Source organism: Mya arenaria, chromosome 9 (genome assembly GCF_026914265.1).
Source record: "Mya arenaria isolate MELC-2E11 chromosome 9, ASM2691426v1".
Lineage (NCBI taxonomy): Eukaryota > Metazoa > Mollusca > Bivalvia > Myida > Myidae > Mya > Mya arenaria.
Genome location: NC_069130.1, coordinates 60215198 through 60337514, shown reverse-complemented (window position 1 = coordinate 60337514; position 122317 = coordinate 60215198). Strand labels below are relative to the sequence as shown.

Below are 122317 nucleotides of genomic sequence, written 5' to 3'. Positions count from 1 at the left end.
TCAAGGAATTGAAACGAGACCTACCACTACGTCAACACTATCAGCTTGTTTGTTTACTTGACACACATTTTTCTTTGGACTAAAAACGAGTTAAGATGGCGGTAAAACCCCAAGAAATCAAGTCAATTTAGTGCCCTGTAAATCTAAATTCTGTTGCAATGAAGTTTATCTAGTGCCAAACATACCACAGTAAGGCTCTTCTACATCCAACTCAGTTCAAAATAATCACAAATGCAGCTACATTTAAGTCCATCCTGTGTCCAGCAAACACCTAAGCAGCATAACAGTCGGTATTCTTAACCACGTAAGGCTTATACACGAACCCTTATAGGGTCTGACGATTCCTTTTGTGGATACAGTCAAGCATTTTCATAAATAAACAAACTTTAGAGGGCCTAAACGTAAGCCAGTCCAGTTCTCCATTATTTTCACTATGCCTACAATAAAGCACATTCAGAGCCAAACAAACGCATGACCTTAAAGTTAGGGGCACGGATCTTGAGCGCGACACAACCTCGTTCTATGGTGTTCAGTTCTGCAAAAAATCAGGACATGAATAGGAAACATATAGAATCGACAAAAACGGGACGGAGGGACCGACTGTCGTACGGACAGACGTGATAACGCGAGCAATTCCTAAATAATTCCCACCTGACTGTGAAGCGGGAAAATAATGAATACACTGTTTTCTGTGACCATATTATGATAACGTTAACAAATCAGGTGCATTGGTTTGTAAACAAGTGCAAACAAAAAATGCAGCAAAGTTATGCATATTTCACCCTTAATCAAACACAAGAACCGAAAAGAAAACATTGTGAGTTCATGATCATCTTTTAACTTTTAAATCACCAATATGTGTAGGCAAATGAGGTGTTAAAATGCTCTAGAAGGGTTTGTGTATATATTTTTCGTATGCAAGCATGTACCTCTTTTTAAAGAACGTTTTTAGGCTGTGAGTTGAAAATCATACTCGAAAGTACTAAATTTCAATGAAAATCAGTCTCTGAAACATACCTGAAATAATGTTTGATTTACAAAATAAGTTCATGCACAAGTATGTAATATTTTGCGTATATTAACAGAATAACACATGTATACACTCGGATATAAATGGGAAAACTCCCAGAAACTGAAAAATTACTTGAAGGTCTGGTGTTGAGCTAATTGTAACTGTATTGCATAATAATTATATAGATAAGATACTACAGGAGAGGACATTCATATGTACAATCCATAATTAATCCAGTGCTGGTTTCTCCCTTCTGCCTGCACATTTCTAGAAGTGAAACAAAATAAATATACCAAATAACATTGGTAAGCTGGGTCATTTTTCTCTGTACATGTATGGTTTTTTTTGTGTGTAAGTTAAAACAATGACTAGCCTTGCGCGGGTAAGTCATATACTTCTGAATATTCTAAATTCTAATGATTCTTATTTTCATATAGTGCTGTTATGGATAATTGGTTTAAATATGTACATTTGTAAATAATTTGTTATACTCTCTTTTTTAAGCTGTAATCTAAATTGAAATAGTATTTTCTATTCTACAATTATGTTCACATTCACTTAAAATTGTAGTTGATAGGAATAATAGAATAACACACTAGTATAAAATTCAGTTAAATCTGAATATAACCTTTTGCTATGATGCCCGTTTTATTCTACAGCTCATGGAATACACCGAATAAGTATGGTGGGTGGGGTGGGTTTGAGTGGTGAGTGAGTGAGTGGATGGGCAGACGAGAGATTGAGCGAGCGAGTGCCATGTTATCAGTCATATGTTGTTGGTTTTTATCTTGTTATCACATAAAGGGAATCATCGTTCAAACCGTTCAGCACTATCAGTGCTTTGATTATACATACAATTCATTCATGACAAACTCAATGCGAACATACTGAAATTGGTCAGTACAAGAAACATCTGGGAATACACAGTAAATAGCCCAGCAGGATGACAAGCTAAGTGGTGATTTATTGACTGGTTCAATTTCATAGACTAATAAGCCTTCTCTCAAAATGAGGAGTTCGGGAGGCAATTTCCCTGGACTGTATCATAAATTAACACTTTCTAAAATATTGATTTATATTTTACAGGATCTGCTGACACAATACAAACAATAACAATATCAACAATGTTCATGTATATTGTTATGCGATGCATTGTGATCCGAAGATATTGCGTTCATCGCAATTGCCGAAAGACAGTTCCATTAATTAAGGAATGGACGTTGAGGTGTTAATATATAATTATGAGTATCATGCATTGTATATAAAATTGATAAAAACAACCCAGGTGAATAGTTGAAACAGTTATAACTTATCCAAAGATAAGCGTTAAATGTTAATGATTTAATACGATCACTGAGTCATCGTCCGGAAAGTTAACCGCCTGTGTAGTGTTTGACACCACTGCAGTGTCCATTGGAATCGGTCTTTATTGTGATATAGGTAAGTTTAAGAACAATAAGTGTGTGCAGAGCGTTTGAAATATATACATGTATGTCATGAATATTGTTGTAGCCATAAACATTGAGGTTATTAAAATTCGCACACACTTATAATAAAACGTATTATTTTGTAGATAATTAATTAAAAAAACACTACACGAAAAATATTTGTTTCGGAGAACTCTTTGTTCCGTATTGTACATATTGTACATGGTAATCCTACAGTACTACGGCTAGTGGGTTGGTTTCCTTCCTTACCAAATTCATTACGGTGCGTTCGACAGCACGGAATAATTTTGTTTTCACTCTAAAAACCACTTGAATGGTTACTATTTGTTTTCCTCTAAACATGCACGTTTCATGTACGTTTAATCTTCAATCTTTTAAAAATCGTCGACAATTGTCTATTTTTGTCGCAGTACAGCATTAAAAGTCTTTGTCAAGAAAATTGCCATTGACATATTCTAATTTATTTCTATACCATGACAAATGGAAGGACATTCCCGACGATAGACTGGTGGACATGTATTGGCTTCAATATCACAGCGGCGGGTTAATAATATCCCAATGACATCATAAACATCAGTTCGACTGGTGTGTATGAATTGATTATTAATAATAATGTTATTGTTCACATGTGGTGCCATTGAATAGTATTATTGATCAATGATCTGGACAATGACGCAGTGAAAAACTACGTTTTGCTCACACCACGTCTGATACTTATTGAATACAAAATTTAAGCAGTGCGTATGAAAACGCGAAAGGTAAATATTGACAAATTTATAAGTTATGTTTGATAAAAGTATTCGCTGGATGTCACGCTATAAGCCCATTGCCAATTGGGAAGAATAAAACATATTTTTACGGACAGTAACGGAGTTTGAATATAAAGAGGAGCTGGCGGCAGGCATATTGACAAAATAGAACGAACATATAATGAAGAGGAAATAGTAGCGTAAAATAGGTTATACAATCCAGCAAAAACTACAAATCAGTCAATTAAAAACATTTTATGCAACAAAAGTGGTTTTAAGCAGTGCGTAGTCCACGTTTGACATACCATACACTTTCGAAAAGCACAGCATGCGTAGGGTAGACGGTCTTAAAATTCGATATATAAATATTAGGTTCTGATTGTGATACTCAATTTAATAAATGACTGGTACTACAGACAAACAAATAAGGTAAAACTGTCCGATGGTACACGGACTTGTTATACAGCCAAACCAATAATGTGAAATTGTCCGATGGTACACGGACTTGTAATACAGCCAAACAAATCATGTGAAACTGTCCGATGGCACACGGACTTGTAATACAGCCAAACAAATCATGTGAAACTGTCCGATGGCACACGGACTTGTAATACAGCCAAACAAATCATGTGAAACTGTCCGATGGCACACGAACTTATAAAACAGGCAAACAAATAAGGTGAAACTGTCCGATGGCACACGGACTTCTACTACAGCCAAACAAATCATGTGAAACTGTCCGATGGTACACGGACTTGTAATACAGCCAAACAAATCATGTGAAACTGTCCGATGGCACACGGACATGTAATACAGCCAAACAAATCATGTGAAACTGTCCGATGGCACACGGACTTGTAATACAGCCAAACAATTAATGTTAAACTGTCCGATGGCACACGGACTTGTAAAACAGCCAAACAAATAAGGTGAAACTGTCCGATGGCACACGGACTTCTACTACAGCCAAACAAATCATGTGAAACTGTCCGATGGCACACGGACTTATAATACAGCCAAACAAATCATGTGAAACTGTCCGATGGCACACGGACTTGTACTACAGCCAAACAAATCATGTGAAACTGTCCGATGGCACACGGACTTGTAATACAGCCAAACAAATAATGTGAAACTGTCCGATGGTACACGGACTTGTAATACAGCCAAACAAATCATGTGAAACTGTCCGATGGCACACGGACTTGTAATACAGCCAAACAAATCATGTGAAACTGTCCGATGGCACACACCTTGTAATGCAGCCAAACAAATCATGTGGAACTGTCCGATGATGCACGGACTTGTAATACAGCCAAACAAATAATGTGAAACTGTCCGATGGTACACACTGTCCGATGGTACACGGACTTGTTATACAGCCAAACAAATAATGTGAAACTGTCCGATGGTACACGGACTTGTAATACAGTCAAACAAATCATGTGAGACTGTCCGATGGCACACGGACTTGTAATACAGCCAAACAAATCATGTGAAACTGTCCGATGGCACACGGACTTGTAATACAGCCAAACAAATCACGTGAAACTGTCCGATGGCACACGGACTTGAACTACAGCCAAACAAATCATGTGAAACTGTCCGATGGCACACGGACTTGAACTACAGCCAAACAAATCATGTGAAACTGTCCGATGGCACACGGACTTGTAATACAGCCAAACAAATCATGTGAAACTGTCCGATGGTAAACGGACTTGTACTACAGCCAAACAAATAAGGTTAAACTGTCCGATGGTACACGGACTTGTACTATAGCCAAACAAGTCATGTGAAACTGGAAGATGGTACACGGACTTGTTCCACAGTCAAACTAATCACGTGGAACTGTCCGATGATACACGGACTTGAATTACAGCCAAACAAATAAGGTGAAACTGTTCGAGGATACACGGACTTTATCTACAGCCAAACAAGTCAAGTGAAACTGTCCGATGGTACACGGACTTGAACTACAGCCAAATTAATGACGTGAAACTGTCCGATGGTACACGGACTTGTACTACAGCCAAACAATTAAAGTGAAACTGTCTGATGGTACACGGACTTGTATTACAGCAAAACAAATAAGGTGAAACTGTCCGATGGTACACGGACTTATACTACAGACAAACAAATCATGTGAAACTGTCCGATGGCACACGGACTTGTACTACAGACAAAGAAATCATGTGAAACTGTCCGATGGCACACGGACTTGTACTACAGACAAAGAAATCACGTGAAACTGTCCAATGGTACACGGATTTGTAATACAGCCAAACAAATAAGGTGAAACTGTCTGATGGAACACGGACTTGTACTACAGTCAAACAAATCACGTGGAACTGTCCGATGGTACACGGGCTTAAACTAGAGCCAAAAATTAATGTGAAAATGTCCTAGGGTACACTGACTTGTACTACAGCCAAACAAATCACGTGAAACTGGACGATGGTACACGGACTTGTTCTACAGTCAAACAAATCACGTGGAACTGTCCGATGGTACACGGGCTTAAACTAGAGCCAAAAATTAATGTGAAAATGTCCTAGGGTACACTGACTTGTACTACAGCCAAACAAATCATGTGAAAGTGTCCGATGGTAAACGGACTTGTACTACAGCTAAACAAATACGGTGAAACTGTCCGATGGTACACGGACTTGTTCTACAGCCAAGCAAATAACGTGAAAGTGTCCGATGGTACACGGACTTGTACTACAGTCAAACAAATCATGTGGAACTGTCCGATGGTACATGGACTTGTACTACACCCAAACAAATCATGTGAAACTGTCCGATGGTACACGGACTAGTACTACAGCCAGAAAAATAAGGTGAAACTGTCCGATGGTACACGGACTTGTACTACAGCCAAACAAAAAAAGGTGAAACTGTCCGATGGTACACGGACTTGTATTACAGCAAAACAAATAAGGTGAAACCTTCCGATAATACACGGACTTGAATTACAGCCAAACAAATAAGGTGAAACTATCCGATAGTATACGGACTTGTTATACAGCCAAACAAATCATGTGAAACTGTCCGATGGTACACGGACTTGAACTACAGCCAAATAAATGACGTGAAACTGTCCAAGGGTACACGGACTTGTACTACAGCCAAACCTTTAAGGTGAAACTGTCCGATGGTACAAGGACTTGTACTACAGACAAACAAATCATGTGAAACTGTCCGATGGCACACGGACTTGTACTTCAGACAAACAAATCATGTGAAACTGTCCAATGGTACACGGATTTGTAACACAGCCAAACAAACAAGATGAAACTGTCCGATGGTACACGGACTTGTACTACAGACAAACAAATCATGTGAAACTGTCTGTTGTCACACGGACTTGTATTACAGCCAAACAAATCATGTGAAAATGTCCAATGGTACACGGACTTGTAATACAGCCAAACAAATAAGGTGAAACTGTCCGATGGAACACGGACTTGTACTTCAGCCAAACAAATCATGTTAAAATGTCCGATGGAAAACGGAATTGTACTACAGCCAAACAAATCATGTGAAACTGGACGATGGTACACGGACTTTTTCTACAGTCAAACAAATAATGTGAAAATGTCCGAGGGTACACTGACTTGTACTACAGACAAACAAATCATGTGAAACTGTCCGATGGTAAACGGACTTGTACTACAGCCATACAAATACGGTGAAACTGTCCGATGGTACACGGACTTGAAATACAGCCAAACAAATAATGTGAAACTGTCCGATGGTACACGGACTTTTACTACAGAACAACAAATAAGGTGAAACTGTCCGATGAAACACGGACTTGTAATCCAGCCAAACAAATCATGTCAAAATATCCGACGGAACAGCCAAATAAATAACGTGACACTGTCCAAGGGTACACGGACTTGTACTACAGCAAAACAATCAGGTGAAACTGTCCGATGGTACACGAACTTGAACTACATCCAAATAAATAATGTGAAAATGTCCGAGGGTACACGGACTTGTACTACATCCAAACAAATCATGTGAAACTGTCCGATGGTACACAGACTGGAACTACAGCCAAACAAATAATGTGAAACTGTCCGATAGTACACGGACTTGTAATACAGCCAAACAAATAATGTGAAACTGTCCGATGGTACATGGACTTGTACTACAGCCAAACAAATAAGGTGAAACTGTCCGATGGTACACGGACTTGTACTACAGCCAAACAAATAATGTGAAACTGTCCGATAATACACGGACTTGAATTACGGCCAAACAAATAAGGTGAAACTGTCTGATGGTACACGGACTTGTACTTCAGCCAAACAAATAAGGTGAAACTGCCCGATGGTACACGGACTTGTACTACAGCCAAACAAATAAGGTTAAACTGTCTGATGGCACACGGAATTGTTTTACAGCCAAACAAATAAGCTGAAACTGTCTGATGGCACACGGACTTGTTTTACAGCCAAACAAATAAGCTGAAACTGTCCGATGGCACACAGACTTTTAATACAGTCAAACAAATAAGGTGAAACTGTCCGATGGCACACGGACTTGTTTTACAGCCAAACAAATAAGCTGAAACTGTCTGTTGGCACACAGACTTTTAATACAGCCAAACAAATAAGGTGAAACTGTCCGATGGTACACCGACTTGTACAACAGCCAAACAAATCATGTGCAACTTTCCGATGGTACACCGACTTGTTCTACAGCCAAACAAATAAGGTAAAACTGTCCGATGACACACGGACTTGTTCTACAGGCAATCAAATAGTGTGACACATACGTGTGCTTCAAGGTCATTTATTGCAGAACAACAAATAATATGATTCTATCTGCTGTTACACGGACCAGCCAAACAAATGATATGAGTCTGTCTTGGGCTTGCTACAAAGGTGTATTATGCAAACAGACACTTCATGTTGCCATGTCTGGTGTTTCAAATACGCGTTCTTTAGGCAAAAAATACTTTGATGTTGTCGAGTGCAACAAGGACACGTACAGCGACTACAAAAAATGTGATATTGTGGCTCGCTACAACGGCAGGCACTGTAGCACAAGGCCGTGTACTGCAGCCAACTTATACTGTTATCAGGTCAAGCGTTAATACCGTGTATGGCAGTCAAATAGTTAGTTTGATCATTTCTGTAGGAAAGAAGACAAGACAAACTTGGATCTTGTCTTCCAATCAGCGATTAAAGGACACGGACTGCAGACAAGCAATACTATACTCATTTTTGATGAAACAAGAACGCGTACTACAGGCAAGCAAATACTGTGAATATATCGCACGCTATAAAGAAAACCACTGTAAGTCTGTATATGTTTCAACCTAAGGCACTACAGAAAATAAAACACAAATTGTAAGTCTGTCTTGTGTAACAACGACAGGCGCTGCAGCCAAACATGTATGGTAAAACATGGAGATAAACTGCAATCAAATACTGTATTCCTGTCTGATGTTACAAGGACGAGTATTACTGTTAACTAATCCTGTGATCCAGACTGGTGTTATGGTGACGCGTACTGCAATAATACATATACTGTGATCCTGTCTGATGTAACAAGGACTCGTACAGCAGAAATACATATACAGTGATCCTATCTGGAGTAACAAGGACGCGTACTGCAGTAATACATATACTGTGATCCTGTCTGATGTCACAAGGACGCGTACAGCAGAAATACATATACTGCGATCCTGTCTGATGTAACAAGGACGCGTACTGCAGTAATACATATACTGTAATCTATCTGCAGTAACAAGGACGCGTACTGCAGTAATACATATACTGCGATCCTGTCTGATGTAACATAGTCGCGTACTGCAGTAATACATATACTGTGATCTATCTGCAGTAACAAGGACGCGTACTGCAGTAATACATATACTGTGATCTATCTGCAGTAACAAGGACGCGTACTGCAGAAATACATATACTGTTATCTATCTGCAGTAACAAGGACGCGTACTGCAGTAATACATATACTGCGATCCTGTCTGATGTAACATAGTCGCGTACTGCAGTAATACATATACTGTGATCTATCTGCAGTAACAAGGACGCGTACTGCAGTAATACATATACTGTGATCCTATCTGGAGTAACAAGGACGCGTACTGCAGTAATACATATACTGTGATCTATCTGCAGTAACAAGGACGCGTACTGCAGAAATACATATACTGTGATCTATCTGCAGTAACAAGGACGCGTACTGCAGAAATACATATACTGTGATCTATCTGCAGTAACAAGGACGCGTACCGCAGAAATACATATACTGTGATCTATCTGCAGTAACAAGGACGCGTACTGCAGTAATACATATACTGTGATCCTGTCTGATGTAACATAGTTGCGTACTGCAGTAATTATATTTGATATTACTTTAAAAATATTCCAACTTATGGACTAGTTCATAAATTGCAGAACAATGCTTTCATTAGTTTAAGAATAACATATGAAGTTTTTGTATGTTTTAAAAAACTTTACTCTTTAATTGATAATGAACCCTCAAATTATAATAGCCCTGCTTATCATTTTGAAAATTTTGACTTCAATACCAACTCAATCATAACAACTCGGCCATCTCCGAGATAGATACAGGCCGAGGTGTACCGATTGACATCAATAGATGAAGGTTACACGGTACTATTACAATATCCGTTATGTTTGTAAACCTCCTACGCAGTAATCTCCCTTGGTGACGGCCAAAATGCCGAGTTTTGAAAATTTAACCTTGAGCTTAATTGTTTGTTTTGAAAATGTCATTCGAAAGAATGAACTCCAGATAATTCCCTCTTGATGTATATTTTTTTATGATTATCCGCGTTCGATATACTCATATGAGTGAAATGTGCTACAAAAATTTATACAAAATATAAAGCAAGGAAATCACATAACATGCCGGTACAAATAAAGGTGAATTTTATGTTATTGAAATCTATATACTAGACCGTATTTCTTCCGAAGAAACGTATGTATATTTTTGTTATAGTTTAGTTTTAACCGGAGGATTAGCTTGGGACCCCCCCCCCCCAGAATATCTATAATTCCGGGCTTAAACTATTGAAACAATATTATAATATTAACCATAATGTCCTTCAAGCATATGTACACCCAACATAAAAACAAATATTATCATTGAAATAATAACCATATTTGGTTATCTGCATGCACGTTTTTCTTCTGATTTCATTGCGCCGACTTGATGCTATGCATCAACTTTTTTCTTGTACATATACTGTGATCCTATCTGGTGTAACAAGGACGCGTACGGCAGTAATACATATACTGTGATCTATCTGGAGTAACATGGACGCATACTGCAGTAATACATATACTGTGATCCTATCTGGAGTTACAAGGACGCATACTGCAGTTATACATATACTGTGATCCTATCTGGAGTAACAAGGACGCTGATCCTGTCTGATGTAACGTAGTCGCGTACTGCAGTAATACAAATACTGTTATCCTGTCTGATGTAACGTAGTCGCGTACTGCAGTAATACATATACTGTTATCCTGTCTGATTTAACGTAGTCGCGTACTGCAGTAATACATATACTGTGATCCTATCTGGAGTAACAAGGACGCTGATCCTGTCTGATGTAACGTAGTCGCGTACTGCAGTAATACATTTACTGTGATCCTGTCTGATGTAACGTAGTCGCGTACTGCAGAAATACATATACTGTGATCCTCTCTGGAGTAACAAGGACGCTGATCCTGTCTGATGTAACGCAGTCGCGTACTGCAGTAATACATATACTGTGATCCTGTCTGATGTAACGTAGTCGCGTACTGCAGTAATACATATACTGTGATCCTGTCTGATGTAACGCAGTCGAGTACTGCAGTAATACATATACTGTGATCCTGTCTGATGTAACGTAGTCGCGTACTGCAGTAATTTATATACTGTTATCCTGTCTGATGTAACATGGAAGCGTACTGCAGTAATAGATATACTGTGATTCTGTCTGGTGTAACACGGACGCGTTCTGCAATAATAAATATCCCGTGATCCTGTCTTTTGTTTAAATTACAATAATATTGTAATGGTTTTTGTTTTTGAAGAAGGCATTTCTTTTGACGAACAGTCCAAGTAGGTCCGTTAATATTTAAGACAAAGTTGCTTTGTAAGTAAATACTTAAGTCAATTGCTGCTTTGTCTGAACTAGCATCATAAAACACTAGGTTTTATTACATTTACTTGAGTGTTTTGATTAACTACGTTGAAACTCTGGATCTGGGTTCAAGTATAACTTTATGTAATGAACTATAATATCTCATAAAACGCACACAGAGTAATGTAGAGGCAAGAACATCAAGCTGGCGTACGCGGTTAACCTCCGTTGCACACCCTGAAAGTTGTACAGTAAGTCGTAGATAAGGACTGTTTTCGTAAACCAGATTGTCCTGGCATTCCTTTTTAATAGTTTGTTTTAGTCAAGAAATCCTAATTATTAAAGAACACCATGATTTGAAATTGTTAAATATGTTTCATCATTTATTTTATGGTACAAATCATAATTATAATAATATTTATTTTTTCTACAAAGAATTTAGAGCGCAAAGTTATTTGAGATATTTGTAGTACTAAATGTTTATGCTTTACTTGTTATTAATACAGTTTTTAAATGCATTATCTTGACGTGTTCCATTTCTAGTACCCTATTTTTTGTGTTTTATACTTTCAACGTTTTAGTGAATAACTGAACTTTATAACATACTGAATCAGATTACTATAACAATTCCTCAGCCAAGACCCACCATGTAAATATTGCTGCTCTACGACTTTAACTAATGAACTCCTGCCCAGAGCGCAATGTTTGTAAAGCAAGGTTCAGCGTGTACATTGGCATTAATAGTTCCACTTACATTCAGACTTACATCTACGCGGGGTTCCTCTTGAAGAGGTCATTAACCTTGTTTTAATAGGTTACGTTGAGTGATTCGTCGTATGGCGTAACGAGTGGCCCATAAAGCACTAACTGAAATGTATATTTCGGCTGTTCGGGATTTAATATTTCTGTAGTTTCCATGGTTTTTAATTATGTTCGAATATAGAATATCACTCAGGTCGGTGCTAGAGGGTGCGAGCAGGTTTAATACTGTGAAGCAGTTCAAACATTGTATACATATCGTGTTATGTTCAATGTTGAATAAAATGTGTACATGAAACTGATTAAAACACGAGCAGATACTTACACTTATACGCGATAGAATGCAAACTTTAGAATGTTATATATTATGCATGAATAAGTATGTTATATGTTGAAATTAATAACGAAAATGTGCTAATGCTAGATATCATATTGACTGTCTTGTAACAGCTTAAATCAATCAGAAAAAGCAATTTTCACACATACGATGGATTAAATTTAAGTAAAAAAATTTGCCACAATGGTCTTTCATGTCAATTTAAGACAGAACAGTGTGCACATAACAGAACAGAACAGAACAGAACAGAAAATTTATTGTTAACTTGAACATATACAGTTCATCGTTGTTACAATAACATAACACATGGCATGGCAATAGTTGATAAATGCGAGAGTGCATTATACATATATACATATATGAACTAACAATGATTTCAACATGTTAAAAGTTAAGCATTATTATTCAAAGCAGTATATCGTAGCTTAAAAGCATGTTTGCAATACAAAGCTAGTTTTCGTAGACATGTAGCATTTTCCGAGTTTAATAATTGAATGAAATTAAACATGCTTGGTCTTGCATAGTAAAATTTAGTTATGTATTTTTTCCTAATGTCATTATATTTCGGACAAATCAAAACAAAGTGATATTCATCTTCGATATCATTATGAACACATAAAACACATTTACGTTGATTTCTTTCAATATTAACATATCTTCCTCTTTCAACATTTAACATATGAGAGGACAATCTTAATCTAGCAATAATATTCCTAAGTCTATAGCTATACAATTTATCTATATACGATGACATATGTATAGTGCATTTTAGTTCTCTGTACAACACTAGTGAACTTAATGAGTTTATATCATTTTTCCAATGACCAATAAACGAGTCGATTAACCTTCTTCTAAAATTAGGAATAAAATAATCAATATTAATCGACTCCGGATATAACCATACTTCATTGAATCCTGCATTTTGTAATATAGTGCGTACATTAGAACACCAATTGTTTGAATTTGCGTTATTTTCCGCATCATATCGAAGGCTTTGCAATGTATTGTATAAAATGCAATTGTCTCTTTTAAATTGATACAGTTTAAGAAAATATTTAACAATTCGTATATGTCTAGTAACATACAGAGGGTACCGTCCTAGTTCACCATATATTGCAGAGTTACTAGTGCTTATTTTTACACCAAGAAGTCTTTTCAGAAATTTTCTATGAACCCTTTCTATATTTTCAGCTCTACAAAAGCCCCATACTTCACAAGAATAGCACAAAATTGATGACACAAATGAGTCGAATAAACCCAACATAACTTTAACAGGAATTTCTTTCCCCCTAGTTATCCCAAACAAATTTCCCATAGCCTTAAGTCCTTTATCTGCTAATGTTTGCGTAGCATTCATAAATGATCCCCCACTTGACAAAACAATGCCAAGATAGTTAAAAGATTGAACCTTTTCTATCATTTCATCATTGTAATAAATATTTACATTTTCATTGTTATTACCTCCCTTTTTATAAACAACTATTTTTGTTTTATTAACATTAACCTTAAGTTTCCACTTTTCACAATATGCATGCAAATTATTTAAAGATCTTTGAAGACCTTCAACAGTATCAGAAAATATTACAGCATCATCTGCAAACAATAACAAATAAATTGAAAGTTGGTCTAATGTTAAACCTGCATCGTTATTTTCATTTAAATATAGTTCTATATCATTAACGAACATTGAAAATAAAATCGGTGACAATATTTCTCCCTGTAAAAGGCCAATATCACAATCATAAAAATCAGATAGCGAGCCCATATGTTTTACACATAATCTTACTTGACAATAAATTGACTTAATAACGTTAAATAGACGACCGTCTAATCCAGACTTCAATAGCTTAAACCACAAACCATTTCTATAAATAGAATCAAAACACTTAAGTAGGTCAACGTAACAACAATATAGCTTCTTTTTATTTTGCAGTTGTTTGTCAATGAACGACTTCAACAAGAAAATTGCATCTATTGTACTATAATTGCTTTTAAAACCGAATTGTGCATCGGTGAGTAAGTCTGTTTCCTTAACCCATCGTTTCAGTCTTTCATTTATCAACACAGTAAAAAACTTAGCGAAACAGCTAGTCAATGTAATGCCTCGATAATTATTAGGATCTGAATTATCACCTTTTTTAAATATGGGTAAAACTACGCCTTTTGACCACGAATTCGGAAAGCATTGCTTTTCTAAAATGTAATTAAACATAATCTCCAAAGGAGTTTCCAATATGTTAATCCCCTCTTTAAAATATTCATAAATAATGTTATCAAAAGAGCATGCTTTATTTGTTCCTAGTAATTTCACCGCTTTTCTAATTTCATCCTTTGTAAATGGAGAGTCGAGTTCTTCGAATGTTGTTAAATTCTCAGTAGAAAAGTTTTCAACAAAATTCTGGATGTCTACGTCTTCTTCAATTACCGTTTCACTTGATAATTTTTTAAAGTGCTCAAAAAAGGAACTGATATTGACATTTTCACTGTTATCGTTTACTGGCGCCCGTCGAAACATTTTCCAAAATTCTTTTGGTTTTTTATTTCGCATATCATTCATTGTTTGTGCCTGTGCCTGATTATACTTGCGTTTACTTAATCTGCATTGATATTTATAATCTTTTTTTGCCTGTAGTAATTCAGTTCTACTTTCATTAGTTTTATTCAAATTATAAGTATTTAAATTGACGGTATAAATATTTTTCTTGACACGACATTCTTCACTAAACCATTTTTTCATAGTTTTGTCGCTTTGCGTAAAATATGTATTTTTTGCTACCTTAGTGCGCTTTTCAAAGTACTTATTTCCTTTAGAGCTTAAAAATACCGTAAATGTTTGTACCATTTCATCCGTATAACAATCATTGCTTTTCATTGTTAATAACTGTCCACATAAAATATCAATATCTCGACTTATATCTTCTAAAAACTGTTCTTTATGTTCTACATTCCATTTGAAGATCACTTTGCTATTCAATTGTTCGGATTTTACCGTTAATACCTTAAGATTAAATGAAATCGGGGCGTGATTAGAGAATGGTGTAAAGTCGTGTACATTAAAGTGTTTAATATAATCAAAATTAGAGCTTCTAGTTAATAGATAATCTACCACGCTCTCCCCGTTATGTGTGTAACATGTTGACCTTCCAACGTCGGCGTCATTTCCAAGACGTCCGTTGCAAACACGTAAGCCCTGAGATTTACATATATCAAGTAGAAATTCACCGAACCGGTTTGATGTTCTATCTGAAGATTTTTGCGGCAATTGCGTATCAATGTCCAATAAAGTTTCGTCTCCTAATATATGGTCATTTCTTACAAAATCAGCCTTTTGCCCAATTCTTGAGTTTAAATCACCGAATACATATACAGAGCCTAGAGAATGAAAATGTGTAATTTCCTCTTCTATCTTTTGAAATATATCAATATTATACATATCATGACTAGGTGAATTCTCGGGAGCAATATAAGTGAAAAGTAAGTAAACATTATTATTCATTCGAAAAAAGGTCTTATCTAACTTTAACCACATTACACAGTCTAAATCATTTTTTATCAATTTAACTCCTTTCAATATAGTATTACGAACATATACCGCAATTCCCCCACTATTTCGTTTTGCTCTTCTATTTTGAAACTTTCTAAATGAATGAAACAGCTTAAAACCTTTCAAATCAATTGTAGAATGTTTGTTAGTCCAGGTTTCACTTAAAAATATTAAATCATAATTGCTTAAAATATTTGAAAAATCAGTATTTTCCCGTTTAAGCTGAGTAAGTCCCTCAACATTCCAAGTCACACACCGTATGACACCCTCGCCTCCGTCCTAGTGGTTTCCGTTTCCGGTCCCGGTTCCTGCATCCCGATAAAGTTGACCGTTTATAAATAATCTGCTCCCGCTGATGTAGGCTTCTTTACCCTGACGGCGCGCGTCGAGCATAATAGGGACGAGCAGCTTTCGGGCCTCCATCACTTCCGGTGGATACTGCTGGCTAACACCAAAGGGCCTGGAAAGTTTGTTACCATTGAGTCTGACTTTTTCCCGGTCCGGATAGTACACGAATTTGGCTACAATTGGCCTTGTTTTCGAGTTATTGAATCTTCCTATCCGATGTGCACGGTGTAGCTTTATTGACTGTTTGGCGTCTGCAATTTCCATCTTTGTCTCAATTAGCTCTAAAACCTTTTCCACGCAGTCTGCGTCGCTCTCCCTGTTATTCGGGTCTGTGTTCTCCGGAATCCCGAAAAATAGTAGGTTGTCCCGCATGCTTCTCCCTTTCAGATCAATGACTTCTTTTTTGATATCTGCATCCGCTCTCTTGTGCGTTGCTTCTAGTGAGTCTATTTTTGACTTCAACGCTACTAGTTCTTTTTGTTTTTCCCTTATTTCATTTAATGTCTTAGAGTCATAGTTTCGGCTTTCTTCAATATCTTTAATTTTCGTTTCAAGGCCGCCGACCCTTTGATCAATTTTGTCTAGTCGTGTTGTGATTTTGTTCACCGTTATTTGGATAGTGTCCAACTGGGTCAATTTACTGTCAATACATAACATAACAAGTCGCACAAAAGAGCGATTAGATAATATAAAAAAATCATAAATTAGCCCAACGCTGACTCAATGCTGATAAAGTGGAAACTATTCCAGAAAAATGATCAAAAGCATTTATCACGATCAAAATTGTCTTCAATTAGGGCGTATTAACTTTGATTTAAATTGCTAGTCTCAACTGATTTTTAAAAAAACAAACCAACGATTATGGACTTTAACCTGCACGGCCAAGCTAACAACTGAAAATAACAAGCTGTGTTCAGACTGGCAGATTCCCCAAGTATGACCACAGGTGTCCAAAACGAGGGTATGGAGATTAAAGTCGAAATCGAATTATCGTTATTCAGTAAAATCAGTGGTTTTAAGCTATGAATTGTTGGCTTTTATTTTCAGGAATTTAATGAACATATGGTATCAATGTATTTTAATTTGCAACTGCCAGGAGTCTAAATTTATAACGAAAACTCCGTCACACTTTGGAAGTGAAAAGCTAGAAATGTGCATGAGTCATTGTTTCAGCGAAGGAAAGTACACGAAATGAAAAGGAGACATCTGTTCTTCGTTATCTTGTGTCATGATACAAGTGTTAATATTGTAACAAGACTCTAGTTAAACCCTGTTTTATATGTCTTGATTATGCCCTAAATAACTGCAAAAACACATTAACACATCTCTCTTTTGAGCCTGCTATCTTAATCCCTCAGGTCCTTGTTTCATACTTCTTAAACTAATTGCCGATCGCTTTCTCAAACGCATTTAGCCCCCTTAATATAATTATGGCTAGAACTCGTCGATATTCGCTGTTTATATTAAGACCCGTATAAAGCATGCACAACTATAACCCCTTGCAAAAATCCCAGAACAATTCAGGGAGCGTTTCGTTACGCGATTTGAGCGGGAAGCAGAGGTGTCAGGCGCATAGTTATCGTTGATTTAACCTAGATTAGTCTCTACGAGCCTGAACGAAAGGTCAATCACCTATGTGGAAATCACCAGGTTCCTCATCACACAAGTAGTTCAAAGTCAGCTGCTATCATGTTCTTTGACGTCAACGGTGTGATTTTGAGCCATGCAGTACTGAATGGCCAAACAGTGACAACGCAGTATTGCTCAAATCGAATAAAATATTTATTTCAAGCATATATTTCTTTAACTTTATGGTATTTATAAATTAAATAGGTTGTATGCTAGAGATTTATATGTAACATATATTGTTAGACTACACACTTCATTATTCACAGAATCAGGATTGCATGGGTGATGCGGAAGAAGCGAGCGCCTGATATGCCGACTTTACAACGCACCCGCCCATCGTGCAGTTGTAACTTGGGAAATGATCTCCAAACTCCGTACAGCCCTGATTTAGCACCATGTGAGTTCTTCCTCTTTCTTACGCTTAGGAGATTCCCGAGAGGAAATCAATTTGATGACATTGACGAATTGACCAGTGCAGTTCAGTCGGCGACATATTCCCTTCCATCTGATTCGTTTATAAGGAGTTACTTTGCATGGATGAAAAGGTGTAAAAAGTGTCCAGTGTTCCGTGGAGAGTATTTTGAAAAAGACTGAGAGGTAACAATCTGTTTGAAAATACATGTTGTTTTGGACATGACTTCAATGACGTTTGGTCGCATAAAAATTTGAAAATTGTCAATATCCAAAACTGTTGATGTTATTTGTTTATATAATGAATTGATATAAATGTATGATAACAACACGAAAATGCGAATTTTAATTAAGCATTTGTTCACACGTAAGCACGTACGCACGCACTCACACACACCGTTGAGTATGGTTCCTATTTCATTCGTCTATCGTCTTGAGTATGTATGAACTAGTGTTTATGCAATTGTCAATGCTGATTACTGAGTATCTTGCTCTTTTTACATATATTAGCACAAATATGAACGATATTGTTCAAGGTATTAATATTTTAGCATTTCGGTTCATTGCTGTATGAACACATTAGGTTAGGTCACTGTTATACATACTTTTTGAATATTCAATGATTATTAAATTTGATCTTAATAAGTGAAAATTACCGGGTGTAATATAAGTACATCCCTGAAAACTACATTGTCCACAAAAGCCAACGTCGAATCACCAACACAGACAGAATGTGCGGCGGGGAATGGACTTTGCGAACCCTGGATTGACAGTAAAGTGTGTTACCACTAGACCACGGATCTGCCACACACACACCAACGTGATCCCGAAAAGAAAGCTCTTTATATAATAATCTGGAGATGCTAGCGGGATCCAAACTAACTAATGGCGGCCGGAGCGTTGACCACTCGACCAATTACCGAATGACCATTGGAACGCTTATCAATCACCGAAGGACCGGAGGACGTTCTGACACTACAGACAGACCAATAGGTGGTACTCGCAGTGCCCACGGGGCGGTCCGGCAGCCATGAAAGTTTTAAACAACAAAAAACTACAATTTTAAAACGTAAAATCAAGGAATAACTATGTGGTTCAAAATACAAATGATTCTTATAAAAAAAGTTTTAAAACTGTTTATTCAATAAAGTAGATGATGAAACAAAACAGCTATACTTAACAGCTCAAATACCTTAATCACGTAAATAAAAGGTGGGTGAAGAAACCCTCTTGCATGTATAAAATAGAAACAGAAATAAATGCATTGGATTGAATTTAAATGGACATTTCATATGGTAAGAGGAAAGTAAAACCATAAATTAATATCATATATACCATGTATAGTATTTTAATATATCTTACTGTATATTAATTTAAGCAAATGTCCAGGTGAATCACCTGAATAATGACATTTTTCTTGTCCATTATGGAGAGTCAGGAACAAGATAACCAATCTAACACTATGAACATTCAACAGCAATGCGGGTTAAATCAAGGCATGTGGTATAATAAGGTCCACATACTATATTTAATTATTTAGTTTAAGCTGTTCCCGAAGCAAAACCCATTCGGCAGGTCAATTAAGGAATTTCATCTCTTCATCAGTGAGATCACTTGGTGCTGTAGCGTCCTTACCAAACAATTCTTCAACGATATGTTTACGGAATGAAAATATACATCTCTCGTCTACCTTTTCTGGAGGTGTGGTCAGCAAACTGACAATGATTCCCACAATCATTGTGACCGTAAACCCAACCAGAGATATAAGCATGTAAGATATATTGTAGATTTGTTCCACAACTGTAAGTTCGCTCTCAAAGATAGCTGTAGTTGTAGCATTTGCCCGTTGTCTCGAAGTTTGAGTACTCTAATGTTGTTTGATTATTTGTGAAGTATAAGTCACAGTTATATGTGGGCCCGGCGGGGAGGGTGGGGTTCGGAGGTAAATAACCGAAAAGCTTTCCTAAATTAATCCAGAACGTAAGAGCGATTCCACAAAATGTGCCAACCAGTATGCCTTTAGTTGTTGCCCGCCTCCAACCAACTGCCAGAATAAATATTGCACAAGTCGGCTCATCTAGACATCCCATCAGGCTCTGGAAAAGGGAGATAATTGTTCCTGGTAAAACATAAATCAGAAACGTCGAACCTAAGGCCACTGCTCCAAATGCAAGCGTCAAGGAACGTGACAGTTTAGCCGCTGTCTTGTTACCAATATTACGCTTGTGTACTTTGATAATGTCTTCGTACACAAGTGCTGAGAGGCTGCTAACAAATGATGATAACGTACTTAACGCAGCGCATGACAGAGAGGCGACAAATAACCCTGGAATACCTGGGTGCTTATTAAACATGTCCATCACTGCAAATGGTACTATTTCATTTACGTTCTCAATGACTCCGCCTGCATATATGTCGCAGCCTTTCGAATTGTAATAGGCAAAGAGGACTCCGCCTTCGAAAGCCGCTAGCCAGCAAAGAATTAGGAAGAATGGGCTAGCAAATAAGAGCATTTTTCTGGCTTCCCTTGTATTTGGTACAGAATAAATACGCTGCATACCAGGCTGCATAAACGAAGCGCATAGCATCATTGTTATACTTCCAAATGTCATATTCCAAAAGGTCAGTCTTGCGCTTGGATCCAAACTGAATTTCGCGTAGTCAAGTCTACCCCAGATAAATCAACCATAGCTGACCAGCCTCAAGCATCATTGGTTGCCTTAGTTACAACTGTGACAAATCCTGCAACCATAATGAAAAACTGAAAAGCATCCGACCATATTACTGCCTTTATTCCACCGATAGTTGTATATATATGGCAGTGACAATACTATATATAATTATACTCGCCCAGTATGGTATTCCAATGACTACTTGCAACACGACACATGTACCAAATGTCACAGTCCCCATGTAGAATACACCGTATGCCAAACCCATAACCAGAGTGACATATCTTAAAACATTGTTTCCGAATCTCAGAGCCATATATTCGTAAACTGTTGTCAGCTGAAGAGGATGAAACACGGGTACCACGAAAAAGCCGAGAACGTGTAGGCAATGGCTGTTCCAAGCCCGAAAACTCCATAAACAGATCCATATAAGTATCCTTCCGCAGGGAATCCGACAACAAGGATGGAGGACAAGAAAGTGACGATAAATGAAAGTTCCACTGGTATAGACTTTCCCTTTCTTCCAGCTAGAAAATAGTCCTCCAAAGTTTCATTTTTCTTTATTCTATCCCATATCGCAAAGAATATCCCAATTCCAATGGATACTGCAATTGTAGCCCCGAAAACAACGTAGTCCCAAAAAGTAAACTTACTGCTTGTTAACATATTTTGCATTTAATAGCAATCTCTGTTGAACGACCTCGTCAGAAGATTAACTTAAATAATGAAATGATCATGCATTATTTAAATTATCAGAACACTTTGGCCATTATACATTATACATGAATATAACCTTGGAAATAATACACAAAAATAATCCTTCGTGGATGCGCCCATACTTGTGCTGAGTATCAAATGAAATGATCGATATGAGATATTTGTATCGATACAAAATGAGTTTATGACCGATATCTGATATATCATACGATATTTTTTCTAGGATAAAAAATTGGTAATAAATGAAGATTATATGATGGTCTATCAACAGCTTGACCTTTTTATTTGCATACAGTGATATTAGGCAACACCGGTAAATAAAAACTGCACATGTGATCATATCAGAGTCATTCATGGCCATTGGTAGCATTTTCCTTGAGAAATATAATGGTATCCAAAACTTCTTGATCAAGACATGACCTTTTCGAGAGTATGTCTCCTGGTCTTGGACAACAAGGTTCTTTGAAGCTAATTTTGTTACATTTAGAAGTTTATATTTGTTTGAATTCCAGAACTGAAGCGAGTGATTTTATTTTGGTTGTACTCCATAAATTCTTGTTTCATCCGCAGCCATCTGTTTTGGTAACCGAATAAATGATGCGGTAATGGATATAGCTTTATGTGACTCTATTTGGAAAGTATTGTTCGAGGTAAAAGCCGTACCGATTCGTATACTCAATTTAGTTCAACCGGACACAGTGACCTCCCCTGTAATTGCAGCTTGAAGTGTATAAATGAAGAGAGGAAAGTTTGAGATGTTTGTAGTACTAGATGTTTATGTTTACTTTTTATTACAGTTTTTAAATGCAATATTTTAATATGTTCCGTTTCTAGAATCCTATTAATTTGAAAGTGTTTCTTTACTTTCATCGTATAAGTAAATAACTGATCTTCATAACATACTGAATCAGAAAACTATAACAATTCCTCAGCCAAGACCCATCATGTAAATATTGCTGCGACATTAACTACGGAACTTCTGCCATCAAGGCACACAAAAGAGCAATAAGATAATATAAATTGACGGGCATGACAAGGAAGGGTCACATCATTTGTCAGGCATGACAAGGATCTGTCATATCATTTTTCGGGCATGACCATGATCCATTATATCATTTGACGGACATGACAAGGATCCGTCATATCATTTTACAGACATGACAATGACCCGTCATATCATTTGTCAGACACGACATGGACCCGTCACATTATTTGTCGGGCATGACATGGACCCTTCACATTAATTGTCGGGCATGACAGGGACCCGTCACATTATTTGTCGGGCATGACATGGACCCTTCACATTAATTGTAGGACATGACATGGACCCGTCGCATTTTTTGTCGGGCATGACATGAACCCGTCACATTATTTGTCGGACATGTCATGGACCCGTCACATTAATTGTCAGGCATGACATGCACCCGTCATATTATTTGTCGGGCATGACATGGACCCTTCACAGTATTTGTCGGACATGACATGGACCCGTCACATTATTTGTCGGACATGACATGGACCCGTCACATTATTTGTCGAACATGACATGGACCCGTCACATTAATTGTCGGACATGACATGGACCCGTCACATTATTTGTCGGGCATGACATGGAACTGTCACATCATTTGTCGGGCATGGCATTGACCCGTCATATCATTTGTCGGGCATGACATGGACCCGTCACATCATTTGTCGTGCATGACATGGACCCGTCACATCATTTGTCGGATTTGTCGGCAATGACATGGACCCCTCACATTATTTATCACAAATTTGTCGGACATGACATGGACCCGTCACATTATTTGTCGGGCATGACATGGACCCGTCACATTATTTGTCGGGCATGACATTGACCCGTCACATTATTTGTCGGACATGTCATGGACCCGTCACATTATTTGTCTTGCATGACATGGACCCGTCACATTGTTTGTCGGGCATGACATGGGCCCGTCACATTATTTGTCGGGCATGACATGGACCCGTCACATTATTTGTCGGGCATGACATGGATCCGTCACATTATTTATCGGGCATGACATGGACCCGTCACATTATTTTTCGGGCATGACATGGACCCGTCACATTAATTGTCGGGCACGACATGGACCCGTCACATTATTTGTCGGACATGACATGGACCCGTCACATTATTTGTCGTGCACGACATGGACCCGTCACATTATTTGTCGGGCACGACATGGACCTGTCACATTAATTGTCGGACATGCCATGGACCCGTCATATTATTTGTCGGGCATGACATGGACCCGTCACAGTATTTGTCGGACATGTCATGGACCCGTCACAGTATTTGTCGGACATGTCATGGACCCGTTACATCATTTGTCGGACGGGTCCATGTCATGTCCGACAAATACTGTGGACATGTCACATCATTTGTCGGGCATGACATGGACCCGTCACATCATTTGACGGGCATATCATGGACCTGTCACATCATTTGTCGGACATATCATGGACCTTTCATATCATTTGTCGGGCATGATACGGACCCGTCATATCATTTGTCGGGCATGACATGGACCCATAACATTATTTGTCGGACATAATACGGACCCTTCACATTATTTGTCGGGCATGATACGGACCCGTCACATCATTTGACTGACATGATACGGACCCTCACATCATTTGTCGGGTATGATACGGACCCGTCACATCATTTGACTGACGTGACAAGGACCCCTCACATCATTTGTCGGGTATGATACGGACCCGTCACATCATTTGACTGACGTGACAAGGACCCCTCACATCATTTGTCGGGCATGATACGGACCCGTCACATCATTTGACTGACATGACAAGGACCCCTCACATCATTTGTCGGGTATGATACGGACCCGTCACATCATTTGACTGACATGACAAGGACCCGTCATATCATAAAGCCATAACAAGGACACGTCTCATCCTTTGTTAAATTATAAAACAAATTAACATAAACATCTGAAGATAGTAAATGAGTGGTCATGAATTCCTTCGCAAATATTTAAGAACTTAATTTGATTCAGTAGACGTTAATTTTTCGTTTACAATGTGTATTATAATTGTTGATTTCAGAATAATTGCTTTTTCAATTAGTTTATTTGCATAATTACGCGGCTTATTTACACTATTTTAACCGCACAAAAGATTATGAATACGCATCACAGCGCTACTTCAGCAAACTATTTATGGATAACGCAGCTCCGAAGATGTTGGAGCAGATTGGTAATGTGAATTAAATTGTTGACCACCGCACTTCTAACAGCGCTTGCGTTGATATTTCCGTGCGCGCATTAATTCGCCAAATGCTAAAAATGTTTTGGCGATCTGCCGATGGTAGATTCCGATTTGCGGCCATAAAAATATGCTGGTCTAGTGGCCTAGAGCTCGTTGTCGAGGGGGCGGGGGGGGGGTATTGTTACTTGCACTCGGTGCAAGGCCCATTCGGCGAGTACTCCGATAAGATTGCTAGTCAATTTAGGTTTTTTGAGCATGTAGCACAGTGTAACATATTAATACATAGTGTTAGAGATACCACACCCCAGGGACATATCTACTTATAGGTGTATATACTTTGATTGCATAACCCGTCTGGTACTTGCATAACATGTCTAGTGCGGTGTGGTTTGACTGCTAGTCAGGGAGAGCCTTTGAGCAAGGGCCTTGAGCGGCGTGGGGGCGCTAGTATCTCCCTGTGTTATGATCCGGCTGGAAGCGTGACGCTGTTTGAATTATTATTACAGTTATTTACATGGCGCGGGCGTTTGTTGAACTATACTACACACAGGCAGAATGTTACCCTGGTAAGAGCTACCATGGTTATTAAGCGTGCTCCAGTGAAAAGCATTGTCACACGGGACTCCCATTAAACATTCTTCCCGGAAAACGATGAGTGTTTTTGCAGTGTTGTGGCGGGGAACGAACCTGAAACCCTAGATTGACGGTCAAGTGTGTCCACACAACGTGCTCCGTGTATGTTTTTAAGCTTACTTATGATCGCATTCGGGCAAGGCCCTATCGGCGAGTGCTCCGACAAGATTGTTTATCATATTTTAGGAGAATAATGCAGACAGAATAAAACCCTGGTTAGAGCTACCCTGGTTCTTTAACGTGTATAGCACGGGACCCCAATTCAACGTTCATACGGAAGACGATTAGTATTTGTATTTAGTGTGCGGCGGTGAATCGAACCTGCGACCCCTGGATTGACAGTCAAGTGTGTTACCACTAGACCACGGATCTGCCACACACACACCAACGTGATCCCGAAATCTTTCTATAAAAATCGGGGAGATTCTAGCGGGATCCAAACTAACCAATGGCGGCTGGAGCGTTGACCACTCGACCAATTACCAAATGACCATTGGAACGCTTACCAATCACCGGAGGACGTTCCGACACTACAGACAGACCAATAGGTGGTACTCCCAGTGCCCTCGGGGCGGTCCGGCAGCCATGACAGTTTTAAACAACAACAAAAATACAATTTCAAAACATAAAATCAAGCAATAACGATGTGGCTCATAATACAAAATGATTCTTATAAAACAAGTTTTAAAACTGTTTATTTGATAAACTAGATGATTAAACATAACAGCTATACCTAGCAGCTCAAATATCTCAATCATGTAAATGAAAGGTGGGTGGAGAAACCCGCTCGCATGTAAAAAATAGCAACAGAAATAAATGGATTAGATTGAGTTTAAATTAAGGCATGTCCTATGGTAATTGGAAAGTTAAACCATAAATTAATATCACGTATACCATGATTAGTTTTTAAATACATCTTAGGACTGTATATTATGTCAAACAAATGTTCAGGTGAATTACCTGAATAATGACAGGGGCATTACATTAAGTATTTTCCTTGTGTATTATGCAAAGTCAGGAACAAAAAGATGACCCTTCTGATACAATGAACTGTCAACGGCAATGCGGTTTAAGACCAGGCGTGTGGTATTATAATGTTCACACAAATATTTTAAAATATATTTTAAGCTGTTGCCAAAGCCAATACCCATTATGCACGTTCATTGAGTAGGTCAATTAAGGAATTTCATCTCTTCATCAGTGAGATCACTTGGTGCTGTAGCGTCCTTGCCAAACAATTCTTCAACGATATGTTTACGGAATGAAAATATACATCTCTCGTCTACCTTTTCTGGAGGTTTGGTCAGCAAACTGACAATGATTCCCACAATCATTGTGACCGTAAACCCAACCAGAGATATAAGCATGTAAGATATATTGTAGATTTGTTCCACAACTGTAAGTTCGCTCTCAACGACATCTGTAGTTGTAGCATTTACAACTGGGCTGCTCGTTGTCTCGAAGTTCGAGTACTCTAATGTTGTTTGATTACTTGTGAAGTATAAGTCACAGTTGTGTGTGGGTCCTGCGGGGAGGGTGGGGTTCGGAGGTAAATCACCGAAGAGCTTTCCTAAATTAATCAAGAATGCAAGAGTGATTCCACAAAATGTGCCAACCAGTATGCCTTTCGTTGTTGCCCGTCTCCATCCTGCTGCTAGAATAAATATTGCACAAGTCGGCCCATCAAGACACGCCGTTAAGCTCGAGAAAAGGGAGACAACTGTTCCTGGTAAAACAGAAATCAGAAACGTCGCTCCTAACGACACTGCTCCGAATGCAAGCGTCAAAACACGTGACAGTTTAGCCGCTGTCTTGTCTCCAATATTCGGTTTGTGTACTTTGATAATGTCCTCGTACACAATTGCTGATAAGCTGCTTACAAATGACGATAGTGTACTTAACGCAGCGCATGACAGAGAGGCGACAAATAACCCTGGAATTCCCGGGTGCTTATTGAACATGTCCATCACTGCAAATGGTACTATTTCATTTACGTTCTCAATGACTCCGCCTGCATATATGTCGCAGCCTTTCGAATTGTAATAGGCAAAGAGGACTCCGCCTTCAAAAGCCGCTAGCCAGCAAAGAATAAGGAAGAATGGGCTAGCAAATAAGAGCATTTTTCTGGCTTCCCTTGTATTTGGTACAGAATAAATACGCTGCATACCAGGCTGCATAAACGAAGCGCATAGCATCATTGTTATACTTCCAAATGTCATATTCCAAAAGGTCAGTCTTGCGCTTGGATCCAAACTGAATTTCGCGTAGTCAAGTCTACCCCCAGATAAATCAACCATAGCTGACCAGCCTCCAGCATCATTGGTTGCCTTAATTACAACTGTGACAAATCCTGCCACCATAATGAAAAATTGAAAAGCATCCGACCATATAACTGCCTTTATTCCACCGATAGTTGTATATATGGCAGTGACCGTACTATATATAATTATACTCGCCCAGAATGGTATTCCAATGACTACTTGCAACACGACACATGTACCAAATGTCACAGTCCCCATGTAGAATACACCGTATGCCAAACCCATAACCAGGGTGACATATCTTAAAACATTGTTTCCGAATCTCAGAGCCATATATTCGTAAACTGTTGTCAGCTGAAGAGGGTGAAACACAGGTACGATGAAAAAGGCCGAGAACGTGTAGGCAATAGCTGTTCCAAGCCCGTAAAATCCATAAACAGATCCATATAAGTATCCTTCCGCAGGGAATCCGACAACAAGAATGGAGGACAAGAAAGTGACGATAAATGAAAGTCCCACTGGTATAGCCTTTCCCTTTCTTCCAGCCAGAAAATAATCCTCCAGAGTTCCTTTTTTCTTTATTCTATCCCATATTGCAAAGAATATCCCAATTCCAATGGATACTGCAATTGTAGCCCCGAAAACAACGTAATCCCAAAAAGTAAGCTTACTGCTTGTTAACATATTTACCATAAGAAATCTGTGTTAACGACCGCGTCACAGAACTACTTAAATAATGAAATGATCATGCATTATTTATACTACTCCGCTTGCAATCGGATCACCTCGGCCATTATCCAACATATGACTTCGGAAATAGTATGGGTCTTCAAAGATAGTTTATCTTGAGTGCCCCCACATGAACACGTTCTGTATATATTATTTTCAACCGTCAAGGGACATATTTAGTTAAGAGTATCAAACTTATCAGAACTAGTGGCGGATTCGTGGTCTAGTGGTAACACATTTGATTGTCAACCCAGGGATCACAGGTTCGATACACTAAAACAATACTAATCGTTTGCTGGGAGGGACGTTCAGTGGGGGTCCTTTGTGACAGCGATATACACTTGTGCATGTGAAAGAACCTTTAGATATCTCTAACCAAGGCACTTTTCTCCAAAAATCATTATATGACCACTGGCACCGAATTTTCAAACTCAAGTGTTTTTTGTAAATACAAACAACCTTATAATTCCAACTAAGAATAATGTTCAATGCCAGAATTGTGAAAAATACTGATTTTTTTCAAAAATATGCCCTTCGTACTGTCTATATATTCTAACGAATTGTGATTTTAATCTCGTATTTGATGGCAAAAGATTGAAAAGATTATCATCAACATTACTAATCGACATGTCACGAACATTCTAAAATCAGCCAATCAGCCAGTCAATAAGCAAATCAGGAATGGAGGCCATTTTTCATCGAAAACAACTTCGGATGCATGCCGTTACATCATAAAAGTAGTTTGTTAAAATTCAAATAATAGTCTAAAACAATAGTATTATTTTAAAGTCTAATTTGTATTAATAAGTTCAAACTATTTCCCATTGAATTGTATACTTGTATAAATAATTAAGATTCCCAAGAGTAAAGCCTCATTAAAGTTTAACTGCTTAATTGCTACGCGATATATTTATATACCCTAGTTAAATGTTAAGATTTCTGACATTGTAAACCGTCAATATACATCCGAGTTGTTTTCTATGGAAAACGGCCGAGGTGTTCCGAATGACGGGTTTCATGTTGGTGGTATTGGTTTGAAATTGTGCTTACATCGAGAAATTCAATTATTTCACCAAGTTAGAGCTGAAAGGTAATTAACTATATAAAATGTTGCATACAAGCGTTAGTTACGCTATTTATAATTTATCAACTTTAAGATTGGATTTCCAAGATTATATTTGAATGAGTATTTATCAATAGCTGCTTGATGTATGGTTCCCATGCATTTTCGCATAAAATGGCTCGTTCCAACACAAACATTTTAAAAACGTTCAATCTGTGAGAGTGCAGCTTAAACAGAATATATCGGTTCTGTTCTGTTCTGTTCCACATTTCGAACTGTGAAGTATAGTTGTAATATAACTAATTTTGAGAAAATTTAATAATTATCAAGGAAGGGAACTCTTTCTCAGCGCCGAATGTTTAATTGTCCGCCCCTCTTTATTTTGGCGCCTTTCTCACTTGTTCTCTAGTTTTAATCCGGTTCGGACGTGTGTTTTCTTGCTACGATATGGTGCTTATTTTTGTTTGCATTTTACATGATGTGCAGGAAATCAAGCATAGTTCCTGATTCTAGTGTTAAGTTTGATAAGTCTAAATACCTGTGTAGAAACGATGTGTCAGTGACAGATTTTGGCATTGTTGTTTTACTTAAGTATGCTAAAACTAATCAATTCGGGGACAACAATGTAGTTATTCCGTTGTGTAAAAATGACTCTTCTTCTTTATGTCCAGTAAAAGCGTTTCAAAACATGTGTAGGTTAGTTCCCTTGGCACCCTCAGAACCGCTGTTTGGTACAGTTTCCGTTGGGGAGGTGATCCCGCTTGACGCGAGCTGCGTTGATCGTATGTTTCGACGTATAATGACGCAACTTCCGATTGCTCACGCTCACGAATACACCATGCACTCCTTCAGACGCGGAGGAGCTTCCTTCTATTTTAAATGCGGTGTGCCGGGGGAACTTATTCAATTGTTTGGTAACTGGAAATCCGACTGTTACCTACGCTACCTTAGATTTTCATTTTCTAGCATGACTGACGCGGCACGGCTTGTCGCTTTGGCTTCCTAACTTAGATTCTGGTATTTAAGTTCAGGTTTTGGCCGTTTTTGGGAGGATTTTTGGCTGCTTTTGACAAAACTTTAAATGTTAATTTCATTTACAATCTAGCAGCCCATTATTTCGGCCAAATTAAATTTATATTTTACATTTGTCTTTGTTTTTCCTGAGCGCAATAATTTAACTAATTTTGAGAAAATTTAATAATTATCAAGGAAGGGAACTCTTTCTCAGCGCCGAATGTTTAATTGTCCGCCCCTCTTTATTTTGGCGCCTTTCTCACTTGTTCTCTAGTTTTAATCCGGTTCGGACGTGTGTTTAAACCGTCAATATACATCCGAGTTGTTTTCTATGGAAAACGGCCGAGGTGTTCCGAATGACGGGTTTCATGTTGGTGATATTGGTTTGAAATTGTGCTTACATCGAGAAATTCAATTATTTCACCAAGTTAGAGCTGAAAGGTAATTTACTATATAAAATGTTGCATACAGCCGTTAGTTACGCTATTTATAATTTATCAACTTTAAGATTGGATTTCCAAGATTATATTTGAATGAGTATTTATCAATAGCTGCTTGATGTATGGTTCCCATGCATTTTCGCATAAAATGGCTCGTTCCAACACAAACATTTTAAAAACGTTCAATCTGTGAGAGTGCAGCTTAAACAGAATATATCAGTTCTGTTCTGTTCTGTTCCACATTTCGAACTGTGAAGTATAGTTGTAATAAGTAGACTATGGAATGTGGAGGCCTCAATGTTAAACTTCCTAGTATGTGAGTGAATTTGTATTATCAACTGAAATGAAAATTAAATGTGCATTTTTTGTCGTTTATGTTTTGGTTTATTATAATATACCGATCCAGTTAAATGTCATTTACTAAAAATGAATGGTTAATAGCCAGCCAGAGACACATATTGAATGACCGACAAACGAGTTTATTGTCCTGAACTATACAGTCACTTGACATAAATAATATCTTTAATAATATTTAATGTTTGCAGGGTCACACTTATACATGTCATCTACATAATGTGAACAAAGCACTACTGTTCTGAAAACAAATGTGCTTTATCTAGTATCTTTAGAATGAACTAGTTTCAGACAAAACTAAGTTGTGGCAACGAGATATCTAAGTCGTGGGAACATTAAAGTATGTCATGACCACAAGATAAACAAAATCCCCCATCTATGTCATCGTATAATGTCCTTACAAAATCCCCCATCTATGTCATCGTATAATGTCCTTACAAAATCCCCCATCTATGTCATCGTATAATGTCCTTACAAAATCCCCCATCTATGTCATCGTATAATGTCCTTACAAAATCCCCCATCTATGTCATCGTATAATGTCCTTAAGTCGAAATAAAAGCTTCGGTAATAGCTGAACTGCAAATCCGCCACTACCTTATCTGTCTGCATGTATCCTTATTGTCTGTCCGTTGGTCTGTCTGTCTGTCTGTCTGTTGGTCGGTCGGTCGGTGAGTCAGTCGGTCGATCGGTCGGTGGGTGGTCGGTCGGTCTGTCGGTCGGTAAATAAGCAGGGGACCGTTAGCCCGTCTCACTTAACTTTAAGCTGATTGGTGTTTATAATAATAGAAGGAGTGTCATCGTCTTCCTGTCCCGATTTCTGACAGTAAGGCGGTTATTGTCCATCAGTCGGCCCCTGATTATGATACTGTCTGCTTGTTTGAGAATCTATTCGAGCAGATGAAGGAAGCCTCAACCGTTAGGCTGTTACTTATTTTACTCGAGAAAAAAAAAAAAAAAAAACTTATGTATAGAAGTCAGTCTATATGTTTTAACGGCTTGATGCAAGTAACAAGTGAAAGTGTTCGTGACTTGTTCTCATACATTCATCGCCGACAAAGGGAGTTTTGAAAGACTTACATTAAGCTTAATCGCTTGTTTTGCAAATGTCATTAAAATAATAAATATAAGATTATTCCCTTATTTATCATAAGTCACCTATTTATACTCAGTGTTCATAAAAACAAATACAATGTCACAGAGTTATCAACAATAATGTCTTTCGAACATATGCAAAATAAAATGAAAAATCATGCATGTAGATTACCAAAAAAGGTTGTCATTTATTGCAATGATAACATGTTAAGTATAAGTCTCTCTCCAAGCAACATGATAAAGTACAGTTTAATGTTGCTAACCGCCCCCCCCCCCCCCCCCCCTGCATCGTTTCACATGACTTAATTTCAAAGTTAAATATTGTCGATAGATGACAACCTTAGATAGATAACTCTGTCATCTTTAAGTATAAGTAACTGTAAGAGTTGTCTTTGCATATATTGGGCTTACTGAAGTAATCATCGCATACTAAAGTTTATATTATCCACAAGTCTTGATTCCTGCAATTAATTAACAAATGCCTCTATAATACATTAAAAAATAAGCTTTTCGTGTTTATTTTCTGTCTGAATAAAGAAAACGTTAAGCGGGAATTTAGTTTGTGGCATCTTTTAAAATAATATTTATTGACAAACAAAACCATTTCAAATAATACTAATATTACTACGGTTAATGTAACATTATTATTCGCGTGTCTAAACCTGCATGTCTTATTTGTATAATGCAATTGCTACATGTTTATGTATGTTTCCTCATATTATTCTGTGATTTTATTATCATGTCAGAGGTTTGTGTTGGCTGGAACTATGTTAATTACATTGCTGACACAAAGACACGAATCAAATGAGACACACGGGGATGAAGGGGCGTAACCTGTATACAGTTGGTCCATGACACCGATTTAATTTCCCCAAGTCATGCTGCCACTACGTTTTGTTATGCCGTTTTGGTACATAGCTCTGTGTTTTCCCCATTTATGTATGTATCCCAACAAAATTTAAATTATGACCATCTACTATTTGAACCACTTACTAGAGCTTAATAAATTTAGCTTTCGTACAATTGCTGCCGCGAACTTCATTAGCTATCTTTGTGCACTAGACTCGAATCCGTGTTTTGTGATCGTTGTGGCGCCAGCGCATATGTTGCGATGACTATGCGCCGTTTTCCCCATTTTGGTGTTACGCCTGCTTAAAAGAATGCCCGTGCATTGTAAAGGCATTACGTCATGATGTCGCGCTTATATTAATATACAATCAGAGAACATTAACAATTACTGAGAGCAATACAATAGTTCCCTACCAGTATCATTGCAATAGTAAGGAAGTATTTAAATGACGTGCGTAATTCATTAATTGCCGCTTTTTTACCTGAGCTTGGCATAGATAACTCAAGAAGTATGAAAGCAACATCCATGGTATGTAGAAAGAAGGTCATTATTAGATTATGCTTGCCATATTGTTGTCGAATACACAAACAACATACCAAAGTTCAGCAACCTAGCTTGCATTGTGAGTTATTGCAGGATCTAGTCAAAAAGTGGGAGGGTTTTTTTCCATAATTTTTGAATCGACAGTAACCTCAATTTTGAACGACAGATATAAAATGGCATGCAATCTTATGACAAACCTTATGACAATCTTTCGACATACCAAGTATCATTAACATAACTTGCATACTTATTCATTCATTTCAGTGATCATATTTTCCGGAGGGACGACTGAGCTTCAAACAAAATTACAGACAGACGGACGGACGGACGGAAGTGAACACTGAAATCTCCTCTGTGCAACAAGATAGATGGCATATCACGATGTGGGTGCCACTTGAAGTGTTCATCATGGGTTTTCCATCTCTCAATGGCTTATTGTTACTGTCCAGCCAGTCGATCTTCGGACTTATCAGGTACGGGTGAAGCACTTTCTCCCGGAGCGCCTTGAAGGTTACGTGAATAAGGCGCAGTCCTACTTTTGGCTCTTCTTGCATGGACATCTTTTCCGACCTGATTAAACCGTTTTGGGTCTATAAGCACTTAATTAAAAACAAGCGCGCTATAAGACCGTGGTGTTTTGGGCTAGAGTGTTGTTTTTGTTGTCATATAAAGTGGCCGGAGCCTGAGTCAAGTGTATTTGATCTGTTCCTGTTTAAATGTTTCAAACTATCCTTAATACAACTAATGTAAACAAAATATATTATTCTGGTTGTAGAATAGATATATTGTGACAGAAACCGTGAGTATGACATTCAGTTTTGAAAGGCGAAATCTGAATTATCTTTCGAAACTGCTCTTGGTAAAAAAATGAAGGTATAATTTGCTGTAAGATTTACAGATAAGAGGATTTATTTATACCAATGCGCATTTTATTATAAGAGTTAAAAAACAGTTTGTATGACCATTGTACATTGTTACCATTTTTATTCGCATTTCTAAGTCTTAGTCTCAAACTCAGACTTATGATTTTAGGGTTCCACTGTCTTTGTTTAATTAAGACTGTAGATATACAGCCAATACGACAATCTAGAATTACTGTCTTAAACGCATCAGTTCAATAAGTAGTCGCAATCTCCAATTGTTGACTTAATTACGAGCTGTTATCGTTTACAAGATTGTTAGCTGGTATATCTTAAGTACAGTGGATGCTGATAACAATGAGCTGTTAGACGACATTGCTGTATCCAGTGAACATATATAACCTCATTTATTTCTTTATCTCATCTGGTTATTTGTGCAATATAAGTAGCTAAACTTTGTTTCAGAAAAAGGTGGTGTGACTCATTCCAAATCAGAACATAACTGGAATTAAAAATGGATATTCTGTTTAAAGACTTAAATGTTTTGAATGTGAACTGAACATTAGTGAAATATAAATGCTACTTTTCACATAGACACAGCGTGGAATTGTTTTCGTTTTTCTCATGTTAAGCTGAAAGATCATGGAGATTGGACGATCTTCTGTTTTGACTAATGTCAACGAGCATGTAAGTTGCATGTGCTATCATTTTTGTTTCCCCTGTGGATTTTAACGATTTAACGCTTACTTCTAAACATTCACTCAAATCACGTAAATACACTTTCAAAAAAACTTTTTGAATTGGTCAATTTTTAATGCAATTATATCTAAGGGCAGTTTTATCAGGTGCGTCCAGGTTTCCTGGTTCATTGTTTGGGGTGAAAAACCTCCTCGATTCGATGAGTATAACCATTGTTTTTATAAAACACTACACTATTTCAATTAAAAACTCAACCCTGCCTCGACTTTCCAGATAACCGCCAACATATAATGACAGTTCTACTTATAGCAGAGGGTTTTGAGGTATTTATCAAGATGACCCTTCTTATAGGTATTATAGTACACATACACGGATAAGGATATCGACGCCTTTTAATCGTTATTTGTGTGTGCCATAGATTTACCAGATTTGGGATGAACCGTTGTTCTAAATTTGTACAGAATGAATCAGTAAGCATATATGCTTAAATGTGCTGATATATCACCAAAACTAGTGCTTGGCACTCGGAAAACAGTATACCTTTCTTTTGACCAAAACAATGTATCGGATGAGATATGCATGAAAAAGAACGGAATAAAATCGTAGTTTTGCAGAATTCAATGCATTGAGTGGATCGGTAAGCCTAGTGAGAACGTGCATCGTTTTCACGCATTTTAATACAGACATCATTTTCATCTAAAACAAGCGTCATCGTACACAAGATATTGCTCTTCATTCGGTGCACTGCACAAATTCGTTACTAAAAATTATCGTTGCAACATATAGCAAACAATGCGTATGTTCACCGAAACGAGGACGTTTTTCACAAACAATGAACCAGGAAACCTGGACGCACCTGCCATTAATGCCCGTGAAATTATAAGCTAATGATAGTATGATTTTCAGCGTACGAGTAATTTGTCCTGCTGTACCAAATAGGTTTTAATTTCATACCATAAAATATTTCCTCTGGAATGTGAAATACTTTCCGTACTCATATACTAGAAATAAATCTAAACGCACATTTCATTGGCAAATACACTGGAGTAGTTTGAATAAAAACTGCGTCACATTTCAATTATTTTTTTATTATTGTTGAATAAACCGAACAAACACTTTTATAATAGTAATATAAATGAACGTCAGCCAATAGTTACTGCCAAATTATGAGTAAAAAGACTTAACATACCTTGAATCGGCCTAATAAAAATGCATCCAATTAAAATATAGCTAAGGAGCGCTTTCACCTCAGAATAAGATCTACGTGTTTTTTAAGACAATAACAACACTGAAATCAGATTCAAGCAGGCGGAAAAACTATTTCAGTGTCGTTCGATTTTCACGTTTCTTCACTGTGCTGTAACGCATCAGCCAACGAACGGCAAAAGTATTTTCATGAACATTTCTTTTTAAGTGACACCCTTATTCAAAATCAATACATACACATGTATAACAAACATAAATTTTGACAGATAGACCAACTACTTACTAAATTATGCATTTATGGAAAATATTAGTTATTGATAACCGTGTACTTAATAGCAGAAAACACAAAAATATTAAATGATTGGTGAGTCCTAAAAGATTTGCTGTGGTCTACTATAGTCTCATAAGGTAGAAATATCTTGTTATATAGAATGATTTATGCTAATTTCTTTTAAATTTATTGAAGAAAATTCGTAATGAATAAAAAAGGTAGAGTGAGCGTAGCGAACGAGTCAGTCTTAATCATTAAGATATTACGTCAAGTCATCTAACTGACTTCCAATACAACCACATTGGCTGATACATTGTCAACACAAATCCGACGCAGTGAGTGTATATCAGCTTGCTGAAAGAAACAGGTTTTTTTTAGTCTAGCGTTGTACCTCGTAGCCATAGCAGCAATGGAAGTCGCCATGGTGGTAGCAGCAGTGGAAGTCACCATGATGATAGTAATCTCCCCAGGAAAGACTATGAGGTTTGTGCATTATGTTTAGATTCGTAGTTTTCTAGAAACTGCAACAACATTTTATCACACAAAAGTAACAAATTTTGAAGAAATATAATAATTACTAGGGGAGGGAACTCTCTCATTGCCGTAGGTTCAGTTGTCCGCCCTTTTTATTTGGCGCCTTTCTCACTTGTTCCTTAGTTTTAATCCGGTTCGGACGATATGTTTTCTGATGATATATACATCAGTCTGAAGCTATTATTCTTAGAAACTTATTTACAGATTCTATAGATGGTGTTACAATATTGTTTCCATTCTTTTCCAGAGTTTGGACTACGATATATGCTATAACAAACCATACGAAAACTACATCGAGGCCCAGACCGCAAGTCATGTAAGCACATAAAATCGTTTTTGTAAGAGTTGTTTGTAAGAAATTATTAATTATTATTATTATTATTATTATTATTATTATTATTATTATTATTATTATTATTATTATTATTATTAAAATAACGATGGTGAATTTGCATAGCGGTACGCAACATGCATCTTTCAGTAGTTTGTAAATATAGCTGACAAATGTCAATGTCCTATTTCTAACGTGCTTACGAATGAAAGGACGTCTTAAAAGTCACAATGTTCTGATTTTTACCCAATCCATTATATTTTTGAAGATGTCGATTTTTTCAACAAAAACTTTTTTCTTTTCAGTCCATTAGCAAAATAGAGATTATAAAATGGGTGATAACCATCCTGATTGGACTATCAACTGGCATGGTACGTATTGTCCCTTCACTATATTCAAAACGCATACCTGTGTGAAATTGCTGTTAATTCATTGATTATTTATTCTAAAACAAATATGTGGATGTATCTAAGTAACACTTCAAATAGATAAACTGATTGTCTGTATGTCTGCTTGACAGACCGCCTGTCTGTCTGCCTGCATACCGTCGCCACTTGTAACCCTCCTGTCGCCACTTCTACCCTCCCGTCGCCACTTGTATACCACTACTGCCCCTCCCGTCGCCGCAGGTACCCCTCCTGCCCCTCCCGTCGCCGCTTGTACCCCTCCTGTCCCCCGTCGCCTCTTCTACCCCTCCCGTTGCCGTTTCAACCCCTCTTGTCGCCTCATTTACCACTCCCGTCGCAGCTTTTACCCCTACCGTCGCCACTTCTACCCCTACTTTTGCCACTTCTACCCCACCCGACGCAGCTTGTATCCCTCCTGTCGCCGCTTGTATCCCTCCTGTAGCCGCTTTTACCCCTCCTCTCGCTACTTCTACCCCTCCCGTCGCCACTTCTAATCCTCCCATCTCCGCTTCTACCCCTGTCGTCGCCGCTTCTACCCCTCCCGTTGCCGCTTCTTCCCCTACCGTCGCCACTTCTACCCCTTCCGTCGCCACTTTTAATCCTCCCGTCGCCGCTTCTTCCCCTCCCGTCGCCACTTCTACCCCTCCCGTCGCCACTTCTAACCTCCCGTCGCCATTTCTACCCCTTCCGTCGCCACTTTTAATCCCCCGTCGCCTCGTCTACCCCTCATGTCGCCCCTTGAATCCCTTCTGTCGCGACTTCTACCCATCCCGTCTCCCCTTCTACCCCTCCTGTCGCCACTTCTACCCATCCGTCGCCACTTTTAATCATCCCGTCGCCGCTTCTACCCCTCCCGTCGCCGCTTTAATCACTCCCGTCACCGCTTGTATCCCTTTCGTCGCTTTTGTCGCTGTCCCTATCGTCCATGTTGCCCTTCCCATTTCAACCACCATACCTTCACTACGACTCCCGTCACTGTTGATGTCCTTTCCGTCGTTGTCACCACATAACAATGTCTTCTTTTTCATTTGAGATATGTTCTTAACGTAATTAAAAACATAACTAGTATATGCATATACTTCTTACCAAAGGTCATTGATAGTATGCTACATACTGTTGTGTTTTTTTCAGGTTGCATTTTTTATAGACACAATTGTGAAACAGCTGAGCAAACTGAAATTTCACACCGTGGATCAGTGTATCCTTTAATTACATACTTATTGTTTATCATTAAAACATGCACTATGTAGGATTGTCAGATCAACCTATAAAACTGCAACCATAACGTCGACCGATATCAGGGCGTAAATGCCATCGTTTATTAGACCAAATGTTATCTAATATAGGAACTTTCAGATAAAAACAACCACCATCTATAAATTTGTTTTATTAAGTTGATTGTTCGGTAGTTCGGGGATGTGCTTCAAAAATCACTTTCCAGTGTTTCTCTATCGGACCATACATTTAACCTCTTAAAAAAAGAATGTTCCGGGTGTGTGGCTCCGACCCCTGTTAAATGAGCCACAAACTCTACCAACTGAGCAATATCGTGCACCGGTTTACCTTATGTTATTCAAAACGACGAGCGAGTACTGTTGTTTGTAACAGTTATGATTGAAAACATTTGCTAAATATTGGCTTGACACGAACGTGGCACCGAACATTCAACCACTGACTCAAAGTATCGCCGCGAACGTTTAATCTTTGATCCGACGTAGCGCCGGGCAGGTTCAAACACTGACCCGACGTGGCGCCGCGAACTTTTGATCACTCATCCGACTTGGGGGCTCGAACGTTCAACCACTGACCTGACGTGCTGACATGAACTTTTAACCACTGACCTGATGTGGCGCCACGAACGTTCAACCACTGACCTGGCGTGGTCCACGAACGTTCAACCACTGACCCGATGTGCCGACATGAACGTTTAACCACTGACTCGACGTTGCGCCACGAACGTTCAACCACTGATTCGACGTAGCGCAGAGAAACGTTCAATCTCTGACCCGACATGGCACCACGAACGTTCAACCACTGATAGAACGTGGGGCCAAGAACGTTCAACCACTGACCCGACGTGGGGCCAAGAACGTGCAACCACCGACCTGACTTTGTGCGTGAACGCGTTGTGTGAACGCTCCCTCACTGACCCGACTTGACGCCATAAACGTCCACCACTGAACTGACGTTGCGCCGTGAATGCTAAACCACTGACCCGACATTGCGCCGCGAACGTTCAACCACTGAACAAACTTGGCGCCGCGAATGTTCAACCGCTACGCATTCGACGCGGTATAAACAATCGATGATTCAGCATCAAATTACCGGCACGTCTGCCAATTGCTCATTTATATTGTCAATCGGAACACCATTTTACACCGATAGAATCCTCGGATGTATATTGACGGTTTACAATGTCTGAATTCATTGAAATACGCCGCAAGTAGATCGCGTAATAATTTCAATATCGCAGTTAAACCTTTATGCTTGGGAATCTTAATCATTAAAGCTATAATACTCTGGCAATCAATTTGAACTTAGCAATACGAAGTACACGGTAATACATTAAATTTAATTTATACTATCATTTAAAATTCTACTATTGTACCGGTGTACATCCAATACATCTGAGGTTGTTTTCGATGGCCGATGTGTTCAAAATGCTATATTTTACAATGTCGAGTTAACTGCCTTTTGCGTTAACGCACACATGTCATCAGTGTTTAAAATAAGAACAAACAACACACGACATGATCACCACCACGTGTAACGACGATAGACATGAGGGAAATGGCATAAAAAAGGCTAAAGGGGACAATCTCGTTGTAGCGATTTTTCTAAAAAAAAAAAATTGTATCTTTGTGTTTCATAATTATATTTTTTTTCTTGTATATTTGTTTTTCATATATTCGTCTTGAAATTATTCAATACATTATCAACTGCAAGCTTCTTCCAATAACGCGTGTTGATGTTCTTTGGTCATAGCGTTGAACTTTTGAACTGCGTTGTTTGTATTGTACTCATTGTTTGGAAGTGTTCTCAAAACGTTCTTGCTTCGGTAAACTAATCATAATTCCTTGAACCAAACTGTTCTAAGAATGCATCTGGTCGATGTTGAAGATCTTTTGACCTTGACATTGGCTAGCTATCCAGCTGTGTTCCGCGGACGGGTGTTTGGTGGTATCTCTCGTCATCATGGTTGTCATCAACACGGGGTTTGTCTTCATCGCAACATGCCTGACAGTGTACGAGGTAGCCAAAAGGTTTTACTAAAATATTTAAACAATATGATTACCTAGAATATCACTGAATAAGTGATTATAGCTTAAGTCAGTGATATTGGGTATTGAGAATACATATACTTTTGCTGTTATTTCTTGGCTTACGAAACATGCACTTTCTGAAATAAAGTAAATAAACATATTCGTATTATTTAACTTTTTTATCTAAACTAAAACATCCTTTGTACCTTTGTTTAACCATTTCATTGTAAAAAACAGTTTTATTTGTTCTGAATCTGAATGCATTCCTTATGTTTAAATAAGATGTTTAACGAACTGCTCTTTTTTCACCAGCCAGTTGCTGCAGGATCTGGTATTCCGGAAATAAAATGCTATCTGAACGGAGTAAAAATACCTCGAGTAGCCAGATTCAAATCCCTTATTGCAAAAGCTGTAGGTGTCCTCTTCAGCGTGGCTGGAGGTGTGTTTATAAATATGACTTCTCTTTCTCTATATCACTATAAGTTTCTATTATAGTTGCGGCTTTTCGTTCAAATACACACAGATCCATTTGACATTTTGACATTACAGTCGAACCCCGTTGGCTCGAACTCGCTTGGCTCGATTTTCCCGTTGGCTCAAACTGGATGTAAAGAACCGTTTTCAATATAATGACGGAGAGTATTCCCGCTTGGCTCGAATTTTTCGAGGCTCGAGGTATTTTCGACGGCCCCTGGGAGTTCGAGCCAACGGGGTTTGAAGGGTCGCATCATTCAAGGTTCAAAATGCATTCATACTTTAATTGTTTTTCAAGCCTAAAGAACACTCCTCTTATTGTATACGTTTCTATTTAGGTTTATTTGTCGGTAAAGAGGGACCGATGATTCACAGCGGCGCTATTATCGGGGCAGGGATACCACAGGTAATTGTAATATGATTCAACTAAACTGATTTATCTTCAAAGAACTTGTATAAGATTTCTATTTGGAATCGTATTGCTATGGTTACATAGTTTTTATTAATTTCTTTAGCTTTTTTATTGTGAAGACAGCTGATCGCTAAGAGAATCACTCACTCCCAACCCGCTTACTGGGTATTAACATAGTACTACTATCAATTTTGGTAGGCTATGAGAAATTACCTCTAGTAGGGATCTATGGAGGCTATTCGTTGCCAAAAGTCCAGACGTGTAATTCCCACAATGTGCTTCTTAATCGTACTAAACATCTCTTACATTTGTCAATGCAGACGTGCTACTTGTTGTTTCTATTCGTCAGTTTTTCCGTATTGATTTGTCATTTGTCATTATAGTAGTCAAAATGTATATTTGTCAGATCTAACCTGTAAAAACTCACTAAAACATAGATCGTATAACTTGCCTTTAACAATATGATGATGTAATTTAGAAAGCCGAATCATGCATATGTAAAACTGCAATCCTACAGTCGACACTCGCATTCGTAAAATGAACATTTGCAGTCCAACAAGTCTAGGTTTACAAAAGTAAATTGACAAGTTCAGAATTACAAGGATAGACGATTTTGCCTATACCTTATATGGTAAATCTCACCGAAAGAAACGAAAATGAATGGGCGGAGCTAAGAATCGGATTTTCTTTCGTTTAATTCCTTCGAATCAAGCAAGGGAGATAACAAACTAAAATTAACTTCATCTTTTATTTTATTTTGACGATCAATGTTCCTAAATGGGTTATAAATCACCATATTATTTAGTCAATTGCAGTTGGGTGTATCTGAGCTGGGCTCACGGACCCAGATTTATACTGCCACTGCCAGTTTTTTTTTTACTTATATACCCAAGCAAGCAAAAATTGTTCATTTATTTTATTTCCAAGTGGACCATGGGTGGGTCGTTCAGTGGGGGGAGCTGTAGGGCCTGTGCCCCCCCCCCCCCCAGTTTGCCCGCAAGTAAACTTAAAGGTTATTTTTTGTCAATATTTCTCAGAAAAAAGTACTTATTTACGCCATAATGCACCAAATTCAGCCTAAAACTATTTAAAATATTCTAGGGGGAGTACCCATAAACCCCACTTCCCACATTTTAAACATAATAATGTCATGCCCACTCGAGGGATCATGTCCAAAATGTTGTGCCCCTAAGTAACGCCCCTCTAACGCAAGTCCCTGTTCAAAACCTGCTCCAGCAAACCCACGAAATTTTTGATGGACATCATAATGATATCCACCTAGTTTTGTCTGATGTTATACATTTACTATCTTAATAAGCATGTATGGTGTAAACGTGTAATTTCAATACATCATTGAAACAAAATATCCATGTGGATGGAAGAACAGCCCTCCAACCCACTTGTGTCCCCAAGTTATGAATTACGGGATCTGCCACTGTTAACCATAACAATCAAGTGGGGGATTTCAAGAACATGAAAAATAGATATCGTGAGTCTTAGATTAGAAAAACAAACGCGCGATTTTTCCTCTCCGAAAGGGCTAGGGCCGCTTCACCTAAATGTGAAAAAAGCCCTGACTGTTGAGTGTGGGTGGGGTATAAAAGGTAGCAGCAAGTAATAATTGTTTATTAGCAATAAATTGACTTCATCATTAAAATACTTTCTAGCACACCGGATAGGCATTTCCGGTGAATTCAGCCGTGCTGGAAAACTCCATCTGGCATCCCCCATGCCAGATGAGTCACGCGCTGTGACGTAATAAAAAAATTATAATACACTTTATGTAATCATAATTATGAGATTTAAATAGATAAGTTCCATTAACATTTACTTTACAAATATATACTTTAAAAAACAAAACAAAATAAACATCATCGCACGCGCTTTTTGATGATACATACAAAAATGGCAAGCCTCGTTACCTGGCAACGCAGGTGCCCTCGGGTCGGATTTTTCTATCCGGAACGGGAACACATGACAGATACTATCATTATTAATTACTTATAAAATAATATTCGTTACAGTATATTGTACGGGTTATATGAAGTTGTAATCTTTTTTATCCATACAGTTCCAGCTACCAGGTAATAAACCTCTGGGGCATCTAAGTGAATAATTTCAACTTAATGAAAATTTAGATTTTTTTCTTCGTAAATTTTAAACTATCTAATATTACTTGCAATCTTAAACATTGCAAAAGGGCAAGATAGTGTCCTCTAATGGTAGAATTTGAAATAGTGTTTATAGTAATTTAAAGCTGCACTCTCACAGATTGACAGTTTTGACAACCTTTTTTTTGTCCCAGACTCGGCTGATTTTGGCAGCAATCCTTTCTATACAAATAATAAGATAACTCACAATAAAACAGATCTAAATTGTTTGGAAAACTGCCGACATTTTTCATTTTTCTTAAAACGTTACTGTAGTATCACTTTTAGCCATAAAAAAAATCAATTTGCGAACGTAAAACTGAAAAACTGTATCTGATCTTGAGTCAGCAGTCTTATACCACTGGTATCCAGACATTTACGCAAAAATTGGCTAATTTCAAAGCAAAATAAAAATAGTTGTCAACACGGTCAATCTGTGAGAGTGCAGCTTTAAAAGAAAAATAATGCAATGGAACTATTCATTCTTGAAGTATAATTAAATGTTAAAGACTTACATTTTGTTGTGTTTGAGTCAAGTATCATTTTGCATACATCTCATTTCATGTCATATGTGCGTATTAATTACTATTATATAGACAAAAACATGTTGTAATACCATATATTATTTTATTCGACATGAAATGATTTATAATCCATCCTGTTTCCAAATCATAGTCCATAGTGTCATAATAAAGATGATTCGTAATGTCCATAATAAGGTTCGCAATGTCCATGGTCCAAAGTATCCATAATTGGTTTAAATAGAGCCGAGTGATAGCGGACATTTCCGAATGACATAAGGAGGAGTTAAGACATGGTTAAGGCGGAGCTATCTATAAATTAAATTAAATTCATCTCGTAAACATGTTCAACTGCGAATGAAGCCACCACCATACAATGTACTCTGTAGAACTACGAACTGAAATCTGTCTTTTACACACCGCAATGTAACCCTCGGCATGTGGTTTTCACATGACGTGTGTTTACCATACACAACTTTATAAACATTAAACACGACTGAATCGTCTGTTGAATAGATGCAACGAGAGAACGGACAATGAAAAATGAAAATGTGCAGTGTAAAATGTAAACATACAACCGATGAGTTGGTGGTTGTAAAATGTAAATTGGTAAATCATCAATGTTACAAACCTAAAATACACACATACACGTCTGGACTTTTGGCCTCCATAGGGATCGACCCACAATCTCCGAGTGAGAGATGGGCACATTTACAACTAGACCACTCTCACTCTTAGTCGTATATATAGCTGGCCTTTACTCTATTTGATTTAGAACTCTAGTACTAATAAAGGAACCGGACTGTGTGTACGTTTTTATGGAAGATGAAGTTAATGTTGTCGAAAAGGTAGATGTAGTTGTCTATTATTGTTGTTAAGATATATTTTCTTTCTTTTCAGTTCCAAAGTATTACATTCAAGAAGATAAAGTCGAAGTTTGATTTCTTTCGAACCGACAGGTAAAACGCTAGACTGTGCTTTAATTTTCAAAGATATGTCTTTGTTTATAAATACTACTTGCAAGGCTTATCCGTCCAAAGAAATACAATACTGGACAGAAATGTCCCTTCAAGAAAAATCATAAGACATACGCGTTTTCTTTTATTGAAAGTTCTGACATTTTAATATGATGAATATACACAACAGAGCTTGTTTGAGACCCCTATGACACTTAGCAGGTCAGAGAGTATGTGTGTGTTATCCGGGCTTGGTAGAGTAAGCGACTCGCAAGCATGGAAATTTCGGGCTCGATCTCCGCAACGGTCACATGAGTGTCTGAGCCTGTGACTCCTATACATTTAATATAAGCCGAAAACAAAGTTGCTTTACCTATTTGTAAGTTCGAACGTCTACGTTTTGACTCTGTTGATACTATTATCCAACAATTGCAAGCGTGCTTTATGCTGTTTTTATTCATAGTCCGTTCTCACAATGATCGAGCTGTTTTTGTTTTTCAGAGACAAGAGAGATTTCGTGGCCGGTGGAGCTGCGGCAGGTGTTGCAGGTATATTGTGTAGACCAGGCCAATAATATTAAATTTATGTTAAGTGTCATCAGTTTGCTAGGTATCAGGTATCCGGAACCGGAAACAAACACAGCAGTTTTCAAAAATCGCAATAAAAGAATGACAAAACACTTATCCACTAGTATAATAATGAAATACATTTGTAAGTGTATCATAATATATACAACAAAAGCTACTGGGACAAGCCATGTAAGCGCCTATAAGGAATATATATATATATATATATATATATATATATATATATATATATAATGAATTTTATCAAATTTAACAACTATTGACTTTAGACAAAACCTACACTTGTATAGTTTTGTCTTTAAGTTTCAACATGCCGGAATTCTGATTTGAGTGAATGTTGTTCATATATTCTAAAGATGTTGAATAATCTAATGCATAAATGGTGGTGGACCACCCTAAGTGTGTTCGTCATGAAAACATAGTTGACGTGATAGGTGCCTACGACGCAAGCTCATATATATAGCCCAGACTAGATTCGATTTTTTGATGGCTTTTGTGATAAAACTAAACAATATAAAGCACGTTCAATATCATTAGGCACACCACTATTTCATATGATACATGATACCTTATCACAGCTGCATTTGGGGCCCCGATTGGAGGCGTGTTATTCTCCCTGGAAGAGGGATGCTCATTTTGGAACCAGAAACTCACGTGGAGAACGGTACGATTCTGTATATTCTGTGCAGTCTCCCTACGACTTCGACGTCGTATTTTGTTGAAAATGGCTATGTCCAAGTCGTAGGGACCTCGTGTAATATTACAAAATAACGATCATTCAAGATATAACCGAAATACAAAACATGTCCAGCTAAATCAATCACGTTCGAAAAGAGTTCGACATAACCGAAACATTGAGATAACAGAGGTCGACAAAGCGTAGTTTGACTGAACATTCATTTAAAAACGATTACATGTAATTATACTTACCCAAAATTTGGTGAAATTTGAAAGACAAGTTATTTAATATATTATAGTACCATTTAAAAAGCATTGCTCATTTTTAGTGAAAACTTATGTATGTATAATATACCATTAATTATATACATTATTTCTGCTCAGTTTGTGTGTTCCATGGCCGCCACCTTTACGCTCAACTTTTTCCTCAGTGGGTTAGACTCCAACAGTTGGGGACTATTTTACTCCCCCGGCCTCATTAACTTCGGGGTCTTTAAGGTAACCATAACCAGATCCTCGACCACATGGTGATGTATTTCATCATTATACATATACATATGTGTGAATGTTATTTGTTTAATAAAGTTTAGACTAACAATAACCATATAATTCTTTAGTTAGTATGTTTCATGTTGATGTTGGTGCATACCATACTAATGTCTATGAATTATTTCCTTCTATACTAGCAACATACTGTACAAAATAGTTTGTGTTTTTTAGCAAAGATGTGCCTTTCACTTCCTATCACTGGTTTTCGACACCACTTTGTCCCAAAACAAAATTTGTATTGGAAGACGCACGGACATCCATTCCATCTAAAACAATCAATAATCCCTCCACAAGAGAGATTTAAGAACAATATTAAAGATATAAGTATTTTTACATGAATAAGTAGAAATAGTTACTTTATGCTTACAGTGACCTTTTAAATAAAACAAAAACAACAACAACAATATGTTTTACAACAAGAAAAGTGATATGTACACAGTTCGTGTCTACGCTTCACAGTGTGCAGATGAGAACAAGACGAATGGAACATGCCGACTGTGGACAGCGCTGGATCTCTTTATATTCGTGCTCATGGGCCTGATCGGTGGCCTGCTAGGCGCCCTGTTTAACCAACTCAACAAGTGGCTTACTGTCTACAGAATGAAACACGTGAACACCAAGCAGCCAGTGGTAAAGTAAGCAAATCGGGAATTCTTTTTTGAATACTAATTTAGGTTTCGATCTGTCTTCAGTATATTCATATGCAAATAGACGGAATAATGGCCAGTATTTAACCTTGACATCGACCAATCCTCAGTCCTCGAGAAATCGCCTGCTCGAGGCATCGCAGTTTTACCGTTATACATAGCTTATGATATCACATAAATAGCACCATAAGGATTCTACATACTAAACTTATAAACCATGTTTATTTTTTTGAAGAATTTTAGAATCCCTTCTAGTTGCTATGGTGACCACAACAGTAGCATTCGTGGCTTCAATGATGCTGGGCCGCTGTAAACCAATTCCTTCCATTGTAAGTAATCTTCAAGGATATATTTTAATTAGATTTCGTTCATTATAGTGTCCTTATTTGCATTACGTGCCGTGAAGTAGAACATACTAGCAATGTTGGGTATCATGTCAGTTTAACACGCATTGAAATGTACATATTTTATCTTCAAGGTCAAAAGGAACACTACATATATATGTAAAAAAGGTTATTTACGCTTCATTTTAAATGCTAAACATCTCTCAAAGGATGTAACATTGTGAATAGTGTCTGCCAGGATTGGTTGTTTAATTCATTATTAATTTCTAGATGACAAATACAACAAGTTCTGCAATCGAAGAAGATGTGCGCACATACTTTTGCGAGGAAGGTTCTTATAATGACATGGCAACGTTGTTTTTTAACTCCCAAGAGGAAGCGATTAAACAACTCTTTCATCAACCTGGTATGTTTTATCTTTGTTGAAATAACTTTATTTCGAATTGCTAGAAAACCAGTGGGACAGACTTGCAATATATGAGAATTTGATTTGATTGATAGCCTCTACATTTAGATCCATGTTTCATTCGTTTGCAGAGAAGCAAATTGCCCCCCTTGCATATGCAATGAAGCCCACTGTTAGTTTGCTGTATGAATATTCCAAAAGTTGTGTTACTGGCTTCTAATTTTCTAACTTCTGGCGTTGATTAGTACATACATGAAACTTTTTATTTAGTTTTAGCAATCTAATACATTATATCATTAGTGAATCAGTCACCTCTTTTGAATAAAATAAGTCAAACATAACTATTAACTATATATTCTGTTTAAAAAATTTCGATTTTTTTTAATTCTGTATTTTCAGCACTTTAATAGATTTTATAATTTACGCAAAAGTTCTTTAATGTTGCTAAATTAAAAAAAAGTTTAAATTTAACAAAATCTAGAAACCTGAAATATTGAAAACCTGGCTTCTTTAAACATCGGTCTTTTGGTCATTTTTGACATTACATTTCCTGATTAGTAGGTCAATATCTCTTTAAGTGTAATCTTCTTTTGCGCGTCGGGAACAATTTGTTGATTAAATTTACACTTCTAGTGTTTCTTTATTCGAGTTCTATTTGAAGTATATTAACTTCTTTTCTCCTCGTCTTACTAGGAGAGTTTGACCTGTCAACTCTGGCGTTGTTCTTCGTGTTTTTCTTCCTACTCGCTTGTTGGACTTACGGCGTGGCGGTACCAAGTGGTTTGTTTGTTCCCAGTCTACTGTGCGGGGCTGCTTATGGACGTTTTGTAGCTACATTGCTTGTCAAGTAATGTATTTAATATGCATAATTATATCATAGGCAAGTTTTATACATACTATGCACTCTGATAAATTGACCGTTTTTGACAACTTTTGTTGTTGTTGTTGTTGTTGTTGTTGTAAGGAGCCGCTGTTTGCGTTAATGTCCGGAAACCAGTGACACAAGACTGTTGGCAGCAGATCGGGTGGCAATTTTTCATATTTACGTTCGGTAGGTGATGTTTAATAGATAAAAACATTATTAGCACTTAATAAAAAATGAAAATATCGGTAGTTTTCTAAATAATTAAGATCTGTTCTATTGTCTGGTTATCTTATATGACTGAATTGAAGGCATTGCTATCGAAATAAGCTGATTCTGAGACAAAAGCTTAAAACGATGTCAAAACAGCCAATCTTTGAAAGTGCAGCTTTTAAGTACATTTTCGAAGTGTTTTTAGAAACTAAACTCTCAATCAAACTCTGGTAAAAGGCCGAAGGCGGGGTTATGTAAGCGGCGTAGACTGCACATTTGTTTCTTTTAAAATGGTGAAGAAATAATAATGAAGTTATCTTTGTTTAAAGCCCTCATTCAAAGCAAAATATACACATACTGCGGGAATACTTTTGCGCGCTCTGTTGCAACATGTAAAAACTTTTCGATAGAATGAAAACTGTATTACTATTGTCTTTTCGCTGCTCATGCGCATTGACGCTGTATTGTTTGAGGAGTGAATACCGTACTACATTATATAGGTAACAGAGTAACCTTATACATTTTCTTTGTTCCGCGGGTTCGATAGCGGTTCGAATTATAACAGTCGTTTGTCTCTACCCTACTCGTCCAGATTCAAATACGGTTTAAATACGTTGAAACTACGTTCGTATACCCTTCTTGTCTTGTTCCTAGCTGACTCTAGAACTTAATGCTTGTCAATAATGTGTCCATAGTAACGCTGTAACTTCTTTTATTCGAAGCACTCATGTACCGTACAAGCTAGACACAGTCAACAGCATTTGTTTAAATAATAAACCTCAATAAATGAAAAAGTAAAACATGTAAATTTACTTTAAAAAAATAACAATGAACAACAAACTCAATCGAGAAATTTATTTATCAAATGAATTACAATGAAATCAAAGATACGAGTTCGTGGAACTGATCACGCGCAGTACTCATAAAGGGTCCAACGTAAATGGTCATTGCAGTATACCCTTGCTTGTGTGTAATGTTAAATGAATGTTTGTCAACAGGCTTTCCAGTTCTGATAAGAACATAAAACAATACTATTTACTTAGAATCAATTAAAAAACACTCTTTGAAATGTTTTTTTTCTTATGGGTGGGGAATTCAATATAATTCATCAATCTAATAGTCACGATTCTCATTATATTTTCAGCGTTATAGGCTACGACAGAGGAATTTATCTGGGAACATTCTCTCTAATCGGAGCTGCCGCTTTTCTCGGGGGCGTTGTCCGAATGACTATCAGTCTTACTGTCATTCTGATCGAATCAACCAACGAGATCAGCTACGGGCTTCCACTAATGTTGACGTTAATGGTATTTTATGTTATCACTTACTGATTTGAACTAAATGCTTACGGTATATACTAGTTCATGTTAGTATAATGGATGGGCAACTAACATCTGGTATTCTGAAGTTTTTCGTTTTGATGGAAGTATGTACCGGTGTCTTGTTGAGTGGTCAAGAATCACTGCAGCAACTTTTCCAATGAATTTGGCTATACAAGAAAACTGTTAACTCTGATTATTTGGTAAATGAATATAATAACACTCTTAGGAGCTTTGTCTGGCTTTGGATGAATATTACCAAGGCATCACACTTCGCTTTAACAATGAACTTGATCCGAATTTCTAACGTTTTAAATAGTGATAAATAACATAATGCACTACATTTTAAACCATTACCACTATATTAGTATATAATAAAGAAATCTGTTTTACAATATAAATTATTAGATTAGTCGGCCTATATCTTCACATGAACATGGAAATGATAGTTAAGACAACCTATTGGTGTCCACAAAAAATACACGAACATAATAGTGAAGAAGGAGTGTAACTATCCGATAAAGATGACCGTTTAACTATTTGAAGTGTTTCGCCTGTATTGATGTCGTGTCTGTGTCTTCATTTTAACCTATACGTTTTACACATGAAGAACAACGTCATATTTCTCTTCTTGTCGCAGTAGTTTATTTATAGAATAATACATGGGTGACCATGGCTTTTGGTTGATAATTGCCCCAGTCACCAGTGGAATTATTTTCACTTTGGCAATTATCAACCAAAAGCCATGGTCAACCATGTATTATCCCGTATAATACATATGTTTGTCATTTGGCAATGATTTCAAATGGATTTAAAAACATGATTTTGTGGAATAATGAAGGATATGTTATATATTTCGCATTTGGTCTGAAAGTCTTAAAAATGAGAAATTACAAAATGGTTCAAAGTTGAATGGAATTACCTGAGAAAAATAACGAGTGACTGAAAATCAAAATAGCAAACCTTTTCGTACATGCTTTCAGAATAAGCCTGCAATTTTTCCATTCTTCAAATATTTACTGTTTTACATCTGGTGATTGTGATGTTCATTTCAATAGGTGAGCACAGCTAGGGTCGATCAAGCCTAGGAGCAGTTTCATAAGAATCTCGACTTGAATGGCCCTAGCCATTTCGCTGGAATAATTAACATTTCTCAGCGAATAAAGTAAAACAAAACGTTTCAACAAAACATTTCCTTGTCTCACTGCTTTATGACCTTTACCTAATGTAAACATCTGGTACGGTTTCGGGTAGTACTCGTTACTGAAACACGGAAGGTGTCATTATTGGTAAAACTAATTTCACTATTCTTGTACCGATTGTATGGCTGTGAAGTTTGGGGTATCGAAAATATTAAAATTATTGAACAATTTGAATTAAAATTTTATAGGTTTGTTCTCAAATTAAAGTCAAGTACACCGAATTGTATGGTCTATGGTGAATTGGGTGTTACACCCCTAGCCTTGCATGTTAAGTCACGGATATTGTGTTATTGGAGCAAAATTTTGAATGCTAATGCACCAGTCAATTGTAACCACGCCCCCACCCCCCAGGTCCGGGGATAGCCGGGGAAAAGGGCCGTGTTTTTACTTTCCATGTGCCCCCGCAGGGCCGGGTGACCGCGGTGGTTTTGTCATAGCGCCAAATGTAGCGGAGATTGGGCCTTATGTAGAGTATCTGGGGTGCGGGGGCATTTGTTTAACCATCAGTTCGTCCCCGCAGGGCATAGCCTTGGTATGTCTGATTATTTCACTTGTCAAAATGTTAACAGTGTCACTCATTTTAAATCTGTGTTAAATTCTCGGGTTAATGATCATTTGTTTGAGAACTATCTTGATATAATTCCCTTGAACTTAGCTTATTCATTATGTAAATTCAGAACTATGAATCACAAATTACCAATAGAAAAAGGTCGCTTTTTAAACATTGTTAGAAATAATAACCGTGTTTGTCACTGATGTACTAATAATTTGTTGGGTGATGGATATCACTATTTAATGGAATGCAGATACTTTAGCAATGACAGAAAAAAGTATATTCAGCAATTTTATATTAAACATCCTAATGTTTACAAATTTGAACAATTGATGAACTCTAAAAATAGAGTTGTACTTGTGAAAATGGCATTATTTTGTAAAATTATTCTAGCTAACTTTAATTGATCTCATTCTCCCTGTATCATTTATTTGAATTTTTTTGCTAATGTTGATATGTAACAAAACTAATATATCTATTCTTACATCTAAAGACTATATTTAAACTGTCGCTTTATATGTAGTTGTATTTCATTTTTATGTTCAAATCACATGCATGTAACATGCCTTGATTTATAAAATAAACTAAACTAAACTAAGATAATGCCATTTTAATTCCTTTAAAGATTTTTATGTATAACTGTTTGCCTACCAAGTATACGGCGGCCATTTTTATTTTCGTGAAAATGACGTCAGTGTGCACGTTCTCGTCTTCGTCAGGCAATAATGCCATAATCGCCCTGACGTGCCGTGATAATCTCACGGGCGGAGACGATAATCATTATGCGGGAACGAATTTCTATAATAAATTTTACTATTTATAGTAACATGTGTATTATTAGCATTAATTGAATACCCGTATTAAAACTGCTTTGCAGTATAAATCACATCTTGCCTTGAGGAAATGGCATGCGTCAAATAAAGCCGTGGTTTGACTTATTGTTTTACTTTGAATCGACATAAATATTAATGCAAAGGATTAATGTAACGTTTTTGTTTGCTGATTTTACGCTTTTTATGTTTTCAGGTGGCCAAATGGTGTGGAGATTTCTTCAACGAAGGCTTGTACGACATTCACATCCACCTGAAAGGAGTTCCTCTCTTAGAATGGGACGTTCCAGAAGGAATGCATAGGTAAAACTACTATTTTTACTAATCAGTCAGTTTAGGGCTTTATTGCTAATCAATTATTAAATTTTCTTATTAAAAATATTGTTTTAATATTCAAAAAGGATTAATAGATGTCGAGACAGTGGTTCTTATGAAGGATACCAAGTTTAATTTGAAAGAGATGAGCATAAAACATAGTATTGCTACATTATGAGACAATAGTAGACCACAGTAAATCTTTTAGCATTCACCAAACATTTAATATTTTTGCGCTTTCTGCTATTAAATAAACGGTTACAATCTTGTTATCAGTTAATAATATTTTTCATAAATGCATTATTAAGTAAGTAATTAAAGATTTATCACTCAAAATTCATGTTTGGTATACATGTGTATGTATTGATTTTGAAAATGAGTATCACTAAGAATTATAAATAGGACGCGAATTGTAGCCTGGTCCATTGTCCGAGTTTTTTTTGTCAAGGGTGTTCAAAGAATAACATTGAATTACAAAAGTATGTTCTTTTATTTTTGGACAAAATATAATCATTTTATAGGTCAAAGGAACGATTGAATGACATAAAAACGTCATGTTGATTATATTAAGCTGTACGTTTTGACTATAAAGTAAGATCTTAAACTCCACTGACATCAGCTGTTACATGTACAGTGTCAGGTGTTCTGACTCATTTTTATTATTTGTATTTTCATTATATTTTCGTTTATATTTAGACTGACAGCGAAGAACGCGATGTGTAGTGACCTTCATTTCCTGTTTCCTCGTACTCGTGTGTCCGTGCTGCATAGAATTCTCAAGACGACCGCACATAATGCCTACCCAGTGGTCAGCGTAGTGGATAGAGCAGAGGTGTCAGATCTAGCTGATATCAGTGTCAATGTATGTCATTATAATTTGTTGTCATACATGGTTTCTCATCCTCACCCGATCCAGACCGTATTTCCGCGTGCCGTCCCTTTTTATTTCCCAAATATACGAATATATGATAACCTGCTAATTATCGGACAACGCTTCCGAGTTTGTTTTGACCACATGCTTTTAATTGGAATTTTGGAAAACTCGGATGTTAATCTGAACATGATTTTAAGTGGACAATGAATTAAGATGCCTTTTGTCCAAATCGTACGCGCTTGTCAACAAGGAGAACGTTAATGGGAAATATTCACTTGTACTGGAAGTTGGAGGTTCCTACTCATGATTCAAAAGTAAAAAGCTCTATATGAAGTACGATTTCTGAGGTGTATTTTGTGTGAAATGTTGTGTAATTGTGTCAAATAGTTCTTCTATTATGGGCACATCTTTAAACCAAAGGAATGATATGAATTGATCATTTATATAACAAAACTGTATTTCTAATCTCAAACTTATTTAACAAATGATAACTATATTGCTTTACAGTACAAATGCACCAATAAAACTTTGTGTATATCATTACGGATTTACTCTAGAAGTAGCAGCAGTTGACTATTAAACATACCGACTTTCTAAAGTAAAACATTGTATTTTTTTTTCATTGGTCAGCATTTCGTTGATATCCAACTGGGACGATCTAATTGAAAAGAAAGCAAGTATATCGTCTCTAGTTCATTGTCGTTTTTGCCCTTGCTGTGTGCCCCTATCGACTACTGGGCTTGTCCCTGAAGTTTTCATTGTATAATTGATATGTTACATGCTAATTACATCAATACTACTCAAAACACTAAGTGTATTTAATTTGTTTGCAACCTTTAAGATACACACATACATTGCCCCGACATGAATTGGGTCAAAGGCTATACCCGGTTTGACTTCAAGCAAATGCCTGTGTGTGTGTGTGGTCGGTTAATAAAATAAACAGGATTTGGCTTAATGTGAGATCTGGTTACGTTTTATTTCAATTTGGTTTATATGTTTTATCGGTTGAATAACATCTAATGTAAACAATTTGTAAAATACATACATGTGCGTGTCTCGTGCACTGCTCTAAAATCCCCCCGCATGTAGTGGCTCTTTGTTATACGTTCAAGGTTTGTTTGTGGTAGCGTTATATGTGAATATGATGTCGTGTAAATAAAAGTTCTCAGCATCACTTATTTCTAAATTGTTCATTAAATTTTGATGTTCATAAAACTACACTGTTATGTGGCTGTATTTAGTTTAAATTTATTTATTCAACATATTTACAACATTAGTTTGCTACATCATAACATGTTAATATACTAGTATATGTATGCTATATTGTAGCGGATTAAAAAGAAAGCAGATGGTATAATGTTTTCCTTCAGAAACAATAGATATTGTTGTTTTGGTTTCATTTATTTAGATTTTCAACATCAATACAAAATGTCTGTTTATTATTCATACTTTTCATTTATTTCAGGATATGGAAATAAAAACTGGTTTGGACCCCACTAGCATGTAAGTTTATGTTTGCATTTTAATTTCCCTAAGTATCACTTCCGATCATTTATAATGGAATGGTACATGCAATAAATACATTTCTATGTTCTGGGTGCCCATTAATTGCGGTTCAATTGTAGCGCTGATTTATTTGAAAAATGTAACACAGTCACGCCACCATTGTCCACCAATCCCCATGGCAAATACATCATTTTTCGTTTTTAAAACACGAATTATATTATCCATAAGTCAAAGTTACATCCCCTGATGCTAATAATGTTTTGAGCTTACTTAACTTCGTTTGGACTTAGTTGACACTTTTATTGACACTAGTTTTGCTAGGAACAACAACAAAAAAATATCTTTATTGCATAGCCGATCAATGTATCGCATCAGCAAATGATCGCTTCGATTTATTTGGGGGGGGGGGGGGGGGCAATAAGAAGTATACACAGTGCAAGAACACACTGTAATATGTTGATCTCTTGGTTAGTTGTCACAATTGGTTATGTAATGTGCCATGTGTGCATAAACAATGAATAATTCCATTAGCGAAGAGAAAATGTCTATGCCCATTGAGTATAACTATTGTTTTTGTTGTTGTTTTGCATGGTCCACACATGATTATTGTCAAAGATGTTATTGTTCAGAATTATAAAATCACACAAATAATTGACTCCAATAGTATTTGATTATCTTTTTTCACACAAAAATATGTATATAACGCGAAAATCAAAAATAAATTCAATTGGTATAGATAATATCCTGAAAATACCAAAAAACCTTATCTGTAATAAATATAAATAACGTGTTGACATTGTTGTTCCTCTGCCTTTCCTGTTGTAGCCATGTGCAGGTATAGGTTTCCTGTTGTAGCCATGTGCAGGTATAGGTTTCCTGTTGTAGCCATGTGCAGGTATAGGTTTCCTGTTGTAGCCATGTGCAGGTATAGGTTTGTAGTGAGGATACAAATTATTGATATTTCATTTCTGATGTATATTTCATGGCTTATTTGTGAAGTCAAACATAATATATTTCAGTGAACAGAGTGACAGTCCAAGGATTCTCAAGTTTGATGGGATTATACTTCGCTCACAACTTGTAGTCCTGCTGAAAAATCAAATCTTCTTTAAAGAAAACGCATCTGTAAGCAACTTATGTCATATGTATAGAGTATAGTCCCATTTTTTTCAAAAAAACCACGACCGCATACTATGGGGAATAGCTAACTTGTGTGTAGTCAATTTTGTTTGCGATCAGATTTTTCTTCTCGAGGAAGTGTTTTTGAAACACTATGGTGTCTAAAAAATACACCATAAACTTCCTTATGTACAACACTATAGGTTGGCATTTGTTGTTTAGTTATTTTTCCATTTCACTATCTTTTGTGCGAAAAGTAAGACTTTTTTTTACAATCAAAAGCGAAACAGTGCAATTAATCTTGTTCACGTGTAGAAATGAAATCTTCAATTTGAGTTTCAGAAAATGAATTCTTGTATACTTCGAAACATCTGTAATATGACTAGTTTTGAAAGAAATTGTATAATTGTAGAACCTATTATCATTGTAACATTAACAACAATTGTTACCATCTAAGCTTCTGTTAACTCAGTAAAATTGAACTTTTCTGAATCTCAGTCTCAATCTTAGACTCGATACGTTATGCATATGATGGACTCAGGGATACTCTCTCAACTATGACAATATTATTAAGTTCAGCAAAATGCGTTTTGACAAATTGATTTACCTGCGTTAATTTTTTACATTTTTGTGCAATGATACAATCATAACAATGCTTTATGAGCACAAAGTTTAAAGCCGTAAATTTAGGCAAGTTCTGTCGGTAAGCTGAGTTTGTTTGACTTCGTCTTACCATAAAGGAGCCCCGGTTGTATATATGCGTTTCCATGAGCTGTCTGTATCTGGTTGTCGAGGATACTCATAACATATGTTTTACTTTATTCATTGTCGTCTTCAAGATGTTGTTGTTGTTGTTTTTTTCCATTTTGGTTTATATTTTCAATTTTGTAATGCTTGGTAAATGTTGAGACAATTGTGATGTGATGGAGACGTTTAAGTGCTTACGCTTCCATTGAATCCCGGCAGTCACCTAGTGTGATGCATGTAGAAATCCCGGCAGTCACCTAGTGTGATGCATGTAGAAATCCCGGCAGTCACCTAGTGTGATGCATGTAGAAATCCCGGCAGTCACCTAGTGTGATGCATGTAGAAATCCCGGCAGTCACCTAGTGTGATGCATGTAGAAATCCCGGCAGTCACCTAGTGTGATGCATGTAGATCTAGAAGTGTTGTTGATACAACGGATGCCTCTTAGTAAGTGTCTGTTAGATTTCAGCCTCCTGGGTTTTTTGTTTGCCTCTGAACTTTTCTCTGTGGTTTCCATTGTTTCTCACTTCTTTGAGTTTAATACAAAGAACACACCAGTGTGCGACTATTTAATCTGTCTTCCCCGTACAGATGTATCCTTTTTGTCGCATCGTATCGACTGCTTCTGATTACGATATGGTATCGGCTATACGCTGTTTTGCTTAAAAATGCCGTCAGAATGGCAGGCTCTTTTGTATGTTTTTGTTCTGCTTTTTGAAGAACATCTGCAAAGAGTAAAACTATTGAAAAAATAGTCTGTTGTTTAGCTTTATTGATAAGAAGCCATGTACACATTTATAACTTGATGTTATGCAAGAAATAGTCAATTGTTATTGCATTAAATTGAACCATTATGAAGTGTACGGGTTTCTCTTGTTTGGTGTTCATGTTCCAACAAACACAATATACTTGTTGTTGTAATCGAAATTTCCTTTTGTTTTACTATTTACGCCCGTTGTAATGCTTCCAAAACAATTGCTGAACATACAGTGTGCGCTCTGCCTATCCTTCTAACCGCAGTTCGCCAACAGTTAATGCTATCTATTTAAACGTATATGGAATGGCCAACGGCGTTTAAATAATATGCTTTTTTGTTCACCTTTCAATACGTACACGAGCATTGCGAATGATGTTGCTTTGAATAGAACATGAATTGACGCTCCACATGTTTCAATTGTACATGGACATACGTAACATTTCCACTAACTTACATATCATCAAGCGACGAAATTTCCATAAGTATTTCTGCATGGGGGAAAATATCTCCTTGTATGAAATCGTTTCAATGATCCTTATTAAAACGGATTGTTGGCATTGTTATAACCCGTCGAAAGGTTTCGGCGGAAAGATATTGATTAGGAATTGCTTGTTTTCGTCCACCCATCCATACTTCTTCAGTCATTTCTATGTTTCTAATAAAAACAATAAGCTTATGTGAAGTGTTTTCGTTTACAGTGCGGTGACGTTGGCTTAAGTCAATAAACGAAGAGTTCTTGCACTGCAATTAATGAAAATCTCTCTTGTGGACGAAACGAACAAAATTTTGTTAATACACAGATTCCGATGGTGAATAGGAATTGCTTATCTAGGGTTTTTCGGAGTTTGGGTCTTAAAATATCCATTTTGTTGATGGAAATGTATTGAAGTTTAACATTTTATTATAATGTGAGAATATTTAAAGATGTTGCGAAACAATTGGTTAAAAATAAGTTAGTTACGAGCTTAACGAAAACATCTTAACATGTCAACCTTTGATTTATAAGTATTTTGGGGAACTTTTTTCTTGGAATTTTAAGTTGATATTGTGATACAAGATCATGATTCAATTAATTTTGGTCTTGAAAAAAAGACTGATTTTAAGGAGGTGGGTGTGGCCATGTGGGTGGGTCTTGTCAACGCAAACGCCGCTTGTGAACTGAAGTTTATCCAATGCCTTGCAAGAAACAGTTTATGGAACTGCTGGAACAATATATATGCTTTGGGTATGATTTTGTGTGTAACATGATGGACGCGCGAGTTTCGTTTCCACCGGGATAATAATAGTAGAGTAGACCTGTCTGCGTTCGCTCCATTTTCTCTAAATCGCCAAATTGAGCTCTAACCCATGCTTGATATTTAATTTATTTAATACAGTACTTTTTTTCGGAGTTTTGCTTCGGCAAGTGATAGATATTCTCGAACGTTTTAGTTAGTACACATGAACGCGACTAAACATTGAACAATTATGATTGTTTATATAATTTTGATATTAAATATCAACTCAATCATAACAACTCGGCCATCTCCGAGATAGATACAGGCCGAGGTGGTCCGATTGATATCAACTTCCGCCCAAATAGATGAAGGTTACAAAGTACTATTATAATATCCTTTATGTTTGTAAACCTCCTACACAGTAATCTCCCTTGGTGACAGCAAAATCCCGAGTTTTGAAAAATTAACATTTAGCTTAATTGTTTGTTTTGAAAATGTCATTCGAAAGAATAAACTTAAGATAAGTCCCTCTTGATGTATTGTACTTTTATCTTCGTTCTATATACTCATATGAGTGAAATGTGTTACAAAAACTTATACAAAATATAAAGCAAGGAATTCACATAACATACCGGTACAAATAAAAGGTGAATTTCATGCTATTGAAATCTATGTATTAGACCATTGACTCTATTTCTTCCTAAGAAACGTATGTATATTTGTGTTATAATTTAGTTTTAACCGGAAGATTATTTGGGAAAAAAACCAGAATATCAATAATTCCGGGCTTAAACTATTGTAACAATATTATTAACCATAATGTCCTTCGAGCATATGTACATCCAATATTATCATTGAAATAATAACCATTTTTAGCTATCTGCATGCACGTTTTTCTTCTCATTTCATTGCGCCGACTTGATGCTATGCATCAACTTTTTTCTTGTATACGTTGTATCAGCCAATGACCTTTTTTATTAGGTCTGAGACGCAGTAATGCTCTATAATCCAGCGCGAGTTTGACTTCATTCGTATCGTACTTTAAAGATAAAGCGGCGCTCCAATGCTAAATCTTAATGTAATTGAATACCGCCATAATGTGGATATATATAATAACACATGCGCCCGTAGAATGCCCTTTATAGTCCACTGATGAACGCTGGGATGCAAGGCTGATTGAAGACCTTTGATTTGTAATTATTTAGCCAAAGGCATCTTGCGAACACTATGAATCTTTGGCCCATAGGGATCTCATTCGTTTATACAATTTTTGAATTGTTTAATTAAATGTTTATTTTATCTGATGGTAAACACGCGAGTTGTTTTACTTTTTATCACTAAACAAACAGAGTTGCCAATATGTCGTTGACGTTAAAGCTATTTACCTTGATTAATTTTGCAAATGTAATTTTATAACAATTACTGAACAAGGAACGGTATTATTTTGTTTCAATTAAGGAATGGAAAAACTGCCAGCTTGTTAATATAATATTATAGCAGTAAGCATACTTTTTATAACAGGTCAGTCTCTTTTTTATGTTATAAAACCCGCACAGTATTCCAACAATACAATGACCCTGAATACTCAGGCAAAAAATACACTTTAGTTTCAAAGGCACCACCGCATTTGTTGTTTTTACCACCCGCTCCAGGTTTTCCGATTCGATCATGTTTGTTTTTTTTATTTTACAAATGTCTTTCTTTTTTTTACTCAAAAATCAACCGATTTTTAGTGTATTATAAACTCAAAATTAGTCTGGATCACTGAAGCGCAATTAGCTGTTTTAATAAGCGTCGCCATGCTTTATATAAAATAGTAACGTGGTGTCCACTGTTGTAGCATTCTTTTTTAAGAAGAGGCAATGTTTTACTTTTTATGTTTTCACATAAATGTACAAGGAATGTACAAACTGTAATACTATTCAGGACAGATGTAGAAATATGAATTAATATTTTGTATTCATTAATTTGATTCTTCATTAGGACTAACTTGTACAAAGAACATCGTCTCCAAATCATACAATTTAAGTAGTATAAGTCAACCTGAAGATACACCGTTAATGGTTGTGTATTAACATGTCTTACATATATATTGGAGGTTGAACTAAACATTTATTAAGACTGTATATGAATCAAAATTTAAATTTTAATAATTTAAAAGGATGTTAGACACTATATAAATACTGAAAACGAGTTGTTTGTTTAATAAATTTCTATGATTGTTTTCACTTTAAAATAGGAAAACAATTTGCAGATAAAAAGGAGAGGCACAGTAAACTAAAGTGTAATTCATTTTGGCCTAAGTTGCAGTCTTATTATTAAAAAGCGAGTGGTTTTTGTCGTAGACAACTTGGTCAGGTACTTTTTCTAAATTACTTTTGTCCAAGAAGTCAGTTTTTATGCTTTTTCTGGTGATCATGATTCTGCAGGTTGTCCTGCTTATGCACTAGTCCCTGTACTTTCCATTCTTTCAGATAAGTGCATAAATTCATTCATTTACATAATCTATATTCTTGATAGTGCAAAGATGGGCCAGCGTTACCGAACATACTTCGTTGTTCTTCATCGTAGCATATTTTCTTGGACGTTACATGAGTTTTTTGTGCAACTTAGTATTTTTTGTATTAATTAATACATAACACGAATTGGGCGTTCTTTTTAGATTTATTTAGACTTTTTAAGCATAAGGAAACCAACAAATGAATAAATATCGTTTATAACATATTAAAGGAGGCATGTTTTCTTTAAGAGTTAACATATAGCAGTCCAAACCAAATGGAAACACACCGAAAGGCATGTAAACATAATATTTCATAGTTAATTGATCTTTTAAACGGTTGATTTGTTTTCTGTTTTCTTTCAAATGCTATTATATATCAACTGTTATATCATCCTACTTTACATCTGTGTTTATTAGATATCTCCTCTAAATCATATTTTTTTGAATTATTCACATAAAAAGCAATAGGTTGTATTAATACCAGAATAGACGTTATGGACATAACTAGATATATGACAGTGTGGTCTTGTGTAAAGGTAACCACAGTTAACGTTTTAAAATTGTATACATCAACGTTCTCGAGCTGAATATGGTAACTGATTTATGGTCCACTTGGGTTATTTATTCCCTGATTTCCCGGGGAGCCCCTCCAGTTGCCGTATCTCGTAGTCTTCTATGATCTTTGCAATAGCTTGGAGGGTCATCTGTGCGTCTAGCTGTCTGTCCACTATGTCCGGAATGGTCCCCTGTAGGAGCTGTAGAATTCCACTGTCCACCTTTTCACCTGGAATGGAAATGTATTGGATCTTAATTGGCTTAATTGGTCTTTAACGATATTTCTCAATGTTTTTGTAATCTGTGGTTGTTGTCTTGTGATGAAGTGCGTCTTCCATTCTTTTTTCTCGCTTATTAGTACAACTTAGATCGTAGTGAAAACAAAAATTCTCCGTCGTCTTATAATAAATTCAAAAAATATAAAAAGTACCGATCATTTCGAAAATCACATTGAAATATCAGCGAAGTCCAAATAGAGTGTAACTATGGTGACAGCTTAAACAGAAGAAAAATAATGCATAATATATTTAACTCAAAACTTTAATTTCTTTGCACAACGGCGAGTAACCAATACTGCCTTCCATCGTTAATTAAGTCATTTTTGATGGTTAAATGATGTTGATGTTCATACCCCATGAACTAATTACGATTGTTTCTGCGGTTATGTCGGAACAATATAGGTGTAATGTTATTTCGAATATAATTTGTATATACGAGTACGTCTCGTCTTACACAGAGCGGATTCGCGTTCACCCCTCAAGCTAGTCTGTGCGCAGTATGTGCATTTGTTAGTAATTTCACATGACAACTCTCAATCTGTGTAGATTCCTGCTACTGTTATTTGAATAATCAAAATGAGGATGGCGTTAGAACAATATTGCAAGGGAAGGCACAAGGACATGCCCAGTAGGCAAACCCAGTGTGGTCTTGTTCCCCAGTCAAACACACAACTTTAAGGACAACTCGATAATTCTCACGCAGTAAATATTGCTTACATTATTATGTTACAAAGTTTTTTATCATAGTTGCTGTGAATATTTTCTAAAGATCGTCAGTTAGAACTTGATACTGAAAACAACAACAATTTCTTAGCGCGTTGGTAAGAGTTAAAGTCAATTTGTTACACAAAATCGCACAAAAATGCTTTCGTTGACAAACAAACGTGATTTAAACGGTACTCTCCGGTCGGAGCTCGGTATATTCCGCCGCAGTATTCCTGATGCCGTAAGTATAAAAATACTTATGTATGATTATTGAATTTACATGGAAATAAATGAGCAACGTATTATAAAATTGCGCATCGTCAATGACACTTGAAGTCTATGTTTGCATCTACTTATTGGAATTTTCGAGAAAAACCTGTCTTTCCTGGGTCATTTGCCTGATTGGAATATGTATTGCGTGTCTTGACGTCACTTGTGTGCGTTTGACTTTAATGACGTTCAATTAAAATCAGAAACGTTTCGCAAACTAGAAAAGAAAAAAGTAGTCCCAACACAGTAGACACACCCGATATCAGACAATATAGCGGGCAATTGTGAATATATATATATTTAAAGGGATTATTTTTGTAAATGTTATAAATGTATATACCCAGTAAGTTTAATGTATCTACTATCTAGTATGTTTATGTGTATTGGAACCGAGGTGAAATAACGATGATATCATAACACATAACACTTACTACCTCGATTAACGACATGTCAAAGTTGGATGACATGAAGTGAAATGTTCATGATTAAGGAAGTAAGCGAAGTAAGCGTTGCGAACTAGCCCACCTTATCAATAAGGTGTTACTTCAGGTCATAAAACTGACGTAGAAAACAACCTCATAGACTGACACATTGTCAATGCAAAATATGGCGCAGGGAATGTGTCTAGGATGAGTTGCAGTAATCGAACCTTGTAATACCCGCGTAAGTTGAAATTCTGTTGATAAAGCCTAGAACTTAATGATTGCGTATCTGCAATTTCATTGGCCGGAAATGTGGTCTGCATTTTACGCAGAGTAACACTAGGCGGCGATACTTCCAGGACAACGAGGCTCACACGCAGCAGACATATTCAGTATAGTCTATATAGTCTTCTGTTTCAATACATTTTCTATCAGATTCACATTCATTCTAATATTTTTAATACAATAAAAATCCGTTTAATAGACAGGGCTTCATTTCAGTATATTTAAATTAATCAGCGTGTTAGTATCTCTTTGCCGCATGGGAGTTTAGCACAATGGAAATTTCAATATTTATGAAAATGTTTCATTCTTATTGTAGTTCAATGATTAATAACCTGATAACGCACATTTATGGAATTTCTTTGAAATCATTGTTCAGTTTGCTACAATCACGACTAACGTATTTATCAAATATTCAAATCTGTATGTTTGAAATATCATAATTCTATCCGCGAGCAGGTTAGAGAATTCTGGGTTTCCCTTAGCCGTGATACATTGTTAACGATTTTAATTGAAAGAATGAAGCACTTAAATATCCGTTTAAAAAGAGGAAAAGTGTTACAAATGCCACAGATGTAATGTATTGTTTGAATAAATCAAGAATGCAATATTTAGTTTGTATAAATCAATTTATGTTGGGGCTACCGGTTTAGAACAATGTATATGGTATATCAGTGAATGTTTGTGTTACCTACCGCTTGTGAACAAATTGAGTGTTCTGATACTGAGTCCTACCAGGGTCGTTAACAGTAAGTAATATACATGTAGTTGATACATGAATGCAACTCTCAACGAAAACCTTGTTATCGCTGACTGACTATAATGAAGAGTTCACATATCAATATTTAATGATGATCACTGTACTGTAAATATTGACTAGCCGGTAACGTCCAGCAAGGGACCCTTTATTCCTTGTCGTTGTTGTTGACATTTAATGTGCCTGATGTGCATGACCGCCTTGTTACATATTGGGCAATTAAAAAGAGATTGACATCTTAGAGAACCAGTAAGATTCGGGTTGTTTGTTTCATAATATTCAAGGATATTAAAGAAAGAAATCCAACTGTGAATACAATTAGTTTCACAATGGAAATTTAATAAGACAATTAGTATGTCAGTCACTACAAATCTCTTCAACGAACTCTTTTAGTGAAAAATCATTATTTTTGACAAACCATTTTTTAATATTATGGATACTTTTCATCGAAGTATTGAACTACAATTAGATTTTTGGTCATTTTCTAGCATATTTTCATACTTTGGAACAAACACAAACATTGTTAGATTTCTTCAAATTCAGCTTAGAAAATCAAAAAATTCTTACTAAGTTAAAAATTCAATCTAATTTGCTTTATATGAGGCATTTGGTCCTGAATTTGTAGTTTGATTTTGACTACGTGAATGTGTCCAGTAGCTGCAAACCTCCGTATGAAGAATTGATAGCGATAACAGAGCATCACCAGTGCTTTGTAAATGCTTTTAAGCAAACGAGATTTAATGAATTTATTAACTTGACGGTTGATTGTTGCATTAATCCTTGAATTAATGAACGCAACATCAAAGAGCTATAATGTTTTGTTAATAAAGGCTTTCCTGTCTCTGATATGTCCTTTTTAAAGTAAAGTGTAATTACTTATCCATGCGCATACGTAGTTTTACCATTTAACTATGTTTGCATTACAATTGAAATTACAGGGACCAAAAGCTCTAATCTCAGTCGTCCAGAGCCTTTGTTAGGAACAGCTCACAATACTACAGCAAGACATACCATTTATTCAGAGCAGCAAATGCGCCATGTAATAGTTCGTAATATTAACACTTCGTATGGCAATAAATGATAAACGAACTATAAATATAGTGTTTCTTCATCATTTAAAATGAAACATAGAACAGTCTACGCAGATAAGTAGATCCAAAAAGTTGACCATGCTGGTAATTCTGCCCACGGACAAAGACAAAACAAGTACCCGTATGGAACTCCTTTTTAATTGTCATCACATAATTACATTCCTTGTTGAAGACCGTCGTCTGTAGCATCATGGAAACCTTGTCTTGTGGCTATGTTTAAATAACTAAAATAACTATTTATCGCTTCAAATGTCACCATAAAAAGGGTTCACGCTCCGTTCAAGAAATAATACTGCACTCTCTTAAAAACTTTTTAAGAACGATTTGACTATTTACATAATCTGAATCACTGCGCGCATATCTCTGACAATCACGAATTATCACATATCTACACGTACATTATATTCACAACGCACAAAAGAGTTCCAGCGAAAAAAAATCATTTTTTCTTTATTTTGTTTAACTGAGGTGGGAAAAAAGCATCTACCATAGCCGCTCGTGGAAGAAACATTCATGGTAAACCTCGTTTTGCAAAACACCCTACGCTTGAGTTGGGACGAACCTATCGTACACTCTCGGCCAAGGAATATATTCATAATCTTTGTTTTAAGTCTTTATTTTAAGCAAAATGTCACCTTCCGACGTAGAATAAATTACGTAATTTAGCACGTGTCATACACACACTGAAAACGTTGAAAGCTTTAAAAAGAGTCTTTGAATTTTCAAAGAGGAGAAACTGCCGTGTTGTCAATCATAAAGTTGATATCATTTTATATAAAAAAATATTGTGAAATTGCTTCGGAAGGGAGACGTTGTTACATTTTAAATGTTTATAACTACCTACTTATTGATTGCCAAAAGATAGTGCCATTTTTTATAATGTTATGAATGTTATTTATTCTGTGTTTAAATGAAACTGCTGCATGGGATAGGATAGCAAAACATACATGCAAAGTGCTTCTGAGTCTTAGTGAACAAGACCATTTACCTACTTAAGGTCTGGAGAAGACTGAATGCATTACAACATAACGCGTCAAACTAATGAACATAATTGCCCGGGTTTTTTAAATGATAAAATAAATGTATGTTCGAAAAACTTCGAAAAAAACACACAACAAAATTGCTTATAAAATTAATAACACAACGGCGGAACAAAGGAATGAGACGAGTCCTGTAGTCGAACATCAACAATATTGTGTAAGGGTTAAGTAGCATTGTTTAATATCTATTGTTTCCTACCATTAGACTAGTGAAACGTAAGTGTTTAAATTGGTATTTTTTACTGTTTAATTATTAATTTAGCTCAGTTGTGAAGACAGTTAAAGGCTGATATGAGCAACAACACTTCCGAGTCTGGGGCCCTTTCCCTTGGTAGGGACCAGTTCCGGTGTCTGTTTTGGGACGACTTGATAACGTTTCATGGCCAAGAGTCCAATACGAGTCATGGACTTATATCATCTCACCTTCATAAATTCGTCTTCGGCGTTTCAACCTCAAAATTAATCCGTTCCATATTGTTCAATAAATCTCTACCAAAGGGATGTCCGAACAGATTTACATTTAATAATTCAGAATAGCTCGAACAACTCAAAATTTAATAAGAAGATTACAACCGCATGTTTTCCATTTACAGTAGTATCGAAAACACAACCGCCGAATTTCAATGTTACCAAAAAAAAGGTTAATTACGTAAACATTTAGAATCTCGCGCATGCGCACTGACTAAGATAAATACATCCGCGGCATCGCCTGTTGCCCTCAGCCTGCCGTCTTGATGTTTAAAAGATAAAAATTAAACATTCAATATTACTTAAAATTAGAAACAAATATGCAAGCATGATCTGTTTTCATATTTTCGGAAGAGGTATTAAGTGATATGCATAATACAAAAGACAATCAGTTTGACGCTGCTAAAATAATAGAAATATTTTATTTCAATGAATAGAATAAACGAGTAATTTGATGTTTGGCAACTTATAACATAATCAATCTCATTCTGAGCAATGTATTAATAAGAGATAATTCAATAATAACTGTTTGTTATAACTGCCAATAGCACACTATATTTTCGATAGGAAATGTATCACTAATCGTTCCTTTATTGTTACCTCGTCCGTTGGGACTGGCTGGAAGCCAAGTTGAATTTTATGGAAATATCAATGAACAATTTTTAGAATCATTTTAGATCCTCATAAGTATACAAAGTGTACCATCTTCTGTCGCTAATCGCAATGGGCGTGTCTTTTTTTATTTCGTTTTAAATCAGTAGTAATTGTGTCGGTGATTATAAAGTCTGAAAGATTCCTAAAACAGAAATCATTATTTACATTGGAAGTAATTTACGTAATGGAACTATTCAACGTGCAGCTAAATGCAGTTTTAAATGTTGCCTTTGAAGTCGGCGATTTTGAACACAGTTTTTAGTGCGGGCGGGACTTTCGCGTATAACAGGATAACAAACAGTAGAGGGTTGTGGGAAAGCGCAAATGAATAATAAGGAATACACTTTTGCAGTTTCTTGTTCTCTAATTTGCTTGAATATCGGCTTTTGGTCAAATTCAACAATATTTTGAAAAGACACATACATTCTACGCGTGTGTTCGCGTATAAAAGAACCCCCCAAATAATACATTTGTACCGAAATAAGAAAGAGCCGCTTTAAACATTTAAGACAGAATGGATGTATCTAAAAAAATCCGTGAAAGAAGCAAATTAAACTGAAAAAGTAAACAATAAAATACTTGATATACCATTGCTCCAACATTAGTATATGTAGGAATAATGTCTTACCAAATGGCCAATTATGGTTTTGAAATGAATTATTCACGTTTAACTCGTTTTTCAAATCACTATTTTGTTAATCAGCAATATCCAACATTCAAATTAATTTATAATTGTGTAAAGTGATATCAATAACGATTTTGCATGAAATATATACACATATAGAACTCATAATTGTTCGTTTGGCAATGGCAAAAATGGTGAGAGATATTGCTGTAAATAGAAAATTAGCTTACAAAAGTTGTTCTAACAACATTTTTCATCGGCTATCAATGAAAGGAATATGCGGCAAAGAAATCATATCTGTACAAAATGTACAACAAGTTCAGTATCGTTTCTTTTGCACATAGGAATATGATATCAAATAATTTCGTAAATAAATTTTTCGTTTTGTTACATTTAGAAATGCTGTAATAGTAAATACTGGATATTGTAAAGTAAATACTAAATACTAGACTCTTACAGCGTTTAGATAATTACAAGGAAAGACGTTTTTAATGTACCTACATCGCAAAGCAAACCTTAAATAAAAAATTAAATGTGGATTTGAATAGCACAATGCAAACAATATGGACGAGACGAGTAGCCAAAACAGTAATGAGCTTATTAACCAGACATTCAACGATAGGAGATACTTGTTTCAGTGTAAAATTTGAATATATTTTACAATGCGCACCTCAGTGAGCATAAACAGCTATATTTCCACGAGTGTTGTAACCACGACCTTGGTGTTTACGAGGGGAAATGTATTGCGATCTTACACTCAAACAAACAATTCAATGTTTTACGATATATCTTAAATGATTTAATATAGTCAATAGTAAGTTACTTTTGAGAAACGCGCCAATCTGCATGCAAACGTTAATTACATTAAAAATGACGCCGTTAATATTGATTTCAAGCTTTGTTCTGGCTTAAGTTTGATTTTGAAGTGAAAGCAGTCTACACTTTCAAAACAGTAAAACTATCAAATTGTTATTTAAAAACAGTAAAACATTATTTATATTTCACTGATAAAGCTCTGTTAATCATCAAAATCATATACCATTAATGTTCTAGAAATACATACCTCGTTTTCCATACCAGTTGCCTCTGCAGGGTGTCAAAAGTGAGATAAAAACTACAGTAATTGCCGCAAGGCAAAGTCCATTAAAACTTGTAGATTTTTTCACATTCATTTTGATTATGTTTTGCTGTTTATCGGTGCCTTAAAGCGGCAAGTTTTCGCCCAATAGGTTCTTAAAGAATTGCTCTCGCTGCACTGTTTTACTAGCGTTTATTCTGCTCCTCCAAATTGGATCAATTCCGATACCCGTTTGTTACTTTGCGTCTGCAGCTCCTATTCAAACTGAGCTCCACTCCGATGGCGAAATTGTTTTATAGGCTGGTGTCATGTCTCGACGTCACTGATTGGTATACGCAATTATATATATTTGATACACCTTGTTAGTAATGTAGCATTGCTGGTTTACTGTTGTCGCCGGTAAACATACAGTGGGTGTTATTGGTCCTAGGTGGACACTCTTTCCCTTTGTACCTTACACAATTCAGTTGTTGCATCTTTAAATGGGGGAATACACTTTGACAGTGTACTTTAAAAAGAATGTCTCAGGAGAATTAAGACTGGCTTTATGCGTTTGTTTATGTCTCAGTGAATGCGAACAAACTGTTTTTCTATGTTCACATGTTTATATTATTGTCAAAAAGTTGGGTTGTTAATTTGTTTTCGAAATATATCATTGAAATGGTTTGTTCTCAGGCAACTGAGGAATCGATACTTCTATTACGTTGATCGTAAGACTGGTGTTCCGATGGAAACCTCCACACGGCATCCGTTTGTTACTGGCAGGGGAGTGCGATGTGTGCCCGGAAAAACATGTTTAACGATGCACTGTTAATCCCAAATAAGATTTACCTCAATTAATACGATCGTTTTAAAATCCCAAAAATGATGAATAAATGTCGAAAACAATGGTTCTTATGAAGGATACCGAGTTTCATTTGAACAAAGGTGCAGAAGACATAGATATTTCTACCTTTAATAACGACGATAGATCGCACTAAATCTTCTAGCACTCACCAATCATTTAAAAAAATGCGTTTTCAGATAGTAAACACACGGTTATAATCTTGTTATCAGTAATTAATATTTGCCATAAATGCATTGTTTAGAGTCTGTTTTAAAGTTTATGGCTATGGCCATACAGACAAGTGAACGGGAGACACACACCGTACACACAGCACAAACCAATACCACATGCATTCACTGATCTGTATCAATTCATGTTAGTTTAAACATTATATATTTTACAACGATTGTGAAGAAAGTTATGATTACCTCTGCTATAGCACTCTCGTTTGCACGATATTGCGCGAGAATGTGGGCTTGTGTTGGGGGGGGGGACCGGAGTTACCGGTGAAAACCCACTTGTCCGGCTTAGTGACCACTATACAAACTCACATGTATCAAAGCTGAGACTCGAACCCGGGTCGCCTTGGTGAGTATCAATACATGTTGAGGTAGCAATCAGTTTAGCGAACCAGGCCATGCCTCCAGAATGTCCAACGACTAAATAAATGTAAAGATATTAAAGGATACTCTGTTTTTTCCTCGTTTCAGCCAAGCAGCCAGCCAAAGATATCTTACAATGAAATGACGTCGGAATATCCCCGTTATCCTGATGTTATTGATGTTGCAAACAGTCAAATCGGTTACAACCAATACATTATGGTAATGTATTTCCATCAACTGTTTCTATCTACATAACCACTACTTAAACATTTGCGTTTTGTTTTGTTTGGCATCCGTAAGATACTACTTACTTCGTCATTAATCTGATTTTCATGAAAACAGCCTACCACTATGACCGCCGCTAGGTGTTGTTGACAGTGTTGCGCTTACGTTTGCTTTCAATGAGCTGTTTTCCAACTCTGAATTATGTAATTTGTAGTTGCGCACTGTCTTTCGTTCTATCTATGCCGTCTTAATGTTTCGTTCGATTATCTTTTACGCATTATATTTATTTGCAGGATATCCGCGACTACATGAATCCCCACCCATACACTGTGTACCCGGATACACCTGTCCCGCAGGTGTTTAATCTGTTCCGTAGTATGGGCCTCCGACACCTTCCTGTGGTTGACCATTTTGGTCAGGTAAGTTTGAACGTTTTTCAAGTTTCCTGGTATATCTTTAACGCATGTGCTTGATCATTAATGAATAAATGGACTTAAACACCTACCTGTGGTCAACCACCTACCTGTGGGTCTACCATATTTGCCAGGTAAGGTCGCAAGGTTTCTGTCCAATCTGCAACGCAATCTTTCGGCTGGGTTATAACGAAGGGCCTCCAACATGTACCTCCAGGTAAAACCGAATAAAATTCGCGAATATTCTCAAGATAGCTAAATAATTATCGCGAAAATTAAGTGGTTAACACGAAACAACTCTCGATATTTTTCATGTTATCTTACGGCAGTAATATGCCAACATAACTTGCTCATAGTACTTCGAGTCCCAAACCACTGGTTGATTTGTGAGGGAAATGCCCTTAACACTCTGCAGTGCAATTTGATCGACCATTTTGGTCAGTTCAAATATGGCTTTCATATCACAATTATTTTAAAATGAAGTAGCATGTTATTGCTTTTTTAGATTTTATTATGCATATGACGCTGTTGTAAATCATGATCTGGTTGCCACTGAATTGGATACCACAGTATCCAAAACGTTTCTAATTCCGGTGATTTCTATATACACTATATATCAAAGACATCTCGCATTATACTGATTTATAAACATTTGCTATTGTTTTACAGATCCAAGGCATTATAACTCGGCATAACCTGACCCATGAGTTTCTTGAGGAACGACTCTCGGAAATAAACGACATGGAAGATTTAAACGTGTTTGATAGGACACGGTTCCAATAGAACCCGGTGTACAGCGAGTACACACTGTACATAATAGGTGTTAATTTTTCCAAAGTGTTTATTATATCATATTATGAAATAACGCTTTTACATTTTTAAAGATATATGAGTGTAATATGTTGAGTTACTTTTGACGTGACATGGTTAAGACTGATCTAACTATCTTAGTATTGTCCAAGCTCGCATGTCTTACACTGATCTAACTATCTTAGTGTTGTCCAAGCTCGCATGTCTTACACTGATCTAACTATCTTAGTGTTGGCCAAGCTCGCATGTCTTAGACTGATCTAACTATCTTAGTGTTGTCCAAGCTCGCATGTCTTACACTGATCTAACTATCTTAGTGTTGGCCAAGCTCGCATGTCTTAGACTGATCTAACTATCTTGGTGTTGTCCAAGCTCGCATGTCTTAGACTGATCTAACTATCTTAGTGTTGTCCAAGCTCGCATGTCTTACACTGATCTAACTATCTTAGTGTTGTCCAAGCTCGCATGTCTTAGACTGATCTAACTATCTTAGTGTTTCCAAGCTCGCATGTCTTACACTGATTTAACTATCTTAGTGTTGGCCAAGCTCGCATGTCTTAGACTGATCTAACTATCTTAGTGTTGGCCAAGCTCGCATGTCTTACATTGATCTAACTATCTTAGTGCTGGCCAAGCTCGCATGTCTTAGACTGATCTAACTATCTTAGTGTTGGCCAAGCTCGCATGTCTTACACTGATCTAACTATCTTAGTGTTGGCCAAGCTCGCATGCCTTAGTGTTGGCCAAGCTCGCATGTCTTAGACTGATCTAACTATCTTAGTGTTGGCCAAGCTCGCATGTCTTACACTGATCTAACTATCTTAGTGTTGTCCATGCTCGCATGCCTTAGTGTTGGCCAAGCTCGCATGTCTTAGACTGATCTAACTATCTTAGTGTTGGCCAAGCTCGAATGTCTTAGACTGATCTAACTATCTTAGTGTTGGGCAAGCTCGCATGCCTTAGACTGATCTAACTATCTAAGTGTTGGCCAAGCTCGCATGCCTTAGTGTTGGCCAAGCTCGCATATCTTACACTGATCTAACTATCTTAGTGTTGGCCAAGCTCGCATGTCTTAGACTGATCTAACTATCTTAGTGTTGTCCAAGCTCGCATGTCTTAGACTGATCTAACTATCTTAGTGTTGTCCAAGATCGCATGTCTTACACTGATCTAACTATCTTAGTGTTTGTCCAAGCTCGCATGTCTTACACTGATCAAACTATCTTAGTGTTGTCCAAGCTCGCATGTCTTAGACTGATCTAACTATCTTAGTGTTGTCCAAGCTCGCATGTCTTACACTGATCTAACTATCTTAGTGCTGGCCAAGCTCGCATGTCTTAGACTGATCTAACTATCTTAGTGTTGGCCAAGCTCGCATGTCTTACACTGATCTAACTATCTTAGTGCTGGCCAAGCTCGCATGTCTTAGACTGATCTAACTATCTTAGTGTTGGCCAAGCTCGCATGTCTTACACTGATCTAACTATCTTAGTGTTGGCCAAGCTCGCATGCCTTAGTGTTGGCCAAGCTCGCATGTCTTAGACTGATCTAACTATCTTAGTGTTGGCCAAGCTCGCATGTCTTACACTGATCTAACTATCTTAGTGTTGTCCAAGCTCGCATGCCTTAGTGTTGGCCAAGCTCGCATGTCTTAGACTGATCTAACTATCTTAGTGCTGGCCAAGCTCGCATGTCTTAGACTGATCTAACTATCTTAGTGCTGGCCAAGCTCGCATGTCTTAGACTGATCTAACTATCTTAGTGTTGGGCAAGCTCGCATGCCTTAGACTGATCTAACTATCTTATTGTTGGCCAAGCTCGCATGCCTTAGTGTTGGCCAAGCTCGCATGCCTTAGACTGATCTAACTATCTTAGTGTTGGCCAAGCTCGCATGCCTTAGACTGATCTAACTTTCTCCGCGTTGTTCATGCCCTTTGCTAAGACTGATACTACTTTTAAAGCATTGGTCATGCACGCATGTCTAAGACTGATAAAACTTTAATAGCGTTGGCCAAAAACGCATGGCTAAGACTGATCTAACTCTCTCAGCGTTGGACATGCATGCATGGCTAAGGCTGATCGAACTAACACTGGATTAGTCATGCACGCAATAATAAGGCTTATAAATTTATATGGGAGTAGCTAAGCAGATGGATTTTGTTTGAAATTCCTTGCTGTTTTATTTTAGTTAGATAAACATAAAGTTTGCAAACATGTTAGTTGTTAATACAACTACGAGCAGAAGACATATTTTGTACCGCCCATGATATTTCTGGCCCAAATAAGGTACGAGATGTGCATATATATCTAACATCCGTCAAAACTGAGTGTTTGCTTATTATATAACTAAAATCTAACATAATTGCATAAAGATTTGTAATGTATCTGTCAGTACAATAAAAACAATGAATGCTTTGTTGCAATGAAATTATGGAGAATCAAGGTCCCATTGTGTTTTCATTTTTTTATCGTTCACTCGGTGTGAACCTATAAAATCCCATGACCGCTGTCCCCACACAATCTATGTGCAGTAAACAAATATAAAATGCGACAAGTGTTTAATGAATGAATACATAATGAGCATTTTTAAAGTAAACAATTATTATTCTATAACAAGCCAACCTCTGTGGAATTGGGTGCTTCCAAACATTGCCATGTGATGGTATTATCATGACTTCTAACACACATGAAGCCGTTTGAGCGTAAAAGGTTAGGAACTCGCAAGGGACGTTACTATGAATGGAAATATTTCCCGTTTGATCTTTACGCCAAGTTAAGTACTAAGTACTTGTTAATTGACATTGTAGAGTGCCACGGGGGACAATCAAATAAACTCATGTTTTGCAATGTATTTATCCTAGCTACATTTGTTTGTGTGATTTTCGTCTAGACTTTAAGCCACAATTTCTCGAAATATCTATAACAAGCTTAATTCATCTTATTTTTTTGAGCCAAAATCTGTACTGGCTTTGGATCAAAACGCCCTTTTTACACAACCCATATATTAAGGACATGAACATGTATACAATGATGCATTTATTATGCTTGCTAATGATTGAACCTTGAGCAAATACGAGCATCGACTCATGGTTCTTGGACACATTTTTGGATTGTGGCGAAGTAACTTTTGACGAACAAATGCTTGTCTTCTGAATTATGCGGTAATGTCCGCACCTACAAAGTATAAGCGATACGAATGTGTTTTCGACTATATCAAGGGCATTTGGTCGAAGGAAAAAAAACACAACAAACATAGCATACAATCTTTACTACATTTACTACATTGCCTAAAGTACTCATTTTGTGCCTTTTTACGAATATCAACGATAGTATCCGATTCAATGATGACGATACCTGTGTCTCAGAAGCAACATTTCTGTCGCCATCATATTATATACAATATGATTATGGTTTTAAAATTCTGGAGGTACCTATGGGAAAACTTATTGCAGAAGATAGATGATACTGTTAAAATTCATTAGGTTGTCGATTCCATATCGTCCGACTGTTCCTGAAAGAAATATATTATCATTTTGTTCTTACCTAAATCAGCATTGATTTTGTTTTATTTCTTTTTCTTCTGAAAACATCCAATTTTTATAACAGTTGATAATTAAAATTTTAAATTGAATTTTAGAATCACATGATGTGCGAAAATGAAACGTACTGTGTCATTGTAATTGCCTGGAAATCTTAATTATTGCATATAAAAACAAAAATAAAAATTGCTTGAGCTTTTTGGTACCACAACTGTTTTTTGAGAAATCTCATACATTACAAGTATATGACATGTCGAGGGAAATCGTATATCATTATTCAATCAGCTTCCGGTTGTAGCTGAATAGTATACAGCTTCGATAGATTACACGTCACGTTAAAGTTGCATTCCCTCAGAATGAACGTTTTGACAACTTTTTTTGTCTTGGAACGAGCCAATTTATGCGAAAATGCATAATACCAGTGATATAAGACATCTGACAAAAAATCAGATCGCAGATTTCCATATTTAAGTTCAGAAGTTTATGTTTAATTCATGCATTTTCCTAAACCGTTAGTAACTCTTTTAGCCATAAAACATTAATTTTCGAACGGAAATATGAAACTCTGTGATCTAATCTTTTGTCAGCAGTCTTATATCATTGGTTTGCAGATATTAACGTAAACAATGGCTCCTTCCAAGACAAAAAATAAAAAGGTTGTCAAAACGGTAAATCTGTGAGAGTGCAGCTTGGCTTGTTTAGTTTCGCTTGAGTTTCATACTAACCTCGCCTTGTGAGGTCACGTTATCTGCATGGTCTTCTTCGCTATTAGAATCAGGACACGGATCCGACTCCGAGATAATCTATTGATTTAAAAAAGTGATGGTATTCAAATCTTCGTCTAACCTTTATCATATAGTGCTGTCAAAGTCATATTTAATATCAAATATTATCGAAAAATAAGCTTATCTTCTTTTCCAAAGACGCCTTCTGTTGAACCAAAATATTAATCTCCTTAGCAGAAATTTCCCTTCACAATGCAACCACCTACGAAAGCGTTCTTGATATAAATCGTTTTTATTTTATATGACAATTGTTTTGTTTGAACAATTAAAATACTGAATTTTCGATTCTAAAATTCAAAATATCGTCGAAATATAGTTATTTTTAACGAGGTCACATGATGTTGGCATCTTAATCCTTTTTTAAATTTTAATCAAAAAATGCCAGACATTAAGAAGAACTGCTAAAAGTATTTGAAGCTTATGGAGCCTCATAAGTTCAAATAATGGATTGACTCAGTGGCGAAATGTGTCTTGTAATGTTATTAATTTCAACGGTATACATTTTGTGAGAGCCGGTTACCATTCATGCCGATTTGTTCTAATATGTTATTTATATCGCAGGCTCAATTTAGCCCGTTGTATGCATAAGTATTATTATTGAATATATTATATTGTTGTATCATTCATCAACATAATACGATATATTTTCGTACGAGGGAGTTTTCCTTTGACTATATTATTTAAATTAAATATTTGAGAAGAACAGCTTAAGGTTGAAGACGACCATGTTCACCTAAGAGTGCACGTACTTTTACGAACAATGAGTATTTTTTCTCATGAATTTACCATGAATGAGCTCGATGTGTTTTGTTTCGTGATATCCATTATGTCAGCCTCGTAATTAAGTACAGATCCAGCTAGAGTTTCGGTAGGGTTACAATTTATTTTCGTATTTTGTTCCAGATGGTAATGTTCACTAAATCAATGAAGTATGGCGGAAAAGGGAGAGTATATAGCAATGTACTTTTGTTTATGGTTCCTGTTTCCGTTCTTGAAAAGCGCTACTTCTAATATGAACACCATTTAATGCTATTACTAGTTGAGTATAAGTTTGCTTCCTTTGTTTTAATGTTATATGGATTTGAACCCTGAATTTTATGTTTACTCCTTAATTTAGAAAAAAAAGATGTAATGTAATATAAGCCATGTGCATAAAAAGTTAATGAACAGCTAGTTCAGTTATCTTTATTTTTTGCTTTATAAACGTTATTACAGGTATTATCTAGTTTGAATTGTTTCGCAACTTGGCCTGATTCTTGTTTGGGGTTTTATTGAGTAGAAAAAAAGATTCTTAGAAGGTGCAAAGCTGATTAGGTAGTGATATGATTAAAATAGTATATTACGTTGATATTTATACTAATAGGTGTCAGGTAAAAATATGGCAAACATGTTGAAAGGAGCTCGTTTTGCTGGAAAATGACCGTCAGTAACTCTTTCAGTAACATAATTTTAACCTTAGAGCGATATCAGTTCAGTTCTTGCTCAAATTAATTCGTTAATTTCGAACATCATTTTCAACATGTCCCTGCTGTCTTAGAGATACACTGTACAGTTATGCGTATAGCTTATGGCTTTTGTATTCATGTAAAATCCAATGGTATGCTATGCAAATACAAATGCCCTTCAAGTACGTGGTGTCTCACCTGGACTCGAGCCTCACACACTGAGTACTGCGGTGTATGTTCGTGTAGAGTGTTTAGAGGCATCCATAGAATTTCTTCACTTCCATCGCTAGAGACATCGACATCAGAACTAGGTCAAGGAAGAGTGGAAAAAACATAGATTTTCATGTTACCTTGATAAAGCCATGGGTTTGCACCGGTTGATTCTTACGGCGGAGAAAGATAAGCGGAAGACCGAACGACGCCATGTTTAATTATGCAAACATTGAAGCTATGTTTGTATTGAGAGTGAATGAATTGTTATCACATTTAAAATCTCATTTTCTGTAACTTCTTTATGCGGGTATGAATGGGATAATTCCCACGCTGGTCTATCGCCGACTTCAATGGAGCCGTGATATCAGGCTTAAATTCTATTTTGAAGTGTTTTGTAAAATCATATATTATCAACATCCCAAACAATGATTAATTTACCTTATAAGGCAGTTTGCATCTTCGTTTGACAGCCGTCTATTTCTCCTTTTCTGGTCTTGAAAGCATCGCTGTATGATTATCTGGCGACTTGTTAAAGAATCTAAAAGTCGACGTGATTCAGACACCATCATCCTTTATGTTCACGTTATTCCCATAAAATCAGCGAATTACTTGGAAGTCGAAATTATTCTAAAGTCTAGAATTTAGAATGAAACGAAAAATTGTAAAAAAATTGTCTTTCAATCTGAAAAACATTTCATATTTGGATTAAGAGTTATTTAGAACATAGCCAACCATTGTGTAATCAATAGTGTTTTAAACTGATGTCATTGTGAAAATAAACTCCGTACAATTACTATTTCATCTAAAAAAAAATGCTTTTATAATTTATATACACTACGAGTGAGGGAGACATGTGGCACCAACACAAACGTGTCTGACATCCTCATGGAAACGTTCTGTAATTAATGTACAGCAAACATTTTTTGCATAAGATTTGTGCATTTATACCTCCATCGAAATTTCTAATGTAACGTCGTTTATTACAAGATATTTTTTTTGCCTTTATAGGGTGAGATGGGCTTCTGAATTAACTTATATCGAACATTGCTCTGTGATCTATAAGCCCTAAGTTTGACATTGGCTTTGAAGGAATGTGGCTGGAGCATAAACTCAGCATTTTGGGTTTAACATTTGTACCAGTGAAGTCATTGCAAAGAGTGGCCTTGTCCTTGAAGGTAGGTTATATTCGCTCTGCTCTCGGTTTGTTGTTTTAAACCTTTACCGGGAAATATGGCCTTTTGGCAGTTGACTAAGTATATCATTTGCCGTGAAGGAAAGTGGCTGGAACATTTGGTTTTCACGTTCACTCGATAGTGTTAACGGTTCTGTCAAATGATTTTGAAATCCATCCGTCGGTTAAGGAGTTAGAAAGGTTAAATTTAAAGATGCACCCTAGCTGACCCAAAAAAGATTTACCATAAATAAAACTTTTGTTAAAATATTCCAAAAAAGAAAAAGAAATGTCGAAAACAATGGTTCTTATGAAGGATACCGAGTTTAATTTGAAAGAAATAAGACTATAGTAGATCACAGTAAATCTTTTAGCATTCACCAATCATTTAATATTTTTGCGTTTTCTGTTATTAAATACAGGGTTACAATACTTATGTGAAAACACTACAGAAACAAGCTCAGTAGCCAAAAGTTTAAACATAAACCCGGTTTAATGGCACTATTAAACGCCAAAGACATAGAACACAAAAACAAAAAATCACAAACAAGAAACATGGAAAGCAGTACAAAACTCCACAAACAGCACAGTGCATATATTCTATATAAAAAAACTAGGTATGTTTATCAAGGATTGTTAGGTACTGCCTTGAAACGGTCAGTAAAATGTTAATTTGCTGGGGGTTTAAACCAGTTTACGTGCACAAACCTCACTCTTTTCCCAACAATCCTAAATAAAGAAAAACGTAAAGGGTAAATCTTATCAAAGTATGCATTAACTTTAGGCAACTTAATAATGAAATCAATAATAATGAACTAATAGGTAAACTCCAAGTACTTCAATGATTAGAGATCCCAACTCTATCTGCAGACGGAGGAATACAATTCAAAGCACCTAATGCAAAAACATTTCAAAGATACGATGCAGTCATTGTTTGAAACTATTAGCATCACACACAGTCAAACTTGTTATCGGTAACTCATATTTTCCATAAATGCATTATTTAGTAAGTAGTTAAAGGTTTATCACTCAAAATTGATGTTTGTTATACATGTGTATGTATTGATTTTGAATAAGAGTGTCACTTTGAAAAATGTACTGTTTACATATGTAAATATATAGCAATTTAAAATTAAGACATACATTTGTAAAACAATATGTATGATTTAATGTCATTTAACGTTTTATGTAAAAGACATTACAAAAAACAAATAAAATAAAAAGTCTCGTTTCCATTGTTGTCCTTACGAGTTATGAAGCCGGCACGAAATAAAAATAATTTTGACCTTAAAAGTGTGATCTTGAGCGTTAAGATAAGAAGCCTAAACTTGCGCTTTGCTGTGCACATCGGCTTGATATGGATGCCAAGTCATTTTGAAATCCTTGTATCGGTTGGGGAGTAAAGGGGCGAATACGAAAGATAGGACGGTCAGACGAGCAAAGACCCAATTATAAAAAAAACAAAAAAAAAAAAAAAAACAATACCTTTAAAGGAATAGACCAAACAATGTGAAACCTGGGGATATATGGATAACTTCTTTAAAGGAAATTCGACAACCAGTTATTTTTGAAAAACTATTTTCTTGTTCACAGAAGAACTTTTATTTCACAGAAAAAAGCCCTATCAAAGACACCATTTCATTAAAAAAAATCTGTATTTCAATATAACACACGACGAATTCTTACAGTATTAGTTCCGAGATATAAAAATAGTCATCTTCTTCAAAATTGCATTGCAAGTTCTCAGAAATACATTTATTATACAGTATATGAAAGATAATATAATTATATAGTCAACACTCATAATGAAACGACACTAAGACAATTACCACAGCCACATCGTTTGCAACATATTGCGATCAAAACAGTCGAGAGGGGAAACCAGCTAGGAATTCTACATGAGTCACAAAGTCGAGAATTACCTAATGCAAAAATCACTTCATTTAATCAAACTGAATGGAACAATTTAATTAAATTCGACAGGCGGGAATACCTTTTCGCTAATGCAATATCAATTATTGTTGTAGCAAATTGCTTTGTATTGGACTTAATTGCAAAAAATATAAATAATTACAAAAATCAATAGTGTCAAATCAAACCTTATTAATATGATTAAAACCTTATATTGACATGGCGTTCAAATCGTACATATTCACATTATATTCATGTTATAACGGATTATTATTTTAAGAATCAGTTATAAACTTAAACAATGCATTAAATAATTTAATCATAAATACATGGCGCTAATGGTGGGCGTTCTGTTTAAGCATGAAAGTGAATGAAATTAATTAAAGAGCATTGTCGTCTCCTGAACAAGCTACACTGTAACATGAACATGTATCAAAGCAACTGTAGAGCGCAAGGATCAGTCACATGTAAGGATAGAGAATGAACATGTAACATTATAACCCCATCAACGAATACAGTCGCCATTAAAGGTGCACTCTTACTCATTAATATTAAGATTTTCCACAATTTTTACGATTGTTTTAATTTTCTGAATAGGATAAATTAATATCATAACACAATGGTTCTTATGAAGTATACCATGCTTAATTTGAAAGAAAGGTGCAGAAAACACGGTATTTCTACCTTATGAGACGATAGTTGGTGACTTTAAATCTTTTAGGACTCACCAATCATTTAATATGTGTGCATTTACAGCCATTTAATACATGTTAACACATTTGTTATCAGTAATTAATATTTCCATAAATGCATTACTTAGTAAGTAGTGAAAGGTTTATCACTCAAAAGCACGGTGGAGAACCCACGTGACTTATTTGGTAAAGTGCACGGCAACAAATGTCAACAAGTCTCGATTCAGGTAAGGTTTTTAAAGATAACTTTCTTAATATTTGGAGATTTTTTGTGAAATAAAGACCATAAACCCCGAATTTAAGAGCTCTATCCACGGTAATAAACAACTTTCTCTAACATCCTAAAGTTTTCCTGAAAATCTTGACCAACTGATTTCTCATAGTTGAAATCTAAGGCAAAGTACACGGCTTTTGACAAATCTATCGCTTTACTTCGTGTTAGCCGTAAATAATGTATACACAAATCTTATTTTAAGCAAATTTATGTATTTCATAATTTTCAGCGTGTATTGTTTAACTTCTAGTTATTTCAAAGGTAAAAATGAACTAAAACCAAATTGATAAAGTACACGGACATTTTAGGATGATAAAGTACACGGTCATTTTAGTTTATGTTTGAAAGTAGAGTGCGGTTTACAAACTAATAGTTATATAAGCATTTTCTATTCGTGAAGCCAGAATGTATAGTGTTTAGTTTTTATTTAAGTTGTATTAATAAATTTTGCATTATAACGCACACCTAAATAACTAAATATTTAGCAATCATATTTAATGAGGAGTTGAAAGATAGTCTATGGGATAATTTAAGAGAAAGTCTGCCGTTATAAGTTCGATTACTTTTAAATATGCAGATCAATACAGAATTATACATACATTTCTTCAAAAATCAGATAGTTTTACTTATAAATTATAATCTGGACTGACGGCGAATAAAACATCTCTGTAGTTAGCGGCCCGTTTGTGGTGATTATAAATTTACACACTTCTGGTACCAATATATTTAAAATATAATAAACAAACACTTTTAAAAATGTTGCTCTATATTTTACGGGACCTCAGACACAATACAACCAATAACAAGATCAATAGCTTTCATGTATATTGTTATGCAATGAATTACGATCCGAACCTATCCGAAAATGTTGCGTTCATCGATTGATGAACACAATTGCCGAAAGGCAGTTCATTTAAGGAATGGAAGTTGAGGTGTAAATATACATATTTCTAGATTTAAAGCATATTGTTCATTCCTTTCAGGTAACGCTGAATCTTTTATCTGGTTCAGTCTGAACAAATATTTAGGGAATGAATTGCGGGCTTGATGTCATTATCGGGGTATGAACGCAATTGGGCTGGTCAAAGTGTGTGGAGTCCGAAGGACTCCACGAGTACTTTGACCAGCCCAATTGCGTTCATATCCCCGATAATGACATCAACCCCGCAATTCATTACTTATATTTACACCAATAGTTCATTATTTCATTCAACAATTGTTAAAAAAAACTTAATTTCATTTAAGAAAAACTTTCAGTAACCCATTCCTACCCATTCTGTAAATAGAACGACCCGGGAGCATTTTTTTAATGACGTCACAATATCGCGGGAAAAGATCAACCACTTGAAATCACTTTTAAACGTAAAATTCAAACAGTTATGGCAACTACACATTTAAAATTTAAAAAAACTAACACTTTCTAAAATGTTGATTTATATTTTACGGGACCTCCTGACACAATACAATCAATAGCAAGATAAATATTTTTCATGTATATTGTTATGCAATGAATTGCGATCCGAACATATCCGAAGATGTTGCGTTCATCGATTGATGAACGCTATTGCCGAAATGACGTTCATTTAAGGAATGGAAGTTGAGGTGTAAATATTATCTGATCTACACCAGTAAAACTGCGGTCGAACAATACAGTAAGAACTTATTGTAAAGATGAATGCTCGGATGGGAAACAGCAAGGAGGAATGAGAGCACACTATATTACCAACTTACAGGCTAGGACTAAGACTTGAACATCTAGATAAGAGCTGAGCATGGAACATTAGAATGTTTTATACTAAAGGCTGAAATGTGATTACAAAATAATTGTGTTTCAAAGCTTGCTGAATTATATAAGATACATGCAGTAAAGAGTGTATAGGACATCAATGGGAAAATGACAACAATGCATCCCTAAACCTTGTGAAAATGTTTTATGCTCAATCCGTTTTCATACTAATTTTACACAGCATTTTTTTCAGTACTGTAAGACAAACGAACATTTTGAAAGAGCACCATTTGGTAACAGTACGTTTTGCTATTTATCTTAATAAAATGTTAAACTCATCAAAACGTTATTTTAACTCGGCAACAAACTGGAATGCACTTCTAACTAGACCATTGTGATCTTTCAATGTGTCCTGATTAGGGGTGTTTCGCCTTCACGTGCCTGCTGAGTCCAGATTTGAACTTGAATGCTGAGCGACACTGTAGACATTTGTGACGTGACATTCCCCTGTGTCTAGAAGAAATCTGGTCACTGAGATTGGTCGTGTCACCCAATTTGAACCCACACACATCACAGGTTAGCTTCAATTGGCCGCTTTCGCGTCTTTCGTGTATCTTCAAGTCTTGCAAGAGCAGTTTTGTCACAATATTTGACGTGCAACTTTGTCTCGCCGTGATTGCTGCACCTATAAAAAAAGACATGTACTGTCACAAGTTAGCGAAAAATGCTGGCAATGTCAGTACTTAAATACAATTTATAAAAAAACACTATATTACTGCCACGCAATGAATGTTTGATCGTGTAATCAGTATCATAAAACTAAACGACCCTGTCCACTGAAACACGGACCACATTATTATGTGAAAAACGCAACCCCTAAAAAACGTTGAAAACACAGTCAGACGACGGCAAATCTTAACCTCTATACGAGGGGAGTCATAATAAAAGTATAACTGTTAGTATATTCTTATTTCTCTGCGATAAAAATAAAGCTAAAAACAAACCTGTGTCTGTGTAAACACTTTCCCGCAAAAACGATGGCAATTGACCAGAATGCCTTCTATCGTGGTCTACTACATGTTGTTGTTTTTATTTTGAAATGCCATTCCGCATTCTTTGCATAAAGTCGGAGTCTTCATATTCTGAAATGAAACAAATGTCACAAAATCATTAGTCTATCAAATCAGCTAGCAATCGAAGACATTAAAAGTACAAGAACACTTTTCTTTCCCAAAATTGACAAAATGAAGAGTTATTAAGCAGTTATGTGTTACTGTTTACCATGTATAATGAATACAAACACGTTTTACATATACGATACGAAAAAGAAGTGGAACACCCTTTACAAATACTTCAAGCCCTTTATATGTCAATTGCGAATATATTGTTAAAATACGGGAATGAATTTTAGTGTGAAAACACATGTTTCCATGATTCATGAAAATGAGCCCATCATTTAGGCGACTCTGTCGGTCTAACTGTTAAAACGCGTTCATTCTTCCATTGTCACTCCATTACAATGCGTCTTTTCAAACATGGAGCAATGTTCAATAATGAATTTGAAGAATAGAAGTAATAAATAAATTTATAATAACTCGTTTTAGCACCAGTCAGTGAAATAATGAGTATATACACTGAAGGTTGTAAACGACCGTGTACTTTATCAAACCTAAAATGTCCGTGTATCAATTTGGTTTTAGTTCATTTTCGCCTTTGAAATAACTATAAGAAGTTCAACAATACACGCTGAAAACTTTAAAATACATAAGATTTGCTTAAAATAAGACTTGTGTATGAATTATTTATGGCTAACATGAAGTAAAGCGATAGATTTGTCAAAAGCAGTGTACTTTGCCTTAGATTTCAACTATGAGAAATCAGTTGGTCAAGATTTTCAGGAAAACTTTATAATATTAGAGAAAGTTCTTTATTACCGTGAATAGAGCTCTTAAATGCGGGGTTTATTGTCTTTATTTCACAAAAATTCTCCAAATATTAAGAGAGTTATCTTTAAAAACCTTACCTGAATCGAGACTTGTTGACACTTGTTGCCGTGCACTTTACCAAATAAGTCACGTGGGTTCTCCACCGTGTACAGGTGTATGTATTGATTTTAAAAATGGGTGTCACTTTAACAGGAACACTTTTAAAATATGTGTTTGTGTATATTTTAAAAAAAAATGCAATTTCTCTATAAAATGGATATTAACATTTATAAAACAGGCTTTTGTGTATAGTCTTTTTTTGTTGTACACTTTATTATCTGTCGTGTTGGTCATTCAGCCTCAGTGTCACACACGTGTAGGAGCCGACGAGTTCACGCCACTTGGCGGAGATATAAAAACTAGCTCTCGGGTGAGCCGGTAACACCCCCACCCCTCCACTTGGAAATTCCTTCCCGAATATGGAGACTAAGGTAAACTTGCAAGTACCCGTGGCTTATTGTGCAGTGGGAGTTAAACAACATTTGGCGTCAAATGTTTCACAGTGCACAAACTGCTATGTTCATGCTAAGATGTGTGCTATGTGAGGATCTAACAAGATGTGTGCTATGTGAGGATCTAACAAGATGTGTGCTGTGTGAGGATCTAACAAGATGTATGCTATGTGAGGATCTAACAAGATGTGTGCTATGTGAGGATCTAACAAGATGTGTGCTATGTGAGGATCTAACTAGATGTGTGCTATGTGAGGATCTAACAAGATGTGTGCTGTGTGAGGATCTAACAAGATGTGTGCTATGTGAGGATCTAACAAGATGTGTGCTATGTGAGGATCAAACAAGATGCGTGCTATGTGAGGATCAAACAAGATGTGTGCTATGTGAGGATCTAACAAGATGTGTGCTATGTGAGGATCTAACAAGATGTGTGCTATGTGAGGATCTAACAAGATGTGTGATATGTGAGGATCTGACAAGATGTGTGCTATGTGAGGATCAAACAAGATGTGTGCTATGTGAGGATCTAACAAGATGTGTGCTATGTAAGGATCTAACAAGATGTGTGCTATGTGAGGATCTAACAAGATGTGTGCTATGTGAGGATCTAACAAGATGTGTGCTATGTGAGGATCTAACAAGATGTGTGCTGTGTGAGGATCTAACAAGATTTGTGCTATGTGAGGATCTGACAAGATGTGTGCTATGTGAGGATCTAACTAGATGTGTGCTATGTGAGGATCTAACAAGATGTGTGCTATGTGAGGATCTAACTAGATGTGTGCTATGTGAGGATCTAACAAGATGTGTGCTATGTGAGGATCTGACAAGATGTGTGCTATGTGAGGATCTGACAAGATTTGTGCTATGTGAGGATCTGACAAGATGTGTGCTATGTGAGGATCTAACTAGATGTGTGCTATGTGAGGATCTAACAAGATGTGTGCTATGTGAGGATCTAACAAGATGTGTGCTATGTGAGGATCTAACAAGATGTGTGCTATGTGAGGATCTAACAAGATGTGTGCTATGTGAGGATCTAACAAGATGTGTGCTATGTGAGGATCTAACAAGATGTGTGCTATGTGAGGATCTGACAAGATTTGTGCTATGTGAGGATCTGACAAGATGTGTGCTATGTGAGGATCTAACTAGATGTGTGCTATGTGAGGATCTAACAAGATGTGTGCTATGTGAGGATCTAACAAGATGTGTGCTATGTGAGGATCTAACAAGATGTGTGCTATGTGAGGATCTTACAAGATGTGTGCTATGTGAGGATCTAACAAGATGTGTGCTATGTGAGGATCTGACTCTCTTTATACTAGTACATATTGAATACCCGCTAACACTTAACCCAACCATCAGAAGCTAACACTACATCCATTGAGAAACTGTAGAAAATTGATGGCAACGAAATATCACGCTTGGGTATTCTACCGTTGTGAAGTAAGTATTATTAAAGATCCACTATTTCTCCCAATAAGAATTACCACAATTAATAATATTGTTTTAAAATTCCAAAAGATGAATAAACGTCGAAAACAATGGTTCTTATGAAAGATATCGAGTTGAATTTGAAAGAAATACACACAAAATACTGTATTTCTACCTTATGGGACTATAGTAGACCACAGTAAATCTTTTAGCATTCACCAATCATTTAATATTTCTGTGATTTCTGCTATTAAATACACGGTTACAATATTGTTATCCGTAATTAATATTTTCCATAAATGCATTATTTAGTAAGTAGTTCAAGGTTTATCAGTCAAAATTTATGTTTGTTAGACATGTGTATGTATTGATTTTGAATAAGACTGTCACTTGAAAATGTTAACCAAACCCGATGGTCTGTGAATATAGGAATAGTTTATAGTGTCAAATTAAGTCATATAACATTGCAATTATTTCTGGCCATTCATAAATGTACAGATATCACTTTCCGCACACATATTGTGAGCGCCATTTATAAATAAGTTATTGAAATTCAAAATGACGTAGCAGTAAATCATTTTATACTTTAGAGTGATCACAAAATAACAAATCACGATCATATCTCAACCAAACCATACAAACTTGTACCCGTATATATTATGCATAGGTTATAGTTTTCAAATAAGGAGCAAATCTATTCAAAGGATACGCCTGTGTCGGTGCCGGATGAGATTAATCTGAAAGTAGGAAAGTGGCTGTTAATTAGTTTATGGAAATGGATGTTATGTGTCATTGTATTTGATGCGGTCGAGAAAGACATGAACATGAAAAAATAATGACGCCTTGCCAAAGAGTAGTAAATATGTAAATTATTCATTTTTTTAAGAATAACTGAGAACTGATAACATTTATTAGTTCAAATACTTGCCATTAGTAATGTTTTGAAGTTTGACAAATATACGGAATCTTATAAGGACAATCGCAACCCTACCCCTCGCCTTTTGAAAATGTCTAGATAAGAAACACCCGATATGATTTTGTCTTTTGTTTACAATTTGTACTGTAATTTATAATAGTAAAACGTCTAGGTAGTCAATTAAAAATATGCATCGATGCAACAAAAAATATCGTTTTTACTGGCCATACTGATTGATTAATAATGTAAATGTCGAATTTCGCATCTTTTTTAGTGTTTGTACAGTACTTGATATCGTACATCCTCTAGGTAGACCATGCAAAAAGATGCACCGATGCAACAATAAATATCGCCTTTTTACTCCATACTGACTTATTTATAAAGATACAACGAAGTAAATTTCTAATTTCGCAATTTTTATCGAATTTCAAATGAAACTTCAATGTCGCGTTTTTTTCTAAGATATTTTCGAAAGGCGATGGCCCCTAGAGGATTCCGTTTTAATACTATAATATGCAAAACAGCATGAAAACGATAATGTCAGAAATATGCAATTACGGCTTTATTTATTTTATTTTTTAATAAGTTTTATCACATCAAACACCAAAAGTGTTACAGAAGTCCGGCATCCAAATGGGGGTATTTTAGCCAAACCTTGCATGGCGATGATTAGAAAATACAAGTATCCCATATATGTTCTTGTGTCACCTTTGGCGGTTTTTATATTCAAGATGGCGCTCCAGAATGCTATAATTACCAAATCAATAATTTACTTCAAAATGTGTAAATGCTTTGATTCTTGTGAAAAAAATATACTTCTTTGAATTATTTCTAAAAAAATAAGCCAATAACTGAGTCATTCCAATGGCATTTTAATCAAATGTATTCCATGTTTCATCCATAATGGCGTCTCAAATGGCGGCAAAATCGAACGAAACTGTCATTTTAGTTATTTTTTTAGTTTTTCATCGCTGGGTAGATCTTTGCTTCTTAAGTTATGCCATGCATTGGTACAATACCTACTGCAAGTTATATGATCTGAATATAAACCGACATGGCGTTCAAGATACACTGTTATACACAAGAGTAAATAAAACGTTGATAATTAATCTGTTTTGCATCGAAAACCATATCAACTGCTTGATTGAAAAATAGTAAAATAGCATAGCAAAAACGCAGTAATTACTCATACTTTTTGAGACAAAGAATCGAGCACAGTTAAGTACTGAAGAAACCAATTGGCCTTAAGGTAAAAAAATAATCGTTTTACGACAAATTCGAAAAAAAGAGTAAGTAAACATATGTGTGGCCCTATACGATCTTGAATTACTCATAATCACAAACAAACTTCAAAAATACCGTCTAGCACGCCGAAGTTTATCGTGTTTTGACGGGACTTACACCTCTTGTCGTAGAATAGATCTGACCACTGTCGCGACAGATTAGTGGTCGCATATATATCGCTGCTATTCGCATTTCCGTCGCGCGATAATCGACAGCGTTTCGGGCCATGTTCTTCATATTCCTCCCGATAAACGCCTCACGAAATCATGTCACTAGTGGGGTAATGATCGGTTATTAACTGGTATATTGCTCACATTTTCTTCGTGAGAAGGAGGACATCATGGAGCACATACCCGACGACATATGCATGTAAAATGGGGCTGTCCTTGTAGTCAGGTAAGACCAAGAATTTCAGCAAGACTGTAAATCGAAACTAATCGAGACAATATCGGGACAGAGAGAGTCATGCTTAGATAATCAATATACATGTGGGACAATAAACCGCATTTTTCTATCAACATGTTTTTATGTTGTTGCCGTCTTAAAGATGACTGCATTTTCACAATGACTTCTCAAATACATCTCCTAATGAAGGTTTAGGTTCTTTGGAGGAAATATTTATCATTGATATAAGTGAATTGTGATATTTGAGTTAACCTAATAGGAAACAGTGACAATATACCCGAAAGTACTTTTTATATAGGTTGTGCTATTTTATTATTTTATTAAATTCTGTGAGCATGCCATAATTTCAAACACAATTAAGGCATAGTTCAACCGTTTAAAAGAAAGTTGCCATTTTCATAATAATAAACGATTTTTTTCTGTAAAGAGTTATTTGATACGATTAAGTGAAAATGATATTGAAAAACATTTTATATATGATATCTTTTTCCCTTCTGTTGGCGGCCATCTTGGGCGCTATTATAAATTTGATATGGTTCAACAGGCTTTCTTATTACATTGATGCATACTGATCCAATCATAACTAAAACACTGCGATGATATCTTACCAATTAACAAGCCAATGTACATCTTTGAAAGAATATTCCCCTTTCGAAACATTTTGGCGGCCTTCAAGAACGCTATTTCTTAAAACACTACGATGAGTTCTGACCAATATACACGCCGATATACAACAAGAATATTCCCGCTTTGAAACATTTTGACGGCCTTCTTGGCCACTACTTTTATGTTTTCTTATTTTTGATATACAATTTCGCATTTTCTTTTTTTTAAACTAAAAATGTTTTGAATTAAGACCAAAGGTCAAAGATCATGCACAGATTTTTACAAATGTACGCTTGAACCCAGTCGCGGCCATTTCGGATGCCATCTTTGATCTAAAAATATCCCAAAGTGGCACGAGGTCATTGATTCGCTTTCTTGTAGATTCGCTTTCTTGTAGTACAGGGTCAAAGCTAGCAAAATAAGCTTAAACTATTTTCTATACACCGACATGCAGGGTTCTCGCCTTTGGCTGAAGGACTATTGTGAGATATTTATTGATTTCAAAAGTGGTCTGATAAAGGGCATGATGTCGAGCAACTCTTATTTGAATATGCATTACTGTAAGCTCAATGGAAGTATGGAAAAAAATCTAAAATCAAATTCATCAAACTCACAGTGCAGATTGTTGTTTTATATATTTTTTTTCATTGTTTTATCGACTATGCATATTCAAAATGGGCGGTCCCGGCACAGTGCGGTATACACAGAGTGCACTCGACTTCCTAACTGTCAAATATGATGTTTACCCTAGTAAAGTCCATGGCAGAGAGCGGTATACACTGAGTGCACTCGACTTCCTAACCGCCAAATAAGATGTGTACCTTGGTAAGATCCACGGCAGAGTGCGGTATACACAGAGTGCATTCGACTTCCTAACCGCTAAATATGATGTTTACCTTGGGCAGGTCAACCACAGAGTGCGGTATACACAGAGTGCACTCGACTTCCTAACCGCCAAATATGAGGTCTACCTTGGTGAGGTCCTCGGCACAGTGAAGTAAACACTGAGTGCACTCGACTTCCTAACTGTCAAATATAACGTCTACCTTGGTAAGATCCACGGCTCAGTGTGGTAAACACTGAGTGCACTCGACTTCCTAACCACCAAATATAATGTTTACCTTGGTAAGATCCACGGCAGAGTGCGGTATTCACTGAGTGCATTCGACTTCCTAACCGCTAAATATGATGTTTACCTTGGGCAGGTCAACCACAGAGTGCGGTATACACAGAGTGCACTCGACTTCCTAACCGCCAAATATGAGGTCTACCTTGGTGAGGTCCTCGGCACAGTGAAGTAAACACTGAGTGCACTCGACTTCCTAACTGTCAAATATAACGTCTACCTTGGTAAGATCCACGGCTCAGTGTGGTAAACACTGAGTGCACTCGACTTCCTAACCACCAAATATAATGTTTACCTTGGTAAGGTCCACGGCAGAGTGCGGTATACACTGAGTGCACTCGACTTCCTAACCGACAAATATGATGTTTACCTTGGTAAGGTCCACGGCTCAGTGCAGTAAACACTGAGTGCACTCGACTTCCTAACCGACAAATACGATGTTTACCTTGGTAAGATCCACGGCAGAGTGCGGTATTCACTGAGTGCACTCGACTTCCTAACCGCCAAATATGATGTTTACCTTGGTAAGGTCTACGGCAGAGTGCGGTATACACTGAGTGCAATCGACTTCCGAACCGCTAAATATGATGTTTACCTTGGTGAGGTCCTCGGCACAGTGAAGTAAACACTGAGTGCACTCGACTTCCTAACCGACAAATATAACGTCTACCTTGGTAAGATCCACGGCTCAGTGTGGTAAACACTGAGTGCACTCGACTTCGTAACCGCCAAATATGATGTTTACCTTGGTAAGGTCCACGGCTCAGTGCGGTAAACACTGAGTGCACTCGACTTCCTAACCGCCAAATATGATGTTTACCTTGGTAAGGTCCACGGCAGAGTGCGGTATACACTGAGTGCACTCGACTTCCTAACCGACAAATATGATGTTTACCTTGGTGAGGTCCTCGGCACAGTGAAGTAAACACTGAGTGCACTCGACTTCCTAACCGACAAATATAACGTCTACCTTGGTAAGATCCACGGCAGAGTGCGGTATACACTGAGTGCACTCGACTTCCTAACCGACAAATATGATGTTTACATTGGTAAGGTCCACGGCTCAGTGCGGTAAACACTGAGTGCACTCGACTTCCTGGCCGACAAATATGATGTTAACCTTGGTAATGTCTACGACAGAGTGCGGTATACACAGAGTGCACTCGACCTTCTAACTGCCAAATATGATGTTTACCTTGGTAAGATCCACGACAGAGTGCGGTATACACTGAGTGCACTCGACTTCCTAACCGACAAATATGATGTTAACCTTGGTAAGGTCTACGACAGAGTGCGGTATACACAGAGTGCACTCGACTTCCTAACTGCCAAATATGATGTTAACCTTGGTAAGATCCACGACAGAGTGCGGTATACACTGAGTGCACTCGACTTCCTAACTGCCAAATATGACGTCTACCTTGGTGAGTTCCTCGGCATGGTGCGGTAAACACATAGTGCACTCGACTTCCTAACCACCAAATATGATTTTTACCTTGGTGAGGTCCACGGCAGAGTACGGTAAACACACAGTGCACTCGACTTCCTAACAGCCAAATATGATGTTAACCTCAGTAAGGTCCATGGCAGAGTGTGGTAAACACAGAGTGCACTCGACTATCTAACCGCCAAATTTGATGTTTACCTCGGTAAGGTCCACGGCAGAGTGCACTAGACTTCCTAACCGCCAAATATGCTGTTTACCTTGGTAAGGTCCACGGCAGAGTGCGGTAAACAAATATATCAGTCAGACCAAAGCAGTATACAGAAATGAGGTAGCAGAAATCGCCACAAACGCCACCCAACAGCGCCACTGTAAGTCTTGGACTTCCTTCCGTTGTATAAAACTGCAACCACAGGAAATGGAGGTTTTGTATGTATTTCATTGTATCAAGTAATGCATGTTAAACGAATCCAGTTAATTTATTTATTTCATAACTGAAATGAAAGATCTTCTAGCTGATTGACTGAGAGAATAACAAGCACACTTGAGTAGAAGCGGATCCATGGGGAGTTGTACTTTTTATGTCAAATTTAGAGATTTTTTTTAAATAAGTTCAAAATGCACGATTTCAGACAAGAAATTGTTTAAATTTCCCTTTTGACTAAACGCCCCCCCCCCTACCCCGCCAACGCTTTAACCGAATAAATTCTGGTTCTGGGGGAGGGGCAAATGACATATCGTTACGCCCCTAAATTACGCCCCCTCTTACATTTACTCCTGGAGCCGCCCTACACTTGAGTACAAAAAGTGGTTCCTGCTGTAAACTAGTTGAATTTCGATTGCATTTTTTGAAAGAGAGAAATACAAAACGTTATTTAGCGTATGTGTCTTACTGAAATGAGAATGTCAACGAGTTTTGCACAGCAAAGTGATACTGCGGCCATTATTCCACAGACATAACCAAGCAACCATTGAACTGGCACGACGCTTTCCTGGAAAATATAACCAAGCAACCATTGAACAGGCACGACGCTTTCCTGGAAAACATTACCAAGCAACCATTGGACTGGCTCGACGCTTTCCTGGAAGGAAAACATATCCAAGCAGCCAATGGACTGGCACGACGCTTTCCTTGAAAACATAACCAAGCAACCATTGAACAGGCACGACGCTTTCCTTGAAAACATAACCAAGCAACCATTGAACAGGCACGACGCTTTCCTGGAAAACATTACCAAGCAACCATTGGACTGGCTCGACGCTTTCCTGGAAAACATAACCAAGCAACCATTGGACTGGCTCGACGCTTTCCTGGAAGGAAAACATATCCAAGCAGCCAATGGACTGGCACGACGCTTTCCTTGAAAACATAACCAAGCAACCATTGGACTGGCACGACGTTTTCCTAGAAAACATAACCAAGCAACCAGTGGACTGGCACAACGCTTTCCTGGAAGGAAAACATAACCAAGCAACCATTGGACTGGCACGACGCTTTCCTGGAAAACATAATCAAGCAACCATTGGACAGCACGACGCTTTCCTGGAAAACATTACCAAGCAACCATTAGACTGGCTAAAACGCTTTCCTGGAAGAAAAACATAACCAAGCAACCAATGGACTAGCACGACGCTTTCCTGGAAAACATAACCAAGCAACCATTGGACTGGCACGACGTTTTCCTGGAAAACATAACCAAGCAACCATTGGACTGGCACAACGCTTTCCTGGAAGGAAAACATAACCAAGCAACCATTGGACTGGCACAACGCTTTCCTGGAAGGAAAACATAATCAAGCAACCGTTGGACTGGCACGACGCTTTCCTGGAAAACATAATGAAGCAACCATTGGACTGGCACGACGTTTTCCTGGAAAACATAACCAAGCAACCATTGGACTGGCACAACGCTTTCCTGGAAGGAAAACATAACCAAGCAACCATTGGAGTGGCACGACGCTTTCCTGGAAAACATTACCAAGCAATCATTGGACTGGCACGACGCTTTCCTGGAAAACATGACCAAGCAACCATTGGACTGGCACGACCCTTTCCTGGAAAAAATAACCAAGCAACCATTGGACTGGCATGACGCTTTCCTGGAAAATATAAGGGTGCAAGTTTGATTTATTAGTTGAGGCACATTACTCTCTGTATTCCTAAAGTAAAATTGCTTATAAATTGCACCTTTTTGTTTGGACACCTACGATCAATATTAATAGGTAACGCATATGCTCACTTGTTTATTAAATCAGAGATTGTTCCCTAGATATCTGTATAAATGTGCACATCAATACAATCAAGGATAGACAACTGCTAAATATCCCTTCAGGGTTCACCATGTATTCCTTATCATACAACTGTCATGTATCTTCAATTTACACAGGTGAGAATGTCAAACCTGCAGTTTTCCATCCGTATCAAGCACGCTTTTTTCACCTCTACTGACGTTGGAACCCAGCGCGAGCACGGAAATAGCCGGGAGAAGCAGGAATAACGGGTACATGCACTTTCTAAACTTTGATTTCTTCAAATTACTCTTTTGTAAGTTGTCTGTAAGTGAAAACAGAAACTAAATTAGATTAGGTATGGTAATGAGCAAAATACCAGTTTAAAGCTGCACTCTCACAGAATGAAATACTTGACAACTTTTTAAAAAAAATGTATTGGAACGAGCCAATTTTTGTGAAAATGCATGAAAACCAGTGATAATACACAGCTGACAAAAATCAGGTCACAGATTTTCATATTTAAGTTAGAAAATTGATGTTTTATGCATTTTTCTTAAACCGTTAGTAACGGTTTAAGCCATAAAACATTATTTTTTGAACAGAAATATGAAAATCTGCGATCTGATCTTTTGTCAGCAATCTTTTATCACTGGTTTGCATATATTTACTCAAAAATTTGCTCATTCCAAGACAAAAAATAAATAAGTTGTAAAAACGGTAACTCAGTGAGAGTGCAGCTTTAAATAAGTTGAAGTAACAATATTACCAACAGTACATTGCACATAGAGTTAAAACATATTTTATATCTACTCCTTTTTTTCAACATAAGACCAATATCAATCCTACTCCCATTTCCAACTTCAGACGGACGTCCATTGACATGTTTGCTATCTTTGAAGGGCAAAGGCGTTTGTTATAATATTGCTTTGTGATTTTCTTATATTTTCTTTCTGTTGACACAAAACCCTTTCAAATGATATCGAAATAATACGAGGTTAGTGGGCATCCGAGATTCAGATTTATGTTTGTCGGATGACTTGACTTGTTCGAATAGTTCGAGCTGATGATAAGGGCGTTTTTGCTGTACCTTTGCTGCCGCCAAATCACAAACTTACATGTTTTATTTTGATTTCTGTTCTGCCATGTCTTCGTTAAAAAATGAATGCCAGCCATAAATGTCATCATGGTCATGGATAGTGCAAACATAACCTGAAATAGGAAATAGTCAACTGTAACATCCAATGGCGAGACGTATCCTTCTCCAGACTGATAAACTCGTTCTCGTTTAAGTCTTTGTTGTTTTAGAGGGCTGGCTTATAAATTAATATTGCCTTGTCTCCTAGACATTTACCACGACATTGTTTGCTTTTAGTGCGCTGCTTTGAATAGTTCATACGCGCATGCATCATAAGCACACTGTTACTTTTGACGCGGGCTCAATTCTCGGCCTGTGCGAATGCGAGGTCAGTGGTCACCAAGCCGGACAAGTGGGTTATCGCCGGCTTCTCAAGTTTCCTCCACAACACAAGACCCCACTGTCTCGAAGCATCGTGTCAACGAGAGTGACTAAGTTTAAAATGTCATTTTTTTTCGGCAAATGTAAAATATAATGTTTATATACATGTATAATGGTTATAAACTGTTACTAGGTAAGGCCCGGATACTGAGATGAAACCAGTATTACGATATAACCTTTGACACCATCATATAGAATATTGCGATTTAGGGAATACTAATATGTATTTGACGCGATACTGGGACAATCGCGGTACCAATACCAGCCAATTGAAGACAATATAACTTTTATGCCAAAACTCGGCCAATATGAGATTCCTCCGTTTTGATTGGCTACAAATCTCGCCAAATATAGGATTTGAGGAATGGACCATTTTCATTGGCTGTCGATACTCGCCTAATATGAAAATATGCTGGTAATTATTTTAAATGGTAGACATTTTGTTTTCCGTTTTATCGACTGTTAGGAAAATTGTGTGCTTCGTTTAACCCGATTTGGAATTACTAGCCTATTAAATACTTTAACCGCTTTGTACGGTTTGATCTTACAGTTGTATTTAACCCGTTGGTGGTTTTTACGAATATTATATTTCTCTACACCGACCAGATGGACGACGAAGCGGTTTATTCATCAGTACGTGCATTGTCACTAAAAGCAGACACCATGAATAAATGAGGGACAAATACGGCTTCAATGTGAATGTAAACACTTAACGTAAGTTATTTGAATGTTTTAGCCAAAATGTCGTACCAAACGTATTAGTTAATTAATAAAATACTTATTAATTAGGTGATTTCATATTGGGCGAGTTATTTGTCCTCGGTCAGCTGTATTTGCCTTCTCCCTTTCGGGCTCAGCAAATACAGCTTACCTCGGACAAATAACTGGGGCAATATGAAGCCACCTAATTAATAGCATTATAATAAAACCTTAGGCGATCAATATATTGTATTTAAAATCCACATAGAAAGGTTTATGCTATGCCTCTCATTCGTGCTGCAACATTCCTCGTTTCCCTGTTCAATGTCGACAATGTTTGTTGTATAAAACTAAATGTAGCCAGCACGTTAGTTGATATTTAAGCATTTATAAAATATTTAATGTGGTTGTACCTGAGTTGGTAACTGATATGCAAATAGGCTACCGGTCAGGCCTAGACTTTCAGCAACGCCATGCAGTATAACGAACATGCAGACTCCGTGTTGGACTGGAAGGTTCTGGCGACGTTGGTGTAAGCCATATATACTGTTAAAAATACTCAAATTATTGCATTTATTGCATTCTGATATTTTGCTGCAGCTGCTGTAACAAGTTCTTTCCAATTTAGTTTAGCTTTCGAAGGCAGCTTTTGGTTCAAATGACTTAAATCGACGAATCAGTGTGTGCGAGGTGGACACCAGTATTATTAGTTTCAGTTTATTGTCAATATCAACAAATACATGCCTTTGGCCAAACTTTATCATACATACACAGATGACACGACATTCATTTTTGAAAGCCTTAAGTCCAAAGTCCAATGTCGTGCCAGCACGACTTTCATTTTAGTGGGATTATTAGACCACCCTCACTTTTTGTTGTTGTTGCGTTTGTTGTTGTTTGTGATCTAAACCATTTGCAAATTCTACGCCTGTTTATTTTACTGGTTGTTAATTGTCTTGGAATTACCATTAATTGGTGAAGAGTCGTACAACTTGTATTATGTATTATAACTAAAACCACAGAAGCGTTTAAATGTAGTTCAAAATGTTCACCAGTTTCGTCCCAAGTGATTTGCATTGCTTTCTCTAGCTGCCAGTTACGACCAACAACATAATCACGATAAGTGTTCTTCTCATTTTTCTCGCGGTTATTGCTAGAAGTCATATCATGTAAACAGAAAGAGGATATGGCTCGCGGTTATTGCTATAAGTCATATCATGTAAACAGAATGAGGATATGGCGCGCGGTTATTGCTATAAGTCATATCATGTAAACAGAATGAGGATATGGCGCGCGGTTATTGCTATAAGTCATATCATGTAAACAGAAAGAGGATATGGCGCGCGGTTATTGCTAGAAGTCATATCATGTAAACAGAATGAGGACATGGCGCGCGGTTATTGCTAGAAGTCATACCATGTAAACAGAATGAGGACATGGCGCGCGGTTATTGCTAGAAGATATATCATGTAAAAAGAATGTGAATATGGCGCGCGTTTATTGCTAGAAGTCATATGATGTAAACAGTATGAGGATATGGCGCGCGGTTATTGCTTTAAGGAATATCGTGTAAACATAATGAGGATACAACGCTCAGTTATTGCTCTAAGTCGTATCATGTAAACAATATGAGAAGATACAACGCTCAGTTATTTCTGTAAGTCATAGCATGTAAACAATATGAGAATGTGGCGCGCAGTTATTGCATAAAGCAATATCGTGTAAACATAATGAGGATACAACGCTCAGTTGTTGCTATAAGTCATATCATGTAAACAGAATGAGTATATAGCGCGCGGATATTGTTATACGTCATAACATGTAAAAGAGTGAGAAAACAGGTTTACATGTACAATACAGAGGTAGCAATATAAGTATGTACAAATAAATATACTATCCACCTTACCTTGTAAATGACACGCAACTCAGAACCATTGCGATCCACCCAAAACAGAAGCCGAGCACGTGACTGGTGGAATCTAGGCATTGTACCACGTGGTTTAACTCCCATGTCAGGTCCTTGGTGCAGTTTCCACCTAGTTGATTGATCAAAGTAAAGTGGTTTCTGTTCTCATAGAATGAGTTCATTTTGATTTAGATATTAGTAACAGTAATTGCTATTTAGTTGAAGAAATCCACCAACAACACTCAGCTTAAAAGGTGCGCCTGTGATTCCTTAAGCAATGGTTGATAGATCACAACGTCCTAAATTTCATTATTAAATCTGAACGGTTTGACCATGGTAATACATTATATGTGTACATATTGTTTTGCCTTGTTACAGGTAGAAGTTACTTTTAATGTCAATATCTACTCCGAAGCAACATATTCGAAAAAGCATCGTATAATATATAATTAAAATACAAAATATATTCAATTCCGTTAAAGCTCCCGTTTAGAGTCGTGATACACTTCTTATTAATGTTGATCTAATAAACATTTTCCAGATAAAGCATATCGAGTGTTATTTATTGCAAAACAATTGATTACAAATGTACCATATGCGTCTTTGTACTTTTTTTTCTTTGCAATAAAAGGCGAGTGTGACATCTGGTCTTCGGTTCAAAGAAAATAAATACTGCATCAATACCGCTGGATTGATAGGGCTTACACTATACGTTTGCAAACGTGGACTAATATTGACATCTTTAACGCCACTTGTGCATCAATTTTCAAGACGACAGATCCAGTTATACACCGAAACTCTTCATATTTCAGGTGTTTCGAATATAAATCCTTTGAACACGAACCTAATGTAGTGATAGTGTGCTCGATACGCGGTAATAGAACGGATGTAAACTAACACAAGAACAATTTTGTTTCTTTTAGTCATTTTTGTTCTTAAACTTCAAACAGTTTTAGTATCCAAAAATCAGCTATATATAAACACTAGCAAGTCCGCGGGCATCCTGCACTCGACCTCCACCCCTTCCCGCCCCTCACACCCCCATCCCTCCTTAAAATTGTCCAAGTTTCCTTTTTATTTCAATGTTGGAGAAATATATAATACAATTCGCACAAACTGCACCGTTTCGGAATAGAAATTGTCAAACATTTCTAGGGAAAGTACCCCTACCCCATACCAACATTTTAAACCAAATATTTTCGGTTCTGAGGGAGGTGTGCAAGTAAAGGGTAATGACCCTATATAACGGTCCCATCCCTTTTAAACTCAGGTTCTGGACCGCCCCTGATTATAATTCTAATGCGATTTTTTTTTCTTAAAATATATCAAGCATCAACACAACAACATCAATTTCTTCTTATCTTCATTTTAATAACACACAGCAAATACAATCATATTCAAATAGCAAATCATCTCAAGAATACCAACTAGAAAGGCCCAAAACATAATGCTGCTAAACCTGGAATTCCAAATAACCATTTGAATCGATGGAAACACTAGAAAAGTCATATTGCTCTGTGTTGCCTAGGTCACAGTCCGGGTTGGTAAGTTGTAGCACAGCGTTGGGTTGTCTTGTGTTATCTACACCCGGTTTCATTATCACACTAGTATGCTTGCTATCATCAAGTGTTTCATTATTTAAAATACTGTTTTCTATTTCACTGTTTGTCTTTTCAACTCCTTCGTTAAACGCATTAATAAGTGATTCTGTAAAGTCATCCTGATCTTCCGGCCTAAACTCAATGTATCTGTCATCTTCCATATCAATATAGCTATCCTTGTCGTCGTTAATAGTATTATAATTATCATTGGAGCGATATTCCAATTCCAGTTCTTCTTTCTCACTGAGCGGCTTAATATAATCTCTTTCCACTTTACCTATTTCATCATAGACACTGGAATCGTCTTCAAATGGTGAAAATGTTTTCTCACCAGCCAATGCTGAAATTCTTTCGGTAGAGGAAGTAAAGGAAATATTCTTGCTCATTGAAGAACTGGAGGATGATGTTCTGCCTGTGCTCAGCGAAACTGTCTGACTAAGCTGTGTTGATGACGTCACATTCGAACCATTGCTACTGGATGTTGAAGAACTCTCTGTGTCTGAAACTTTCTTTTTCGGCATGGACAACAGTAACCTCTTCCAAAATTTCTCAATTTTCTTGCTGTCATCAGATTCTCCCTCGGGCCATTCGAGGTACGTTACAGAATTGATGATACCTTTCAGATTTTTATCCATAGTTGATTGAAGGTCTGAAATCGTAAAAAAAGTTCATATGACATAAACTGAAATAGAACATGTGTTGTAAATGTATTACAATTGCATCTTTCATTTCCTCAATGCGTTAGTACGTTTAATAAGTGTGCACGTCGGTAATTAACAGGGTTGCAGTTATAACACTGCGATCCATGTTTTCCGATTTTAGAACTTAATTTGAAAGTATCATTCAACTGAAATTTCAATTGACAAGTCCGGTAGCAAATAAATCGATTTTAATCGAATCGTTTCGTATGTTTTCCGTCATTGTAGTTTTGTGACGGTGTGTGTCTATTGTTTAAAGCTGCACTCTCACAGATTTTCCGTTTTGACAACTTTTTATCTTTTTGTCTTGGAATAAGCAAACTTTTGCGTAAATATCTGCAAATCACTGATATAAGAATGCTGACAAATGATCAGATCGCAGATTTCGTATTTCTGTTCGAAAATTAATGTTTTATGCCTTAAACCGTTGCTAGCGGTTTAAGAAAAATGCATAAAACATCATTTTTTGAACTTAAGCATAAAAATCTGCTATCTAATTTTTGTCAGCAGTCTTATATAACTCGTTTTTCGCAAAAATTAGCTCGTTCCAAGACACAAAATAAAAAAAGTTGTCAAAACGTTAAATCTGTGAGAGTGCAGCTTTAAGTTATACTCTTACTCCAAAAATGTTATACCACAATGAGTACAAATGTTTTAAATTACTAAAAAGGGTTAATAAATATCGAAAACAATGGTTCCTATGAAGGATGCCGTGCTTTTTTTTTAAAGGTGCAGAAAACACGATATTTCAACCTTATGAGATGATAGTTGATCGCTGTAAATATTTTAGGACCCACCATTCATTTAATATTTGTGCGTGTTCAGCTATTAAAGGGATGGTACACCAGATAAGCACCAAAAACAGTTCTTTTTTCTGTAACGAATCTCAGGACAATTATTTATTAAAATGTTTTACTCTTTGATATCATAATTGTAAAAAAATACCAAAATGTAAAAAACAATGAGTCGGAGACCGGGTTCGAACCGGTGTCGCCAAAATTGAAGACCAGTGTTGTATCCACTGTGCTGCGAAGGCTCACTCTAACCAGTTAGAATATTTATATACCTTACTTGGTAATATCACGTGATAACATCGACCAGCCAATCACGCATAAGGAATGAATTTTACTAGGTAGACATACCTAGTATTTTTTTAAATACGAAAATACGGGAAAATACGAAAAAAAACTGCGAAAAATAAATTAATTGTAATCTTTGTGTTACTTAAGTTAGTAAGTATTAATGTATTGTACACATCGATTCCAAGTTTATGTCAGTTTTCGACAATTTTCTTCTCTTTTTTTTTTCGCTTTTTCATCATACGGAGTACAGCCCCCTTTAAATACACGGTTACACCATGGTTATCATAAATGCATTATTAATTAAGAAGTTTAAGGTTTATCACTCATTCTTTGTTTGTACAAGAGTATGTATTGACGTTAAATATGAAAGTGTTTCCTTGAACCTTGTCAACAGGCTCGTTGTATATGTTTCGCTACCTTGTGTGTCCCTGTAGTTTCCATTATATTGTTTAAACATTCTTCCACTACACAAAAGGGAGATGAAGCGAGCACTATAACACAACTTTACCTGAAATATCGTCTAGTAATATTGGAATGATTTTGTGTTTCCGTTTCAACATCTCTTGTTGCGCCTTCTGGTATTCGAATCTGGTGAATTCACTTTCCACATAGCGAGGAGTGAGTATAAGAATGGTTCGCCTGGAGGCGTCCACGGCGTTGATTATGTTGTTGGAAATCGCTGTAAGGAGATTGTTAGTTAAATATTGTAAATTTGATATGATAAGTGTGGTGCAATATAACTATTATTTTAAAATTATGTACAAAAACAGAAATCCGGATCACAATCGGACCTCGTTGCTCGAGAGGGGCTTTATACGTACAATTCGGGTAAAATTCGAAATTTTACTCACTTTCTCCGGGAACGAAGTCCCTGTAATGCAGACAAAGCCTGAAGCCTAGCTCCTTCTCCAGTTTCTGGTAGAGTGTTCGTACTACGAACCCTTCGTCCCGGGGGTGCGACTTGTAGGAGACAAAAGCGTCGAACTGCTTTTCATCTGTTTAAGGAAAAGAGGCGATATTGTAGTATACACATAGTATGGTTAATTGGTCAAGGATATTATCTGACCTATAATTGCAAGTCGCAAATCTGATAAGTTAGTAATCAACATTTATGAAATTAAATTATTATTTAACCTATATGTAGTTGGCGTGTTATTGCTTCAAGAGTTCGGCGACGCAATATTCATTGGTTTGAAAGGGGAGATGGACAATTTTGAATACCATGTGTTGTAGTTTCTTACATTGACTTCAAATAAGTAATCAACATTTCATTGGTGATTCCAAAGCCTACACTTTTACTCGTTATATCGTCTTTCCTACCTGGTACAGTTCGGTTTGTTAGATTTGAGGCATGTTGTAAAGCTTTACTGTTAAATATATGTATGGAGGGAAACCAAGTCGAGATATTTCATATGTGGGTTGAAAATCAATATAGAAAAGAAATCGTGGAAAGTAAACTGTTCGCTTTGAATTTTGAAGTTTAGTTTACTTATAACTATACTTATTTATTTCAAATGATAATTAATCCAAACCCACATCCAATTATGGACGTGTTAGTTGCTAACACCTGGGTCAATATTGTTTTCATCTGGTGAATATCACATCGTATTTAATACCTGATAAGCCCATATGTGTATAATATTTCTACATTAAAGTTAAGTTAAGCATGACCTTAATCAATTTCTAGGAAAGTGTCAAGTAACTTTACAGAAACACAGCTATTAAGTTACTAGTATCATTTTCAAAAGGTTACGCACAGTTTTGTTATGGTACTTTATTTTACATTTTGGTTTGTACCGTTGGGTTGAGCACAGTTTGGCATGTGATAATAATTAAGCATTCAATCTAACACTTGATCATGCAGCATTTATTTATTATATGCTATTAGACAGGGTTCATATAAAGTGAAGTACTGTAGTAAACTAAATAAATCCTTTACACGTCCGATTATCTAAATATCTTAACACGATCCTACCATCATCTTCAAACCCCTGGAAGTAGTACACTATCTTCATGATGAGGATAACTCTGTTTTTCCACATGTAATACGGTGCAGCGATGGAGGTCACGAGGAGCACGAGAAAAGCGCCCACACACGAGCCAACCACCCATAGATACCACGTGGCCTCCCTCTCAACAATACCTGCAAGAGATGTGACATGTTTGTTACGTTACACAAAACATATAATCAAAAGGTTGGTTATTTACTTTATAACTGTCTGTTATTATTATTATTATTATTATTATTATTATTATTATTATTATTATTATTATTATTATTATTATTTGAATGTTACCTTTGTCTTGATAATACAATAAAAACTTCAGTAACCAGGCATAGCCCAGAAGCCATGGAAACTACAGGGACCAGGCTTAGGCAAGAAGCCATGGAAACTACAGGAGCCAAGCTTAGCCAAGTAGCCATGGAAACTACAGGAACCAGGCTTAGTCAAGAAGCCATGAACACTACAGGAGCCAGGCTTAGGCAAGAAGCCATGAAAACTACAGGAGCCAGGCTTAGTCAAGAAGCCATGAAAACTACAGGAGCCAGGCTTAGTCAAGAAGCCATGGAAACTACAGGAGCCAGGCTTATTCAAGAAGCCATGGAAACTACAGGAGCCAGGCTTAGGCAAGTAGCCATGGAAATTACAGGAGCCAGGCTTAGGCAAGTAGCCATGGAAACTACAGGAGCCAGGCTTAGGCAAGTAGCCATGGAAACTACAGGAGCCAGGCTTAGGCAAGTAGCCATGGAAACTACAGGAGCCAGGCTTAGGCAAGTAGCCATGGAAATTACAGGAGCCAGGCTTAGGCAAGTAGCCATGAAAACTTCAGTAACCAGGCTTAGCCGTGTAGCTATGGAAATTACTAGAACCAAAATTAGCCAAGCAGCCATGGAAACTACAGTAACCAGGCTAGGCGTAGTAGCCATGGAAGCTACAGGAACCAGGCTTAGTCAAGTAGCCATGGAAGCTACAGGAACCAGGCTAGGCGTAGTAGCCATGGAAGCTACAGGAACCAGGCTTAGTCAAGTAGCCATGGAAACTACAGTAACCAGGCTAGGCGTAGTAGCCATGGAAGCTACAGGAACCAGGCTTAGTCAAGTAGCCATGGAAGCTACAGGAACCAGGCTAGGCGTAGTAGCCATGGAAGCTACAGGAACCAGGCTTAGTCAAGTAGTCAAGGAAACTACAGATACCAGGCTTAGGCAAGTAGCCATGGAAACTACAGGAACCAGACTTAGCCCAGTAGCCATGAAATCTACAGATACCAGGCTTAGCCCAGTAGCCATGGAAACTACAGATACCAGGCTAGGCGTAGTAGCCATGGAAGCTACAGGAACCAGGCTAGGCGTAGTAGCCATGGAAGCTACAGATACCAGGCTTAGCCAAGCAGCCATGGAAACTACAGTAACCAGGCTAGGCGTAGTAGCCATGGAAGCTACAGGAACCAGGCTAGGCGTAGTAGCCATGGAAGCTACAGATACCAGGCTTAGCCAAGCAGCCATGGAAACTACAGTAACCAGGCTAGGCGTAGTAGCCATGGAAGCTACAGGAACCAGGCTTAGTCAAGTAGTCAAGGAAACTACAGATACCAGGCTTAGCCAAGAAGCCATGGAAACTACAGATACCAAGCTTAGCCCAGTAGCCATGGAAACTACAGGAACCAGACTAAGCCAAGTAGCCATGGAGACTACAGGAACCAGACTTAGCCCAATAGCCATGGAGACTACAGGAACCAGACTAAGCCAAGTAGCCATGGAGACTACAGGAACCAGACTTAGCCCAATAGCCATGGAGACTACGGGAACCAGGCTAAGCCAAGTAGCCATGGAAACTACAGGAACCAGGCTTAGGCAAGTAGCCATGGAAACTACAGTAACCAGGCTAGGCGTAGTAGACATGGAAGCTACAGGAACCAGGCTTAGTCAAGTAGTCATTGAAACTCCAGATACCAGGCTTAGCCCAGTAGCCATGGAAACTACAGGAACCAGACTTAGCCCAGTAGCCATGAAATCTACAGGAACCAGGCTTAGCCCAGTAGTCATGGAAACTACAGATACCAGGCTGAGCCCAGTAGCCATGGAAACTACATGAACCAGGCTAAGCCCAGTATCCATGGAAACTACAGGAACCAGACTTAGCCCAGTAGCCATGGAAACTACATGAACCAGGCTAAGCCCAGTATCCATGGAAACTACAGGAACCAGACTTAGCCCAGTAGCCATGGAAACTACAGGAACCAGGCTAAGCCCAGTATCCATGGAAACTACAGGAACCAGACTTAGCCCAGTAGCCATGGAAACTACAGGAACCAGACTTAGCCCAGTAGCCATGGAAACTACAGGAACCAGACTTAGCCAAGTAGTCATGGAAACTACAGATACCAGGCTTAGCCCAGTAGCCATGGAAACTACATGAACCAGGCTTAGCCAAGTAGCCATGGAAACTACAGGAACCAGGCTTAGGCAAGAAGACATGGAAACTACAGAAACCAGGCTCAGTCCAGTAGCCATGGAAACTTCAGGAACCAGGCTTGGCCAAGTAGCCATGGAAACTACAGGGACCAGGCTTAGGCAAGTAGCCATGAAAATTACAGAGACCAGACATAACCAAGTAGCCATGGAAACTTTAGTCACCAGAAACTATGTAGTTTATACTTGCAATTATATATTCAAATCATGGTTGTTCATACTTGCCACTACTTATTCAAATCATGGTAATTGTTGGTTGAGGGGCCTGTCCCTGTTCTTTTCATTTACATTCCTTCCATACTTCATGACTTAGACGCAAATGTATATTTTACATAGTGTAGCCTCCATCCTCTGATAAACACAAAACAAAAATGTGCCGAAAGGGAAATGTATAACTGATGTTTGTTTCATTATAATTCTATTTCCTGAAGCTAAAGTGAATATTTACGCTGTTGTATGCTGTCTTGTTTCTAAAGCCATAATGCGTGAGTATGTCGTCCTGACTGTTACGTGGTATCTTGATATGAATATGAATAAAGAAGTAACCGCCGGTTCAACCTTTTACGTGTGAACAAAATCACTTATTATGCATTAGGCAATGTTTAAGGTGTGTCCTTTTGTATACGCAAAACCTTGAACCTTAAGCATCACAATTTCGAACATCATCAAGAGATCGAGTGCGACAAGCCAATGACTTGCAACCTTGATTTTGGAGACCAAATAATGACTTTACTTACTGACTGGGTGTGGTACGAACGTTTCGCATCTCTCTCCGATGTACCGCGGCATACAGTCGCACACCGGCTTTCTTTCGCCCGGGTCGCCGTGTAAGTTACACCGTCCGTTCTCGCCACAGTCCAGACAACAGAGCTCGTCACATCGTGTTTCTAGGCAGACATTTGTGTGAGATTAGGATAAAACTCAAGAATTAAAATCTGTTTACTGTTTATTATAAAAAATAGTTCATTGTTGATGGTGGGAAATTCGCTACATGTTTAATAACCAAACGTATTTTGTATTTAAATGGTTCTCTCTTTCTCGCCGTTTCTTTATATCAGGCACAAAGTCACCTGCCGGAAGCCTAAGTTATGTGTTTGATAAGCACAATATCGACTAAGCTTTTGAACAAATCAAACTCATTTATGAACCCAATTCATTGCGGTTACAACGCTTATACAGTATGTGACGACCTAACCTCTCCGACTCTACAACGCTTATACAGTATGTCACGCCCTAACCTCTCCGACTCTACAACGCTTATACAGTATGTGACGACCTAACCTCACCGACTCTATGGCGATATTTCTTTTTTCTGTACACATGTTACCAGTGAACTATGGCATCGGAAGCTATTTTAAAACATGGACAGTTTGTATGGAATAATAGACAGACATTCTTTAACAGGAACGTAGTTATTCTTCAGTGACTTCAATGCTGACGTCACGTCCGGCAGGGACATCAAGACCGAAAAACGCACGTAGAACATAACGAGGCACAGGTTTCGTCCGGTAGCAAGAACCAGTCCGGAAACTTACAAATTAAGGCAATCACGTAAAACATTGGACTTTATCTTGATGGGTAATAGGATGATATTCATATACCACCGATGTTAACTTAGAGTGTAGCACCGTTTCGGATCATCTTTTAATCATTACACAATTAAATACAATAGCGACCTCATTTATAAAGCTACCCATTTATCAAATTGTTTTGTTTTCCTTTTGCTGAGTTCTTACCTTCTCGTCAAAAATTATGATTCCATGTGGATACATATTAATATCAATTGAACGCACACATACACTGAACATCCCGTGCACACATACACTGAACATCCCGTGTACACATACAATGAGCATCCCGTGCACACATACACTGAACATTCCGTGCATACATACACTGAACATCCCGTGCACACATACACTGAACATTCCGTGCACACATACACTGAACATCCCGTGCACACATACAATGAACATCCCGTGCACACATACACTGAACATCCCGTGCATACATACACTGAACATCCCGTGTACACATACAATGAGCATCCCGTGCACACATACACTGAGCATCCCGTGCACACATACACTGAGCATCCCGTGCACACATACACTGAGCATCCCGTGCACACATACACTGAGCATCCCGTGCACACATACACTGAACATCCCGTGCACACATACACTGAGCATCCCGTGCACACATACACTGAGCTTCCCGTGCACACATACACTGAACATCCCGTGCATACATACACTGAACATCCCGTGCATACATACACTGAACATCCCGTGTACACATACACTGAGCATCCCGTGCATACATACACTGAACATCCCGTGCACACATACACTGAGCATCCCGTGCACACATACACTGAACATCCCGTGCACACATACACTGAACATTCCGTGCATACATACACTGAACATCCCGTGTACACATACACTGAACATCCCGTGTACACATACAATGAACATCCCGTGCATACATACACTGAACATCCCGTGCACACATACACTGAACATCCCGTGTACACATACAATGAGCATCCCGTGCACACATACACTGAACATCCCGTGCACACATACACTGAACATCCCGTGCATACATACACTGAACATCCCGTGTACACATACAATGAGCATCCCGTGCACACATACACTGAACATCCCGTGCATACATACACTGAACATCCCGTGTACACATACACTGAACATCCCGTGCATACATACACTGAGCATCCCGTGTACACATACACTGAACATCCCGTGCACACATACACTGAACATCCCGTGCATACATACACTGAACATCCCGTGTACACATACACTGAACATCCCGTGCATACATACACTGAGCATCCCGTGTACACATACACTGAACATCCCGTGCACACATACACTGAACATTCCGTGCATACATACACTGAACATCCCGTGCACACATACACTGAACATCCCGTGCATACATACACTGAGCATCCCGTGTACACATACACTGAACATCCCGTGCACACATACACTGAGCATCCCGTGTACACATACACTGAGCATCCCGTGCATACATACACTGAACATCCCGTGCACACATACACTGAGCATCCCGTGCACACATACACTGAACATCCCGTGCATACATACACTGAACATCCCGTGTACACATACACTGAACATCCCGTGCACACATACACTGAGCATCCCGTGCATACATACACTGAACATCCCGTGTACACATACACTGAACATCCCGTGCATACATACACTGAACATCCCGTGCACACATACACTGAACATCCCGTGCATACATACAATGAGCATCCCGTGCACACATACACTGAACATCCCGTGTACACATACAATGAGCATCCCGTGCACACATACACTGAACATCCCGTGCACACATACACTGAACATTCCGTGCATACATACACTGAGCATCCCGTGTACACATACACTGAGCATCCCGTGTACACATACAATGAGCATCCCGTGCACACATACACTGAACATCCCGTGCACACATACACTGAACATTCCGTGCATACATACACTGAACATCCCGTGCATACATACACTGAACATCCCGTGCACACATACACTGAGCATCCCGTGTACAAATACAATGAACATCCCGTGTACACATACAATGAACATCCCGTGCACACATACACTGAACATCCCGTGCATACATACACTGAACATCCCGTGCATACATACACTGAACATCCCGTGCACACATACACTGAGCATCCCGTGTACACATACACTGAACATCCCGTGTACACATACACTGAGCATCCCGTGCATACATACACTGAGCATCCCGTGTACACATACAATGAGCATCCCGTGCACACATACACTGAACATCCCGTGTACACATACAATGAGCATCCCGTGCACACATACACTGAACATCCCGTGTACACATACAATGAGCATCCCGTGCACACATACACTGAACATCCCGTGCACACATACACTGAACATCCCGTGCATACATACACTGAGCATCCCGTGTACACATACACTGAACATCCCGTGCACACATACACTGAACATCCCGTGCACACATACACTGAACATCCCGTGCACACATACACTGAACATCCCGTGTACACATACAATGAGCATCCCGTGTACACATACAATGAACATCCCGTGCATACATACACTGAACATCCCGTGCATACATACACTGAACATCCCGTGCACACATACACTGAGCATCCCGTGTACACATACACTGAACATCCCGTGCACACATACACTGAGCATCCCGTGCACACATACACTGAACATCCCGTGCACACATACACTGAACATCCCGTGCATACATACACTGAACATCCCGTGCACACATTCACTGAGCATCCCGTGTACACATACACTGAGCATCCCGTGTACACATACAATGAACATCCCGTGCACACATACACTGAACATCCCGTGTACACATACAATGAACATCCCGTGCACACATTCACTGAACATCCCGTGCACACATACACTGAACATCCCGTGTACACATACAATGAACATCCCGTGCACACATACACTGAACATCCCGTGTACACATACAATGAACATCCCGTGCACACATTCACTGAACATCCCGTGCACACATACAATGAACATCTCGTGCACACATACAATGAACATCCCGTGCACACATACACTGAACATCCCATGCACACATACAATGAACATCCCGTGCACACATACAATGAACATCCCGTGCACACAAACAATGAACATCCCGTGTACACATACAATGAACATCCCGTGCACACATACACTGAACATCCCGTGCACACATACAATGAACATCCCGTGCACACATACACTGAACATCCCGTGTACACATACAATGAACATCCCGTGCACACATACACTGAACATCCCGTGTACACATACAATGAACATCCCGTGCACACATACACTGAACATCCCGTGCACACATACACTGAACATCCCGTGCACACATACAATGAACATCCCGTGCACACATACACTGAACATCCCGTGCACACATACACTGAACATCCCGTGCACACATACACTGAACATCCCGTGCACACATTCACTGAACATCCCGTGCACACATACACTGAACATCCCGTGCACACATACACTGAGCATCCCGTGTACACATACACTGAACATCCCGTGCACACATACACTGAGCATCCCGTGCACACATACACTGAGCATCCCGTGCACACATACACTGAGCATCCCGTGCACACATACACTGAGCATCCCGTGTACACATACACTGAGCATCCCGTGCACACATACACTGAGCATCCCGTGTACACATACACTGAACATCCCGTGCACACATTCACTGAGCATCCCGTGCACACATTCACTGAGCATCCCGTGCACACATACACTGAACATCCCGTGTACACATACAATGAACATCCCGTGCACACATACAATGAACATCCCGTGCACACATACACTGAGCATCCCGTGCACACATACACTGAGCATCCCGTGCACACATACACTGAACATCCCGTGCACACATACACTGAACATTCATAGCCACAATGGCACGAACCAGTCAATACGGCACTTAATAATCAGCGTCAAGCCAGAACAGAATGGATCAGAAATGGTCAACACAGTGGACAGTTATTTCTGTAAAGTAAACAACGTCGCTAAGGGAAGCTTTATTGGTTTCAAAAATAAAGCTGTAGGCGACACAAGCAAAACATTGTGTACAGATTTTGCCCCGAGTGCATCGTGTGACATAAAACTGTTCTGGCCCATTGTGCACATAAGCCTTCAATCAAAAGAAAGCATGCATTAATTTGTTGTCGGCAATGTAATAATGAGGAAGGGATCTCACAAGGTCGTTGATAATTTTCGTCACACTGCAAATCTGTCTTCTCCCCAAAAACATACCGAATTATGTAAGGTAACGCATCTCAAGTGCCATCATTCAACATTATGATTGCAAAACAACATTGGGAATGTTGCAGTGACATTTGGTAAAGTATACAAATTCTTTAATTACTTTTTTTTCCTTTTCGGGAAGGTTCTTAAATCATCATCATCATCATCATCATCATCATCATCATCATCATCATCCGTTGTATATAAATCGTGTTTCTATTCATAAGATAAATACACGTTTAAAATCGTATGTTATTAATTATGATATTCATTGAAAATGATATCAAACTATAACAAGGAAGCGAGAGACACTTCAAAGTGATAAATGTTTCAATTAACCTTTGAATTTGATGGGCAGGACCTGACACGAATTTACAATTCTGATTTTATCTGTCAGTCTCACTTTGAATTCCGGGCTTGTGAGGGTCAACAAAGCGTTTTCGATGTTAAAATGTTTAAAAAGAATGAATTTGAGAGATGCAACAAGAAAATTGAACGATTAAGTTGCCCATAAATCGAAGATATCAGTCTTGTCTACTTGGTTAAAATTTTGATGAATTAAAAAATTGTTACTCATGTTTTTGCAATCGTTTTACTTATTGTATCCATCCATAAGAGGATTGTTTGATCTTTTAGAATCTATTATGACTAGGCTGCTATTTCAAACTTTAAAATCTGTTAAAAAAAGTAATCAAAATCTAAATCATTATGAAGGACCAAGTAGAGATAAACATTTCTACCACTTCATATACTTATAATCTTCTTTGTTCTATTTCTCTAAAAGTATTAATATGTGCCTAAATTTAGTGTGATTTTTTATTTAACTATAAGTCAATATAAGATGTATTGTATTCAGACTAAATTTTAAAAAGCTATTTCCATGTTTACATAAATTATTGTGAAATACTTAATGGATGACTTCATTAATTACTGCTTAATTATAAGTAAAGTGAATTTGGTATATGCACTAGATGCTCCTTGTGTGTGTGTTTTAATAGCGATACAGAACAATGACAGATTATGACAGCTACAAGTATCATGTGACTGATTTAATAAATATCTTATGTTTGAGTTTAGGTAGCATAGATTCATTATTTTGCTGCATACTTGAGTGATTCGAGTGAAAATAAAAATATAAAAAAACATACAGATTTAAGATATGGGAAGTAATGACTAGAATCCTATAATATAACGGGCCCCAGGTGAAGAAATATTTATCAACAATTTGATAATAGAAAAAAATAAAGGATTATCGAAATTATCATAATCGATCACCGATTCGCAAGTAAATTAAAATGTATTTCAATACAGAATAATGGTATTAAAATATCGTTTATGTTTATTTCAAGAACCTATATTTTATATGTACATTGTATTTATTTATTTACCTATGTCGTATATTTACCAAGATTTGCGTTAAGTTGTGAATGGCATTAGAGTAAATTAAGAACATTAATGATTTGTGTATCCCTAAAGTGCATCATTTTGATTATATAATGCTATAACTTAACAAATGGGAACAAACATGTGTGCTTCACGGAATTTTAAGTAAAATAATATAGTTCAATGAAATTTCATCATGATCCAAATAGATAATCGCCGATGTTGAGTTCTTATGGATGATTATTGGAGTATTACCGACCATAGTCCCGTTCAACGGAGAGCCTGCCCTAGCTATCTTGTCTTAGGCTTGTGCACACGGTAACCTTACAATATACCGCAGCAAGTGTTTGGCGTTTTTTTCTTCTATTTATATCCAGACATAACCACATAGTACCACCGTCGTTGCCTTGTCATCCTTGTTTAACATTAAGATGAATGTGCCAATTGTCCATACTTGTTACATTTACTTCCTGAACAATGAATAAAGTTTATACTGGGCTCATTTTAAGACTAATAGTTAATGTAGGTAAAACTGACGACGGCGGCGATGATGAAAATAGTGTTTTACACTACAAAGACGATAATGCAATATCTGCTGCTAATCATACTATGTTTAATTGTTTAAGAAAAGAACATTTTTTCATATAGTAATTTTGACCTATACCTCTTATGCGCAATTTTAGAAAGGTTTGGCAATCTTCAAGGCTTTGAAAGAATTCAGCTCTTGTTTAAAGTTGAATATATACACGGAACTATACATACTTCTGGCACCTACGTCACACTCGCACGTGAAGATGGCGCCGCTCCAGCCTCCATGGTCCCCCACTTCCTCTATACACTTGCCATAAACGCACGCGTGGGTCAATGGCTGCGACGGGCACTTACGCTCTGACATTGGGCGCCTCGGGGATCCCTCTTGGCACGCATTATAGCGTGGGTAGAGGAGTGTTGTGTCTGTAAGTTTCGGAAGTCCGAACGGCTTCTGTTGTGCAGATTGTTTTGAAAATTTAGAACTGATGCTATGAGATTTCGTTGTTGGGGCTAACGTCTTATCGAACATTATAGAAAATAAATTGTTTTCGTTTGGTTTTGTCTTTGCATATAAATCTTTATTTTGATTGTTTCTGCTTTTGTCTATTTTAGCTTTTAATTCGGCCACTTGTGCAAGCACTGAATCAGAAAGTGAAGAGGCACCGGTTTTATCGTCTCTATTTCTTGGTCCAACAATTCCACTGTTTGGGACTGGTTCACCAGCGACTTTATTTTCCGGTATTGCCGAATCACATAGCGAACCAGTCCAACCAGTATCACAACTGCAGAGTGAGCCTATGGCATTCGGGGTACACACACCATGCGAACATGTTATGGTATTGTCATTTACTTCACACGTCCGATTTTGAAATGTATCTTCCAGATTTTCAAGGTGAGTTTCTAGACTTACTGGAACTCTTATTGCTGATTTCGGCAGATTTCGATTCTCGTCTTCTCCTAATTCCGTTACCATGGAAACAGTTTCGCACCGTTCGCCCTTGTAGCCATGGGGACACGCACACCGGAAGTTACACGCGTCGTCTAGGTAACACGTGCCATCATTGAGACAAGGTGACATCACACAAATGTCGAAGGTACAGTCTGACGCCGCGCGCTGGTTATTGACAGACCCAAAATTAAAAGCTATAGTAATTAGTATTTTTATAAAGCGATGCATGATTGTTGAAACTTGAATATTATTGTACAATCACACTACTCCAAAAATAATATAGTATAATCCGATCCTGTAACATTTTGTATCACTTTTATCACCATATCGTCCCTAAAGTATCCACTGAATGATAACACTCAGTTTGACGTAATTTGAATACAGTTATATGACAATGTATGCAAAAGAAAATTAAAATGCAACGTTCCTTATCGTCTTTCTACTTAATTAGGTTTGCTTAACAACAGAATGACATACACATTCATTAACATTGAACATAGCCTGTCATTCAGGCAAATAGCTGTGACGCAGTTAATGTTGTTAACAAATGACTCTATGTAGTAAACCTGCTGTAAGCTTTTAGCGGAGTATTGTTGCAATTAACTTCAATGACAACTGTTTTCGAAAAAAATATGAAACGCTGAGAAAAGACGTTTTTAATGTTTGAAATTGATATTAATTTTACATATCATACTTTTTTACGTGAAGTTTTAAACATTTGTTACCATAATTGTGGCTACTGAGTTAGTTACACTGCATGAGGGTCGATAGGAATATAGATATTCAAACAATCAGTGACAGTTTCTAAACCCTATTTAAAAACAAAAACACTTGGTTGAAATTATGTTTAAAAATGTTAAATGGTCTAACTACAAATCGTTTTTAAAACATGTTCATGTTAAAATAGAAATATGTCCAGCATAAGAATAATTCAATATGTATAAAACAAAAATAATTACATTATGGACATCCCTCTGCTAATTTTCCGCGCTGTTAATAAATCAAACAAGACACGTACGCCCATTAATATGGAGAATGTCATAAATGTCAGACTTACAGGGAACTAGCCCCGTGGTTTTATTGTAAACCACATACCACTACATTGTTGTTTATCTTAAAGGAGAGGGTTCGTGGTCACGAGCTCACAAATGTATTCCGGCCATTTCATGGTGTAAGACCAATCAATGGAACTAATATTGAGATGAAAGTGTCATTAATTGAATGAACAATGTAAATTAAGATTTAATTATGTATACGACCAAAATCGTAATTGTCTATAATTTATCATAGAAATTTCTGGTTCTAATTAATTCAAGTAGATATGTAGAAGAAAAGGCAACCCCAAAACATTGAGATGGACTAAGCATTATAATATAGCTTTCTTCACAATGGGTATGCAATAAATATCAGGTACTTTTAGCATTTTTAGAATTGAATGACATTATTTTGTTTGGAGGTTATTTGATCACATAACGAGTTTGCTGATCCATTTGGTTGAATGCAACATTTAGCAAACTGGGAAGTTTTGTTTTGATGTTTGAAAAATGAAAATGGAAATGGAATGGACTTGGGGAAATAGGCTGATAGAAAAGGCCCCCCCCCCTTGTTGAAAATCCCCCCCCCCCTTATTTTCACCCCCGTTTTCTGTATTCCATTATTTGTGGTGGCTACAAAGAACTCATGCACACATACAAACACACAAACATACAATATGACAGCCGATGCAGCCGATACAGATCCAAACATGTCAAACATGTCAAACATGTCAAACACGTCAAACTATTCGTATGATAAGAGATTCGGAAAACGTTTTCGATGTTGTGAGTGGTGTGGTGGTTACAGTAACATTGACTATCTCCTACTCGTTATGAAAAATTGTGTGTTCGAACATTCCGCGTGTCCAAGCTGTTTCGATAAATACAATGGCTCTTGTCCTGCTTGTTGGTTGAACCATCCAGTTGCGTTAGCACACATTAAGGAAAGGAAACGATACTACAAGAAATTGGGTAAAATAGAAACTAACGACTGGTTATTGAGAGAGATGAGGCATGATTACCTCGCCACCATTAAGAAAAGCACAAGGGAAAAGTTCAAAAGTGACGTGTTGATGTACGCCTTTTTGTAATGCAAAGTTCAAAAGGGTATAAAAGCAAAAGACTGCAAAACATTGCAAAATACTGCAAAGCCAAACTGCAAAGAGATCATGGCAAAACCAAACTGCAAAGAGATCATGACAAACAACTGCCAGTGTGACGACTGTAAGTTTTTCAGATTGAATTATTATGACTGTATCCTTTTCAGATTGAATTATTATGACTGTATCGATAACTGCCAGTGCGACGACTGTAAATTGTACAGACAGAAGATGGATTTGAATGATTCCAATGCCATGAACTGTGAGATGGATGAGCTGGCTAACACCGTAAAAACACAGAAATCAGACAACAGCAATACCTTACCGCAACAAACCGAATCGATGAGTGTTGATATGTTGGATAAGGAAATGTTCATGAATTATTATGAAATGTTCAAACCGCAGATGGATTTAAACGATTCCAGTTCCAATGCGGGAATGAAAAGAAAAGTGGAAAATGGTGAGATGGATAACATTGTAAAAAGACAGAAAATAGAATACAGCAATACCTCCCCCCAGCAAACCGAATCGATGAGAGTTGGTATGTTTGACAAGGACAATGACTGTATGGATCTTGTTTGATATTTATGCAAAAAGCTACAATGTGCTTCTATTTGAAATAAATGAACATAAAACCAATATGAAAGTTTTGACGATGAATAATATCGATGAATTATTTTTTTGCTATTATAAGGTCTCCAAATTGTGCACTGGTTACAAACAATCTACAATCTACAACATGTCAAGCAAATCATCTCCTCAGCACTACTCAACTGAAGACGAAAAACTACAAGCAATGGCAGAAGACTATTTGCGAGATGCGGCAGAGTCTTGTATGGATGTGAGCATGGATGAGAAAGAATTCAGCGCAGTAAAAGTAAAAGCAGACGTTCTTACTCCACCTGCTAGCCCGATAAGGAAGAGGTTCAAGGCATGGGAAGGAAAAGATGAAGCTACAGCTGTTGTCCTTTCAGATGATGACGATATCGAGGATGGGAATTTTAGCGATGATCTTGAAAATTCTTCGCCGGCTTCCCCTTTGGATCATGATAAAGTTGCGAAAATACTTGAACAAATATACACTATTCAGGAGTCAAAATATGAGGCAGACCAGATCAGGAGGTGCGTTGAAATGTACAGAGAGATCAAGTATTGTGAGACGGAAGAAGCGAGGACAGCACTGAGACACAGTTCAAACGATTATGCTGAACCTGAGATTCTAAACGATTTTCTGTTGAAGCACATAGGCTATATGTGGGAAACGATAAAACCATACTTATGAACAATGAACCTGGGGACTCTGAGTATCAGGACTTTGGAGACATTTAGTGTGTTATGATGTTTCAAGTTTTTGTAGATAACGATTCAATTGT

At 37.2% G+C, this 122317-nt stretch overlaps 4 protein-coding genes across 4 annotated transcripts; 1 reads left to right on the top strand and 3 right to left on the bottom strand.

Moving 5' to 3' along the window:
- Positions 1 to 16268: 16268 nt before the first annotated feature.
- LOC128246236 (uncharacterized) lies at positions 16269 to 16994 on the bottom strand. The gene has a single exon (XM_052964428.1). The coding sequence runs from the start codon at positions 16992 to 16994 to the stop codon at positions 16269 to 16271; it is 726 nt and encodes a 241-aa protein (XP_052820388.1).
- Positions 16995 to 35352: 18358 nt separating this feature from the next.
- On the top strand, positions 35353 to 74401 carry LOC128246235 (H(+)/Cl(-) exchange transporter 6-like). The gene is made up of 24 exons (XM_052964427.1): positions 35353 to 35550; positions 37418 to 37522; positions 37821 to 37889; positions 38210 to 38275; positions 39443 to 39509; positions 41457 to 41563; positions 41887 to 42013; positions 42387 to 42454; positions 46032 to 46090; positions 46589 to 46635; positions 47253 to 47338; positions 47737 to 47850; positions 48361 to 48536; positions 48784 to 48877; positions 49163 to 49298; positions 49992 to 50145; positions 51518 to 51680; positions 54474 to 54580; positions 55289 to 55454; positions 56935 to 56972; positions 57995 to 58100; positions 73077 to 73187; positions 73487 to 73612; positions 74276 to 74401. The coding sequence occupies exons 1-24, from the start codon at positions 35506 to 35508 to the stop codon at positions 74387 to 74389; spliced, it is 2451 nt and encodes an 816-aa protein (XP_052820387.1). The 5' UTR covers positions 35353 to 35505; the 3' UTR covers positions 74390 to 74401.
- A 3319-nt stretch (positions 74402 to 77720) lies between these two features.
- On the bottom strand, positions 77721 to 102880 carry LOC128245513 (uncharacterized). The gene is made up of 12 exons (XM_052963706.1): positions 102776 to 102880; positions 102184 to 102313; positions 100691 to 100823; positions 99178 to 99271; positions 98233 to 98384; positions 96724 to 96822; positions 96091 to 96233; positions 90759 to 90786; positions 80837 to 80916; positions 80384 to 80492; positions 78681 to 78758; positions 77721 to 77927 (listed from the first exon to the last, which is right to left on the bottom strand). Exons 1-12 carry the CDS (start codon positions 102825 to 102827, stop codon positions 77895 to 77897), a joined length of 1131 nt encoding a protein of 376 aa, XP_052819666.1. The 5' UTR covers positions 102828 to 102880; the 3' UTR covers positions 77721 to 77894.
- A 659-nt stretch (positions 102881 to 103539) lies between these two features.
- LOC128203226 (uncharacterized) lies at positions 103540 to 119227 on the bottom strand. The gene is made up of 6 exons (XM_052904536.1): positions 118093 to 119227; positions 110773 to 110922; positions 107540 to 107707; positions 106416 to 106559; positions 106073 to 106243; positions 103540 to 104433 (listed from the first exon to the last, which is right to left on the bottom strand). The coding sequence occupies exons 1-6, from the start codon at positions 119036 to 119038 to the stop codon at positions 103637 to 103639; spliced, it is 2376 nt and encodes a 791-aa protein (XP_052760496.1). The 5' UTR covers positions 119039 to 119227; the 3' UTR covers positions 103540 to 103636.
- Between the last annotated feature and the right edge of the window lie 3090 nt (positions 119228 to 122317).

Bases quoted from the DNA above. Each gene is read 5' to 3' on its own strand.
- LOC128245513 (XM_052963706.1), bottom strand. From the start codon at position 102,827: ATGTCACACTCGCCTTTTATTGCAAAGAAAAAAAAGTACAAAGACGCA. The intron at 98,385-99,177 runs GTAAGTTTGTGA...TTTCACTTACAG, and splicing joins CAGAAATCAAAATAAAACAT to ACAACTTACAAAAGAGTAAT. The intron at 77,928-78,680 runs GTTAGTATGAAA...TATTTCTTTCAG, and splicing joins ACGTGACCTCACAAGGCGAG to GAACAGTCGGACGATATGGA.
- LOC128203226 (XM_052904536.1), bottom strand. From the start codon at position 119,038: ATGCATCGCTTTATAAAAATACTAATTACTATAGCTTTTAATTTTGGG. The intron at 106,560-107,539 runs GTAGGATCGTGT...TTCCTTAAACAG, and splicing joins CCAGGGGTTTGAAGATGATG to ATGAAAAGCAGTTCGACGCT. The intron at 104,434-106,072 runs GTAAAGTTGTGT...TTACGATTTCAG, and splicing joins ATTACTAGACGATATTTCAG to ACCTTCAATCAACTATGGAT.
- LOC128246236 (XM_052964428.1), bottom strand. From the start codon at position 16,994: ATGTTATGTATTGACAGTAAATTGACCCAGTTGGACACTATCCAAATA.
- LOC128246235 (XM_052964427.1), top strand. From the start codon at position 35,506: ATGGAGATTGGACGATCTTCTGTTTTGACTAATGTCAACGAGCAT. The intron at 49,299-49,991 runs GTATGTTTTATC...TCGTCTTACTAG, and splicing joins ACAACTCTTTCATCAACCTG to GAGAGTTTGACCTGTCAACT. The intron at 58,101-73,076 runs GTAAGCAACTTA...TCCTCGTTTCAG, and splicing joins TCTTTAAAGAAAACGCATCT to CCAAGCAGCCAGCCAAAGAT.